This window comes from Coregonus lavaretus (assembly GCF_964263955.1).
Source record: "Coregonus lavaretus genome assembly, chromosome: 10".
Taxonomy (NCBI): Eukaryota; Metazoa; Chordata; class Actinopteri; order Salmoniformes; family Salmonidae; genus Coregonus; species Coregonus lavaretus.
This window is the reverse complement of record NC_139997.1, coordinates 43,467,375-43,611,553: the sequence shown is the minus strand read 5'-3', so window position 1 is coordinate 43,611,553 and position 144,179 is coordinate 43,467,375. Positions and strand designations below refer to the sequence as shown.

The 144,179-nt window shown below is 43.2% G+C and overlaps 3 protein-coding genes across 3 annotated transcripts; all 3 read right to left on the bottom strand.

Annotated features, from left to right (window-relative positions):
• Nucleotides 1–66,394: 66,394 nt before the first annotated feature.
• On the bottom strand, nucleotides 66,395–72,131 carry LOC311136345 (trace amine-associated receptor 2-like; the record flags this gene model as incomplete). The annotated part of the gene is made up of 5 exons (XM_084170453.1): nucleotides 66,395–66,400; nucleotides 66,626–66,702; nucleotides 67,090–67,410; nucleotides 67,656–67,671; nucleotides 72,006–72,131. The coding sequence occupies 5 exons, from the start codon at nucleotides 72,129–72,131 to the stop codon at nucleotides 66,395–66,397; spliced, it is 546 nt and encodes a 181-aa protein (XP_084026579.1).
• Nucleotides 72,132–112,613: 40,482 nt separating this feature from the next.
• On the bottom strand, nucleotides 112,614–113,561 carry LOC311136343 (trace amine-associated receptor 6-like; the record flags this gene model as incomplete). Its single annotated transcript, XM_084170451.1, has 1 exon — nucleotides 112,614–113,561. One exon carries the CDS (start codon nucleotides 113,559–113,561, stop codon nucleotides 112,614–112,616), a length of 948 nt encoding a protein of 315 aa, XP_084026577.1.
• Nucleotides 113,562–124,224: 10,663 nt separating this feature from the next.
• Nucleotides 124,225–138,326, bottom strand: LOC311136342 (trace amine-associated receptor 6-like; the record flags this gene model as incomplete). Its single annotated transcript, XM_084170450.1, has 3 exons — nucleotides 124,225–124,232; nucleotides 137,534–137,676; nucleotides 137,803–138,326. The coding sequence occupies 3 exons, from the start codon at nucleotides 138,324–138,326 to the stop codon at nucleotides 124,225–124,227; spliced, it is 675 nt and encodes a 224-aa protein (XP_084026576.1).
• Between the last annotated feature and the right edge of the window lie 5,853 nt (nucleotides 138,327–144,179).

Genomic DNA, 144,179 nt, shown 5'->3' with positions numbered 1-144,179 from the left:
GATGGAAAGACATAGGAGGACTGTCTGTACCAAATTTTTAATTGTATTTCTAGACTCTAGCATTTCGCCCCATCCTAAATTGTTTAGACATGTCTGTTCTGGCCCCTGGCTGAGTATAGACATACATATGGGGTCTCCTACGGCCCTGGAATTGGTGGTCTTCACTGATATATCCCTTAAACAATGTAAATTACACTTTGGTCCTATTATTGCTCACACAATTTCTATTTGTTGCAACATTTAAAACAATGTAACTGGGAATCAAAATGGCCTGCCCATGCTCCAATATTTCACAATAGTGCCTTGCGATCTGGAGGCAGCCTTTTGCATCTGCCCAATTATCCAAATGTGGAATCCATACCCTTACCGATATCATGGACAGTAATGGTTTGAGAACATTCCAAAATTTGAAAGATACAAATACATTACCAGGCAAGTCCTTTTTTCTATATTTACAACATAGGTCAGCTAATGCTGGCCTATGGAGTCCCATGGGAAAACCAATTAAGAAAATATCCAATGATGGAATTTATAAAGAAATTAGTTGGGCTCTTGAAAGGACTGATCTCTATAATATACACTGAGTGTACAAAACATTTTTTCCATGACATACACTGACCAGGTAAATCCAGGTGAAAGCTATGATCCCTTATTGATGTCACCTGTTAAATCCACTTCCATCAGTGTAGATGAAGGGGAGGAGACAGGTTAAAGAAGGATTTTTAAGCCTTGAGAAAATTGAGACTGGATTATGTACAGTGAGGGAAAAAAGTATTTGATCCCCTGCTGATTTTGTACGTTTGCCCACTGACAAAGACATGATCAGTCTATCATTTTAATGGTAGGTTTATTTGAACAGTGAGAGACAGAATAACAACAAAAAAATCCAGAAAAACGCATGTCAATTTAAAAAAAAAAATATTTGCATTTTAATGAGGGAAATAAGTATTTGACCCCTCTGCAAAACATGACTTAGTACTTGGTGGCAAAACCCTTGTTGGCAATCACAGAGGTCAGACGTTTCTTGTAGTTGGCCACCAGGTTTGCACACATCCCAGGAGGGATTTTGTCCCATTCCTCTTTGCAGATCTTCTCCAAGTCATTAAGGTTTCAAGGCTGACGTTTGGCAACTCGAACCTTCAGCTCCCTCCACAGATTTTCTATGGGATTAAGGTCTGGAAACTGGCTAAGCCACTCCAGGACCTTAATGTGCTTCTTCTTGAGCCACTCCTTTGTTGCCTTGGCCGTGTGTTTTGGGTCATTGTCATGCTGGAATACCCACCAACGACCCATTTTCAATGCCCTGGCTGAGGGAAGGAGGTTCTCACCCAAGATTTGACGTTTACATGGCCCCGTCCATCGTCCCTTTGATGCAGTGAAGTTGTCCTGTCCCCTTAGCAGAAAAACACCCCCAAAGCATAATGTTTCCACCTCCATGTTTGACGTTGGGGATGGTGTTCTTGGGGTCATAGGCAGCATTCCTCCTCCTCCAAACACGGCGAGTTGAGTTGATGCCAAAGAGCTCCATTTTGGTCTCATCTGACCACAACACTTTCACCCAGTTCTCTTCTGAATCATTCAGATGTTCATTGGCAAACTTCAGACGGGCCTGTATATGTGCTTTCTTGAGCAGGGGGACCTTGCGGGCGCTGCAGGATTTCAGTCCTTCACGGCGTAGTGTGTTACCAATTGTTTTCTTGGTGACCATGGTCCCAGCTGCCTTGAGATCATTGACAAGATCCTCCCGTGTAGTTCTGGGCTGATTCCTCACCGTTCTCATGATCATTGCAATTCCACGAGGTGAGATCTTGCATGGAGCCCCAAGCCGAGGGAGATTGACAGTTCTTTTGTGTTTCTTCCATTTGCGAATAATCGCACCAACTGTTGTCACCTTATCACCAAGCTGCTTGGCGATGGTCTTGTAGTCCATTCCAGCCTTGTGTAGGTCTACAATCTTGTCCCTGACATCCTTGGAGAGCTCTTTGGTCTTGGCCATGGTGGAGAGTTTGGAATCTGATTGATTGATTGCTTCTGTGGACAGGTGTCTTTTATACAGGTAACAAACTGAGATTAGGAGCACTCCCTTTAAGAGTGTGCTCCTAATCTCAGCTCGTTACCTGTATAAAAGACACCTGGGAGCCAGAAATCTTTCTGATTGAGAAGGGGGTCAAATACTTATTTCCCTCATTAAAATGCTAATCAATTTATAACATTTTTGAAATGCGTTTTTCTGGATTTTTTTGTTGTTATTCTGTCTCTCACTGTTCAAATAAACCTACCATTAAAATTATAGACTGATCATTTATTTGTCAGTGGGCAAACGTACAAAATCAGCAGGGGATCAAATACTTTTTTCCCTCACTGTATGTGTGCCATTCAGAGGGTGAAAATATTGAAAATATTGAAGTGCCTTCGAATGGGGTATGGTAGTAGGTGCCAGGCGCACCGGTTTGAGTGTGTCAAGAACCGCAACGCTGCTGGTTTTTCAAACTCAACAGTTTCCCATGTGTATCAATAATGTTCCACCACCCAATGGACATCCAGCCAACTTGACACAACTGTGGGAAGCATTGGAGTCAACATGGGCCAGCATCCCTGTGGAACGCTTTCAACACCTTGTAGAGTCCATGCCCTGACAAATTGAGGCTGTTCTGAGGGCAAAAGGGAGTGAAACTCAATATTAGGAAGGTGCTCCTAATGTTTTGTACACTCAGTGTATAAACAACTTTGGGAAAGCTCATATTCTAAGCAAGCCATTAAAAATGTATGGTCCACAGATCTAATTGAATCTGAACCACGCTTTAACTGGAAAAATATGGAAAAATATGACCTTGGCATCCTATAATCCGAACCGTCAATTTAAACATTTTAAGTTTGTTCACAGACTGTATTTTATCACCAAGGGAACGTTTTATGATCAAATTGGGCCCAGACTGTATTTAACACCAAGGGAAAGTTTTACGATGAAATTGGCCCCAACTCCCAACATGTTTAAAACATACATTTCATTTTATTTGTAAATTTTTAAAACAGTACATTAAGTTAAAAAAAGTCCAGCAATGCAATTACATTGAACATTACACAGGGATGTGAATAGTGTAGCTTGTCCCTGAGTTGGCGGACGAATGGTTCTTGCCTGTCTTCCTGCTGGAGGTACCTTAAAGTAACACCAAAGAAAGTTAGCATGTCTGTTAGGAAATGCCTTTGTCACACCATCTGGATAAGGGCATTTCTGTGCTGCACCAGAAACTCTAAATTGGAAGATGGAAAACTCCATTCAATTCATATTATTATATTCTTCTATTATTTACAAATCTCATGACGTGACTATGAGACATGGCTGTATCTAGGGGAATGCTGTATCTAGGGGGATTTGTATTTAGCTGAGCCTGCTAGCTAGAAACATTTTGGCTAGTTAGCAATTGCTGTGAAGTCACAGAAATCATTTGAAATAACGATTGAGGTAGCTATAGTATGTAATCTAACTCAACACTTAACTACTATAAACTCATTTAAATTAAAAAAATAAAGGTTTACTTGCTTGTTTTTTGCTGTCCAGTGGCAGTAGAAGTGGGGCATCTGATTTGCAAACTCATCACATGATTAGTGTCTCGTCAGCAACACTAAAAAAGTACTTCCGGGTCATGGAACTTCTGAAACTTTATAAATACAAGTCTCCAAAATAATAGCAGAAATGTGTCTAACCATTCATGATATAAGAAAAATAATGACATATAAAAAAAATAATTGTCTAAACATTAACAATGATTAATATTAGTTCATATTTAAGTGACATTTGCATAAAATGTGGGTTTTAAAATATGTTCCAAGGTCAAATAAATGCCCCCAGTGAATGTAAATGAAAGTGAATGTATTAAGACCCCTTGACATTTTACACATTTTGTTAGGTTACAGCTTTATTCTAAAATTAATTTAATTGGTTTTTTTCCCTCATCAATCTACACATAATACCCCATAATGAGAAAGCAAAAACAGGTTTTTAGAAATGTTAGCAAATGTATAAAACAAATTAAACTGAAATATCACATTTACATACATTTTTGACCCTTTACTCAGTACTTTTTGACCCTATCCTCTCAAGCAATGTCAGGTTGGATGGGGAGTGGGTTCCAGTCCGGGCTCTGGCTTGGCCACTCAAGGACATTCAGAGACTTGTCATGAAGCCACTCCTGCGTTGTCTTGGCTGTGTGCTTAGGGTGGTTGTCCTGTTGGAAGGTGAACGTTCGCCCCAGTCTGAGGTCCTGAGCGCTCTGGAGCAGGTTTTCATCAAGGATCTCTATGTACTTTGCTCCGTTCATCGTTGCCTCAATCCTGACTAGTCTCCCAGTCCCTGCCACTGAAAAACACCCCCATAGCATGATTCTGCCACCACCATGCTTCACTGTAGGGATGGTACCAGGATTCCTCCAGACGTGACGCTTGGCATTCAGGCCAAAGAGTTGAATCTTAGTTTCATCAGACCAGAGAATCTTGTTTCTCATGGTCTGAGGTTCTTTAGGTGGCTTTTGGCAAACTCCAAGCGGGCTGTCATGTTCCTTTTATTGAGGAGTGGTTTCCGTCTGGCCACTCTACCATAAAGGCCTGATTGGTGGAGTGCTGCAGAGATGGTTGTCCTTCTGGAAGGTTCTCCCCAGATCTAAACCTGTTTTCACTTCGTCATTAAAGGGCATTGTGTGTAGATTGCTGAGGATTTGTAAAAAATTTAATCCATTTTAGAATAAGGCTGTAACGTAGCAAAATGTGGAAAAAGTCAAGGGATCTGAATACTTTCCGAAGGCACTTTATATGAAATACATATTGGCTTAGAGCAATAACTATTCTGGGTGCCGCAGTATTAGTATTGTAGGGAATACTCAGTAGGGTCTGTCATTTCATGGGGCTCTGAATAATACGGAGTGTTGCTGGCCTTTTACTCTAACCATTCCATTGGCAGCCGAATTACATCACATGTGCGCATACTGCACTACAGAAATCCAGCTAACCAAACAACAGTGCAGGGCATGCTCAATGAATTAAAACTACACAAAAAAACACACTGAAATTGCTGAAATAGGTAAATGAAATCAATGATGAGAGAATAGTCATATTAATTAAAATAGCAGTGCAGAACTCTTGATAAGTGCAAATAAACTATACGTATATACACAAAGTTAAATTGAGCACACAGGCATGCAGTCTCCATAGAGAAACATTGGCAGTAGAATGGCCCATACTGAAGAGCTCAGTGACTTTCAACGTGGCACCGTCATAGGATGCCACCTTTCCAATAAGTCAGTCCGTCAAATTTCTGCCCTGTTAGAGCTGCCCCGGTCAGTTGTAAGTGCTGTTATTGTGAAGTGGAAACGTCTAGGAGCAACAACGGCTCAGCCGCGAAGAGGTAGGCCACTAAAGCTCACAGAAAGGGAGTACCAAGTGCTGAAGCGTGTACTGCATAGATGTTCTGTCCTCGGTTGCAACACTGACTGCTGCGTCTGGGAGCAACGTCAGCAGATTTACTGTTCATCAGGAGCTTCATTAAATGGGTTTCCATGGCCGAGCAGCCGCACACAAGCCTAAGCTCACCATGCAAAATGCCAAGCATCAACTGGAGTGGTGTAAAGCTCGCCGCCATTGGACTCTGGAGTAGTGGAAACGCGTTCTATGGAGTGATGAATCACGCTTCACCATCTGGCAGTCCGACAGATGAATCTGGGTTTGGCGGATGCCAGGAGAAAGCTACCTGCCCCAATAGTATAGTGTATAGTGACAACGGTTAAGTTTGGTGGAGGATAAATAATGGTCTGGGGCTGTTTTTCATGGTTCAGGCTAGGCCCCTTAGTTCCAGTGAAGGGAAATCTTAACGCTACAGCATACAATTACATTCTAGATGATTCTGTGCTTCCAACTTTGTGGCAACAATTTGGGGAAGGCCCTTTCCTGTTTCAGCATGACAATGCCCCCGTGCACAAAGCAATGTACATACAGAAATGGTTTGTCAAGTTCGGCGTGGAAGAACTTGACTGGCCTGCACAGAGCCCTGACCTCAACCCCTTTAAACACCTTTGGGATGGATTGGAACGCTGACTGCGAGCCAGGCCTAATCGCCCACCATCAGTGCCCGACCTCACTAATGCTCTTGTGCCTGAATGGAAGCAAGTCCCCGCAGCATTGTTCCAACATCTAGTGGAAAGCCTTCCCAGAAGAGTGGAGGCTGTTATAGCAGCAAAGGGGGGACCAACTCCATATTAATGCCCATGATTTTGGAAGGAGACATTTGACAAGCAGGTGTCCACATACTTTTGGTCATGTAGGGTGGTATTATAGGTAAGAATGTGTAGGGGACTTCTGAAATTCGACAGAGAAAGATCATCATACACAAATACAGAGGTTGTTAGTTGAAAACCAAGGTGGAGTTATATTGAAAAATCAGTACTAAGTGATCATGTAATCATATTTTCACAGATTTTTACACTATTTTAGCTGAACAGTGTACCACTTACCTTAATACTCCCATTCCATTTAATTACTTTACTTAAATGGTTTGGCACACCTGGGACCATCAAGTGACAAAAACCAACAGGGACAATGACACAATGTCCCAAGAACATCCTAAAAACGTATTTGGGGACATCCCCAGGACAAACCGGGAAGTAGACAAAAGCTCCAGGGGACCATGACACAAGGTCCTGACCACTTTAGGCAACCATTTTGTGACGTTCCGGGGATGTCCTAATGACTCATTTTTGTTTGCAGGGATCACGCAACGTCCTAAAGACAAGTAAAATTACAGTTCTGAGAACATCCTACAAAGATACTGACATAGGTTTTAATAGTCAAAGTAGGCGATGTTGTTCCCACTGTGACTATTAAAACCTACCCAAACCAGAAACCGTGGATAGATGGCCGCATTCGCGCAAAACTGAAAGCGCGAACCACCGCATTTAACCATGACAAGGTGACTGGGAATATGGTTGAATACCAACAGTGTATTTATTCCCTCCGTAAGGCAATCAAACAGCCAAAACGTCACTACAGAGACAAAGTGGAGTCGCAATTCAACGGCTCAGACACGAGACGTATGTGGCAGGGTCTACAGACAATCACGGATTACAAAGGGACAACCAGCCATGTCGCAGACACCGACGTCTTGCTCCCGGACAAGCTAAACACCTTCTTCGCCCGCTTTGAGGATAACACGGTGCCACCGACGTGGCCCGCTCTCAAGGACTGTGGGCTCTCATTCTCCGTGGCCGACATGACTAAGACATTTAAGCGTGTTAACCCTCGCAAGGTTGCCAGCCCAGAAGGCATCCCTAGCCGCGTCCTCAGAGCATGCGCATACCAGCTGGCTGGAGTGATTACGGACATATTCAATCTCTCCCTATCCGAGTCTGCTGTCCCCACTTGCTTCAACATGTCCACCATTGTTACTGTACCCAAGAAAGCAAAGGTAACTGAACTAAATGACTATCGCCCCGTAACACTCACTTCTGTCATCATGAGGTGCTTTGAGAGGCTAGTTAAGGATCATATCACCTCTACCTTACCTGACACTCAACTTGCTTACCACTCCAATAGATCCACAGATGATGCAATCGCCATCGCACTGCACACTGCCCTATCCCATCTGGACAAGAGGAATACCTATATAAGAATGCTGTTCATTGAAATAGCTCAGCCTTCAACACCATAGTACCCTCCAAGCTCATCATTAAGCTTTAGGCCATGGTTTTGAACCCCGCCCTGTACAACTGGGTCCTGGACATCCTGACCGGCCGCCCCCTGGTGGTGGAGGTAGGAAACAACACCTCCACTTCGCTGATCCTCAACACAGGGGCCCCACAAGGGTGCGTGCTCAGCCCCCTCCTGTACTCCATGTTCACGCCTGACTGCGTGGCCACGCACTCCTCCAACTCAGTCATCAAGTTTGCAGACGACACAACAGTAGTAGGCCTGATTACCAACAATGACGAGACAGCCTAGAGGGAGGAGGTGAGGGCCTTGGCAGAGTGGTGCCAGGTAAATAACATCTCCCTCAACATCAACAAATCGAAGGAGCTGATCTTGGACTTCAGGAAACGGCAGAGGGAGCACGGCCCTATCCACATCGACAGGACCACAGTGGAGAAGATGGAAAGGTTCAAGTTCCTCGGCGTACACATCACTGACAATATGAAATGGTCCACCCACACAGACAGTGTAGTGAAGATGGCGCAACAGAGACTCTTCAACCTCAGGAGGCTGAATACATTTGGCTTGGCCCCTAAAACGCTCACAAACTTTTACAGATGCACAATTGAGAGCATCCTGTCGGCTGTATCACCGCCTGGTACGGCAAATGCACCGCCCGCAACCGCAGGGCTCTCCAGAGGGTGGTGCGGTCTGCCCAACACATCACCGGGGACACACTGCCTGCCCTTCAGGACACATACAGCACCCGATATCACAGGAAGGCCAAAAAGATCATCAAGGACATCAACCACACGAGCCACGGCCTGTTCACCCGCTATCATCCAGAAGGCGAGGTCAGTACAGGTGCATCAAAGCTGGGACCGAAAGACTGAAAAACAGCTTCTATCTCAAGGCCATCAGACAGTTAAATAGCTATCACTAGCCGGCTACCACCCGGTTACTCAACCCTGCACCTTAGAGGCTGCTGCCCTATATACATGGACATGGAATCACTGGTCACTTTAATCATGGAACACTAGTCACTTTAATAATGTTTACATACTTCTTTACTCATCTTATATGTATATACTGTATTCTATTCTGCTGTATTTTAGTCAATGCCACTCCGACATTGCTCGTCTTAATATTTATATATTTCTTAATTCCAATCTTTTACTTTTAGATGTGTGTGTATTGTTGTGAATTGTTAGATACTACTGCACTGTTGGAGCTAGGAACACAAGCATTCCGCTACACCCGCAGTAACATCTGCTAAATATGTGTATGTGACCAATACAATTAGATTTGATTTGATTAGACGTGAGGCTTATTTGATCTAATAGAAGTTTCGTAATGCTTAGGTTGTTACGAGTGTACTGATATAAATGTGATGCACTTTGAGAAAAAAACACTTTATATTGGAGTTGTCTCTGTTGACATTCAAGATGGGCTAGGCATATGTCTATACCTTCTCCATAGAATTCAGGCAGTTGACAACAACACACCACATCGAATATACAACATCCCTCATCTTTATATCGGAGTTGTGTCTTTTGTTCATACGCATATCTTCCCTCTCATTGGCTAGAATGGTCCTACCTGATCTCGCCTCCTCCTGCCTGCATTCCATCGTTCCATTGTTAGATCATCTTTGACCCTCTCTGACGGTCATAGGGGTGGTGTTGGTGGGGATACGTCAGGCAGTGTGGGCAGGGTTATGTGCTGTATCACCACAGCCTGCAAGGGGTGGGTTGGAGTTGACATGAGTCTGGTTCCATCTCCACTCTGTAATGCAAAGTGGTCTGGTCAATCCTGTGATAAAGTGGAGTGAAACTCCTGTTAAATATTTTTGTGGTCAGTAAAATTTAGAATTTGTCTAATCACTTGACTGCAAGATGTGTCATCAAATTGAGGACTGTGTTTTTCTTTATTTTCTATGACACTGGATGTTTGCAAGGTCAGAATGGAAGTGCAATAATATCTCACACTGAAGTTCTCCAGACTTCCAATAATAGATTTAACCAAACAAAATTTGGAAGGATTGCCTTGCGAGACTACAGGAGTCATAATGGAATATGTCAACATGTCATGGAATATGTGCAAAGGGAAATTGACAGTCAGGAAGTTGATAAGATGGCATAACTTCATGGCGTATGCTCTAATGGCATTCCGTAGGAACATTCCATAGACTTGTAAAAATGTCAATCTGAACCAAATGATGAAATACTGACTCAAGTTGAGGGAGACAGTTACATCATGGTGACAAATAATAATTGACAGACATTACTCTGCGGTTTCCTGACCCAATCATCCTTTTCTGGTTTGTTGTTGTTCTCTCAGATTCCAGAGGGTCCTGTAGCACTTACATGCAAGGCTCTGTAATAATGACACATAGCACTCTACCAATTAAAGGTGTCAAGCACGCACACACACACACACACACACAAACACACACACACACACACACACACACACACACACACACACACACACACACACACACACACACATATACACACACACACACACACACACACACACACACACACACACACACACACACACACACACATATACACACACACACACACACAGTGATTTCACTGTAACTGATGTCACTATGACCATGTCATCTCTACTGGGTAAGTCAACAACTCCTTAATGATGTTAGCTTGACTTTACGTTTCTCACACCAGAGGATACTGTTATAACCTGTATGTAAGGCTCTGGCATAATGAGGTCCAACACTCACAGGAATTATACCAATTAAAGGTGTTGGAGACACACAAATGCTATACTCCAAGGCCCCAATAAGGGCCTAATATGGCATAAACATTTGGAGTGAACCTGACAATGAACCCGAGTACACTTTTCCAGTGTAATTTGTGTGCATGCACATGAGTACAACTTTCATTAGGACAATCTCAGTCAGTCTCAGTACAACCCTTACCCCTAAAAAATGTCCACTCTGCACAGGTCAAGAATCCCGCCTCTGAATCATGCCTCTGTCACAGGTGGGATCTGAACTGCATGGAAAATTAACATCTTATCCATCTTATCCAACATCTTATCCACAATTAACAAGTGTCAGAAATCTTAAGAAAACTGATGATGAATCGGTAGTTGCAAAAAAATTAAAATTAAAACCTAAGATTACTTGCGTAACCCCGGTTCCTGATATTATGAGTGAGACATCTCACAGTGGGATTCATCAAAATCTCCTAATTAGTTTGAAGAGACGGACTGGTCGAGTGGCGGGTGATGGAGCCCCTCATCTCGTACTAAAGAGCCACTCGCCTGCCCTCTGATCATTCTTGAGCATGCCGAACTTTGTCACACTCTTGCGAGTAGGGGAATGTGGCGATATGTCTCATAATATCAGAGAACCAGGGTTGCGCAAGTAACCTTAAGTTCTCTTTCAATTATTTGTTGTGACATCTCACAGTGGGATACGGTTAACTCCCGTATCGCACATACTCTCTGAATCCAGGTAGTCACAACGTATCAACCTTCAGAGGCCCAGATACTAAGGACAGTATGCTCCAATGAAGGTGCAGTGATGTCTAATCGGTAGAACCTCATAAAAGTATGAGGGGATGCACAACAAGATGCATTGCAAATCTCCTGTAAGGAGATGCCCTTGAACAGTGCCTAAGAGGTAGCCATACCTGTGGTGGAGTGAGCTCTAGGCCCTCTAGAGGCTGTAACCCCTTGATTCCATAATCCAATGTGACAACAGTTGACAAGACAGGAGCTTCCCCTTGCATGAGGTGCCCAGGACATAAAGAGTTGGTCACTCTAGAGCAAAACTGTCGTCCTATCCAAGTATATGCGCAACGCACATTCTGGTAACAAACAGTTTAGCCGCTCCCCTTCAACAGGGAAAGGTGGCAGGTGGAAAGCAACAAGCTCCAAGGCCAGACAATTGTAATTGCCGCTAACCTTAGGTATAAAGGCAGGGTTGGGCAACAGGGTTGGTGTGAAACAGCCTCAACTACAATAGACAAATCCCATGACACGCCTCCCTTAAAGAAACAACAGAACAGGTGGTATTTTCCCACCATGTTCTTGTCGAAGCCTATATGACAGGCTGAGATAGACCTTGATGGTGGGGAAAGCCTTCCCTCTGTCCAAAAGGTCCTGCAAGAAGCATAAACCCTCTGATATAGACCATTGGTAAGGAATTATCTGTTTTTGGTCACACCAGTTCTCAAAAAAGAAGGGGCCCTAGCACTCTGGATTGTCTCAATGACTCTGACAGGCAAGCCTGTCTCATCCAGATTTAACCTGTCATGTGCCAGGCCCAGAGGGCCATGGCTTCCAGGTGAGGGTGGAAAATCTCTCAACTCACTTGGATCAATAGATGCCTGTGGAACGGGAGTTGCCAAGGCTCATCGCATAGCAGGAGAATGATCTCTGCTATCCAGAGCTTGCCTTGCCATCGAGGGGCTACCAAGATGGGGGATAAGCATACTTCCCTCACTCTGGCCAGAGTGGGGAATATGAGGGGAGGAAAAGTGTAAAAGCAACACTCTGGCCAGAGTGGGGAGTATGAGGGGAGGAAAAGCAACACCCCTTGACGGGGATTCCCTCTGGACAATAAGTCTGCTCTTACGTTCAGTACACCTGGGACATGAGTTGTAAATAGGGACAGTAGGTGTGCTCTGCTCCACAGAATATTGCTGATGGTTAGTCTGTGTAAGCACAATGAGCCAGTGCCACCCTGGCGGTTGATAATAAATAATAATTAGAATTGTCCATTCTGATCAAGACGTGACAATTCCGAAAGGAGGGTAGAAAAGGTTTTATTGAAAGAAGCACTGTCAGAAATCTGAGGTAATTTATGTGAGCACTGCGTGTACACAGATGTTAGGGCAAACACCCCTTCGCCCATTCTCTGTAGGCCGAGAGGTACTAATGAGATGATGGACGCTATCAACCCCAGCACTCGGAGACACGTCTTGAACGTGACCGAGCGCCCCCTGTGGAACAGTGAGAGGCACCGTCTGAACGATTCAATGTGATCTTCCAAGAGTGTTGCCTGACGAGAGAGAATCCAGCATTACACCTAGGTATTCTATTCTCTGTGTTTGCGCCAAATAGCTATTTTCCTGATTGATCTTGAACTCTAGCTCGGAGAGGTGAGTTACAAGGGAAGTTGTATCTCGTACCGCTTGTTACTGGGATGGGGAGCAAAGCAGGTACTCTCAGCCCCTTGTTTCTCAGGGGTGAGAACTGCCTCTACACACTTGCTGACGGTTCGGGGAGCTAGCGCTTGCCCAAATGGGACAACGAGGTATTTGTAGGCTGTGCCCTGAAAAGCAAACCTTAGCTCCTGTGTGCTGGCAGGATGTTTATGTGAAAATAAGTGTCAGGCAGGTCGACTGAGATGAACCAGTCGCCTCGACGAATAGAGTGAGACAGCACGTTGAATGTAAGCCTACGTAACGTGAAATACCTGTTGAGGACCAGTAAGTCCAGAATGGGGCGAACCCTTCCCCCTTTATTGGGAACCAGGAAGTACTGGGAATAGAAGCTGAGGTGGCTCTCTGGCACTTGTATCGCCGTGATAGCCCATTTGCTTAATAGAAAGGAGATGTCCTTCTCTAGTATGCGTGCCGAGTCACCAGCTGCTACTGATTCCAAAATTATGTTAATCGGTTGCGAACTGCAGACCACGGGCTAGACAGTGCATGCGCCAGTTCCCTGCTCTGTTGGCAAGTAGCCCACAGGTCGGTAGACGCTCACTCACCAGTGGTACCGGTCCGCCCTCAGGTGGCGATGGAGCAAGTGTCCTTTTTATTACATTTTTGCTGTGCCTTTGGCATGACACCTGGATACAGCAGATTATTTTTTTATGAAAAGGGAAGTGTTGACACACTGGAACATTGGGACAGTGCTTGGTGGCGACTGACAATGAGTCTTTCCTGCCCGGGCTGCTTTAACTAGAGCCAGGGGAAGAGCTGTGGCACGGAGGGTGCTCAGGGGTAGAGTGGATTCCCTCCGTCTTCCTTGAAAGCGAACACATGAAAATGAGTTGTTGCACAAAAGGAAGGGTTCAAATCAAATCAAATTGTATTGGTCACATACACATATTTAGCAGATGTTATTGTGGGTGTAGCGAAATGCTTGTGTTCCTAGCTCCATCAGTGCAGTAGTATCTAACAATTCACAACAACACATACACATCTAAAAGTAAAATAATGTAATTAAGAAATACATAAATATTAAGACGAGCAATGTCGGAGTGGCATTGACTAAAATACAGTAGAATAGAATACAGTATATACATACAGTGAGGGAAAAAAGTATTTGATCCCCTGCTGATTTTGTACGTTTGCCCACTGTCAAAGAAATGATCAGTCTATAATTTTAATGGTAGGTTTATTTGAACAGTGAGAGACAGAATAACAACAAAAAAATCCAGTAAAATGCATGTCAAAAATGTTATAAATTGATTTGCATTTTAATGAGGGAAATAAGTATTTGACCCCCTCTCAATCAGAAAGATTTCTGGCTCCCAGGTGTCTTTTATACAGGTAACGAGCTGAGATTAGGAGCACACTCTTAAAGGGAGTGCTCCTAATCTCAGCTTGTTACCTATATAAAAAACACCTGTACACAGAAGCAATCAATCAATCAGATTCCAAACTCTCCACCATGGCCAAGACCAAAGAGATCTCCAAGGTTGTCAGGGACAAGATTGTAGACCTACACAAGGCTGGAATGGGCTACAAGACCATCGCCAAGCAGCTTGGTGAGAAGGTGACAACAGTTATTGTGATTATTCGCAAATGGAAGAAACACAAAAGAACTGTCAATCTCCCTCGGCCTGGGGCTCCATGCAAGATCTCACCTCGTGGAGTTGCAATGATCATGAGAACGGTGAGGAATCAGCCCAGAACTACACGGGATGATCTTGTCAATGATCTCAAGGCAGCTGGGACCATAGTCACCAAGAAAACAATTGGTAACACGACGCCGTGAAGGACTGAAATCCTGCAGCGCACGCAAGGTCCCCCTGCTCAAGAAAGCACATATACAAGGCCGTCTGAAGTTTGCCAATGAACATCTGAATGATTCAGAGAAGAACTGGGTGAAAGTGTTGTGGTCAGACGAGACCAAAATGGAGCTCTTTGGCATCAACTCAACTCGCCGTGTTTGGAGGAGGAGGAATGCTGCCTATGACCCCAAGAACACCATCCCCACCGTCAAACATGGAGGTGGAAACATTATGCTTTCGGGGTGTTTTTCTGCTAAGGGGACAGGACAACTTCACAGCATCAAAGGGACGATGGACGGGGCCATGTACCGTCAAATCTTGGGTGAGAACCTCCTTCCCTCAGCCAGGGCATTGAAAATGGGTCGTGGATGGGTAATCCAGCATGACAATGACCCAAAACACACGGCCAAGGCAACAAAGGAGTGGCTCAAGAAGAAGCACATTAAGGTCCTGGAGTGGCCGAGCCAGTCTCCAGACCTTAATCCCATAGAAAATCTGTGGAGGGAGCTGAAGGTTCGAGTTGCCAAACATCAGCCTCGAAACCTTAATGACTTGGAGAAGATCTGCAAAGAGGAGTGGGACAAAATCCCTTCTGAGATGTGTGCAAACCTGGTGGCCAACTTCAAGAAACGTCTGACCTCTGATTGCCAACAAGGGTTTTGCCACCAAGTACTAAGTCATGTTTTGCAGAGGGGTCAAATACATATTTTCCCTCATTAAAATGCAAATCAATTTATAACATTTTTGACATGTTTTTTTCTGGATTTTGTTGTTGTCATTCTGTCTCTCACTGTTCAAATAAACCTACCATTAAAATTATAGACTGATCATTTCTTTGTCAGCGGGCAAACGTACAAAATCAGCAGGGGATCAAATACTTTTTTCCCTCACTGTATGAGATGAGTAACGCAGTATGTAAACATTATTAAAGTGATTCCATGTCCATGTATATAGGGAAGCAGCCTCTAAGGTGCAGGGTTGAGTAACCGGGTGGTAGCTGGCTAGTGATGGCTATTTAACTGTCTGATGGCTTTGAGATTGAAAAACAATTTCTGTCTCTCCGTCCCAGCTTTGATGCACCTGTACTGACCTCGCCTTCTGGATGATAACAGGGTGAACATGCCGTGTTTCAGGTGGTTAATGGCCTTGATGATCTTTTTGGCCCTCCTGTGACATTGGGTGCTGTAGGTGTCCTGGAGGGCAGGCAGTGTGCCCCCGGTAATGTGTTGGGCAGACCACACCACCCTCTGGAGAGCCCTGCGACAGCCAGCCAAAAAAGTTCCTTCGGCTCGACAGGAGCGTCAAGGATATCTTCATTCTCCTTGTCTGACATGCTGGACAGGTAGAGCCACAAGGCTCTCTTCCCTACCACTTCAAGCCTCATGGCACGGCCTCAATGAGCAAATATCTGTCATCTGCCGTCGATGCCCCGCTAAGGGCGGAAGAGGGCTGAACGGCTTGCCTCACCATCATCCTCGTTGATGACAAGGTCCCCTTACCCCTCCTCTGGGGCCAAGCCCTGGAAAAGAGAGTGAAGGTCCTCGGTGTAGCCATTGAAGACATCGGCCCATGAGGGCTGGGTCTACGAGGCAGTCTACCTACTCGAGTTAAGAGTTGGAGACAAACCACTTTGGGCTGCTCTGCACACTCTCTGACGGAGGGTGTTCACAGCAATGGATGCATAACCGGGGGTTGTCGAACTCTGCTTTTGCGTGTTCGAGACACAGGCAGATAAACAAACAGAGAGTGCGTGTCCTTGCCCAATATTGTCACCCCCATTGTTCACGGTGTGCCAGTGCTGGGGCAGTGGCCTTGCTCGGTACAACCTGGGCTGAGCTAGCAGGTTCCATGGCAAAAAAAAAACCTGCTAATTTGAGAACAAAGTGAAACCTAAATATCGTTCGACACTCGGGCTAGTAGTGTAGCTAGTTAGCACAGTGCTGGCAGAAGAAGCACAATGAATGTAGCTGGTGTTCACCACGTGGGCTATTAGCTTAGATAGTTAGCACAAAATTAGCCAAAGGAAGCTAACACTACAATATATTGATCTTGTGACGAACAAAATCGTGGCCCTCGACCGATAAGCAGTGATGCTAGGATGGTTGGTCTAGTCAATGCAGTTAGTGGGCTGAACAAAACAAGAGAGCGAACTAGTAATTCTACCCTTCCAGGTAGAAAATTTAGTCAGGTAGAATAGCTAGCCTTTTAGGTTAGCTTAGCCTTGCAGCTAAGCTAGCCAAGTATCCGCAGATAGCCGTGTGACGCTAGCTACAACAGGAGACGAACGAAGAAAATACATTTTACTTTCTCTCATCTCTAACTATCAGGAAGCCTAAACAAACTGAGTGGGCGTGGAGCTTATATTCACGAGCTCACCTTGACTAACAGCTCTTTGAAATGCCCCTCCGAGCCTAAATAGTATGACTCAAAACACTCTCATGGTCAACAGCTGATCATGGACTGTTGTAAATCAGACAAACAGCAGCAATACAAAATTGCATTCATATTGTTTTGTAATTAATTACAGAATACAGTCAGTTCACTGATATACTTCTTCACAAGAATTAGCAAAGCCTGAGTCACCTTAGAAGCTTAGACATAAGGGAATGTATACTGAACAAAAATATAAACGCAATATGTAACAATTTCAAAGATTTCACTGAGTTACAGTTAATAAGGAAATCAGTAAATTGAAATAAATAAATTAGGCCCTGATCTATGGATTCCACATGACTGGGCAGCGGTACAGCCATGGGTGGGTCTTGGAGGGCATAGGCCCACCCACTTGGCAGCCAGGCCCAGCCAATCAGAATGAGTTTTTCCCACAAAAGGGATTTATTATAGACAGAAATATTCCTCAGCAACCCCCCTCAGACGATCCCGGAGGTGAAGAAGCCGGATGTGGAGGTCATGGGCTGGCGTGGTTACACTTGGTCTGCGGTTGTGAGGCCAGTTGGACGTACTGCCAAATTCTCTAAAACGACGTTGGAGTGAGTTTATGGTAGAGAAATGAACATTAAATTCTCTGGCAACAGCTCTGGTGGACATTCTTGCAGTCAGCATGCCAATTGCACGCTGTGACATTGCGTTTTGTTTGACAAAACTGCACATTTTAAAGTGGCCATTTATTGTCCCCAGCACAAGGTCCACCTGTGTAATAATACTGATTAATCAGCTTCTTGATATGCCACACCTGTCAGGTGGATGGATTATTTTGGCAGAAGAAATGCTCACTAACAGGGATGTAAAAAATGTGTGCCCAAGATTTGAGTGAAATAAGCATTTTGTGTGTATGGAAAATGTTGGGGATTTTTTATTTCAGCTAATGAAATATGGGACCAACACTTTACATGTTGCATTTATATTCTTGTTCAGTGTACATGGAAACAGTATACAATAAGTATGCTGGACAATTTATTGGTACCTCTGCATTAGAAATGTATTGATCAAACATGTATTTATTCATTTACAATAGGCCAGAATAGCTGAAATATTGATCAACATGAACACTCATGAGAAATAAATGTGAGAAATAATGATAATTTGACATTTAAAAAAAATATATATATATTTGAGCCATAAGCCTAATATAGGCACCCGGCCACCCTACAGTGTGCAGGATGCATTGATTCGTACAATTTGTAACACTCGTCTCCCGTCCGAATGCTTGAAAAAAAACAATACAAAGTAACAAAATGTGATATAATTTCACGTAAAAGTGAATTTCTTATGCCTTAGGAAATGCAACCAACTACAGAGACTTATGGGAATGGGAGTGGCGGAGAAGACCCATGTACATTACCCTGCTTCAATCAAGCAGGCTTCAGTCACCCCCAAGTTTGAAGCGGGAGACAAATCCAGCTATGGCCTCCTCCTTGTCAGGCCTCTCCTTTCCTCCTTTCCTAGCCACCTTTCCTCCTTTCCTACCTCCCATTCCTCCTTTCATTTTCTAGCATCCTTTCCTATTTTCATTTCATCCTTTCCTTTCCTAGCTCCTCTCCCTTTCCTAGCTCCCTTTTCATATCTCCTTTTCTTTCATAGCTCCTTTGCTTTCCTCCTTTCCTGGATCCCTTTCCTACTTTCTATACATAGCTAATTTCCTCTTATCCTATCCTTTCTAAAGCTTAATTTCATTGCTTCCTTTCCTTCCTTTCCTACCCTCCTTTCCTTTCCTACCCTCCTTTTCTTTCCTAGCTCCCTTTACACCTATCCTTTTGTAGCTCAACTCCCTCCTTTGAGGAAAGGGAAATACAGAAAGAGAGCTAGGAAAGGAGAAAATACATTTAGGAAAGGAGGTAAGGGATGTAGGAAAGAAAAGGAGGACAGGGTATAGGAATGGAGGAAAGGAAGCTATGAATGAAGGAAATGAACAGGGCTAGGAAAGGAGGAAAGAAGGAAAGGGAGCAAGAAAAGGAGACTTAGAAAGGCTGTTCTGTCAACATTCTTGCACCCTGATACAAACATTCTCTAAATGTCAGCACAACTGGACCATTTTAGTGTTTTGAGAACATATGCCCACCATATGCCCAAAACATTTGAAAATCAAATCTATGATGTGGTACAGTCTAACTGCTCAATGGGGAGAGTTTGCGCTGCAAGCCGGCAACACAACAACACAGGGCACAGTGTCCTTCGCTCCCACATGCTGCAGTAAGAAGAGGGAAGTAGGTAGTTTAGCCAATATCAGGCCAGGGTGACAGCTAAAGCACATTTATTGTAGTGATATTCACCGAAAATGTACAACTACGGCATTATCGTCTAACGTTACATTACATTTAGATCCTAACAAACTCTCCAGTCCCTGCTGGTGACAAGCATACCCATAACATGATGCCCATAACATTAGAAAATTACATCTATGATCTACTATTTTTCATAGTATAGCAGTGCATACCAGTGCAAAAAGTGCATACAAGTCATAAATAAATAATAGCAAAAACTTTTCTAACAGTATAAGGCATTTCTAGGTCCTGTTCATGGCCCTCTCATATGTTTATACAGCCATCCACGTAACATTAACATTCAAAAGGCTAATAGATTAAAGGGTAGGTAGCATAAATGTAACCACATGTAACATATGGATTTACATTAGAATACGCATCAAAAGTCCCAATGCAAAGTTACACCTCAGTTGAAAAAATAATTGCGTAATTACATAAAACTGATCAGAATTCCGGAAAATGCCTAAGTCACGGCGTAAAAAAATATTTCAGGGGTGTGACGTGATATGGAGGACCTGGCAAGCAAGCCTATTCCCTATAATATAAACTCCAACAGAAACAACTTCAAATGTATAACTTCTAAATAAACCAATTTGTTAACACTCATGACTACTGGTTTCAGTTACATTTTCAGCCAACTTACAAGCAAATACTTTAAAAATGTATTGTTACATATCAGCTTGCAAGGTTGCTAGCCAAGTAGCCTGCTAATGTTAGTCCTACTAGCCTGCTAACGTTACGTTAGCACTGCGTGACTCAGCCAGTTGCTTTTAACACCTAGCTTACAGTTACATTAAAGTAAACCAAAGTTTTGGAAATAGATACAGGGCCTTGCAAAAGTATTCATCCCCCTTGGCATTTTCCCTAATTTGTTGCATTACAACCTGTAATTTAAATGGATTTTTATTTGGATTTCATGAAATGGACATACACAAAATAGTCCAAATTGGTGAAGTGAAAAAAAAAAAGAACTTGTTAAAAAAAAATTCTAACAAAAAAATTACGGAAAAGTGGTGCGTGCATATTTATTCACCCCCTAAATAAGATCTGGTGCAACCAATTACCTTCAGAAGTCACATAATTAGTTAAAGTCCACCTGTGTGCAATCTAAGTGTCACATGATCTCAGTATATATTTACATATGCAAGGAGGGAATTAATCAGAGAGGCAGCAAAGAGACCAAAGCTCCACAGCGGAGATTGGAGTATCTGTCCATAGGACCACTTTAAGCCTTACACTCCACAGAGCTGGGCTTTACTGAAGAGTGGCCAGAAAAAAGCCATTGCTTAAAGAAAAAAATAAGCAAACACATTTGGTGTTCGTCAAAAGGCATGTGGGAGGCTCCCCAAACGTATGGAAGCAGGTACTCTGGTCAGATGAGACTAAAATTGAGCTTTTTGGCCATCAAAGAAAATGCTATGTCTGGCGCAAACCCAGTAGTCTTATTCCGAATCCTGCCTTCCATTGTTTATACTAAGCCATCGAAGTCCTCTGTGGTGAAATGAGCACCGCATGCAGTAGACGTGCACATAGTTCCCATACTCCAATCAGCTTGCTTCAACAGGACAACCGTTTTCACATCAAAAATGCTTCTCATTTTTGGGGTATTACTGCAGTATGTGGGGATTACTGCACTAGATGCAAATGAAGGAAAACTACCACAACACTTACTCTGCTACCACTACCAAACGCACAGGAGTTAGTTTTTCACATTCATTTATATTGTTTGTTCTTCGTGGATGTACATTGTAGATAACCAGCACCAACACTTGGTTTGGAATGTAATTACATGCTACATGGCTAGTAGCTAATTTTAGCCAGCTGGAACTAGCTAGGTTGCACCGGTTCTCCATATGACATTGGGAAATAGTGCATTGTGGGTAGTTCTGAAGATATCCGGAAATAAGTAAATACATATGTAAAAGAGCTAAAACATAACTACTATATCTTTGTGGATATAATTTAGGTATCATTGTACAGGAAAAGGCGCAACTCTCGCTCACCATAAAAAAAATAGATTGTTTTATTAGACAAGTTTAAAAGATTGACGTTTTGGCCTTCAATGGCCTTCTTCAGAATAATCACAAAGGGAATGGATAAGTTCATATAGGGTTCATACATCGTTCATACAGTCCAAACCAGTTGTTAGACCTCTTTGCCTAAGCTTTTGATGTTCATTGTTGTTATTCCTAGTTTTGCTTAGCCCTGTTGTTTATTTTTCAATATTCAACATATTCAACATGTATTATATAGTAGTGGTTGTATACAGTGGCAATTTTAGCATGTACATCTTGGTGGGGCAAACAAAACAAAATGTGGGATGCATGCCAGCAAAGGCACTACACAACACAACACAAAAAAATACATGAATTGCACTATAACGGTGACAAACGGTGCCCAAAAACTGTTAGGGCCTACATAAAGCTGTCCCAATAGCAGAGTCCCAACAGCAGTCCCAACACCTTACCATTGCTACACCTGGCTATCAGCAGAGCCTTGTCTGCCAGCGAAACAGTTCATTCAGCCTCATTTACTGCCTTTAAAAAAAACATAACTGATATGGCTGACTTGCTTAAACAAATGTAGTTTCTATTGACAATTGAGATGTACAAACTATGGCATAACGGGAAGACAAGCGGATAAGAGGCAATCCGTAATTTCGATTAAAACATTCATTAGCGAGCTACGACAGACGTAGTCAACATAACTATTTGTTCAGCACTTTTGATATGTACAGCGACAGAATTCACAACATTCTTACAGTGTTCTCCCTGTACATCAAGTCAGAACTGTAGGATAAATAAAGGGGGCATTAAAGCAGACAATGAAAGCTCTAACAATATTAGATGATTACATAAATAATTACAGGTTATACAGTGGCTTGCGAAAGTATTCAGCCCTTTTGCATTTTTCCTATTTTGTTGCCTTACAACCTGGCATTAAAATGGATTTTTGGGAGGTTTGTATTATTTGACTTACACAACATGCCTACCACTTTGAAGATGCAAAATATTTGTTATTGTGAAACAAACAAGAAATAAGACAAAAACAACAGAAAACTTGAGCGTGCATAACTATTCACCCCCCCAAAGTCAATACTTTGTAGAACCACCTTTTGCAGCAATTACAGCTGCAAGTCTTCATAAGCTTGGCACATCTATCCACTGGGATTTCTGCCCATTCTTCAAGGCAAAACTGCTCCAGCTCCTTCAAGTTGGATGGGTTCCACTGGTGTACAGCAATCTTTAAGTCATACCACAGATTCTCAATTGGATTGAGGTCTGGGCTTTGACTAGGCCATTACATTTACATTTACATCATTTAGCAGACGCTCTTATCCAGAGCGACTTACAAGACATTTAAATGTTTCCCCTTAAACCACTCGAGTGTTGCTTTTGCAGTATGCTTAGGGTCATGGTCTTGCGGGAAGGTGAACCTCTGTCCCAGTCTCAAATCTCTGGGAGACTGAAACAGGTTTCCCTCAAGAATTTCCCTGTATTTAGCGCCATCCATCATTCCTTCAATTCTGACCAGTTTCCCAGTTCCTGCCAATGAAAAACATCCCCACAGCATGATGCTGCCACCACCATGCTTCACTGTGAGGATGGTGTTCTCGGGGTGATGAGAGGTGTTGGGTTTGCGCCAGACATAGCGTTTTCCTTGATGGCCAAAAAGCTCAATTTTAGTCTCATGTGACCAGAGTACCTTCTTCCATATGTTTAGGGAGTCTCCCACATGCCTTTTGGCGAACATAAAACGTGTTTGCTTATTTCTTTCTTCAAGCAATGTCTTTTTTCTGGCCACTCTTCCGTCTTCCGTAAAGCCCAGCTCTGTGGAGTGTACGGCTTAAAGTGGTCCTATGGACAGATACTCCAATCTCTGCTGTGGCGCTTTGCAGCTCCTTCAGGGTTATCTTTGGTCTCTTTGTTGCCTCTCTGATTAATGCCCTCCTTGCCTTGTCTGTGAGTTTTGGTGGGCGGCCCTCTCTTGGCAGGTTTGTTGTGGTGCATTATTCTTTCCATTTTTTATTAATGAATTTAATGGTGCTCTGTGGGATGTTCAAAGTTTCTGATATTTTTTTGTAACCCAACCCTGACCTGTTTGGAGAGCTCCATGGTCTTCATGGTGCCCCTTCCTTAGTGGTGTTGCAGACTCTGGGGCCTTTCAGAACAGGTGTATATTTACTGAGATCATGTGACAGATCATGTGACACTTAGATTGCACACAGGTGGACTTTATTTAACTAATCATGTGACTTCTGAAGTTAATTGCTTGCACCAGATCTTATTTAGGGGCTTCATAGCAAAGGGCGTGAATACATATGCACGCACCACTTTTCCGTTATTTATTTTTTAGAATTTTTTTAAACAAGTTATTTTTTTCATTTCACTTCACCAATTTGGACTATTTTGTGTATGTCCATTACATGAACTCCAAATAAAAATACATTTAAATGACATGTTGTAATGCAACAAAATAGGAAAAACGCCAAGGGGGATGAATACTTTTGCAAGGCACTGTAGGCTACATGTGCACCACCAAGTTAGAACAGTAGGCAAAATTAAGAGGTGAAAATAGACTACATTATTAGGGTAAAGCACATGGAACACCGTTTGGGTCTTTGCGTGTCAAAAAAGATACATGTCAAGAACACTATATGATGCGTTAAATATGCTTTTAATTTGACACGTCAAATATCATAATTATATTATAGAACTGTGCTGAATTTGCACATGCAAGCCAAGCACCACCACTACTATCAGTAGCACTGTCAAAGCTGTACAAAAAAAAGTCTGCAAAGAAGCACACACCGGCCACAAAGCACATTTTAGAAAAAGGCTACCTAAATTCTATCAGCATATTGACTGTAGCACTCGCACTGGAAACAACACTGGACCATTCATTGTTGAATTTGCGATTTCCAACTTGTTTTGTATGGCCGTTGTGCACCGATACGTTTTATCTATAATTTATTTTCATTATTTTTCTTAATATGACAAGGATTAAAAAGGATTTGCCAGTATATTGTCGACTTGATTCATGATGATGACTGTTAGCTAAGATTTTGAAAGTAAGATGTTTTCATGATCAGTCCTATCAAAGCTACGTACATATAACGTGATTTGAAGTCATTTTATCTGTTGCTAATGACCTTGAGCCTTCTTGGAAGGGCACTTGTAATGTAACTCTATGGCAGGAACCAAAGGGTTTACATTTTCGATGTCTACCCTTACTAAGGACTTAGACTTGGCGGTGACATAGTGTCCCCATGAGTGACAGAACACTGAGCCAATCACGGCGCAACGCTCCTATTTTCTGCTGGCTTGCCCCACAACCAAAGAAAGCACTGAGCTAGGCTGAAACACCTGCATTTTGGAGCTACCTTACTCAAGAAAACAAAAAAGAGACCATGTTTGTATGCAGCTTTATTAACTCAATGATATATATTGTTTGCAAACTGATATGTGACACGTATTAATGCCAAAATAACATGCAAAACAGGCAAGCCCCACATTTCTATTTTTATTTTGCTAAAATGTGGGGCTCAAAACAGGTGGGGCTCTCACCTGCCCTGAATGACGGGCCACCACTGGTTGTATGTCAATTACACCTACTGTAGTTGAAAAAAGCTTGTCCAGTTTTACTATTGTTGTTTATTGGTTTCACTCCTGTATTTCATCACAAGGTGGAGACATTGACCACAGCACACCACACCCTATGTACCAACCTGTATGGTCTACCACCTGTCTCTCATTAGCACCACCATCTGAAGCGTTTTCTCCCTAATTGTCTTCCCCGTGCCCTAAATGAACTTGTAAATTGCCTTTGTGATTATTCTGAAGAAGGCCATTGAAGGCCGAAACGTCAATCTTTTCAACTTCTCTAATAGAACTACGTATTTTTAATGGTGAGCGAGCATTGCGCCTTTTCTTGTCCAATGATGTCTACACATTTTTAGGTTGCACCTCTACTCACGTTGGTTGAGCACCTTCTACTTCTTTCCAAATGTAGATATAGGTAACCAGATTGTGACTCCAAATAAGTTACTAAGTCTTTGACCACACCGTGTTGTTACCTTGGTGAGTAAAAACTCATGCTTCTTACCCTTTCATGGATTAATAGTCACTACACTTTCCAAGCCACAAAGACTGGATGGAAATATTGTTTCTACAAACAAATTACTAAAGTGTTGAGGAGGAAGTGGAGGAAGGACCAGGGTCATTCCAGATCCCATTTATTCTGGAACAGAGTAATACTCTGTGTGTTGCTTTATCAACAAACTAACACGACAATAGTTGGATTGTAAAAGTCTTGACAAGTATTAATAGGCTACTGTACATACAGTGAGGTCTGAAATTGACACCCTTGATGAAGATGAGCAAAAATGACTGTATAAAATAAATAATTCAAATACTGAGCTATATGGTATGCTCCAAAATATTGGGAAATTGTTTTTTTATACAATTGCTCAGAGAAAGATATTCTGTTCAAGTATATATTTTTTCTGAAAAAGGTAAGGGTCAAAATGATTGACACCCCTGTTTTCAATACCTCACTTTGCGAAGATAACGGCACTGAGCCATTTCCAAAATGTTTTATGAGTTGGAAAAAACATTGGGAGTGATCTTAGACCATTCCTCCACACAGAATCCTTCAAGATCCTTGGTTTCCTTCATCTGCCCTTGACATCCTTCGTCTGCACTTATGGACTGCCCTCTTCAAGTCAAAGTCCGGAGACTGAGATGGCAACCATGTTTTTGACTAAAATGTCCTGGTACTGGGTAAAGTTCATGATGCCGTTAACCTTAACAAGGGCCCCAGGACCAGTAGAAGCAAAATAGCCCCATAACATCAAAGATCCACCACCATATTTTACAGAAGGTTTGGGGCTATTTTCTGCTTATGCATTCTCATTTTGACGCCAAACTCATCACTGGTGTGTGACACAAAATACCTCTATTTTCATGTCTTGAACAAATGTAAATGCCTGGAGTTTGCTAAATGACATTGGCACTTGGGTTGGAACCGGTTCTTTGGTCAGTTGACATGGAAATAGAGCTCTTTGGCCACACACACCAGTGGTGGGTTTGGTGTCTAAATGAGAATGCATGTACTGATGCCTAAGAGGGTTTTAGAAATACTGATATGACCAGTTTATTGAGGAGTATAGAGCGCAGTGATGTGTCCTATAAGGAGCATTGGTGGCAAATCTGATGGCCGAATGGTAAAGAACATCTAGCCGCTCGAGAGCACCCTTACCTGCCGATCTATAAATTACATCTCCATAACCTAGCATGGGTAGGATGGTTATCTGAATCAGGGTTCGTTTGGCAGCTGGGGTGAAAGAGGAGTAATTACGATAGAAGAAAACAATTACAGATTTAACCTTAGCCTGCAGCTTGGGTATGTGCTGAGAGAAGGACAGTGTACTGTCTAGCCATACTCCCAAGTACTTGTATGAGGGATGTAGCTCAGTTGGTAGAGCATGGCGTTTGCAACGCCAGGGTTGCGGGTTCGATTCCCACGGGGGGCCAGTATGAAAAATAAAAGAAGTATGTATGCACTCACTAACTGTAAGTCGCTCTGGATAAGAGCGTCTGCTAAATGACTTAAATGTAAATGATGTACTTCAAGCTCTAAACCCTCAGAGGTAGTAATCACACCGGTTGGCAGAGGGGCATTCTTCTTACCGAACCACATGACCTTTGTTTTGGAGGTGTTCAGAACAAGGTTAAGGGTAGAGAAAGCTTGTTGGACACTAAGAAAACTTTGTTGTAGAGCATTTAACACAAAATCTGGGGAGGGGCCAGCGGAGTATAAGGCTGTATCATCTGTATATAAATGGATGAGAGAGCTTCCTACTGCCTGAGCTAGGTTGTTGATGTAAATTGAGAAGAGCGTGGGGCCTTGGGGTACTCCCTTGACGACAGGCAGTGGCTGAGACAGCAGATGTTCTGACTTTATACACTGCACTCTTTGAGAGAGGTAGTTAGCAAACCAGGCCAAAGACCCCTCAGAGATACCAATACTCCTTAGCCGGCCCACAAGAATGGAATGGTCTACCGTATCAAAAGCTTCGGCCAAGTCAATAAAAATAGCAGCACAACATTACTTAGAATCAAGGGCAATGGTGATATAATTTAGGACCTTTAAGGTTGCAGTGACACATCCATAACCTGAGCGGAAACCAGATTGCATACCAGAGAGAATACTGTAGACATCAAGAAAGCCAGTCAGTTTATTACTGACACATTTTTCCAACCCTTTTGATAAACAGGGTAAAATAGAAATGGGCCTATAACAATTAGGATCAGCTTGATCTCCCCCTTTAAATAAAGGACGCACTGTGGCTGCCTCCCAAGCAATGGGAACCTCCCCAGAGAGAAGAGGCAGGTTAAAAAGGTCAGAGATAAGCTCGGCGATGATATGGGCTGCAACCTTAAAGAAGAAAGGATCTAAACCATCTGACCCAGATATTTATGGGGGGTCAAGTTTAAGGAGCTCCTTTAGCACCTCAGACTCTGTGACCGCCTGCAGGGAGAAGCTGTAGCGGGGCAGGGGAAAAAGAGGGAGGAGCATCGGGTCTAGTTGCATTAGAAGGGCTGGGAGATGAGGAAATGTTGGACGGGCAAGGAGGCATGGCTGAGTCAAATAGGAATCCTCTTAATGAAGTGGTGATTAAAGAGCTCAGCCATGCGCTCCTTGTCAGTAACAACCACATCATCAACCTTAAGGGACATGGGCAGCTGTGAGGAAGAGGGTTTATTCTCCAGGTTTTTCACAGTTTACCAGAACTTCTTGGGGTTAGACCCACAGAGATAGAACTGCTCCTTAAAGTAACTCACTTTAGCTTTCCGGATTGCCTGATTGCACTTATTTCTCATTTGCCTGAACGAGAGCAAGTCAGCCTGAGTATGTGTGTGTAGAGCCTTTCACCAAATGGAATTCTTGAGGTGGAGTAACTCTGCCAGATCACGGTCGAACCAGGGGCTGAACCTGTTTTTAATTCTCATTTTCTTTATGGGGGCGTGTTTGTTAACAATACCACTGAAAATATCAAAAAAGAGGGGATCAAGCTGACTCTATACCAATTTACAGAGGCCAGGTCATGACGGAAGGCTTGATCATTAAATAATTTTTAGCAAGCGTCTATGACAAATCAGGACAGGTCGTTTAACTGAGCAGCCATTACGAGCACAGGCTGTAAAACAGTGATCACTAAGGTCATTACAGAAAACACCAGACTGATACCTATCAGGATTATTTGTGAGGATAATATCAAGGAGAGTAGCCTTTTCTGGGTGTTTGGAGTCATACCTTGTGGGATTGGTAATAATCTGAGAAAGATTTAGGGAGTCCCATTTCTTTACGACTTGGTCAGGTAGGATTTAAGCATGTCCCAGTTTAGGTCACCTAGCAGGACAAATTCAGACTTAGTGTAAGGGGCCAGGAGAGAGCTTAGGGCAGGTAGGGTACATGCCAGTGCTGATGGTGGACGATAACACCCAGCAACAGTCAACAAAGAGCTATTTCAAAGCTTAATGCTTAAAACCAACAAATCAATTTCTTTGCGGACAGACATGGTAGAGACAACAGAGCACTGAAGGTGTTCCTTGGTAAAGATTGCCACTCCACGACCTTTGGAAGATCTGTCTTGCCAAAAAGGTTATAACCAGAAAGGTTAACATCAGTGTTCAAAACACTCTTTCTTAACCATGTCTCAGTAATGACCAACACATCTGGATTGGAGCTGTGAACCCACACTTTCAATTGATCAATTTTAGGTAATAAGCTTCTAGTGTTAAAGTGCAGAAAACCCAGGCTTTTACAAGAGCAGATATCAGTGGAGCAGAAATCAGAGCACAAGTCAGAATTGGGGCTAGCAACAGTAGATGGGCCAGGGTGTACATGCACATTTCCAGATATCATCAGCAGTAATACAATCAGGGCACGGCAGAGGACAGGGAGAGCTCTGCAGTGTAGATTTTTTTAAATGACATTTGAATGTGCATTAGATGGTAACAAGATCATATTGTACAGTAATTTGATCAGGTAACATGAATACAAAGCCGGCAAGAGGTGGTTAGAATAGGATGGGAAGCCAAGAGTCCGTGTAACTAATAGAGTCAGAGTCGCAAGTGTGGGAACAAACATTGTCTGTCCCACGGTCGGGTAAACGAGTAAGTTCATAGTCAACAACGCACGCAGGAGTCATGGGGCAAATAGCATAAAGCAAATTTAAAAAATTAAATGACTTGGGGTAGCCATTGAGTGTTCAAAGAGTCACTCGCCCCAACAAGATAACTTGAGAGAGTAGCTCTCTATTAGGCTATAAAAGTCTGAGATAAAAAAAATAAAAAATAGAAGGCCTATACTAAATTATTAAAGCGTTTCTGAGTAAGCTCACATAATAAGCTTCACAAGTTAATTAGCCTACATAACATTCAGATCAGTCTGAGGTGTGTGTATGTGCATGTGTGCTGGAGTCGAGCGAAAGCTCTGGAGAGATGGGGGGAGTGTGGCGGGGGAACATGTACCATTTACATTACATTTACGTCATTTAGCAGACGCTCTTATCCAGAGCGACTTACATTATTCTTTATTTTTTTATTTTTTTCATACTTGCCCCCCCCCGTGGGAAACGAACCCACAACCCTGGCGTTGCAAACGCCATGCTCTACCAACTGAGCTACCTCCCTGCCGGCCATTCCCTCCCCTACCCTGGACGACGCTGGGCCAATTGTGCGCCGCCCCATTGGTCTCCCGGTTGCGGCCGGCTACAGCAGAGCCTGGATTCGAACCAGGATCTCTAGTGGCACAGCTAGCACTGCGATGCGATGCAGTGCCTTAGACCACTGCGCCACTCGGGAGATGTCGTACCAGACAGGGGGAGACAAGCCAGGGCAGACGGGGAACAGATGGCCAGGTAGGATCAGCAGTTCAGCAGGCAACCGGGGTAGGTGCCACACCCGCTTGGGAGAAGCTTTTTTCGGGTGGCTGAGTTGGAGAGGAGGCGTTCAACCTTACCCGATAGGTGCGTGGTAGAGCAGATATAAACGTCCAAAGCGAAAAGCTTGTTGAAAAACCGTGGTAAAATTGACTTGAGTTTCGATATTCGCCAGACATTCAGGCCATCAAACATCAATAGCTCATTTACATTATTGTGATTTACACTGAGTATACAAAACATTAAGAACACCTGCTCTTCAAACAGACTGACCAGGTGAATCCAGGTGAAAGCAATGATCCCTTTTTGTTTCACTTATTAAATCCACTTCAATCAGTGTAGATGAAGGGGAGGAGACAGGTTACAGATGGATTTTTAAGCCTTGAGACAATTGAGATTTACGGAGGGTGAATGATTTAAGATTGAAGTGCCTTTGAACGGGATATAGTAGTAGGTGCCAGGCGCACTGGTTTTAGTTTGTCAAGAACTGCAACGCTGTTGGGTTTTTCACACTCAAAAGTTTCCCAAAGGAGGTGTTCTTAATGTTTTGTACACTCAGTGTAGATCTGTATAATAAGAAACTCACCATCTGTGTCAAATATGATGAGTTGATGAGTTCATTATGTTGGCCACCCTTAATAAAGTTTCCATTTACAGGCATGATTCATACACAATCACCAACTATGGAGAGAACAAATGAATTGAATTGAATTTCTTCAATTATCTGAAAACATGAAAATTAGCTACATAGGAGATCCTGTTCTTTACACTTTAGACATTAACAAGTTGTCTTACATTTCCCCAGAAGTCAAGAATAGCTAATTGAATGAGACTTGGTATAAAACTAGCCCTCTCAGCATGGTGATCAACAAAGAGGGAGCCATGATTAAGCCTTTTGAAAGCTGTAATCTTATAACACTTAACTGCAGAAAATATCTAGTAGGTAGTCGATCCATCACCGCTGGTGATTATATTTCCTATTATCATGGAAGTGGAGACATTTTTTATGCTTCACATTCAACAACATTTTCACAGGTTTATGCGAAACATGATAACATATATTTTGAGAAGAGAGGAGAATATGGTAGTTGATACCTGATGATTTACCTAGAGCCATTGTGTTGAGAGCACACAGATTTGTATGTTTATTGTGAATTCATCGAGATAGATTGTTATTGTTAGAAGTTCAGGTCCAGGAATAAGACAGGACACTTAGGATTACTGTTGAGACACACATCAAAACCTTATTACTTATTATTTATTTTTTGACTGTCTTTTTTGCCCTTTATGATTGTGTTATTCAGTGCGTTTAGTATAAAGGCTATAGTAGTAAAGGCCAAATTCTATATTCTATGAAGTATTTTTTTAATATATATGTTTAAGCTAAATGATCGATGGTATGACACCTCAACGGCTTAGACTTTTAGAGGTTAATGTTCATTGGCATATTATTTAATTTCCACTGCTGGTGATTATTCACACGTTTGTGACACATATTTCACTGTCTTTAAAGTAAAACGGGCGTCAGGTAGCTTAGTGGTTAAGAGCGTTGTGCCAGTAACCGAAAGGTCGCTGGTTCTAATCCCCGAGCCGACTAGGTGAAAAATCTGTCGATGTGCCCTTGAGCAAGGCACTTAACCCTAATTGCTCCTGTAAGTCGCTCTGGATAAGAGCGTCTGCTAAAATGTAAATGTAAAACATATACAGTGGCTTGCGAAAGTATTCACCCCCCTTGGCATTTTTCCTATTTTGTTGCCTTACAACCTGGAATTAAACTTGATTTTTGGGGGGTTTGTATCATTTCATTTACACAACATGCCTACCACTTTGAAGATGCAAAATATTTTATATTTTGAAACAAACATCAAATAAGACAAAAAAACAGACAACTTGAACGTGCATAACTATTCACCCCCCCCCCCCCCCCCCAAAGTCAATACTTTGTAGAGCCACCTTTTGCCCATTCTTGGGATTTTTGCCCATTCTTCAAGGCAAAACTGCTCCAGCTCCTTCAAGTTGGATGGGTTCCGCTGGTGTACAGCAATCTTTAAGTCATACCACAGATTCTCAATTGGATTGAGTTATGGGTTTTGACTAGGCCATTCCAAGATATTTAAATGTTTCCCCTTAAACCAATCGAGTGTTGCTTTAGCAGTATGCTTAGGGTCATTGTCCTGATATTTAAATGTTTCCCCTTAAACCAATCGAGTGTTGCTTTAGCAGTATGCTTAGGGTCATTGTCCTGCTGGAAGGTGAACCTCCGTCCCAGTCTCAAATCTCTGGAAGACTGAAACAGGTTTCCCTCAAGAAGTTCCCTGTATTTAGCGCCATCCATCATTCCTTCAATTCTGACCAGTTTCCCAGTCCCTGTCGATGAAAAACATCCCACAGCATGATGCTGCCACCACCATGCTTCACTGTGGGGATGGTGTTCTCGGGGTGATGAGAGGTGTTGGGTTTGCGCCAGACATAGCGTTTTCCTTGATGGCCAAAAAGCTCAATTTTAGTCTCATCTGACCAGAGAACCTTCTTCCATATGTTTGGGGAGTCTGCCACATGCCCTTTGGCAAAGACCAAATGTGTTTGCTTATTTTTTCTTTAAGCAATGGCTTTTTTCTGGCCACTCTTTCGTAAAGCCCAGCTCTGTGGAGTGTATGGCTTAAAGTGGTCCTATGGACAAATACTCCAATCTTCGCTGTGGAGCTATGCAGCTCCTTCAGGGTTATCTTTGGTCTCTTTGTTGCCTCTCTGATTAATGCCCTCCTTGCCTGGTCCATGAGTTTTGGTGGGTGGCCCTCTCTTGGTAGGTTTGTTGTGGTGCCATATTCTTTCAATTTTTTAAATAATGGATTTAATGGTGCTCCGTGGGATGTTCAAACTTTCAGATATTTCGTTATAACCCAACCCTGATCTGTACTTCTCCAAAACTTTGTCCCTGACCTTTTTTGGAAAGCTCCTTGGTCTTCGTGGTGCCGCTTGCTTGTTGGTGCCGCTTGCTTAGTGGTGTTGCAGACTCTGGGGCCTTTCAGAACAGGTGTATATATACTGAGATCATGTGACACTTAGATTGCACACAGGTGGACTTTATTTCACTAATTATGTGACTTCTGAAGGTAATTGGTTGCACCAGATCTTATTTAGGGGCTTCATAGAAAAGGGTGTGAATACATATGCACACACCACTTTTCCGTTATTTATTATTTATAATTATTTGAAACAAGTAATTTTTTTTATTTCACTTCACCAATTTGGACTATTTTGAGTGTCCATTACATGACATCCAAATAAAAATCCATTTAAATTACAGGTTGTTATGCAACAAAATAGGAAAAAGGGGATGAATACTTCTGCAAGGCACTGTAGATATAAATGGAACACTGGTCACTATAATAATGTTTACATACTGTTTTACCCATTTCATATGTATTCTAGTCAAGGCCATCCTATTCAACTTTTGCAGAACATAGAGTATACTATTCTATCCTACGCATTCTTTAGATATTCAACATATTCTATCCACATACTGTCCATAATGTCTATACATCACATCACAAATATACACTATATATACAAAAGTATGTGGATTCGGCTATTTTAGCAACAGCCGTTGCTGACAGTGGTATAAAATCGAACACACAGCCATGAAATCTCCATAGACAAACATTGACAGTAGAATGCCCTTACTGAAGAGTTCAGTGACTTTCAACGTGGCACAGTCATCTGATGCCACCTTCCCAACAAGTCAGTTCGTCAACTTTCTGCCCTGCTAGAGCTTCCCCGGTCAACTGTAAGTGCTGTTATTATGAAGTGGAAATGTCTCGGAGCAACAGCGGCTCAGCCGCGAAGTGGTAGGCCACACAAGCTCACAGAACGGGACTGCCGAGTGCTGAAAGGCGTAAAAATTGTCTGTCCTCGGTTGCAACACTCACTACCGAGTTCCAAACTGGAAGCAACATCAGCACAATAATTTTTCGAAAATGGGTTTCCATGGTCGAGCAGCTGCACACAAGCCTAAGCTAAGATCACCATGCGCAATGCCAAGCGTCGGGTGGAGTGGTGTAAAGCTCGCTGCCATTGGTGTCTGGAGCAGTGGAAACAGTGATGAATCACGCTTCACCATCTGGCAGTCTGACGGATGAATCTGGGTTTGGTGGATGCCAGGAGAACGCTACCTGCCCCAATGCATAGTGCCACAATTTAAAGTTTAGTGGAGGATCAATAATGGTCTGGGGCTGTTTTTCATGTTTCGGGCTAGGCCCCTTAGTTCCAGTGAAGGGAAATCTTAACTTTACAGCATACAAAGGCATTCTAGACAATTCTATGCTTTCAACTTTGTGGCAACAGTTTGGGGAAGGCCCTTTCCTGTTTCAGCATGACAATGCCCCCGTTCACAAAGCGAGGTCCATACAGAAATGGTTTGTCGAGATTGGCGTGGAAGAACTTGACTGGCCTGCACAGAGCCCTGCCTTCAACCCCATCAAACACCTTTGGGAGGATTTGGAACGCCGACTGCCAGCCATGCCTAATCGCCCAACATCAGTGCCCGACCTCATTAATGCTCTTGTGGCTGAATGGCAATGTTTCAACATCTAGCGGAAAGGCTTCCCAGAAGAGTGGAGGCTGTTACAGCATCAAAGAGGGGACCAACTCCAAATTAATGCCCATGATTTTGGAGTTAGATGTTCGACGAGCAGGTGTCCACATACTTTTGGTAATGTAGTGTGTGTGTATATATATATATATATATATATATATATATATATATTACCAGTCAAAAGTTTGTACACACCTACTCATTCAAGGGTTGTTTTTTATTTTTACTATTTTTTACATTGTAGAATAATAGTGGAATCATGTAGTAACCAAAAAAGTGTTAAACAAAATATATTTTATATTTGAGATTCTTCAAATAGCCACCCTTTGCCTTGATGACAGCTTTGCACACTCTTAGCAGATGTTTTGGTTACTACGTGATTCCATATGTGTTATTTCATAGTTTGTATGTCTTCAATATTATTCCACAATGAAAAAAATTGTAAAAATAAAGAAAAACCCTTGAATGAGTAGGTGTGTCCAAACTTTTGACTGGTACTGTTTATATACAGTTGAAGTCGGAAGTTTACATACACTTAGGTAGGAGTCATTAAAACTCGTTTTTCAACCACTCCACACATTTCTTGTTAACAAACTATAGTTTTGGCAAGTCGGTTAGGACATCTACTTTGTGCATGACACAAGTAATTTTTCCAACAATTGTTTACAGACAGATTATTTCACTTAAAATTCACTGTATCACAATTCCAGTGGGTCAGAAGTTTACAAACACTAAGTTGACTGTGCCTTTAAACAGCTTGGAAAATTCCAGAAAATGATGTCATGGCTTTAGAAGCTTCTGATAAGCTAATTGACATCATTTGAGTCAATTGGAAGTGTACCTGTGGATGTATTTCAAGGCCTACCTTCAAACTCAGTGCCTCTTGCAGACCTCCACAAGTCTGGTTTATCCTTCAGAGCAATTTCCAAACGCCTGAAAGTACCACGTTCATCTGTACAAACAATAGTACGCAAGTATAAACACCATGGGACCACGCAGCCGTCATACCACTCAGGAAGGAGACGCGTTCTGTCTCCTAGAGATGAACGTACTTTGGTGCGAAAAGTGCAAATCAATCCCAGAACAACAGCAAAGGACCTTGTGAAGATGCTGGAGGAAACAGGTACAAAAGTATCTATATCCACAGTAAAACGAGTACTATATCAACATAACCTGAAAGGCCGCTCAGCAAGGAAGAAGCCACTGTTCCAAAACCGCCATAAAAAAGCCAGACTATGGTTTGCAACTGCACATGGGGACAAATATTGTACTTTTTGGAGAAATGTCCTCTGGTCTGATGAAACAAAAATAGAACTTTTTGGCCATAATGACCACCGTTATGTTTGGAGGAAAAAGGGGGTTGCTTGCAAGCCCGAAGAACACCATCCCAACCGTGAAGCACGGGGGTGGCAGCATCATGCTGTGGGGGTTTCTTTGCTGCAGGAGGGACTGGTGCACTTCACTAAATAGATGGCATCACGAGGAAGGAAAATTATGTGGATATATTGAAGCAACATCTCAAGACATTAGTCAGGAAGTTAAAGCTTGGTCGCAAATGGGTCTTCCAAATGGACAGTGAACCCAAGCATGCTTCAAAAGTTGGAAAGTCCAGACGGTACCCCCACCGTGCGCATTCCCCCCGAATACCATGATAAGATTAGAGACATTTTACTACCATGTGTAGATGCCACTGCTACAATGCCTACATCAAAGAAATAATAGTTTACTTTAGAATACTACAGTACTTACTATAGAATTCTGTAGTAAACTGTAGTATACTGTAGAATACTATACTACACACTGTAGGATCCCTCTCATATGTAGTACAGTAAATACTACAGTATTATCCGCAAAAAAAACACAGTAGTAAATACTACAGTAATGTCTACAAAAACACTACAGTCCGCAAAAACACTACACTTCTTTAAACTATAGTAAATACTACAGTATTTATTTGCATTTACCCTGCCCATTCCCCTCCTCTGTATCCCAATTTGTGCCACCCATATATGAGAAACCTACATGCCAAGTATAGACCATAGATTGTGTTCCATACAGGTTATAGAAAAGAGCAGAAGCTCTGAACAATCCCTTCAGTCCTACCTGCAATCCGCAAAAACACTACATGAATTACTATAGTATATACTACCATTTTATTTTACTATAGTATTTATACTATAGTTAACTCTAAATACTACAATATACTACAGTGAATACTACAGTAAAGTCAGCAAAAACACTACAGTGAATACTATAGTATTTATACCATAGAATACTATAGTATTTATTCATGTGAGTGTGGGCACAATCATAATTTGGATAAGATCATGACAAAGGACGCATGTTAGCACCTGGTGTAAATTAGGCTAATGACACTTCCAATGCAGAATTGAAGAAACACCATTAACCATTAAGGACTGAAAGCCCATACTATACAAGTTTCTCAACATTATCCAAAAAAATAGAGCAACATTTAGTGATACTTTGAAACCACTGCCTTGACTCATGGTTCATCATTAGTACTCGACCACACTACAACATAGCACAGGGACAGTAGAGTACATTATATCTCTGGATCCATTGCAGCTGTCTGGGTGGACTGACAGGAGAGTCCCATAAAGCATGTATCCCACAAGGCAGTGGGGCTCTCCGTGGTGTTGTGCAGTTCTCCCTGACATTTCCCTCCCCGTTTGTTCTGTCATCACTCCTGGTGTGAGGGGTCCTCTCGCTGACCTGAGCGCCCGAGGCCCTCACTGAAATGTCACTCTCCCTGTGCTCCAGCCAAGCGTGAGACAGAGTCAGGACATCAACACAGGCCTGGAGAGAGGACCAGGTTTTGGGTCAGCACCTAATAGAGTGCTCTACTGTCTATTATCTGACCCAGTCCTGCCTGGCAAGCTGGCACAACAATCACATGGCCCTTGACAATGACTTTACTATTTGTCAGACATCATAACAACCACAGTTTACTCTGACCCAGTCACCCCATTTGATGTTTTTTATTTTATTTTCTGGTGTGTTGTTGTTTTCTCTGATAAAACAAATATGACTAAGAAATGTAATTTCCAGTTCATTTCAGTTGTGTGAATCAATGACCTGAAAAGCACTTAACGTAATAACCGTATAAAATTTCACAAAAGAACGACAACTCTTTATTAAAAATGTTTTACTATTAGCTATTTAATGGACTTAGCCCTCCTCAACAGCTTCCCTGGTAGTCCCCAAACCCCCAGCACAAGAAACATCTATAATACAAGTCTAACTACTGTATTATGACAGCAACCAGACCTTGCACAGAATCGTGTGATTATGTGAATCTCTCTTTCAGGATATTATTTTTGTCATAGTTGGGTAACACTTTATAATAACCTTCTGTAATAAACCATTTATAGGGCATTTACAAAAAGTTTGTTCATAATGTATTAATCATTACTCCCACATTTGTAAATGTTAGTAAACTAGTTATTCACAGATGTATTACAGACTTGGATTAAAATACGTGTATTTGATTATTTGTTATTCAAATACATGTTTTCTGTGTATTTGAGTATTGTCTAATAATTTTGAAAGTAATTATCCCTAAAAAGCCTACTATTTGAAGATATTTCCCAATACATTATTGAAAATACCAAACAGACATAGGTGCAAATGCAAGGTAGTATTTATTTATATTTGAAAATACACTGTATTTCACGTTAATAGTTTCCAAATGTATTTCCAAATACATTCCAATATTTAACTAGTGTTTTCAAAAAAAGAAAAAAAGAAATACTGACTTCCAAATGTCTTTTGAAACTAATTGAAATCCCCTAAATAGCATTTCAACCCATGTCTGATGTATAAACAACTTTAATATGATGTATTAATGACTCATAAGATCATTCATAAGACATTTAATATTTAAACCATTTACTAATCATTAGTAGTATTTTTGCAGTCCCTAATATAAAGTGAGCAGGTAGCCTAGGGGTTAAGATAGTTGGGGCAGTAACTGAAAGGTCTCTGGTTTGAATCCCGGAACCGACTAGGTGATAAATCTGCCGATGTGCCCTTGAGCATGACACTTAACCCTAATTGCTCCTGTAAGTTGCTCTGGATAAGAGCGTCTGCTAAATTACTAAAATGGAAGGGCTATTGAAACTTTATAAATACTTTATAATTGTTTTGAGTGACCAGTGTAATTGCTCATAAAAAGATAGTCATGGCATTAAAGTGATACTACAAAGGTTTTGGATACTTTTAAGCCTGTTTTGAAAGAAGCGCCAAATAATAAAAAAGGGTCCCTGGAAATTGTACAAAATTGTGTACAACGTCACATAGGTGTATCACATCACTGATATCTTGCAACCTCATTGGACATCATTCCACTTGTCAATTAACATTGTCAATCAGGTTTGGTTGTTGCAGGCTACTTCAAGATGTTGCATGCATGGTCTCATCAGACTAGAATGGCAAAATAAAATAAGGCAACAGTAAACATGTCGTCGTCCAAGAATGATGCAGCTCACCCCCTTGGGCCAATTCATATCAAATAAAATTGTATTTGTCAAATGCGCCAAATACAACAGGTGTAGTAGAAGCCCTTAATTACAAGCCCTTAATCAACAATGCAGCTCAAGAAATAGAGTTAAGAAAATATTTACTAAATTAACTAAAGAAAAAATAAAATAAAAAGTAACACAATAAAATAACAATAACGAGGCTATATACAGGGGGTACCGGTAACGTGGGGGTACAGGTTAGTCGAGGTCATTTGTACATGTAGGTAGGGGTAAGGTGACTATGTACTGTGAGGGAAAAAAGTATTTGATCCCCTGCTGATTTTGTACGTTTGCCAAATGACAAATACATAATCAGTCTATAATTTTAATGGTAGGTTTATTTGAACAGTGAGAGACAGAATAACAACAACAAAAATCCAGAAAAACACATGTCAAAAATGTTATAAATAGATTTGCATTTTAATGAGGGAAATAAGTATTTGACCCCTCTGCAAAACATGACTTAGTACTTGGTGGCAAAACCCTTGTTGGCAATCACAGAGGTCAGACGTTTCTTGTAGTTGGCCAACAGGTTTGCACACATCTCAGGAGGGATTTTGTCCCACTCCTCTTTGCAGATCTTCTCCAAGTCATTAAGGTTTCGATGCTGACGTTTGGCAACTCGAACCTTCAGCTCCCTCCACAGATTTTCTATGGGATTAAGGTCTGGAGACCGACTAGGCCACTCCAGGACCTTAATGTGCTTCCTCTTGAGCCACTCCTTTGTTGCCTCGGCCGTGTGTTTTGGGTCATTGTCATGCTAGAATACCCATCCACTACCCATTTTCAATGCCCTGATTGAGGGAAGGAGGTTCTCACCAAAGATTTGACGGTACATGGTGCTGTCCATCGTCCCTTTGATGCGGTGAAGTTGTCCTGTCCCCTCAGCAGAAAAATACCCCCAAAGCATAATGTTTCCACATCCATGTTTGACGGTGGGGATGGTGTTCTTGGGATCATAGGCAGCATTCCTCCTCCTCCAAACACGGCGAGTTGAGTTGATGCCAAAGAGCTCGATTTTGGTCTCATCTGACCACAACACTTTCACCCAGTTCTCCTCTGAATCATTCAGATGTTCATTGGCAAACTTCAGACGGGCCTGTATATGTGCTTTCTTGAGCAGGGGGACCTTGCGGGCGCTGCAGGATTTCAGTCCCTCACGGCATAGTGTTTTACCAATTGTTTTCTTGGTGACTATGGTCCCAGCTGCCTTGAGATCATTGACAAGATCCTCCCGTGTAGTTCTGGGCTGATTTCTCACCGTTCTCATGATCATTGCAACTCCACGAGGTGAGATCTTGCATGGAGTCCCAGGCCGAGGGAGATTGACAGTTATTTTGTGTTTCTTCCATTTGCGAATAATCGCACCAACTGTTGTCACCTTCTCACCAAGCTGCTTGGCTATGGTCTTGTAGCCCATTCCAGCCTTGTGTAGGTCTACAATCTTGTCCCTGACATCCTTGGAGAGCTCTTTGGTCTTGGCCATGGTGGAGAGTTTGGAATCTGATTGATTGATTGCTTCTGTGGACAGGTGTCTTTTATACAGGTAACAAACTGAGATTAGGAGCACTCCCTTTAAGAGTGGCTCCTAATCTCAGCTCGTTACCTGTATAAAAGACACCTGGGAGCCAGAAATCTTTCTGATGGAGAGGGGGTCAAATACATGTGTTTTTCTGGATTTTTTTGTTGTTATTCTGTCTCTCACTGTTCAAATAACCCTACCATTAAAATGATAGACTGATCATTTCTTTGTCAGTGGGCAAACGTACAAAATCAGCAGGGGATCAAATACTTTTTTCCCTCACTGTATAGATAATAAAGAGCTAGTAGCAGCAGTGTAAAAACAAAGGGGAGGGTGGCCATTTGATTTATTGTTCAGCAGTCTTATGGCGGTTAAGGAGCCTTTTGGACCTAGACTTGGCACTCCGGTACCGCTTGCCATGCAGTAGCAGAGAGAACAATCTATGACTTGGGTGACTGGCGTTTTTGACAATTTTTTGGGTCTTCCTCTGACACTGCCTAGTACAGTGCATTGCAAAAGTATTCATCCCCTTGGCATTTTTCCTATTTTGTTGCATTACAACCTGTAATTTAAATTGCAATCTAAGTGTCACATGATATGTCACATGATCTCAGTGTATAGTGTATGTTTTGAAGGGCCCCAGACTCTGCAACACCACTAAGCAAGGGGCACCACCAAGCAAGCGGCACCATGAAGACCATGGAGCTCTCCAAACAGGTCAGGGACAAAGTTGTGGAGAAGTACAGATCAGGGTTGGGTTATAAACAAAAAATGAAACTTTGAACATCCACAGAGCACCATTAAATCCATTATTTAAAAATGGAAAGAATAAGGCACCACAACAAACCTACCAAGAGAGGGCCGCCCACCAAAACTCACGGACCAGGCAAGGAGGGCATTAATCAGAGATTTAACAAAGAGACCGAAGATAACCCTGAAGGAGCTGCAAAGCTCCACAGTGGAGATTGGAGTATCTGTCCATAGGACCACTTTAAGCCATACACTCCACAGAGCTGGGCTTTACGGAAGAGTGACCAGAAAAAAGCCATTGCTTAAAGAAAAAAATAAGCAAACACGTTAGCCAAAAGGCAAATGCGAGACTCCCCAAACATATGGAAGAAGGTACTCTGGTCAGATGAGACTAAAATTGAGCTTTTGGCCATCAAGGAAAACGCTATGTCTGGTGCAAACCCAACACCTCTCATCACACGAGAACACCATCCCCACAGTGAAGCATGGTGGTGGCAGCATCATGCTGTGGGGATGTTTTTCATTGGCAGGAACTGGGAAACTGGTCAGAATTGAAGGAATGATGGATGGCGGTAAATACATGGAAATTCTTGAGGGAAACCTGTTTCAGACTTCCAGAGATTTGAGACTGAGACGGATGTTCACCTTCCAGCAAAAAGTGGTAGGCATGTTGTGTAAATCAAATGATATATATTTTAATTCCAGGTTGTAAGGCAACAAAATAGGAAAAATGCCTCATACAACACTGTGTACTACTCCCTTCACAGAACAGCACAAGCTGTTCTGGACGACTGTGTGATCACGCTCTCCGTAGCCGATGTGAGCTAGACCTTTAAACAGGTCAACATTTACAAGGCCGCAGGGCCAGACGGATTACCAGGACGTGTACTCAGAGCATGCGCTGACCAACTGGCAAGTGTATTCACTGACATTTTCCCTGACTGAGTCTGTAAAACCAACATGTTTCAAGCAGACCACCATAGTCCCTGTGCCCAAGAACACTAAGATAACCTGCCTAAATGACTACCGACCCGTAGCACTCACGTCTGTAGCCATGAAGTGCTTTGAAAGGCTGGTCATGGCTCACATCAACTCCATTATCCCAGAAACCCTAGACCCACTCAATTTGCATACCGCCCAAACAGATCCTCAAATGATGCAATCTCTTTTTCACTCCTCACTGCCCTTTCCCACCTGGACAAGAGGAACACCTACATGAGAATGCTCTTCATTGACTGCAGCTCAGCATTCAACACCATAGTGCCTTCAAAGCTCATCACTAAGCTAAGGACCACGGGCCTAAACACCTCCCTCTGCAACTGGATCCTGGACTTCCTGACGGGCTGCCCCCAGGTGGTAGGGTAGGTAACAACACATGTGCCATGCTGATCCTCAACACAGGGCCCCCTCAGGGGTGCGTGCTCAGTCCACTCCTGTACTCCCTGTTCACCCATGACTGCATGGCCAGGCACGACTCCAACACCATCATTAAGTTTGACGATGACACAACAGTGGTAGGCCTGATCACCGACAATGATGAGACAGCCTATAGGGAGGAGGTCAGAGACCTGGCCGTGTGGTGCCAGGATAACAACCTCTGCCTCAACGTGATCAAGACAAAGGAGATGATTGTGGACTACAGGAAAAAAAAGAGGACTGAGCATGCCCCCAATCTCATCGACAGGGCTGTAGTGGAACAGATTGAGAGCATCAAGTTCCTTGGTGTCCACGTCATCAACAAACTATCATGGTCCAAACACACCAAGACAGTTGTGAAGAGGGCACGACAACGCCTATTCCCCCTCAGGAGACTGAAAGGATTTGGCATGGGTCCTCAGATCCTCAAAAAGTTATACAGCTGCATCATCGAGAGCATCCTGACTGGTTGCATCACCGCCTGGTATGGCAACTGCTCGGCCTCCGACTGCAAGGCACTACAGAGGGTAGTGCGTGCGGCCCAGTACATCACTGGAGCCAAGCTTCCTGCCATCCAGGACCTCTATACCAGGCGGTGTCAGAGGATGTCCCTAAAAATTATCAAAGCCCCCCCCCCCCAACCCCCCTCTTAATGCTGCTGCTACTCTGTTTAATAGTTATGCATAGTCACTTTAACCCTACCCACATGTAGATATTACCTCAATTACCTCGACTAACCGGTTCCCCCGCACATTGACTCTGTACCGGTACCCCCTGTATATAACCTCCCTACTGTTATTTTATTTTACTGCTGCTCTTTAATTATTTGCTTTTTTCTATTTTTTCTTAAACTGCATTGTTGGTTAAGGCCTTGTAAGTAAGTATTTCACTTTAATGTCTACACCTGTTGTATTGGGCACATGTGGCAAATTTGATTTGAAACCAAGGAACATGGTAGTGGTCAAAATACTGGCAGGCACTGTCCACAAGCGGGTGACGGACCAGTCCTTGGGCAAATAGTCAGCGGGGTTTATTACCAGGCTGTCATTAAGTAGACTAAGATCAACGACCATTGGTCCCTCATGGAGAATTTGGTCTTGAATGGCATGTGCCAATTCAAGAGTGCGCTTCGCAAAGACATCAGGAATCTCAGTGTCCAGTCTATTCCCAAAGAGGTGGTACAGAGCTAGGTAGTCTATGTTGACAATTTCTCCATCTGGTTTGGAATGGCAAATTGGGTGATTGAGTCATGGCGGTCGTAGGTCATGGTACCGGAGGTGAATGGTGTGTTGACAAGCCACTTGTCTCCTACTACCTCATCCTGAGTGGTGGTCATATCATCCCGGGTTGTCAGTCTTGCGTGGCAGCACTCATAGCTGGCTAGGATTTTAAGGGCGCAAAGAGGTTCAGTGTTGTCCTTAATAAACGGCTTGATAGGGCATAAGTAATGAATGTATTTGGTTCTGGTGCACATCAATAAATTAGGTGTGAGATAAAACCTGAGCTTTTCTCCTTGTGTTGTTCTGCCAGAACCTTACTTTGAGTACAGTTTTTAATCAAGAAACCCACCTCGTTGTTCCGAGTGTCTACATGGATGGGATTTGCACTTCTTAGGCCGTTGGCTAAGTGTTCCTGTAGTGGTTTTAAGAAATATGTTGTAGCTGAGGTCAATATGTCATGCACCATCGTAATGGGCACTAGGTACGAGGGAATTCTGTTCTTGGCTAAGTTATCGACGGATGAGCTGACCTCACGAAGGAAGTCATCCATTAACATCCTTACCAGTTGTACATTGGTATAATAATGATTAATGACATCTACCACTTTTCTTACTGAATGGAGGGTTCTGTTAATAACAGTAGTGTGCCTGATAACCACCAGAATCGTGTCTTGGAGAGTCTTTCCCACATGTTGCAACCTAAGTGACTTAGCCTTCATCTGTCTTTGGATTGGGGGTATCTCGTCTGATAGTTCTCTAACATTATTTCTGACAGTGGCCAGACTGACTGTGTTGATGGCAGTGGTACCTAAAGAGAATAGTGACCCTATGAATCACTGTGGTCCAATCAGACCCGGCCCAACTCAGGTGTGAGCTGGGGGGAATGTGTTTGCGGTACACATTCTCAGCATCCAGGCAGACGTACACTCTACAGTTGGTGATTATTAATCCTGGATCATTACGCAGGGCGAAACCCGTTGGGGGTCCTGTCGTTAGTACATCTGGTTGGTTGGACTCGACAAGGATGCAGAGTGCCAGGATCAGTCAGACGAACCCGATCCTATAAGAACGTTTGGTTAGAGGGATTGTTTGTTTAGATCTTGACATACACGTTCAGTATTTGTTCAAATTTTTACATTTATACGATTTTGTTAATTGCATTGTAACTTTAAGGCAGAACGACGCAGGGCAAACATCAAACAAGTACAAGGCAAATAAATAACAACAGAGAAAAGGAAAAAAAAATATTAGAAGAAAAAACATTTGTTTTTTTGAATGGGACCAGTTTGGGGTACCTTTGAGGTACCTACAGTGGGGAGAACAAGTATTTGATACACTGCCGATTTTGCAGGTTTTCCTACTTACAAAGCATGTAGAGGTCTGTAATTTTTATCATAGGTACACTTCAACTGTGAGAGACGGAATCTAAAACAAAAATACAGAAAATCACATTGTATGATTTTTAAGTTATTAATTTGCATTTTATTGCATGACATAAGTATTTGATACATCAGAAAAGCAGAACTTAATATTTGGTACAGAAACCTTTGTTTGCAATTACAGAGATCATACGTTTCCTGTAGGTCTTGACCAGGTTTGCACACACTGCAGCAGGGATTTTGGCCCACTCCTCCATACAGACCTTCTCCAGATCCTTCAGGTTTCGGGGCTGTCGCTGGGCAATACGGACTTTCAGCTCCCTCCAAAGATTTTCTATTGGGTTCAGGTCTGGAGACTGGCTAGGCCACTCCAGGACCTTGAGATGCTTCTTACGGAGCCACTCCTTAGTTGCTCTGGCTGTGTGTTTCGGGTCGTTGTCATGCTGGATGACCCAGCCACGACCCATCTTCAATGCTCTTACTGAGGGAAGGAGATTGTTGGCCAAGATCTCGCGATACATGGCCCCATCCATCCTCCCCTCAATACGGTGCAGTCGTCCTGTCCCCTTTGCAGAAAAGCATCCCCAAAGAATGATGTTTCCACCTCCATGCTTCATGGTTGGGATGGTGTTCTTGGGGTTGTACTCATCCTTCTTCTTCCTCCAAACATGGCGAGTGGAGTTTAGACCAAAAAGCTCTATTTTTGTCTCATCAGACCACATGACCTTCTCCCATTCCTCCTCTGGATCATCCAGATGGTCATTGGCAAACTTCAGACGGGCCTGGACATGCGCTGGCTTGAGCAGGGGGACCTTGCGTGCGCTGCAGGATTTTAATCCATGGCGGCGTAGTGTGTTACTAATGGTTTTCTTTGAGACTGTGGTCCCAGCTCTCTTCAGGTCATTGACCAGGTCCTGCCGTGTAGTTCTGGGGTGATCCCTCACCTTCCTCATGATCATTGATGCCCCACAAGGTGAGATCTTGCATGGAGCCCCAGACCGAGGGTGATTGACAGTCATCTTGAACTTCTTCCATTTTCTAATAATAATAATAATAATATGCCATTTAGCAGATGCTTTTATCCAAAGCGACTTACAGTCATGTGTGCATACATTTTTACGTATGGGTGGTCCCGGGGATCTAACCCACTACCCTGGCGTTACAAGCGCCATGCTCTACCAATTGAGCTACAGAGGACCACACACCCTAATAATTGCGCCAACAGTTGTTGCCTTCTCACCAAGCTGCTTGCCTATTGCCCTCTAGCCCATCCCAGCCTTGTGCAGGTCTACAATTTTATCCCTGATGTCTTTACACAGCTCTCTGGTCTTGGCCATTGTGGAGATGTTGGAGTCTGTTTGATTGAGTGTGTGGACAGGTGTCTTTTATACAGGTAACGAGTTCAAACAGGTGCAGTTAATACAGGTAATGAGTGGAGAACAGGAGGTCTTCTTAAATAAAAACTAACAGGTCTGTGAGAGCCGGAATTCTTACTGGTTGGTAGGTGATCAAATACTTATGTCATGCAATAAAATGCAAATTAATTACTGAAAATCATACAATGTGATTTTCTGGATTTTTGTTTTAGATTCCGTCTCTCACAGTTGAAGTGTACTGTGATGTCACGAGAGGCTGTGTCCTGGAGGGACGTTACATCCCCCTGAGGTGGCTGCAAACCCAGAAAGCTATGGCTCCATCTGCTGGTATGGTCGGGAACTCCACCCCTCTATGGCCAATCTTCCCACGCAGCTGAAACAAATCAGGAGCTGATGAGCTGAAGGTTTTGGAAGGGAAGGGACACACTGAGGGAGTGTGTGGAGGGTAAAGAAACACAGTCTCCAACCTGGGCTCTCTGGAGGACAAGAGTGCTGCACGTCCACTTCCATGAGGAATATAAGGATTTGGAGATACTTACCTTTGGGAAATACTCACCTTTGGATATATGCACCTGTGGAAATACGTGAGAGACATTTGGAAGGACTTTTTGCTGGGTTGGCCACTAGCTGCAACGTGGACTACAGTAAGGCTGGGGAAAAGTTATCTGAGCGAGTGAGAATTATGATTTTGGATGTGGAAGAGACATCCCTGAACTGTTAACCCTTAAAGAGCCACAAGAGAAGAGACTTTTGTTATATTTTCGTTAATTTCCCAAGACCTATAATAAAATCCTTGTTTTGTTTGAACCTTGTCTCCTTGCACTACTTGAGCAATTCCGCTGAAAGCTGTGTAGCCTCTCGTGACGTCACAGATGGTGGAGAATACGGGCAAGCTCAAGCGTTAATAGTGCATGTCAGAGGAGGATACCGAAGGTTTGATCATCCAGTTTTCCAAGTTGGCCGTAGGCTCCCCGCCGACTGAAATGGAGGACATATTGAAAGCCCTTGTTGCTGGCCAGCAAGCCCAGATGCAAGCAAACGTGGCTCTCTTGGAGGAGCAAAAGAAAGCCAACCTTCTGAAGGCAGAGGAATTGCAGTTGCAGAGACAGAGGGTTGTCCAAAATACCCGCCCAATAAAGGCAAGTGACTTTATATCTAAGATGGGAGCTGCATGCATTTGAGGCCACGGCCACTAGGGAAGCCTGGCCCAAGCAACAGTGGGTTGGTCTGTTAGCCCCCTTTCTAACCGGGGAATCGCTGAATGCTGTCCGGGACCTGGGCCCTGACCAGGTTACTGACTATGATGCCCTGAAGTCTGAGATCCTCAGCAGATATGGACTCACAAAGTTTGGTATGGCCCAGCGCTTTCACAGCTGGACCTTCCAACCAGACCAACCTCCTCGGGCGCAGATGCATGAACTTGTCCGAATCGCAAGGAAATGGCTGGATCCGCAGAGGAATACAGCAGCGGCGGTGGTGGAGGCCGTTGTGGTGGATCGTTACCTACGCGCCCTGCCTTATGAGGCAAAACGGTTCATCAGTCAACAGGCCTTGACCACGGCTGATCTGACCGTGGAAGCTGTGGAAAAGTACCAGGCCACAGCGGAGATGCTGAATGCTTCCCGAAAAGACCCCAGGAGTGCGGCCCCACCACAAATGGGAAGAACCCGTCCAAAGGACCCCAAGGTCTCGAACCCAGCCACGTCAGGACTTATCCCGGCTCCAGGGGGAGCCAGAAACCAGGCGGGTCCAAGAAGAGTACACCAGGAGGGGGAAACTCGACAGTGTTACCGGTGTGGGGAGATGGGACATATCTCCTGGCAGTGTGGGAAACCAGCCGATGAACCTATGCCCACTGCGGAGTCCTCCAGCTCAGCACCCACACACCGTTTTGCCTCGCTCTTGGGAGTCGTAGATGGCGGCCCAGATCGACCCCCCACCTGCCCGGTAACTGTGAATCACCATGATGTGGAGGCCTTACTGGATTCTGGTAGCCGGGCCACCCTGGTGCGTAAGGATTTGGTGGGCCCAACGTGTCTGACCCCGGGGAAAGTCCTCCCAGTTTCCTGTGTCCATGGGGACACCAGAGAATACCCCATTACTGAACTTACAATGACCAGCACACGGGGAACCATACACACGACGGCGGGGGTGGTTGATTCCCTCCCCGTCCCTGTCCCAATTGGACGAGACTGCCCAGCCTTTTACCCACTCTGGAGAGAGTCTCAGGAGAGGATAACCCGAGTACCTCGGAAACGGAGAGGCAAGACTCATCCTGGGAAGGCTCCGGTGCAATCCTCCAAGTTACTCACTCCCGCCCGGGCTCTGATAGGGATGGCAGGTGCCCAGACCGACACCGAGACTGGTCCGGATACGGGAGAAGAGAACGCAGCCCAGGAAAGTGCTCCGTTCTCCAGTGAAGAAGACGTCCCAGGCACCCAAGAGCTTCCCCCTCTCACAGGCCAGTATGGTACGGCTCAATTACAAGATCCTACTCTTGCAAATGCCTTAAGAAATGTGCAGGTATTAGAAGGTGTAGTGTTAGGTGATAAGACAAACCCTACTTACCCCCATTTCGCAGTAAACCGGGGGTTAGTATATCAGATAGTCAAGAAAAATGATGAAGTGCTTGAACAGCTCCTCGTGCCACAGCCCTATCGGGCCACAGTACTCAACCTAGCACACACACACCCGCTAGGGGCCCACTTGGGGGTAGAGAAGACTAAGGAAAGAATCATGCAACGTTTCTTTTGGCCAGGAGTACACAAAGAGATAGAGAACTACTGCCGTAGTTGCCCTGAGTGTCAGCAGGTTGCGCCAAAGCCCACATATAGAAACCCGCTCATTCCCTTGCCCATTATCGAAACTCCTTTTGAGAGGATTGGATTAGACATAGTCGGGCCCTTACCGAAAAGTTCCAGGGGACATCAATACATTCTGGTCATTCTGGACTATGCATCCCGGTACCCGGAGGCCATTCCGCTGAGGAAGGCTACATCCAGACAAATCGCCAAGGAGCTGTTCCGTCTCTCAACTAGTCTGGGAATCCCAAAAGAGATATTGACGGACCAAGGGACTCCATTCATGTCCAGGGTGATGAAAGAACTCTGTGCTTTACTGAAAATCAAACAGCTGAGAACCTCGGTCTACCACCCCCAGACAGATGGCCTAGTCGAACGTTTTAACAAAACACTAAAATCCATGCTGCGGAAAGCGGTAGGGGAAGATGGGCGCAACTGGGATCAGCTGTTACCATACATATTATTTGCGGTGAGAGAGGTACCTCAGTCTTCTTCTGGTTTTTCACCCTTTGAGCTCTTGCTTTCCTACAGACCCAGAGGACTGCTCGACATCGCCAAGGAGGTCTGGGAGGAGCAGCCATGCCAACAGCGGACACTGATCGACCATGTCGGGGCTATGAGGGAGAGAATGAAGGCCATCTATCCCATGATGCGGGAACACCTGGAGGCCAGTCAGCGGCAACAGCAAGCCTCCTACAACAGATCTGCTCAACCCAGGGAGTTTAAGCCGGGGGACAGAGTGCTGGTCCTGGTGCCAACCGTTGAGTGTAAATTCCTGGCAACCTGGCAAGGACCATATGAGGTCATTGAACGCATGGGAGAAGTAAACTACAAGGTGAGGCAACCAGATAAAAGAAAAACTGAGCAGATTTATCATGTTAACCTTTTAAAGAAGTGGCACGCCAGAGAGGCGCTGTTCAGCTGTCTACCCCCCACAGAGACCAAGGAACCGGCGCGAGAAGAGGTTCAGCTGGGTCCAAATCTGTCCCCACATCAACGACAGATGGCCCTGGAACTCGTGGAGCAGAACCAGGATGTCTTCTCCTCCCTTCCCGGTCACACAGAGGTGGTCCAACATGAGATCTGCACCATGCCTGGCCGAACGGTAAACCAGCGCCCGTACCGCGTGCCAGAGGCTCGTAAAGTGGTTATACAGAAGGAGGTAAGGAAGATGCGGGAGTTGGGAGTAATCGAAGAGTCCCACAGTGCCTGGGCAAGTCCCATCGTACTAGTTCCCAAGCCAGACGGTTCAGTACGATTTTGTAATGACTATCGAAAGTTGAATGAAGTGTCTGAATTTGATGCATACCCAATGCCTCGTGTCGATGATTTAATAGACTCCTTGGGGCATGCTCGTTTCCTAACCACTCTTGATCTCACAAAAGGCTACTGGCAGGTGCCCCTGACCCCGGCGTCTAAGGAGAAGACAGCCTTTGCCACCCCAGGGGCTCTACCAGTATACCCGACTTCCGTTTGGTCTCCACGGGGCACCTGCCACGTTCCAACGCCTGATGGATCGAGTCCTTGCGCCCCACAAGAGGTACGCAGCGGCTTATTTGGATGATGTTGTTATACAAAGTCCGGATTGGGCCAGCCACATACCCCGGGTACAAGCGGTGCTGGATTCGCGCAGGGAAGCAGGGCTCACGGCAAACCCGAAGAAGTGCAAGCTGGCCTTCAGTGAGACAAACTACCTGGGGTACACCATTGGGCGGGGGTTGGTCAAACCACAGGAAGCCAAACTGCGGGCCATACAGGACTGGCCGCAGCCCATCACCAAGAAGCAAGTAAGGTCATTTTTGGGCCTCGCTGGCTACTATAGACGCTTTATTGCAGATTTTGCTACCATAGCTGCACCGTTGACGGAGCTGACGACCAAACGCCACTCACGAATGGTGAAGTGGAACCCTGCGGCGGAGGCGGCTTTCCTCAACCTGAAGCGAGCACTCTGCTCCAGTCCGATCCTGGTGGCACCAGACTTCAAGAAGGAATTCATTGTCCAAGCGGATGCTTCGGAGGTGGGTCTGGGTGCTGTCCTCACCCAGGCACATGACGGTGAAGAACATCCCATTCTCTACCTAAGCAGAAAGTTACTTCCAAGAGAGAAGAACTATTCAACGGTGGAGAAAGAATGTCTGGCTGTAGTCTGGGCCCTGGAGTCCCTTCGGTTCTATCTCCTGGGCCGACGTTTCATGGTGGTATCTGATCACGCCCCTCTGCAGTGGATGGCCAAGAACAAGGAATCAAACAGTAGAGTAACCAGATGGTTTTTGAGCTTGCAACCGTTTAACTTTTCTGTTGTCCACAGGGCTGGCAAGCACCACGGCAATGCGGACGCCCTCTCCCGGCGTGATGCCTTCTTCGCTGCCTTTACCCCGACGAGGACGTCGGTCCCGAGGAGGGGGATGTGTGATGTCACGAGAGGCTGTGTCCTGGAGGGACGTTACATCCCCCTGAGGTGGCTGCAAACCCAGACAGCTATGGCTCCATCTGCTGGTATGGTCGGGAACTCCACCCCTCTATGGCCAATCTTCCCACGCAGCTGAAACAAATCAGGAGCTGATGAGCTGAAGGTTTTGGAAGGGAAGGGACACACTGAGGGAGTGTGTGGGGGGTAAAGAAACACAGTCTCCAACCTGGGCTCTCTGGAGGACAAGAGTGCTGCACGTCCACTTCCATGAGGAATATAAGGATTTGGAGATACTTACCTTTGGGAAATACTCACCTTTGGATATATGCACCTGTGGAAATACGTGAGAGACATTTGGAAGGACTTTTTGCTGGGTTGGCCACTAGCTGCAACGTGGACTACAGTAAGGCTGGGGAAAAGTTATCTGAGCGAGTGAGAATTATGATTTTGGATGTGGAAGAGACATCCCTGAACTGTTAACCCTTAAAGAGCCACAAGAGAACAGACTTTTGTTATATTTTCGTTAATTTCCCAAGACCTATAATAAAATCCTTGTTTTGTTTGAACCTTGTCTCCTTGCACTACTTGAGCAATCCCGCTGAAAGCTGTGTAGCCTCTCGTGACGTCACAGTACCTATGATAAAAATTACAGACCTCGACATGCTTTGTAAGTAGGAAAACCTGCAAAATAGGCAGTGTATCAAATACTTGTTCTCCCCACTGTATGTAGTGGGCAGTAATATTTATCTGTGTATATACAGTATATTATACACTGCTCAAAAAAATAAAGGGAACACTAAAATAACACATCCTAGATCTGAATGAATGAAATAATCTTATTAAATACTTTTTTCTTTACATAGTTGAATGTGCTGACAACAAAATCACACAAAAATTATCAATGGAAATCAAATATATCAACCCATGGAGGTCTGGATTTGGAGTCACCCTCAAAATTAAAGTGGAAAACCACACTACAGGCTGATCCAACTTTGATGTAATGTCCTTAAAACAAGTCAAAATGAGGCTCAGTAGTGTGTGTGGCCTCCACGTGCCTGTATGAACTCCCTACAACGCCTGGGCATGCTCCTGATGAGGTGGCGGATGGTCTCCTGAGGGATCTCCTCCCAGACCTTGACTAAAGCATCCGCCAACTGCTGGACAGTCTGTGGTGCAACGTGGCGTTGGTGGATAAAGCGAGACATGATGTCCCAGATGTGCTCAATTGGATTCAGGTCTGGGGAACGGGCGGGCCAGTCCATAGCATCAATGCCTTCCTCTTACAGGAACTGCTGACACACTCCAGCCACATGAGGTCTAGCTAGCATTGTCTTGCATTAGGAGGAACCCAGGGCCAACCGCACCAGCATATGGTCTCACAAGGGGTCTGAGGATCTCATCTCGGTACCTAATGGCAGTCAGGCTACCTCTGGCGAGCACATGGAGGGCTGTGCGGCCCCCCAAAGAAATGCCACCCCACACCATGACTGACCCACTGCCAAACCGGTCATGCTGGAGGATGTTGCAGGCAGCAGAACGTTCTCCACAGCGTCTCCAGACTCTGTCACGTCTGTCATGTGCTCAGTGTGAACCTGCTTTCATCTGTGAAGAGCACAGGGCGCCAGTGGCGAATTTGCCAATCTTGGTGTTCTCTGGCAAATGCCAAACGTCCTGCACGGTGTTGGGCTGTAAGCACAACCCCCACCTGTGGACGTCGGGCCCTCATACCACCCTCATGGAGTCTGTTTCTGACCGTTTGAGCAGACACATGCACATTTGTGGCCTGCTAAAGGTCATTTTGCAGGGCTCTGGCATTGCTCCTCCTGCTCCTCCTTGCAAAAAGGCGGAGGTAGCAGTCCTGCTGCTGGGTTGTTGCCCTCCTACGGCCTCCTCCACGTCTCCTGATGTACTGGCCTGTCTCCTGGTAGCGCCTCCATGCTCTGGACACTACGCTGACAGACACAGCAAACCTTCTTGCCACAGCTCGCATTGATGTGCCATCCTGGATGAGCTGCACTACCTGAGCCACTTGTGTGGGTTGTAGACTCCATCTCATGCTACCACTAGAGTGAAAGCACCGCCAGCATTCAAAAGTGACCAAAACATCAGCCAGGAAGCATAGGAACTGAGAAGTGGTCTGTGGTCACCACCTGCAAAACCAGTCCTTTATTGGGGGTGTCTTGCTAATTGCCTATAATTTCCACCTGTTGTCTATTCCATTTGCACAACAGCATGTGAAATGTATTGTCAATCAGTGTTGCTTCCTAAGTGGACAGTTTGATTTCACAGAAGTGTGATTGACTTGGAGTTACATTGTGTTGTTTAAGTGTTCCCTTTATTTTTTTGCGCAGTGTATATATCCCTTGTGTGGTGTTCATGTTTTTGTTATTCACCCAATGTTCACGGGTCTGATGGACCCACAACATTATTGGGTTTTTAAAACAATACAGCCATAACAATTTACGTACAAATACTTAATACTTAGATGTTCACAAGCAATATAAACAGCATACATGGTTAATATTTGCCATTTACCTCTGCTAGATCACATTTATCAATAAAAGCACTATTCGTTTCTGGCTTGGTGCGAGGGGCAGGAACAGGCCAGGCCGGGCTGGCGACGCGCACCACTGGCTTGGTGCGAGGGACAGGAACAGGCTGGGCCGGGCTGGCGAAGCGCACCACTAGCTTGGTGCGAGGGGCAGGAACAGGCCGGGCCGGGCTGGCGACGCGCACCACTATCTTGGTGCGAGGGGCAGGAACAGGCCGGGCCGGGCTGGCGACGCGCACCACTGGCCTGGTGCGGGGAGCAGGAACAGGCCGGGCCGGGCTGGCGACGCACACCACTGGCTTAGTGCGAGGTACAGGAACAGGCCGGGCCGGGTTGGCGACGCGCACCACTGGCTTGGTGCGAGGGGCAGGAACAGGCCGGGCTGGGCTGGCGAAGCGCACCACTAGCTTGGTGCGAGGGGCAGGAACATGCCGGAACGGGCTGGCGACGCGCACCACTGGCTTGGTGCGAGGGGCAGGAACAGGCCGGGCCGGGCTGGCGACGCGCACCACTAGCTTGGTGCGAGGAGCAGGAACAGGCCGGGCTGGCGACGCGCACCACTGGCCTGGTGCGGGGAGCAGAGACAGGCCGGGCCGGGCTGGCGACGCGCACCACTGGCTTGGTGCAAGGGACAGGAACAGGCCGGGCCGGGCTGGCGACGCGCCTGGTCCTCGTTTGGTGGGATCTTCTGTCACGTTCGTTCATCGACGGGTCAGACCAAGGCGCAGCGTGATATGCGTACATGTTTATTAAATAACATAAATAACATTAAATAACACAACGACAAAACAACAAACGAAACATAAAGCCCAAGGCAGCACAACACAACATACCTTAACTGGAACAAGATCCCACAACTACACAGTGCCAATAGGCTGCCTAAGTATGGTCCCCAATCAGAGACAACGAGCGACAGCTGCCTCTGATTGGGAACCACACCGGCCAACATAGAAATACACATACTAGATCAACACATAGAAAATCCTACATAACAAAGAATATACACACCCTGACTGAACATATACGAGTCCCCTGAGTCAGGGCGTGACAACTCTAGGGCTCTAACTTATTAAGGGGGCTGGTCTGCCCCTTCAATTCCCATAGGGGGAGTGTAACCTGGTTCCTGTGAACCCACTAGAAAGTTGGATTTTGCCGTCCCTTGCTTATTCTGATTTGGTAAACCACGGGTGACAATTTGAGCATAATCTCATAGGGACCTGACCAGCGGGGCAGGAACTTTTTAGCGACACCCACGGGTTTGGTAAAGTTGTAATGCTAGAATTTGTCCCCTACTTGGAATTCTTGGTGGTAGGCGTTTTTGTCGTAGTGGATTTTCCCACCTTTGGCACTCTTTTCCACGTTTTCTTGAGCGTACGCAAGAGTAATCTGGAGGTGAGTCCGCAAGTCGGCCATGTATTGATGACCAGTGTACGCGGTGGTTGCAATGACATCTCCCGGTTGATACAGGAGTCTGCCATAATTTCGGGAGTTTGAGGTCCCAATCTTTGTGATCAAATCAAATCAAATCAAATCAAATGGTATTTGCCACATGCACTGAATAAAACAGGTGTAGACATTACAGTCAAATGCTTACTTACAAGCCCTTACAACAATGCAGTTTTAAAATTAAAATAGCAAATAATTAAAGAGCAGCAGTAAAATAAAATAACAGCAGGGAGGTTGTATACAGTGGGTACCGGTACAGAGTCAATGTGCGGGGGCACCGGTTAGTCGAGGTAATTGAGGTAATATGTACATGTGGGTAGATTTAAAGTGACTATGCATAAATATTAAACAGAGTAGCAGCAGCGTAAAAGAGGGGGTTGGGGCTGGGCTGGGGTGGGGTAGGGTGGGGTGGGGGGGCAATGCAAATAGTCTGGTTAGCCATGATTAGCTGTTCAGGAGTCTTATGGCATGGGGGGTAGAAGCTGTTAAGAAGCCTTTTTGACCTAGATTTGTCACTCCGGTACCGCTTGCCGTGCGGAGGCAGAGAGAACAGTCTATGACTAGGGTGGCTGGAGTCTTTGATACTTTTTAGAGCCTACCTCTGACACCGCCTGGTATAGAGGTCCTGGATGGCAGGAAGCTTGGCCCCAGTGATGTATTGGGCCATACGCACTACCCTCTGTAGTGCCTTGCAGTTGGAGGCCGAGCAGTTGCCATACCAGGCGGTGACACAACCAGTCAGGATACTCTCGACGGTGCAGCTGTATAACTTTTTGAGGATCTGAGGACCCATGCCAAATCTTTTCAGTCTCCTTATGGTATTGGCTTTGTCGTGCCCTCTTCAAGACTGTCTTGGTGTGTTTAGACCATGATAGTTTGTTGGTGATGTGGACACAAAGGAACTTGAAGCTCTCAACCTGTTCCACTATAGCCCCGTCGATGAGAATGGGGGTGTGCTCAGTCCTCTTTTTTTTTCCTGTAGTCCACAATCATCTCCTTTGTCTTGATCACGTTGAGGCAGAGGTTGTTATCCTGGCACCACACGGCCAGGTCTCTGACCTCCTCCCTATAGGCTGTCTCATCATTGTCAGTGATCAGGCCTACCACTGTTGTGTCGTCGGCAAACTTAATGATGGTGTTGGAGTCGTGCCTGACCATGCAGTCATGGATGAACAGGGAGTACAGGAGGCGACTGAGCACGCACCCCTGAGGGGCCCCCGTGTTGAGGATCAGCGTGGCAGATGTGTTGTTACCTACCCTTACCACCTGGGGGCGGCCCGTCAGGAAGTCCAGGATCCAGTTGCAGAGGGAGGTGTTTAGTCCCAGGATCCTTAGCTTAGTGATGAGCTTTGAGGACACTATGGTGTTGAACGCTGAGCTGTAGTCAATGAATAGCATTCTCACATAGGTGTTCCTCTTGCCCAGGTGGGAAAGAGCAGTATGGAGTGCAATAGGGATTGCATCATCTGTAGCTCTGTTGAGGAGGTATGCAAATTGGAGTGGGTCTAGGGTTTCTGGGATAATGGTTTTGATGTGAGCCATGACCAGCCTTTCAAAGCACTTCATGGCTAGAGACGTGAGTGCTACGTGTCGGTAGTCATTTAGGCAGGTTATCTTAGTGTTCTTGGCCACAAGGACTATGGTGGTCTGCTTGAAACATGTTGGTATTACAGACTCAGTCAGGGACATGTTAAAAATGTCAGTGAAGACACTTGCCAGTTGGTCAGTGCATGCTCGGAGTACACGTCCTGGTAATCCATCTGGCCCTGCGGACTTGTGAATGTTGACATGCTTAAACGTCTTACTCACATCGGCTACAGAGAGCTTGATCACATAGTCATCCAGAACAGCTGATGCTCTCATGCATGCTTCAGTGTTGCTTGCCTCGAAGCGAGCATAGAAGTGATTTAGCTCGTCTGGTAGGCTTGTGTCACTGGGCAGCTTGCGGCTGTGCTTCCCTTTGTAGTCTGTAATGGCTTTCAAGCCCTGCCACATCCGACGAGCGTCAAAGCCGGTGTAGTACGATTCAATCTTAGTCCTGTATTGACTCTTTTTCTGTTTGATGGTTCGTCGGAGGGTATAAAGGGATTTCTTATAAGCGTCCGGGTTAGAGTCCCGCTCCTTGAAAGCGGCAGCTCTACCCTTTTGCTCAGTGCAGATGTTGCCTGTAAGTCATGGCTTCTGGTTGTGGTATGTACGTACGGTCACTGTGGGGACAACGTCATCGATGCACTTATTGATGAAGCCAGTGACTGATGTGGTGTACTCCTCAATGCTATCGGAAGAATCACGGAACATAATCCAGTCTTTGCTAGCAAAACAGTCCTCTAACTTAGCATCTGCGTCATCTGACCACTTCCTTATTAACCGAGTCACTGGTGCTTCCTGTTTTAGTTTTTGCTTATAAGCAGGAATCAGGAGGATAGAGTTATGGTAACATTTGCAAAATGGAGGGCGAGAGAGAGCTTTGTGTGTGGAGTAAAGGTGGTCTAGAGTTTTTTTTTTTCCCTCTGGTTGCACATTGAACATGCTGGTAGAAATTAGGTAGAACGGATTTAAGTTTCCCTGCATTAAAGTCCCCGGCCACTAGGAGCGCTGCCTCTGGATGAGCGTTTCCTGTTTACTTATGGCCTTACACAGCTCATTGAGTGCAATCTTTGTGCCTGCATTGGTTTGTGGTGGTAAATAGACAGCTACGAAAAATATAGATAGAATATAGAAAACTCTCTTGGTAAATAATGTGGTGTACAGCTTATCATGAGATACTCTACCTGAGGCGAGCAAAACCTTGAGACTTCCTTAGTATTTGATTTTATGCACAAGCTGTTGTTTACAAATATACACAGACCGCCACCCCTTGTCTTAACGGAGTCAGCCGTTCTATCCTGCCGATGGCCCCAGTGATGTACTGGGCCGTACAAATTACCCTCTGTAGCATCTTGCGGTCGGATTCCGAACAGTTGCCATACCAAACAGTGATGCAACCAGTCAGGATGCTCTCGATGGTGCAGCTTTAGAACTTTTTGAGGATCTGAGGACCAATGCCAAATCTTTTCATTCTCCTGAGCGGGAATAGGCATTGTCGTGCCTTCTTCACGACTATGTTTGGACAATGATACACTACATGGCCAAAAGTATGTGGACACCTGCTCGTCGAACATCTAATTCCAAAATCATGGGCATTAATATGGAGTTAGTTCCCCCTTTGACGCTATAACAGCCTCCACTCTTCTGGGAAGGCTTTCCACTATCTGTTGGAACATTGCTGTGGGGACAGCCACAAGAGCATTAGGGAGGTCTGGCCAGTCAAATTCTTCCACACTGATCTCGACAAACCATTTCTGTAAGGAACTCGCTATGTGCCCGGTTCAATGACATGCTGAAACAGAAAAGGGCCTTCCCCAAACTGTTGCCAAAAAGTTGGAAGCACAGGATCGTCTAGAATATCATTGTATGCTGTAGAGTTAAGATTTCCCTTCACTGCAACTAAGGGGCCTAGCCCAAACTATGAAAAACAGCCCCAGACTATTATTCCTCCTCCACCAAACTTTACAGTTGGCACTATGCATTCGGGCAGTTAGCGTTCTCCTGACATCCGCCAAACCAGATATGTGCGTCGGACTGCCAGATGGTGAAGCATGATTCATCACTCCAGAGAATGCGTTTCCAGAGTCCAATGGTGGCGAGCTTTACACCACTCCAGCCGACGCTTGGCATTGCGCATTGTGATCTTAGGCTTGTGTGCGGCTGCTCGGCCATAGAAACCATTTCATGAAGCTCCCTACGAAGAGTTTTTGTTTTGACGTTGCTTCCAGAGGCAGATTGGAACTCGTCGTGAGTGTTGCAACCGAGGACAGACGATTAACAGTGGCTTGCAAAAGTATTCACCCCCCTTGGCATTTTTCCTATTTTGATGCCTTACAACCTTTGTTGGGGTGAAACAAACAAGAAATATGAAGAAAAAAAAAAGAACTTGAGCGTGCATAACTATTCACCCCCCCAAAGTCAAAACTTTGTAGAGCCACCTTTTGCAGCAATCGCAGCTGCAAGTCTCTTGGGGTATGTCTCTATAAGCGTGGCACATCTAGCCACTGGGATTTTTGCCCATTCTTCAAGGCAAAACTGCTTCAGCTCCTTCAAGTTGCATGGGTTCCAATGGTATACATAAATCTTTAAGTCACACCACAGATTCTCAATTGGATTGAGGTCTGGGCTTTGACTAGGCCATTCCAAGACATTTAAATGTTTACCCTTAAACCACTTGAGTGTTGCTTTCACAGTATGCTTAGGGTCATTGTCCTGCTGGAAGGTGAACCTACGTGCCATTCTCAAATCTCTGGAAGACTGAAACAGGTTTCCCTCAAGAATTTACCTGTATTTAGCGCCATCCATCATTCCTTCAATTCTGACCAGTTTCCCAGTCCCTGCCGATGAAAAACACCCCCACAGCATGATGCTGCCACCACCATGCTTCACTGTGGGGATGGTGTTCTCGGGGTGATGAGAGGTGTTCGGTTTGGGCCAGACATAGTGTTTTAATTTTAAGCAATGGCTTTTTTCTGGCCACTCTTCCGTAAAGCCCAGCTCTGTGGAGTGTACGGCTAAAGTGGTCCTATGGACAAATACTCCAATCTCCTCTGTGGAGCTTTGCAGCTCCTTCAGGGTTATCTTTGGTCTCTTTGTTGCTTCTCCGATTAATGCCCTCCTTGCCTGGTCTGTGAGTTTTGGTGGGCGGCCCTTTCTTGGTAGGTTTGTTGTGGTGCCATATTCTTTCAATTTTTTAAAAATGAATTTAATGGTGCTCCGTGGGATGTTCAAAGTTTCACATATTTTTTTATAACCCAACCCTCATCTGTACTTCTCCACAACTTTGTCCCTGACCTGTTTGGAGAGCTCCTTGGTCTTCATTTTTTAAAACATTTTAGTCATTTTGCAGACGCTCTTGTCCAGAGCGACTTACAGTTAGTGAGTGCATACTTATTTTATTTTTCTTCATACTGGCCCCCCGTGGGAATCGAACCCACAAACCTGGCGTTGCAAACGCCATGCTCTACCAACTGAGCTACACGGGGCTGCTTGCTTGGTGGTGCCCCTTGCTTAGTGGTGTTGCAGACTCTGGGGCCTTTTCAGAAGTTTACATACACTTAGGTTGGAGTCTTCTGCTCTTTTTTTTCTCAACACTTTTTTTGTTGTTGTTTTATTCTTACTTTTTTTGTTTAAAATAAATGCACTGTTGGTTAAGGGCTGTAAGTAAGCATTTCACTGTAATGTCTGCACCTGTTGTATTCGGCGCATGTGACCAATAAAATTTGATTTGATTTGATTAATACTCGTTTTTCAACCACTCCACACATTTCTTGTTAACAAACTATAGTTTTGGCAAGTCAGTTAGGACATCTACTTTGTGCATGACACAAGTCATTTTTCCAACAATTGTTTACAGACAGATTAGTTCACTTATAATTAACTGTATCACAATTCCAGTGGGTCAGAAGTTTACATACACTAAGTTGACTGTGCCTTTAAACAGCTTGGAAAATTCCAGAAAATGATGTCATGGCTTTAGAAGCTTCTGATAGGCTAATTGACATCATTTGAGTCAATTGGAGTTGTACCTGTGGATGTATTGCAAGGCCTATCTTCAAACTCCTTCAAACTCAGTGCCTCTTTGCTTGACATCATGGGAAAATCAAAAGAAATCAGCCAAGACCTCAGAGAAAAAATTGCAGACCTCCACAAGTCTGGTTCATCCTTGGGAGCAATTTCCAAACGCCTGAAGGTACCACGTTCATCTGTACAAACAATAGTACGCAAGTATAACCACCATGGGACCACACAGCCGTCATACCGCTCAGGAAGGAGACGTGTTCTGTCTCCTAGATATTAACGTACTTTGGTGCGAAAAGGTCAAATCAATCCCAGAACAACAGCAAAGGACCTATTGAAGATGCTGGAGGAAACAGGTACAAAAGTATCTATATCCACAGTAAAATGAGTCCTATATCGACATAACCTGAAAGGCCGCTCAGCAAGGAAGAAGCCACTGCTCCAAAACCGCCATAAAAAAGCCAGACTACGGTCTGGCTTTTTTTCCTCTGGTCTGATGAAACAAAAATAGAACTGTTTGGCCATAATGACCATCGTTATGTTTGGAGGAAAAAGGGGGTTGCTTGCAAGCCGAAGACCACCATCCCAACCGTGAAGCACGGGGGTGGCAGCATCATGCTGTAGGGGTGCTTTGCTGCAGGAGGGACTGGTGCACTTCACAAAATAGATGGCATCATGAGGAAGGAAAATTAAGTGGATATATTGAAGCAACATCTCAAGACATCAGTCAGGAAGTTAAAGCTTGGTCGCAAATGGGTCTTCCAAATGGACAAGCATACTTCCAAAGTTGTGGCAAAATGGCTTAAGGACAACAAAGTCAGGGTATTGGAGTGGCCATCACAAAGCCCTGACCTCAATCCTATAGAAAATGTGTTGGCAGAACTGAAATAGTGTGTGCGAGCAAGGAGGCCTACAAACCTGACTCAGTTAAACCAGCTCTGTCAGGAGGAATGGGCCAAAATTCACCCAACTTATTGTGGGAAGCTTGTGGAAGGCTCCCCGAAACGTTTGACCCAAGTTAAACAATTTAAAGGCAATGCTACCAAATACTAATTGAGTGTATGTAAACGTCTGACCAACTGGGAATGTGATGAAAGAAATAAAAGCTGAAATAAATTATTCTCTCTACTATTATTCTGACATTTCACATTCTTAAAATAAAGTGGTGATCCTAACTGACCTAAAACAGGGAATATTTACTAGGATTAAATGTCAGGAATTGTGAAAAACTGAGTTTGAATGTATTTGGCTAAGGTGTATGTAAACTTCCGACTTCAACTGTATACTGAGATCAGGTGACAGATCATGTGACACTTAGATTGCACACAGGTGGATTTATTTAACTAATTATGTGACTTCTGAAGGTATTTGGTTGCACCAGATCTTATTTAGGGGCTTCATAGCAAAGGGGGTGAATACATATGCCCGCACCACTTGTCCATTATTTATTTTTTAGAATTTTTTTAAACAAGTAATTATTTGTCATTTCACTTCACCAATTTGGACTATTTTGTGTATGTCCATTACATGATATCCAAATAAAAATCCATTTAAATTACAGGTTGTAATGCAACAAAATAGGAAAAACACCAAGTGGGATCAATACTTTTTCAAGGCACTTTATACGCGCTACGCGCTTCAGCACTCGGTGATGCCGTTCTGTGATCTTGTTTGGCCTACAACTTCGCGGCTGAGCATCTGTTGCTCCTAGACGATTCCACTTCACAATAACAGCACTTACAATTGACTGAGGCAGCTCTAGCATGGCAGAAATTTGATGAACTGACTTGTTGGAAAGGTGGCATCCTCTGATGGTGCCACGTTGAATGTCACTGAGCTCTTCAGTACAGGCCATTCTACTGCCAATTGTTTTCTGTATGCTCGATTTTATACACCTGTCAGCAACGGGAGTGGCTGAAATACTGGAATCCACGAATTTGAAGGGGTGTCCAAATACTTTTGGCCATATAGTGTATAGTGTTTTTAGTCCCAGGGTCTTTAGCTTAGTGATGAGCTTTGAGGGCACTATGGTGTTGAACACTGAGCTGTAGTCAACAAACACCATTCTCACATAGGTGTTTCCTTTTGTCCAGGTGGGAAAGGGCAGTGTGGAGTGCAATAGAGATTGCTTCATCTGTGGATCTGTTGGGGCGGTATAGAAATTGTAGTGGATCTAGGATTTCTGGGATGATAGTGTGGATGTGAGCCATGACCAGCATTTCAAAGCACTTCATGGCTACGGGGCGGTAGTCATTTAGGCAGGTTACCTTGGCGTTCTTAGGCACAGGAACTTTGGTGGTCTGCTTGAAACATGTAGGTATTATAGACTCGGTCAGGGAGAGGTTGAAAATGTCAGTGAAGACACAGTTGGTCAGCGCATGCTCTGAGTACGTGTCCTGGTATTCCGTTAATCAACTTCTGTACGCCTATCTTTATAATAGTAGCATATCTGAAAAGGATTAAGAATAATGTTGGTGTCAGGTTATGGTGCCGGCATATCTTTCTCTCGGTCTCATAGTGCAAGGCCTAAGCTTCTCTTCCTTTATATTTATCTTTTAAATATTAATATACAGAGGACGCCTAGGCCTACAGCAGGGTTCTTCAATTCCGGTCCTGGAGGGCCGAAACACTTCTGTTTTTTATTTCTACCTGGTAGTTTCTACGGCAAGCGGTACCGGAGTGCCAAGTCTAGGTCCAAAAGACTTCTCAACAGCTTCTACCCCCAAGCCATAAGACTCCTGAACAGCTAATCATGGCTACCCGGACTATTTGCACTGCCCCCCCACCCCATCCTTTTTACGCTGCTGCTACTCTGTTAAGTATTTATGCATAGTCACTTTAACTCTACCAACATGTACATATTACCTCAACTACCTCAACTAGCCGGTGCCCCCGCACATTGACTCTGCAACGGTACCCCCCTGTATATATAGCCTCCCTACTGTCACTTTATTTTACTGTATATATAGCCTCCCTACTGTCACTTTATTTTACTTCTGCTCTTTTTTTCTCAACACTTTTTTGTTGTTGTTGTTTTATTCTTACTTTTTTTTGTTGAAAATAAATGCACTGTTGGTTAAGGGCTGTAAGTAAGCATTTCACTGCAATGTCTGCACCTGTTGTATTCGGCGCATGTGACCAATAAAATTTGATTTGATTTGATTAGTTAATTGCACTCACCTGGTGTCCCAGGTCTGAATTAGCCCCTGATTAGAAGGAGAGGATGAAAAACAGAGGTGTTTCGGCCATCCAGGACCGGAATTGAAGAACCCTGGCCTACAGTATATGCATACAATGCCCTGATGCATTAAGCACTCAAATCTCCGACAGCTGAACTGTGAGGTGGACAATTCTTTTGTTTTACGAAAGTAAAAGCCTATAAAACAATAGGCAATAAAGTTTGAATATGCTACACATCGAAACACAACAAATAGTTATTTTGTAAGTTGTTATAGGCTGTTTTTAAGGACACATACAGTGGGGAGAACAAGTATTTGATACACTGCCGATTTTGCAGGTTTTCCTACTTACAAAGCATGTAGAGGTCTGTAATTTTTATCATACGTACACTTCAACTGTGAGAGACGGAATCTAAAACAAAAATCCAGAAAATCACATTGTATGATTTTTAAGTAATTAATTTGCATTAAAAGGAGCTGAAAGTCCGTATTGCCCAGCGACAGCCCCGAAACCTGAAGGATCTGGAGAAGGTCTGTATGGAGGAGTGGGCCAAAATCCCTGCTGCAGTGTGTGCAAACCTGGTCAAGAGCTACAGGAAACGTATGATCTCTGTAATTGCAAACAAAGGTTTATATACCAAATATTAAGTTCTGCTTTTCTGATGTATCAAATACTTATGTCATGCAATAAAATGCAAATTAATTACTTAAAAATCATACAATGTGATTTTCTGGATTTTTGTTTTAGATTCCGTCTCTCACAGTTGAAGTGTACCTATGATAAAAATTACAGACCTCTACATGCTTTGTAAGTAGGAAAACCTGCAAAATCGGCAGTGTGCAAATACTTGTTCTCCCCACTGCAAGTCTAATTACTGTATTGTGACAGTAACCATACCTTGCACAAAATCTTGTGAGTGTGTGTGAATCACTCTTTTGGGCTAATATTGTTTGTCATAATTGCATATTGTTACATTTTACCATAAAATCCTTACACAATACACCATTGCGTTAGAACTGGATGTTTTCTGATATCATGCATTATTGTATATTTCAACTTTACTACACTTGTTGAAGACATTGTGTCGCCATTGAGCCACTAGAGGGTGATGTTAAATAACATATATAATAATTCAAGACGTCCTTAAAATGTAATTTACTATTAGAATACATATTATTTATCATTAAATAACATGGAGTAACCACAGGCTTTGGTCTTTGGAATGTACAACCCAAAATGACTATGTCTTTATAACAAGCTTATGCCTGTAATCAAGAAGTCATCCTGCCAAATGATTCTGTATCAACACCAAATGTATCTATGATAACAAAAGTTAACTGAGATAGGTAATGTCATTGTATTATGAAAGAAGCATTACAACAACAATATAGTTTTAAAATAACAATATCAAAAGTTTGTCATGTTTAGGAATGAAAACGTAGGAACTATGAACGCCTTAACTTTAAAGTTAAAATATGTTTAGCTGTTACTTTGAACCATGGATAAAATAAAGCATAAATTATTGGATTAATAAAGGAATTAGCAAATAGCAGTAAAATTAAGTAAGCTGATGATTGGAGAAAAAAAAACTGGAGAAAAAAAATTGAAATCCAAGAAGAGACATAGGTGAAAACTACAATACCTAGAGTTTTTGCTGCCTTTCTCTCAGACTTATTTGCCTGTAAAATTGTAACACCAGACTTGATGGTAGACTGTTTTGAAAATACCTTTCTGGCCTGTGATCTGGCAACCACAAATATTTTCAAATAAAGTGTTATAATAATAAAGCACGGGACAACCATTGTAATTACAAAGTCAATGATTCTACCCCAGTTAAATCCTACAACAAAATAACATTCTTCAAAACACCTTTTGGGTACCTGTGCATTTACAGAGTTATTTACAAAAACAACATTGTATATGATACAACAACACCAGGTAATGGATATAGAACGCATAATTCTTGGTATTGTTATTTTAGAGTGGTACAACAAGGGATCACACACAGCAACATAACGGTCAATAGATATCAAGACCAAATTGCCCAGTGATAAATAAACAATTAAATAACCTATGTAGAGAAAAAACTCACAGTAATATTTCCACAAAACCCAGCATGATTCCATTACTGCTACAGTCACTGCTGGCATCACAATCAGTCCCACCAGGAAATCTGTCACAGCCAGAGAGAGGATGAGCAGGTTGGTTGGAGTGTGGAGCTGCTTGAAGTGAGAGATGGAGATGATCACCAGCATGTTCAAAAATATTGTAACCGCTGAAATCAATGAGGAGAAGATGTACAGTGTTATGTAAATAGATGTTGATAGCAAAACCTTTCTGCAAGAAGAGTTATGTTCTGGAAAACAATATTGAGCATCTTCGTGTTCCTCCATTTGGAATAAAGGGTAAAAATGCTAAGGTCCTCCTCCTGCTTGGTCCTGTGTGTGACCCTGTCAGGTCAGCCTTCTGACAAACTGTGAGCTCTGCCTCTCTATTTATCCCTGAGTGACTGAGAGACACGTTCCTCAGAGTCTCTCTGCACACATCACCAACACATAAACACGTGAGCACAAAAATGAACTGATAAACAAACAATTTGTGAATCCATGATGTGATGTATGACAGAATTGGCTAACGCTAGTTAGAAATTGCAGTGACGCTACTTAGTGACTTCCTTAAAACTGCACGCTGAGACATAAAAATGATATCCACGAGTTCATCTGACTCTGGGGAATCGGACTGATTATCGGTCTGTAAAGTGCATTCGGAAAGTATTCAGACCCCTCGACTTTTTTCACATTTTGTTACGTTACAGCATTATTCTAAAATTGATTATATAAAATACAATCCTCGTCAATATACACAATACCCCAGAATGAAAAAGCGAAAAATAATTATTTGAAATGTTTGCACATTTCTTAAAAATAAAAAGCACAAATATCTTAATTACACAAGTATTTAGACCCTTTGCTATGAGACTCGAAATTGAGCTCAGGTGCATCCTGTTTCCATTGATCATCCTTGTTTCTACAAATTGATTGGACATGATTTGGAAAGGCACACACTTGTCTACATACAGTGCCTTGCAAAAGTATTCATCTCCCTTGGCGTTTTTCCTATTTTGGTGCATTACAACCTGTTATTTAAATTGATTTTTATTTGGATTTCATGTAATGGACATACACAAAATAGTCTAAATTGGTGAAGTGAAATTAAAAAACAAAAAAAACAAAAGTGGTGCGTGCATATGTATTGACCCCATTTGCTTTGAAGCACCTAAATAAGATCTGGTGAAACCAATTACCTTCAGAAGTTACATAATTAGTTAAATAAAGTCCACCTGTGTGCAATCTAAGTGTCACATGATCTGTCACATGATCTCAGTATATATACACCTGTTCTGAAAGGCCCCAGAGTCTGCAACACCACTAAGCAAGGGGCACCACCAAGCAAGCGGCACCATGAAGACCAAGGAGCTCTCCAAACAGGTCAGGGACAAAGCTGTGGAGAAGTACAGATCAGGTTTGGGTTCTAAAAAAAATATCAGAAACTTTGAACATCCCACAGAGCACCATTAAATCCATTATAAAAAAATGGAAAGAATATGGCACCACAACAAACCTGACAAGAGAGGGCCGCCCACCAATCTCAAGGACCAGGCAAGGAGGGCATTAATCAGAGAGGCCAAAGATAACCCTGAAGGAGCTGCAAAGCTCCACAGAGGAGATTGGAGTATCTGTCCATAGGACAACTTTAAGCCGTACACTCCACAGAGCTGGGCTTTACGGAAGAGTGGCCAGAAAAAAAGCCATTGCTTAAAGAAAAAAATAAGCTAACACATTTGGTGTTCGCCAAATGACATGTGGGAGACTCCCCAAACATATGGAAGAAGGTACTCTGGTCACATGAGATTAAAATTGAGCTTTTTGGCCATCAAGGAAAACACTATGTCTGGCGCAAACCCAACACCTCTCATCTCCCCGAGAAAACCATCCCCACAGTGAAGCATGGTGGTGGCAGCATCATGCTGTTGGGATGTTTTTCATCGGCAGGGACTGGGAAACTGGTCAAAATTGAAGGAATGATGGATGGCGCTAAATACAGGGAAATTCTTGAGGGAAACCTGTTTCAGTCTTCCAGAGATTTGAGACTTGGACGGAGGTTCACCTTCCAGCAGGACAATGACCCTAAGCATACTGCTAAAGTAACACTGAAGTGGTTTAAGGGGAAACATTTAAATGTCTTGGAATGGCCTAGTCAAAGCCCAGACCTCAATCCAATTGAAAATCTGTGGTATGACTTAAAGATTGCTGTACACCAGCGGAACCCATCCAACTTGAAGGAGCTGGAGCAATTTTGCCTTGAAGAATGGGCAAAAATACCAGTGGCTAGATATGCCAAGCTTATAGAGACATACTCCAAGAGACTTGCAGCTGTAATTGCTGCAAAAGGTGGCTCTACAAAGTATTGACTTTGGGGGGGTGAATAGTTATGCACGCTCAAGTTTTCTGTTTTTTAGTCTTATTTCTTGTTTGTTTCACAATAAAAAATATTTTGCATCTTCAAAGAGGTAGGCATGTTGTGTAAGTCAAATGATACAAACCCCCCAAAACTCAATTTTAATTCCAGGTTGTAAGGCAACAAAATAGGACAAATGCCAAGGGGGTGAATACTTTCGCAAGCCGCTGTACACATTACAATGATAGTTAAATTCTATGCAAGAACAGCCAAAAGTCTAGTCGATTATGTGCTGTGCAGCTGTGTGTGACTGCAGATATACGTTATTATTCCAGACAGAGGTAGCTCGAGTCAGTCACTGCTGATCAAGGTGAACTGGTCCTATTTGCCTTCCTCTGGGCCTTGACACCGTAAAGGCTCCAACAGCATGTTTGCCTGGCCGCCCCTGCCACACTGTCAAAGGCCCTGGAAGAAACTGAAAGAGTGGAAAACTGTCTACTTCGCAAAATGTAGGCAACATATGAAAACAATACCATACACATTTCAACAACAATGAAATTGTAAGCAAGAACAGCCCAAACTATAGTCGATTATGTGCTGTGTAGCAGTATTTAGAATGGTGAAATGATGGCATGGCGTGACATTTCATTTCCATGGCAATTTACATCTGTCCACTATAGACAAGACCCAGAGACACATTTTTTTCCTGTCAAAGGTTCTTCAGTGGATTATGTCCATGGCTTGACAGTCCCTGGACCCCACTTTTAGTCTCCTGCACCGGCACAGTGGCATGAAGACGGACGTGGACTAGATTATTTTGGCCCAAGGAATGAGGTGCCCACTTGGATGGTGAATGTTGCCCGCTATGGGGGTGTGTAGCCCTGGGTACCCTACCTAGCCCAGTTTCAACTAGCTGCATAGCAAAATGAATGGGCTGAAGAGGAAAAAGCTGTGCACCTTGCCCTGGCCCTAGAGGGACGTGCCTTACAGGCCCTACTAGACCTCAACTCTGACCAGCGGAGGGATTACACTGCCCTAACTACCACCTTAAGGCAGAGGTTTGGCAGCAAAGAACATGTGGAAGAAGCTAGCAGGTCGCAAGAGAAAGGGAGGTGAAAAACTTGGCGCTCTGGCTGCAGATATGTGTTATTATGGCAGACAGGGGTAGCCACAGATTGCCATGGCTGATCAAGATCAACTGGTCCTACATGCCTTCCTCCGGGCCTTGACATCAGGTGCGCCTGCCACACTGTCAAACGCCCTGGAAGAAGCTGAAAGAGTGGAAAACATCTTGGGCTCAGAGACTCGAAGGACACAGCGGGTACAAACGGAGGTGGAGACCAAGGGTGACTTAAATGAGATGGTCTGTCAAGCCAAGGTGGAACGCCGGCAGTTGACTCCACGTCGGTCCACTCCGAAGTCAACACCAGCCTGAGTCTGTTTCCGCTGTGGGCAGAAAGGCCACATCGCTCGCCATTGTGAAGGGAAGCTTGCGAACATGAAGGACAGGAAGTTCTTATCAGTGAGAGTAGGCAATGTCTCCTTGGAACACTAGTTCTGGTTGGCCAATATCCAAGATGACTGCATCCTAGGGTTTGATTTCCTCATTCAAGCCGGGGCATGCCTAGATGTTGGGACACGAAAACTCCAGATGAAAGAATTTGAGATGGAACTTTGGAGCAGGAACTGGTGACATAAATATCCCCACAAATATCCTTCCTCAATGCGAGAAGGAGCAGCTAAAGCGTAAAAAAGTGTTATAATAATAATGCACGGGACAACCATTGTAATGAAGGCATTCATAGTTCCAACATTTGTATTCCTAAAGTTGACAAACTTAGATTTTATAGTTATGTTAAACTATATTGTCGATGTAATTGCTTCTTTCATGTAACAATACACTGACATATCTAACCTAGCTGTAGAAGAACGCACATCTGCATAGTTTCACATTTTACATCACTCTCTCGTTTAATGACGTGCCACTCATTCTGACAACCCATTCATCCGTAAAGCAGCACAATGTCGTAAACCATAACAACGTACAGTACAACGTAGAGCACGTCATAACATTAATAACTCCCCCCCCCCCCCTTTCCAAAATCAGGGACTGGTACCATATATAAAAATGTCCATAGGGCAAAAACCTAGAGTGATACCTGTAAGAAATAATCATTAACCTTTAAACGGAAGAGGTAAACAACGACTCTCCAAACTAGCCAGTTCAGTCCATTAACCTGGAGGGTGACTAAGACACCTAACGGAGCCTAAGAATGAAAAGAGGTTAAGTAGTCCCCCAGATGACCAGGGCATTCGTATTCCTTGAGGGGCAGGGACTTTTCTGAGGCGGCTGGTGTGCCAGCGTGATCCATTGCTGATCATGAAGGTGGCGGGCCCCAGTTGTCGACTGACCTGCAAGGGGTCCGACCGGAATGAGGCCATTTTGTTGCACCGCTGAGGCCGTCGGGCTCGGACCCAGTCTGACACTTGGATGATCAACTTCTTCACCCTGTGTGCCTTGTCAAAACGCTGTTTCATTGCTCTTTGGTGCCTGGTCACTGCCTGCTTTTCTTGGGTGTGCCTAGTCGCCAGTTCTGTTACTCTCTATGTTCTGAGTCTGTCCAGTGGCAGTTCCATCTCACGACCTAGCATGAGAGATGCCGGGGAGACCTGTGTTGTTGTGTGTTTGCTTGCTCTGTAGTGCGTTAGCGTTTGATTCAAAGCAGTTTGGAACGTGCACCCCTGGACCATGTGCGCTCTGATGCTGTTCTTCAGCATTTGGTTGAAGCGTTCCACCCATCCATTAGCTTGTGGGTTGTAGTAGGCCGTGCGGATGTGTTTGATTCCCTTGTTGCTGAGATATGAGGAGAACTCGGCAGAGGTTAGCTGGGGCCCATTGTCCGTGGTGAGGGTGAGGGGTATGCCCCACCTTGTGAACAGGCTGTCTAGGATGTCCACGATGGCCTGTGCTGTGACAGTTCCGACAGGAACCACTTCTGGCCACTTAGAGTGGAGGTCATACGCCACCACCAGGAAGCGCTGATGGTGAGGGACTGCGTGTCCATGGATCTTGCCACAGAAGTCCAGCTGGATTTGCTCCCAGGGGCGGGACGGCCATGTGAGAGGCTGCAGAGGGGGTGGGGCGGACTGTCCTGTTTTCCCACTGAGGAGGCATGCAGCACAATCCCTGACCAGGGCTTCAATGTTGTGGTCGATGCCTGGCCACCACACAAGGTCTCGACATCGCTGTTTGACCTTCACTATGCCCAAGTGACCTTCGTGCACCATGGATAGAACACGCGCACGCAGGCCACTCGGGACCACAGTGCAGACAACTGACTGAAGGGAAGCGTAGAGCATTTGTATGAGCTCTGTTTCATTGTCGTCTGGCAAGATGGTCAGAGTAGGAGCATCAAAGGAGTGTGAGAGGAGGTCTGCCACGACGTTATCCCTCCCCAGAGTGAACTTCTGCTGATAGTCATACTGTCTAAGGCTGTGCAGCCGAAGTGGCTTGTGGCCAATTCCTGATGCCGACAGCAGCGTCGTGAGGGACTGGTGGTCAGTTCGGAGCGTGAACAGCCGGCCATATAGGTAGATGTGCCACCTTTCGCACGCCCAGACACAGGCCAGTGCTTCTCGTTCGCCCACAGAGTACCGTTGTTCAGTGGGGCTCAGGGCCCTTGAGGCGAAGGCGACGGGCCTCTCAACGCCATTCTGCAGCTGTGTGAGGACAGCTCCAAGTGCTCCAGCTGAGGCGTCACATGTGACAATAATGGGGCAGATGGGGTCAAAGTGAGTCAAGACTGGGGCTGTGGTGAGCTGGCTCTTCAGTGAGTGGACCGCATCTGAGCAGGCTGCTGTCCAGGTCCTTCTTGAGGAGCTGGCGAAGGGGCGCTGTGGTCTGAGAGTAGTGGGCAGAAACCGGAGGTAGTAGGCTGTCATGCCCAAGAATGAGGCCACCTGAGAGGCTGAGGTCGGTTCCGGGAACCGGTGGACGGCTTCAATGTTCGACATGAGTGGGGCAATGCCTTTGGCCGACAGGCGAAACACCACAAACTCGACGGCTGGAGCTGCAAAGGTGCACTTTCCACCATTCAGGGTCAGGTTGTTCCTCAGTAGAGCACTGAATACTCTGTGGAGTCGATAATCATGGATGTGGAGGTCAGGGCCGTGGACCACGATGTCGGATTTCAGTGTGTTCATGTTGAGAGTGAGATGAAAATAAGGGCCTGTTCTTGGTGGAGCTAGTAGCTGGGGCAGAACGACACATTTTCGCAAAGTGATTGTATTTTGAACAGTTCTTGCATATTTTCCCACGGGCTGGGCAGTTTGAAGCCCTTGAATTGTGAGAGCTAGCCCCACAGTTGCCACAGCCACTTCTGTTTGTTTGTCTGTGTGCCTGCTGCACGGGTATGCCGGTGTCCATGCAGCTATCGACGTGGGAGGACGTGCGCAGCGCGTGATCGTTGTAGTGCGCCTGCTCTGGCTGAAGCTGCTGTGTGAGAATGGCTGGGGGCCGAGTGTATGCTGCAGAGCTGTCTGTTAGCATAGTAGAGCATTCCAAAGCTGCTTCAACCTAGAGTGCTATTTTAATAGCTCCATCAAGTTGTAAATTATCAGATTCCAAAAGCAGTTTCTCCCTTGTCTTTTCACACAACGCCCCCTCTATCAACTGATCCCTGATGATCTCGTCCTGAAGTGTCCCGTAGTTACAAGAGCTAGCCAAATCCCTCAGATTAGCCACGTAGCTTTGCTTGGACTCACCCGGCCATTGGTGTCTTTTCCTTAGCTGGAAGCGTCGGAGGAGCACTTGCTCTTTACCGGCGAAGTGGTTCCATAGGAGGCTGACTGCAGCGATGAATGTAGGAACGGATCCAAGCGCTCTGAAAATCCTCTGTCCCTCTGTACCGAGGCAGTGACGGAGCAGTGCTGTCCTCCGCTTGTCGGAGATTGTAGAAAAGTCCATAGCTTTGGGATAAGTGTTAAAACGTTCAAGCCAGTTATTCCAGGGGACTGGAGGTTCACCAGGCATGGCGAGGAATGGTGCTGGCGGTGGTAAGCTGAATTCAGCCATCTTCGTCGCCAATGTTATATCTAACCTAGCTGTAGAAGAAACCACATCTGCACAGTTTCACATTGTACATCACTCTCTCGTTTAATGACATGTAAAGCAGCACACTGTCGTAAACCATAACAACGTACAGTACGACGTACAGCACGTCGTACCATACATAACAATTACTTATGTCAGTTAACTACTGTCAACATAGATACATTTGGTGTTGATTCAGAATGTCGTGTTGATACAGAATGATTTGGTAGTATTGGATTGGAATGACATATTAATTGCAGAAGGCATAAGCTTGTTATAAAGACATTGTAGTCATTTTGGGTTGTATATTCCAAAGACCAAAGCCTGTGGTTATTCCATGTTATTTAATGAAAAATAGTATATCAGTATTCTTAAAGTAAAGTATATTTTGAATCATTCTGTATGTTGTTTAACCTAACCCTCTATTGGTTCAATGGCACCACAATGTCTTCAACAGGTGTAGTAAAGATTAAATGTACAATACTGCATGATATCAGATAACGTCCAGGTCTAACTCAATGGTGTATTGTGCAAGTATTTGATGGTAAAATGTAACAATATGCAATTAGGACATAATAATAAAATAAAATAAAAGTTTTGGAGCATCTTCGTGATCCTCCATTTCTAATAAAGGGTAAAAATGCTTAGGCGTCTCCTTGGTACTGTGTGTGAAACTGTCAGGTCAGCCTTCTGACAAACTCTGAGCTGCTATTCTATTTACCCCTGAGTGACTGACAGACACTCCCCTCCTCAGAGTCTCTCTGCACACACACCAATACAATATAAACACGTGTTCACACCAATGAACAAACGACTGATAAACAAATAATTTGTGAAACCATGATGTTACAGTGGGGAGAACAAGTATTTGATACACTGACGATTTTGCAGGTTTTCCTACTTACAAAGCATGTAGTGGTCTGTAATTTTTATCATAGGTACACTTCAACTGTGAGAGACGGAATCTAAAACAAAAATCCAGAAAATCACATTGTATGATTTTTAAGTAATTCATTTGCATTTTATTGCATGACATAAGTATTTGATCACCTACCAACCAGTAAGAATTCCGGCTCTCACAGACCTGTTAGTTTTTCTTTAAGAAGCCCTCCTGTTCTCCACTCATTACCTGTATTAACTGCACCTGTTTGAACTCGTTACCTGTATAAAAGACACCTGTCCACACACTCAATCAAACAGACCTCAACCTCTCCACAATGGCCAAGACCAGAGAGCTGTGTAAGGACATCAGGGATAAAATTGTAGACCTGCACAAGGCTGGGATGGGCTACAGGACAATAGGCAAGCAGCTTGGTGAGAAGGCAACAACTGTTGGCGCAATTATTAGAAAATGGAAGAATTTCAAGATGACGGTTAATCACCCTCGGTCTGGGGCTCCATGCAAGATCTCACCTCGTGGGGCATCAATGATCATGAGGAAGGTGAGGGATCAGCCCAGAACTACACAGCAGGACCTGGTCAATGACCTGAAGAGAGCTGGGACCACAGTCTCAAAGAAAACCATTAGTAACACACTACACCGTCATGGATTAAAATCCTGCAGTGCACGCAAGGTCCCCTTGCTCAAGCCAGCGCATGTCCAGGCCCGTCTGAAGTTTTCCAATGACCATCTGGATGATCCAGAGGAGGAATGGGAGAAGGTCATGTGGTCTGATGAGACAAAAATAGAGCTTTTTGGTCTAAACTCCACTCGCCGTGTTTGGAGGAAGAAGAAGGATGAGTACAACCCCAAGAACACCATCCCAACCATGGAGCATGGAGGTGGAAACATCATTCTTTGGGGATGCTTTTCTGCAAAGGGGACAGGACAACTGCACCGTATTGAGGGAAAGATGGATGGGGCCATGTATCGCGAGATCTTGGCGAACAACCTCCTTCCCTCAGTAAGAGCATTGAAGATGGGTCGTGGCTGGGTCTTCCAGCATGACAACGACCCGAAACACACAGCCAGGGAAACTAAGGAGTGGCTCCGTAAGAAGCATCTCAAGGTCCTGGAGTGGCCTAGCCAGTCTCCAGACCTGAACCCAATAGAAAATCTTTGGAGGGAGCTGAAAGTCCGAATTGCCCAGCGACAGCCCCGAAACCTGAAGGATCTGGAGAAGGTCTGTATGGAGGAGTGGGCCAAAATCCCTGCTGCAGTGTGTGCAAACCTGGTCAAGAGCTACAGGAAACGTATGATCTCTGTAATTGCAAACAAAGGTTTCTGTACCAAATATTAAGTTCTGCTTTTCTGATGTATCAAATACTTATGTCATGCAATAAAATGCAAATTAATTACTTAAAAATCATACAATGTGATTTTCTGGATTTTTGTTTTAGATTCCGTCTCTCACAGTTGAAGTGTACCTATGATAAAAATTACAGACCTCTACATGCTTTGTAAGTAGGAAAACCTGCAAAATCGGCAGTGTATCAAATACTTGTTCTCCCCACTGTATATATGACAGGATTGGATGTTGCTGCGGCAACCTAGCCTGTCGTTCAGCCTTACTGATAGTTAGAGATGAGAGAAAAGGTATATTTTCTCCAAGTCTGAGCATTTTATTCTGGAAAATATATATTATGGGCGATGTTTTGGTCACTCAAAAGCTATTTTACATGGGAAAAAGGATGACTGTTCTGGGTGATGTCAGTGCTCAGTTTGGACTATAATCCACAACCTCAAGAGACATGACGGCACATCACATGTCAGTTGGCCAGTGTGTAGGAAAGTTGACAGTAGCGATGTTGATAATATGACATAATTTAAGCATACATTTTCGTTAACTGTAATCTTGTTTGTTATGTTCCAACATTCCCTCCATCTTGTGCCAATATCAGTTCTTTTAAAATCTTACTTCCAGTAGTTTAGGGTTTTTTCTAAGACATTGTATAGGCTCTTTGCAAAAAATATTATAGCTTACTGTCATATGAATATCCTTTTCTGACTCAAATAGGATTCCCTCAAGATTGCTCTGATGTCCCAAAAATTTCAAATCAACATTTTGTGAAATAAAGCTTTTAAGTTGGATGTATTTGAAAATATCTACATTGGTCAACCCAAAATTGCTTTTTAAAGCTATCATGGAAATACATGTGTTTCCTATTACCAAGTCATGTATGGTTTCTATGCCTTAAGTTTTCCATTTTGGCAACTTTATCAATGAATTCTGGAAAGCTATCCAAGGATTGTTCCATAAGGTTGTGTTTCTAGGGAGTGATATTGGTTATTATTTTTCTTCCATATCGTTATAGTGTTCTTAACTATGAAAGTTGTTAATGTTTTTAGCTTTATCCTTTGAAAATAGACATGTAAAAATATTATTGGGATGAGCATGCACAGCTTCAATATGAACCCATTGTTCCTCTTTAGTGTATTTAACTATATGTCGCAAATAAAAGCCTTGGGTAGCGAGTTGATACAATTCCAAGTCTGGAAGTTTAAAATCACCCTCAGAATTAGGAAGATGTAAAACGTTCCTTTTTATTCTATGAATTTGATTTGCCCATATAAAGTATTTGAAGTCTTTGGTGGGGTAATTGGTATTACTGAAAATAAATACAAAAACTTTGGCAGCCATGCCATTTTAAAGAGGTTTATTCTACCTGTAAGATTTATGGGAAGATTATTCCATTTAATAAGATCTGCTTTCATATTGTTGATTAATGGAATAAAGTTATTGTCATATATTTGTTGTTTATTGTCACTTATTAAGCATCCCAAGTTCTGTATGTAATATTTTTTTGTGGTCCACTTAAAGGATTGCAGTAGACCGTGAGGTATTCTTTTTCTTATTGCCATTATTTTGTTTTTTTTCCCACGTTAATTTTATAACCTGAGATTTCTTAGTATACTGAAAATATTTTTTGCAAAGGGGGTGTTCAGTTTTCAATATTGGTCAGGTATATCAGGAGATCTGCAAATAAGTTTAGTTTATATTCATGTTTACCCATACTGATTCCTGTAACGTTTGGGTCCTGTCTAATTCTTTCTGCAAGTGGTTCAGTTGCCAGTGCAAACAGGAGGGGGGAGAGGGGACATGCCTGTCTTGTGCCCCTTTCTAATGCAATTTCATCAGATAATGTATGTATTATTCGTGTATATTTTAGCTTTAGTACATTTATACAATATTTTCATTACATTTATTAATTCAGCTGGAAAGTTGAAAGCTTCCAAAGTTTTGAATAGAAAAGGCCATTCAAGACAATTGAAAGCCTTACATTTATATCTAGTTTTTTTTTGCGTATTGTATTACACTGAAACATGTTCTTGTATTTGTTTGTAAGTGTCTATTCTTAATAAACCCTGTTTGATTGATCCTGTATCAGGTCCGGTTAGACTTTTGCCATTCTATTGCTTATAAGCTTTGTTATTATTTTATTGTTACAATTAATTAAACTTATGGGTCTATAATCAGCAAAGGACTCTCCAGATTTTCCTGGATATAACTGAAATAACTGTTTGATACATGAAACTAGAAAGTATTGAATTAAGTTACGTGTGTTGTCATTTGTGTAAATAGGGGGGCTACTTTGTCCCAAAATGTTGACTAGAATTCTATGGGAAAGCCATCCACTCCTGGTGCTTTTCTCTGTGTGAATGTTTTAACAGCATCTAATTATTTTTTGTCTGCTGTTGTTTAATTCTGATTTATATACGTGCATTTTGATAGAAATGTTGACAATTGTCATTAATCGCATTGTTGTTTCTAATTACCGCTTTTGTGACTTTATCTATTAAAATTATAACTTGTTTGGCATGTATTCATTTTCTGAGAGCTGCGAGATATTTACCAGGTTTATTTGTCATTAAGTAGTATGCTTTATTTGAGTTTAAACTATAGTTGTTGGCTCTCTTCAGAAGTAAAAGATCGTAATCCTATACTTGTAAAGATTTTTTATAGCCTTTTCTAAGATAGTGATTTATTTTCCTTTAATTTTAATTTCTAAATCAGATTTAACTTTTGCAGAGTATGAGATCATCATTCCCCTTATGTACACCTTAAAGGCATCCCAAATTATATCGGAGGTCGGCTTTTCTCTGTCCTCTATGACTACATTTGTAATGGTAAAGGTTTTTATTTTTTAGTTTACGTATTTAATACAATTTGCATCCAGAAGATGTGCTCTGTTCATTCTCCAAATTCTGTCGCTTTTGGTCTAATTAAGAATGATACCGGAGAATGATCCGATATCACTATATCATTAAAAAAAATGTATCCAGTAAATTGTTGAGTGCATTTTTGGAAATAAATATGTAGTCATTTCTTGAATAGCTTTTCTTACTGTGAGGAAAAAATGAATAGTCTTTTGTAGTTGGGAATAGTAATCTCCAGGTGTCCTGTAAATTACTTGTAGAGATGCAATTTTTCAGATCCATAAATGTTCCTTTTTTATTACTACGTCTGTCAATCTTTTGTATGATTTAGGTCACCTGCTAAAATAATAGTTCCTGTCTAGATTTGATCTAATATAGCTTGAATTCTATCTAAAAACATCAGATTTGCCCCTGGTGGAATTTACAATGAAATCAATTTGTATTTTTCACCATGTAAGGTTCAATTCAACATTTATAAAATGGCCTTCTTGGTCCATATGCTGGGATATAAGGGGAAAATGTGTATAATTATTTTTTGTGCATTACTGTTTGTTGTGTATTATATGCCAACAGCATACCACACTGCATCCCACTGCTGGCTTGCCTCAAGCTAAGTAGGGTTGGTCTTGGTTGGTCCCTGGATGCTGCTGGAAGTGTTGTTGGAGGGCCAGTAGGAGGCACACTTTCATCTTGTCTAAAAATAAAATAACCCAATGCCTCAGGGCAGTGATTGGGGACATTGCCATGTGTTGGATGCCGTCTTTCGGATGGGACTTTAAGCGGGTGTCCTGACTCTCTGTGGTCACTAAAGATCCCATGGCACTTATTGTAAGAGTAGGGGTGTTAACCCCGGTGTCCTGGCTAAATTCCCAATCTGGCCCTCATATCATCATGGCCACCTAATCATCCCCATGTTCCAATTGGCTCTTTCATCCCCCCCCTCCTCTCCCCTCTAACTATTCCCAAGGTTGTTGCTGTAAATAAGAATGTGTTCTCAGTCAACTTACCTGGTAAAATAAGGCTAAAATAAATAAAATATTTATCAGGATGCCTACACCTGTACTGTTACTACAGTAGGTGGCAGCATAAGACTCTCCAACCCATCTACTCTTTAAATGTTCAATTTCTCCTTTTGTTATGTAACTCTTGCAGCAACAAAAAAACACATCTGCTGACAATCTCTTTAGGTGTGCTTTTTTCCCCATCATGGAGCCTGTGAACATTACATGTGATAAATTGGATTTTGTTGAACTTGTATAGAATCAAACTTAACCTTATCTGTTCCATCAATCGTTGAAGAACAAAGTAAAACATTTCAACAGACATGACATATGAGGGCGGTAGGCATTCCATAGAACGGGAGGATCATATTATAAATAGATAGTTATTGTATACATTACATATATAGAGCATCTAGGCATGTGGGGTGAGCAGACATTTAACAAAAAACACCCAAAAACTAAAACATAATGCAAAGCATTTCTGTACTTGAGGCACTACTCCTTTTTAGGGCTTTTTAGCTCCGACTCCTCTCCTTTAGTACCAACAAAAAAAAGACTGTGGATGCATACATTGTACAAACATTGTACATACTTTTAAAGAAAGAATGCCCCTTAAATAAGTCTTTCTCCCCTCCCCCTTCTCATACATATCTACACCCCTCTATACATCCACCCACTCATCCATTCACACACAACATACACTCCACGCCTCTGCACACCCACATTCACCCTCCCACACTCTCCCATTCATATGCACAGACACATACCCACACATACACCCACTCACACCCTCTCGCCCACACACACACACATCCATAGAACAACTATTGACAATTATTGACTTACATGCTATATTTCCTCTTTTATATTGTTCTTTCAGTGTCTCATAGGGCATTGGCTAATTATTTTGTTACTTCCTAGAGAAGAACAGTTACTTGGGGACAATAGAGTCTAAATTGTATTGGGGGTAGGGGGAAGGAATATTGTCTCAATTTACGATAAGCTGGTCTTGGGCATCACCAATGTTCGTACTAAGCTGTGTGCATTCGTGCGGGAGTGCAGCTCCTCGGGACTGCCGCGCAGAATAAATATCAGCCGCGCAGAGAAGCACGAGATTGAACCTTTCCCCATTAGTTAATACTATCAACGTTTCCCTTTACTGTGGGAATTGTGATCGAATCAACGCAATATTAGCCACTTCCAATGCAACATACCGAAACAAAACAAACTATGCAAGACTTAGTATGCAAAATTAACTATGCAAGAGATTTTGTTGTAGGCAGAACACATCTGAGTAGGATTCTATTGCATTGACACTCACTACTCAGCCCGTACTCTACACAGACCGGTGCGGCATAACCAATCAGAGCTATAGAAGGCCTGTATGCAAATAGACCATTATGGATCTGTGTCATTCTCTTTGAACTGGACTTTGTTTACAGCATGAGCGGTCGATGAATAGATGTGCTTGTTTTGAGATCAAAGCAAAAACAACACAACAACATGTTCAGTCACCTTCTTGTCTGGAGGATAAGTCGATAAACAGGTTAATGTCAAGCCCTGCATGTTTTTTCAAAAGTCTCATGGAATGTACACCTACATTGAACACTATGCATTGGCTGCTACTGTAGGCTGAATGATAGAACAGCTATTTCCATGTTAAAATGTTATGGGATGCATTTCTGCATTGTTTTTTATGGTGGGGCACTGGTAGGCCTACATTATGATCAAATAGCCACAGTAGCCTACTTGACCACTGTCTGAAACTGTAACTTAAAGCAGGTACAGCCTCAGTGTTCACAGTAAACACGCACTGGAAGTTGCACAGAATTTTCACAACGTTCCAGTTTGCGCTCAGCAGACCTGAAATTTGCTCAGTGCTGAAAAATATTAGAGGGAACATTGGGCATCACTTTATGTAGCCTAGTGTGCTTATCTGTTTTTTCCGCTTTTGCCTATCCTCAGGGCGCTGGGCTCTCGTTCAACTGGAAAGGTTTCATGCAGCCTGTTCAGGGTTTCATCGGTGCTTGATCTCTGTGTTCCCTTCCATACCCACAGTACTGCCAGGAATCGGAGTTGAGACTTGATTGCCTTTTCCTCCAGTGACTGTCTGATCGGAATTAATTGCTGGCGTTTTTTCCTCAGTTTAGCAGACAGGTCCTGGACGAATCGAATGGACTGGCCGTGGACCTTGATCTCTTTTCCCCTTTGTGCCCTCAGAATGTTGACTTTGGCCTGATAGTTCCATAGCTTAACGATTACCATGCAAGGGTATTTAGTGTTCTTCTGCTTCATGCCGATCTGATGGCATTGCTCCAGCTCCTCCAGCGACACATCCACGCAAAGCTCCTCTGATATCAGCTTGATCACGTAGCTGGAAAGGTACCCTTTTTCCTCGTCCTCCGGTAAGGACAATATTCTCATATTATTTTGTCTCTATCTGTTTTCTAGCTGATCCAGTTAATATTCTAAAGTTTGCACCTTTGTATCTAGAAGGCCAATTGTGTTGTGTTGTTCGTCCACGCACCCACCATGTATATGCATTTCTGACTCGATAGACTCTACTTTCCTTTTGAACAACATATTGTAAAAGTTTGTTTGTTTTGGTGAGCATTGAGAGCAGTTTAGCTATGTTTTCCTGGATATCCTTCAGCTGTTCGCTGCTCTTATTTGCATCTCCTAGTTGATCTTTGTCATTTCCTCTAAGGGAAGCCATGGTGTGTTGAGTTTGAGTCTCAGCGTCGCTTTACTCACAGATTGGTTGGCTGTTGGGAATAACTGACTGCTCACTCTCTCCCACTTACTTGTTGATCTATCGATTTTAAAGGCTTAATTTAAACTACACTACCAGTCAAAAGTTTGGACAAACCTACTAATTCCAGGGTTTTTCTTTATTTTTACTATTTTCTACATTGTAGAATAATAGTGAAGACATCAGAACTATGAAATAACACATATGGAATCATGTAGTAACCAAAAAAGTTTCAAACAAATCAAAATATATTTTAGATTTGAGATTCTTCAAATAGCCACCCTTTGCCTTGATGACAGCTTTGCACACTTTTGGCATTCTCTCAACCAGCTTCACCTGGAATGCTTTTCCAACAGTCTTGAAGGAGTTCCCACATATACTGAGCACTTGTTGGCTGCTTTCATTCACTCTGCCGTCTGACTCATCCCAAACCATCTCAATTGGGTTGAGGTAGGGGGGTTGTGGAGGCCAGGTCATCTGATGCAGCACTCCATCACTCTCCTTCTTGCGAAAATAGCCATTACAAAGCCTGGAGGTGTGTTGGGTCATTGTCCTGTTGAAAAACAAGCCCCACAAGGCCCAAACCCGATGGGATGGCATATCGCTGCAAAATGCTGTGATAGCCATGCCGGTTAAGTGTGCCTTGAATTGTAAATAAATCACAGACAGTGTCACCAGCAAAGCACCCCCACACCATAACACCTCCTCCTCCATGCTTTACTGTGGGGAATACACATGCGGAGATCATCCGTTCACCCACACCGTGTCTCACAAAGCCACGGCGGATGGAGCCAAAATTCTCCAATTTGGACTCCAGACCAAAGGACACATTTCCACCGGTCTAATGTCCACTGCTCGTGTTTCTTGGCCCAAGCAAGTCTCTTCTTCTTATTGGTGTCCTTTAGTAGTAGTTTCTTTGTAGCAATTCAACCATGAAGGCCTGATTCACACAGTCTCCTCTGAACAGTTGATGTTGAGATGTGTCTGTTACTTGAACTCTGTGAAGCATTTATTTAGGCTGCAATTTCTGAGGACTAATGAACTTATCCTCTCCAGCAGAGGTAACTCTGGGTCTTCCATTCCTATGGCGGTCCTCATGAGAGCCAGTTTCATCATAGCGCTTGATGGTTTTTGCTATTGAAATTGCAATGCATTTCAGGTGACTACCTCATGAAGCTGGTTGAGAGAATGCAAAGAGTGTGCAAAGATGTCATCAAGGCAAAGGGTGGCTATTTCAAGAATCTCAAATCTCAAATATATTTGGATATTTTTAACACTTTTTTGGTTCACACATGATTCGATATGTGTGATTTCATAGTTTTGATTTCTTCACTATTATTGAAAAATGTAAAAAATAGTATATAAAAAAGAAATACCCTTGAATGAGTAGGTTTGTCCAAATGTTTGACTGGTACTGTATGTTGTCTGGTTTCTTCATGTAACCACAGTCTTGTTGGTACAAAACAATCTACTCTCTCCCCATGTGTCCTATTAGTACGTGCCTCTGGTCATATTATTACATTGAACGGAATGATGGGCGTCATAACTATGTCATATGCCATTATAGAGTATGCACATAAACTTTAAGTAAAGTGACTTTAATTTGAGGTGTGATAAAAAAGTGACGAATGTGCTTATACCACAGGATTAGTTGAGAGTATCACAACTGCACCATTCAAAGGATCTCCAAGAAAGATGGGCGAATTGGAGCACATATCTACTTAGGATTTTTTGGGGGGGGACAATGAGACAAAAATTGCTCTGAGTTGTACAAATTGGACCACGTCCAGATATTAAAAACATATATTTTCATAAAAACAACAACTTGCCCAAAAACACAAAAATGTTGAAACGAAATAGAAGCAAATAGAATTTTACAACAAAATCAAGGTTGCTGGTAATTCCGCTGCTCTATCGATTGCTATAAATCTGCCATTCTAGAAGTAGTTTGTGTGACTTTAAAATGAGGGGCGTTGTACATCAAAAATGAATCAGCTATTGGATCGTCTTTAAAAAATCTAAGCAATCAGAGTATGAAAGTTGATAGTGTCATAATTTTGGCTGGCTCTGGCCCAACCCATAGGTTTCTGGGACTAATCAGAATGGTCAGAATGTGAGTGTGTGTTCAGTCTTCGGACTGTTGCGTGTAGAATATCCTAGCCTATTCTTTTATGATATTTTTGGTTCAGGTTATGTCAACCTACCAGGGTGGTTACAAACAGTACAGGAATTAAATCATCAATATGTATAGATCATATCTTTACTAATGCTGCAGAGATTTGTTCGAAAGCAGTATCCAAATCCATTGGATGTAGTGATCACAATATAGTAGCCATATCTAGGAAAACCAAAGTTCCAAAGGCTGGGCCTAATATTGTGTATAAGAGGTCATACAACAAGTTTTGTAGTGATTCCTATGTTGTTGATGTAAAGAATATATGTTTGTACGTGGTGTGTAATGAGGAGCAAAAAGACACTGTACTTGACATATTAATGAAATTGCTTATTCCAGTTACTAATAAGCATGCACCCATTAAGAAAATGACTGTAAAAACTGTTAAATCCCCGTGGATTAATGAGAAATTGAAAAATTGTATGGTTGAGAGGGATGAGGCAAAAGGAATGGCAATTAAGTCTGGCTGCACAACCGATTGGCAAACGTATTGCAAATTTAGAAATCATGTGACTAAACTGAATAAAAAGAAGAAGAAACAACACTATGAAACAAGGATAAATGACATAAAGAATGATAGTAAAAAGCTTTGGAGCACCTTCAATGAAATTTTGGGAAAAAAGGCAAACTCAGCTCCATCATTCATTGAATCAGATGGCTCATTCATCACAAAACCAATTCATATTGCCAATTACTTTAATAATTTTTCATTGGCAAGATTAGCAAATTTAGGCATGACATGCCAGCAACAATTGCTGACAGTACACATTCAAGTATATATGACCAAATTATGAAAGACAAGCATTGTAATTTTGAATTCCGTAAAGTGAGTGTGGAAGAGGTGAAACAATTATTGTTGTCTATTAACAATGACAAGCAACCGGGGTCTGACAACTTGTGTGGAAAATTGCTGAGGATAATAGCGGACGATATTGCCACTCCTATTTGCCATATTTTCAATTTAAGCCTACTTGAATGTGTGTGCCCCCAGGCTTGGAGGGAAGCAAAAGTCATTCCGCTACCTAAGAATAGTAAAGCACCCTTTACTGGCTCAAATATCTGACCAATTAGCCTGTTACCAACCCTTAGTAAACTATTGGAAAAATGGTGTTTGACCAGAAACAATGCTATTTTACTGTGAACAAATTGACAACAAACTTTCCTCATGCTTATAGAGAAGGACATTCAACAAGCACAGCACTTACACAAATGACTGATGATTGGCAAAAAATATTGTGGGGGCTGTTTTGTTAGACTTCAGTGCGGCTTTTGACATTATCAATCATAGTCTGCTGCTGGAAAAACATATGTGTTATGGCTTTACACTCCCTGCTATAATGTGGATAAAGAGTTACTTGTCTAACAGAACACAGAGGGTGTTCTTTAATGGAAGCCTCTCAAACATAATCCAGGTAGAATCAGGAATTATTTTATCCATCTTTACTAACGACATGCCACTGGCTTTGAGTAAAGCCAGTGTGTCTATGTATGCGGATGACTCAGCACTATACACGTCAGCTACTACAGCAACTGAAATAACTGCAACACTTAACAAAGAGTTGCAGTTAGTTTCGGAATGGGTGGCAAGGAAAGCATTGTATTTGGGTCAAATCATTCACTAAACCCTAAACCTCAACTACATCTCGTAATGAATAATGTGGAAATTGAGCAAGTTGAGGTGACTGAACTGCTTGGAGTAACCATAGATTGTAAACTGTCATGGTCAAAACATATTGATACAACAGTAGCTAAGATGGGGAGAAGTATGTCCATAATTAAGCGCTGCTCTGCCTTCTTAACAACACTATCAACAAGGCAGGTCCTACAGGCCCCAGTTTTGTCGCACCTAGACTACTGTTCAGTAGTGTGGTCAGGTGCCACAAAGAGAGACTTGGGAAAATTGCAGTTGGCTCAGAACAGGGCAGCATGGCTGGCCCTTAAAAGTACACAGGGAGCTAACATTAATGACATGCATGTTAGTCTCTCCTGGCTCAGAGTGGAAGAGAGATTGACTTCATCACTGCTTGTTTTTGTAAGAGGTGTACTGGCACACAGCTCGGACATCCATGCATACCCCACAAGACATGCCACCAGAGGTCTCTTCACAGTCCCCAAGTCCAGAACAGACTGTGGGAGAGCCATGACTACATGGAACTCTATTCCATATCAGGTAACTGATGCAAGCAGTAGAATCAGATTGAAAAAACAGGTAAAAATACACCTTATAGAACAACGGGGACTGTGAAGAGACAAAAACAAGGGTATAGACACATGCATACGCACACATTGTGATATTGTTGTATGGTGGTATTAATAATTGTGTATTGTAGATAGGTAGTTGTGTAATAATGTCATATGATGTACTGTTTTACTGTATATTTTGTTTTATATGTAATGTAAATGCTTTAATATGTTTGGACCCCAGAAAGAGTATATAAATACAAAGTACAAATAGGCCCTGCTTTATTAAGGTTGCGAGACATTGCAAGCCAAGAAATTGCGAGATACAGCATTCCATTGCGAGATAAAGCTTTTGGTTACCGAGAAAGGCCTAGTGCACGGTTCTGACTGTCTGCCTAGTGGCCGACCTGCATCTACTGTGCCCCTCCCCTCTCCCTCCGTCCCTCGCTAGCTCAATATGAAAGATGCAAGTGTTTGTGTTCTCGGAAGTACGCAACTAATCCGTCTCCTCCATTCTCCTCCATTCCAAAAATACTGAATCTTAGGAGTCGAGGAGTCCTAGTGGAATCGAATCTTGACACTCGGAAATTGGAGTAGACACCGGCAGTCGAGGAGTCAAGGAATCAATTATTTTGGAGTTGACTCTCCACCACTACGTCATCATCGTTAACAGTTGGAAAAATACCAGAGAAAGGCAAGCGACAGCAAAGTCCTGAATGGCAATACTTTGAGAAGTTAAATAAGAAGGTGGAATTGAGCTACAGTAATGATAGTACAGGTGCAATGCTTAACCATCTGAAATGGACACAATGTGAAACCCAAACTGTTGCTGGCAGCAGCACAGCTGCATTGTGAATTCACATGTAATTTTATGAATTTTTCGTATCATTTTAAACGGAAAACTGATTTAATAAACAATGGCTTTTTAAACAATAAGAAAACATTTCCATTTGTTACATCCCTAATTGAGAGCTTGTGTCAGCGATTCATATCGCTGAAATCGGAAGAAGAGTGGGACTTACTAACAGAACAACATACAGTATGAAAAGTGAAATGCTCAGCTCATGGTAAACCAATAGCAAAGAACATGAATAGCTAATAACGTTAATTAGATTGATTTAAACAACGTGTATTAAGATTAAAAAGTTATTACGCTTAAAGGGAAAGAGAATGTATTGAATCCGAATTGAATCAGAATCAGAAACAACTTTATTTGCCAAATACATTTGAATGTACAGCACTTTGACTCGGTGAAATAGTGCTGCCACAATAAACAGAATATACAGACAAAATATATAGACACAGAATTTACACAAATCCACATACACTATGAACACTTTAAATCAAATCACATATGCTGAAAACAACACTGAAATGCTTACTTCCCAACAATAGTTTCCCAACAATGCTGAGTTAAATTAGAAAATAAAAACAAATGAGAAATTAAACACACAAGAATGAATGTATAGACAGGGAGTATCAATATCATATCAATGTGCAGGTAGGTAGCTCAGTTGGTAGAGCATGGCGTTTGCAATCCCAGGGTTGTGGGTTCGATACCCACGGGGGGCCAGTATGAAAAATTAAAAAATAATGTATGCACTCACTAACTGTAAGTCGCTCTGGATAAGAGTGTCTGCTAAATGACTAAAATGTAAATGTAAATGTAGGTACTGTATGTACAGTGGGGTCCGGATTTATTGGATCCCCTGTTTTCAATACTCCAGCACCCTCACCTTGCGAGGATAACAACACTGAGCCTTTTTCTAAAATGTTTTATGAGATTGGAGAACACATTGGGAGGGATCTTAGACCAATCCTCCATACAGAATCTTTCTAGATCATTGATATCCTTCGTCTGCGCTTATGGATGGCCCTCTTCAATTCAAACCACAGGTTTTCAATAGGGTTCAAGCCCGAGATTTTGTGGTAAATTGTCAATTTCTTTAAGGATTTTGATGTGTGCTTAGGGTTATTGTCCTGCTGGAATATTCACTTGTAGCCAAGTTTCAGCCTCCTAGCAGAAGCAACCAGGTCTTTGGCTAAAATGTCCTGGTACTTGGTCAAGTTTATGATGTGGTTGACCTTCATTAACAAGGGCCCCAGGACCAGTGGAAGCAACAAAGCCCCATAACATCAAAGATCCACCACCATATTTTACAGTATGGATGAGGTATTTTCTGCATATGCATTGTTCTTTCGAAGAGTATTGAGTATTGTCTGTGAGAGTTTGAATTTCAGCTGAGGCAAGAAGTGTGGTGTGCATTCTTGGTAATCGCTGTTATTCTCCCACTTGAGGTTGAGGGAGATGTTGGTCCCCAGGAGTTTGAATGTCTCAGCCGTGCTTACAGCTGAGCCATTGGTTTCAATGGGGAGATGTGGTGAGGGACGCTTCCTGAAGTCAATCACCATCTCCACAGTTTTGAAAGACCGCACAAGGCCACTATTGTGGCTGCACAAGGGTACCAAAGTCTTGATGGCTGACGGTCCTTTGTGATTCAAAGTGGTAGTAGAACTCATTCAGCTCGTTTGGCAGAAGGATCTCGTCAGATTCATGGGGGTTCTTTTGTTTGTAATTTGTGATCTTCTGAAGTCCCTTCCGTACAGACGAGCAGTCGTTGGTGGAGAATTGTTGTTCTAGTGGCTCCTTGTATTGTTGTTTGGCTTCCATTATCCCTTTATTCAGTAGGTGTTTTGCCACCGTGTAATGGTCATTGTTGCCATTCCTATGTCCCTCTTCTTTGGCAGAGCGAAGGCCTCTCAGCTCTGCATTGAAGCAGGGTTTATCATTGTTGAATGTGACATAAGTGCTTATTGGAAAGTAGTTTTCCTCGCATGTTACCCTGTCCGTGTAGTCATTTATGTTGGTATTGTCTTCTTTGAAAATGTCCAGGCAGTCCTTCAAAACCTCTTGAGCTGACAGCCTTGGAGCGATTTTCACCTACATTTTCTATGTCCGGATAGAAGACAGTAAAAGACACTAGTAAACCCTTATATCCACAGAAAGCTGGAAAGCTGTAGAATATTTGTGTGAGGCTTACTTAATTGGCACATTACACGCTCAAATACATCATAAAGATCTCTTCTTTTTTTCTGGCTTTCCACCCTTTGAATCTTTTACAAATATTGTTACAAACAGAGGGTTCATGACATTAAGGATTATTTATCTTACAATATATTGTTCAAATGTATTATGTAGTTATGAGTAATACATTTTAAAATATCCTAAATCCTCATATTTTGAGGCACTTGTTCCATTAATTTCACTGTAGCGTTGGCCGCCTCTGTCGGACACCGACAAACGATACACCGAACAACACACCAAACAACTCCAAATGCCCAGGCGCTTCTTTTGGTACAACTTGTGTCCATATCAGGCAAGCATATTTACTGACAATGTTCGTGTATTTTACCTTTTAAGAGGTCTGGGGGTCTGATGTCAAGTTCTACAGAGACGAAATACATGTTTTTGGATTGCCCCGCTTGAGACGCGTTTAATGCTTAATGGTAGAGATTACTATAGCTCATACTGAGGTCCGTCTATAGTTGTTGACATCACATGACCCTCTAGAAGCCAATGAAAATTCAGCAGTTAAGCTTATGAAACGAGATGGTGTAGGACCGCTTACATCCATTTATATGTCAGACTTATAGTTTTGGTTTTAATCAATAAAAACAAATACTTTTTGTTTTGTTTAAACAGCCCATTCATTTTTCTCAGCTCAAGAGGTTTAACTCCCCAATGGCCTCACTGGTCTATTTCTTCACTCTACAGTATGTTTGATAGGCTTGCCGTTTTTAGTTTCTGTCTGTATGAGGAGATGAGTTGGATCATCACATTGTTAGAGTTCCCCAGTGGGGCGCGGGGTACAGTGCCTTGCAAAAGTATTCATCCCCCTTGGCGTTTTTCCTATTTTGTTGCATTACAACCTGTAATTTAAATGGATGTTTATTTGGATTTCATGTAATGGACATACACAAAATAGTCCAAATTGGTGAAGTGAAATGAAAAAAATAACTTGTTTCAAAAAATTCTAAAAAATAAATGACGGAAAAGTGGTGCGTGCATATACAGTGGGGAGAACAAGTATTTGATACACTGCCGATTTTGCAGGTTTTCCTACTTACAAAGCATGTAGAGGTCTGTAATTTTTATCATAGGTACACTTCAACTGTGAGAGACGGAATCTAAAACAAAAATCCAGAAAATCACATTGTATGATTTTTAAGTAATTAATTTGCATTTTATTGCATGACATAAGTATTTGATACATCAGAAAAGCAGAACTTAATATTTGGTACAGAAACCTTTGTTTGCAATTACAGAGATCATACGTTTCCTGTAGGTCTTGACTAGGTTTGCACACACTGCAGCAGGGATTTTGGCCCACTCCTCCATACAGACCTTCTCCAGATCCTTCAGGTTTCGGGGCTGTCGCTGGGCAATACGGACTTTCAGCTCCCTCCAAAGATTTTCTATTGGGTTCAGGTCTGGAGACTGGCTAGGCCACTCCAGGACCTTGAGATGCTTCTTACGGAGCCACTCCTTAGTTGCCCTGGCTGTGTGTTTTGGGTCATTGTCATGCTGGAAGACCCAGCCACGACCCATCTTCAATGCTCTTACTGAGGGAAGGAGGTTGTTGGCCAAGATCTCGCGATACATGGCCCCATCCATCCTCCCCTCAATACGGTGCAGTCGTCCTGTCCCCTTTGCAGAAAAGCATCCCCAAAGAATGATGTTTCCACCTCCATGCTTCACGGTTGGGATGGTGTTCTTGGGGTTGTACTCATCCTTCTTCTTCCTCCAAACACGGCGAATGGAGTTTAGACCAAAAAGCTCTATTTTTGTCTCATCAGACCACATGACCTTCTCCCATTCCTCCTCTGGATCATCCAGATGGTCATTGGCAAACTTCAGACGGGCCTGGACATGCGCTGGCTTGAGAAGGGGGACCTTGCGTGCACTGCAGGATTTTAATCCATGACGGTGTAGTGTGTTACTAATGGTTTTCTTTGAGACTGTGGTCCCAGCTCTCTTCAGGTCATTGACCAGGTCCTGCCGTGTAGTTCTGGGCTGATCCCTCACCTTCCTCATGATCATTGATGCCCCACGAGGTGAGATCTTGCATGGAGCCCCAGACCGAGGGTGATTGACCGTCATCTTGAACTTCTTCCATTTTCTAATAATTGAGCCAACAGTTGTTGCCTTCTCACCAAGCTGCTTGCCTATTGTCCTGTAGCCCATCCCAGCCTTGTGCAGGTCTACAATTTTATCCCTGATGTCCTTACACAGCTCTCTGGTCTTGGCCATTGTGGAGAGGTTGGAGTCTGTTTGATTGAGTGTGTGGACAGGTGTCTTTTATACAGGTAACGAGTTCAAACAGGTGCATTTAATACAGGTAATGAGTGGAGAACAGGAGGGCATCTTAAAGAAAAACTAACAGGTCTGTGAGAGCCGGAATTCTTACTGGTTGGTAGGTGATCAAATACTTACAGTGGGGAAAAAAAGTATTTAGTCAGCTACCAATTGTGCAAGTTCTCCCACTTAAAAAGATGAGAGAGGCCTGTAATTTTCATCATAGGTACATGTCAACTATGACAGACAAAATGAGGAAAAAAAATCCAGAAAATCACATTGTAGGATTTTTAATGAATTTATTTGCAAATTATGGTGGAAAATAAGTATTTGGTCAATAACAAAAGTTTCTCAATACTTTGTTATATACCCTTCGTTGGCAATGACACATGTCAAACGTTTTCTGTAAGTCTTCACAAGGTTTTCACACACTGTTGCTGGTATTTTGGCCCATTCCTCCATGCAGATCTCTAGAGCAGTGATATTTTGGGGCTGTCGCTGGGCAACACAGACTTTCAACTCCCTCCAAAGATTTTCTATGGGGTTGAGATCTGGAGACTGGCTAGGCCACTCCAGGACCTTGAAATGCTTCTTACGAAGCCACTCCTTTGTTGCCCGGGCGGTGTGTTTGGGATCATTGTCATGCTGAAAGACCCAGCCACGTTTCATCTTCAATGCCCTTGCTGATGGAAGGAGGTTTTCACTCAAAATCTCACGATACATGGCCCCATTCATTCTTTCTTTTACACGGATCAGTCGTCCTGGTCCCATTGCAGAAAACAGCCCCAAAGCATGATGTTTCCACCCCCATGCTTCACAGTAGGTATGGTGTTCTTTGGATGCAACTCAGCATTCTTTGTCCTTTGTTTTTACCAAAAAGTTATATTTTGGTTTCATCTGACCATATGTCATTCTCCCAATCCTCTTCTGGATCATCCAAATGCACTCTAGCAAACTTCAGACGGGCCTGGACATGTACTGGCTTAATCAGGGGGACACGTCTAGCACTACAGGATTTGAGTCTCTGGCGGCGTAGTGTTTTACTGATGGTAGGCTTTGTTAATTTGGTCCCAGCTCTCTGCAGGTCATTCACTAGGTTCCCCCGTGTGGTTCTGGGATTTTTGCTCACCGTTCTTGTGATCATTTTGACCCCACGGGGTGAGATCTTGCGTGGAGCCCCAGATCGAGGGAGATTATCAGTGGTCTTGTATGTCTTCCATTTCCTAATAATTGCTCCCACAGTTGATTTCTTCAAACCAAGCTGCTTACCTATTGCAGATTCAGTCTTCCCAGCCTGGTGCAGGTCTACAATTTTGTTTCTGGTGTCCTTTGACAGCTCTTTGGTCTTGGCCATAGTGGAGTTTGGAGTGTGACTGTTTGAGGTTGTGGACAGGTGTCTTTTATACTGATAACAAGTTCAAACAGGTGCCATTAATACAGGTAACGAGTGGAGGACAGAGGAGCCTCTTAAAGAAGAAGTTACAGGTCTGTGAGAGCCAGAAATCTTGCTTGTTTGTACGTGACCAAATACTTATTTTCCACCATAATTTGCAAATAAATTCATAAAAAATCCTACAATGTGATTTTCTGGATTTTCTTTTCTCATTTTGTCTGTCATAGTTGACGTGTACCTATGATGAAAATTACAGGCCTCTCTCATCTTTTTAAGTGGGAGAACTTGCACAATTGGTGGCTGACTAAATACTTTTTTTCCCCACTGTATGTAATGCAATTACATGCAAATGAATTACTTAAAAATCATACAATGTGATTTTCTGGATTTTTGTTTTAGATTCCGTCTCTCACAGTTGAAGTGTACCTATGATAAAAATTACAGACCTCTACATGCTTTGTAAGTAGGAAAACCTGCAAAATTGGCAGTGTATCAAATACTTGTTCTCCCCAATGTATATTCACCCCCTTTGCTATGAAGCCCCTAAATAAGATCTGGTGCAACCAATTACCTTCAGAAGTCACATAATTAGTTAAATAAAGTACACCTGTGTGCAATCTAAGTGTCACATGATCTCAGTATATATATACCTGTTCTGAAAGGCCCCAGAGTTTGCAACACCACTAAGCAAGGGGCACCACCAAGCAAGCGGCACCATGAGGACCAAGGAGCTCTCCAAACAGGTCAGACACAAAGTTGTGGAGAAGTACAGATCAGGGTTGGGTTATAAAAACATTTCTGAAACTTTGAACATCCCACGGAGCACAATTAAATCCATTATTTAAAAATTGAAAGAATATGGCAACACAACAAACCTGCCAAGAGACAGCTGCCCACCAAAACTCACGGACCAGGCAAGGAGGGCATTAATCAGGGAGGCAACAAAGAGACCAAAGATAACCCTGAAGGAGCTGCAAAGTTCCACAGCGGAGATTGGAGTATCTGTCCATAGGACCACTTTAAGCCGTACACTCCACAGAGCTGGGCTTTACGGAAGAATGGGCAGAAAAAAGCCATTGCTTAAAGAAAAAAGTAAGCAAACACGTTTGGTGTTCGCCTATTTTGTTGCATTACAACGTGTAATTTAAATAGATTTTTATTTGGATATCCTGTAATGGACATACACAAAATTGTCCAAATTGGTGAAGTGAAATGAAAAAAATAAGTAAACACGTTTGGTGTTCGCCAAAAGGCATGTGGAAGACTCCCCAAACATATGGAAGACGGTACTCTGGTCAGATGAGTCTACAATTTAACTTTTTTGCCATCAAGGAAAACGCTATGTCTGGCGCAAACCCAACACCTCTCATCACCCCGAGAACACCATCCCCACATTGAAGCATGGTGGTGGCAGCATCATGCTGTGGGGATGTTTTTCATCGGCAGGGACTGGGAAACTGGTCAGAATTGAAGGAATGATGGATGGTGCTAAATACAGGGAAATTGTTGAGGGAAACCTGTTTCAGTCTTCCAGATATTTGAGACTGGGATGGAGGTTCACCTTCCTCCAGCAGGACAATGACCCTAAGCATACTGCAAAAGCAAGACTTGAGTGGTTTAAGGGGAAACATTCAAATGTCTTGGAATGGCCTAGTCAAAGCCCAGACCTCAATCCAATTGAGAATCTGTGGTATGACTCAAAGATTGCTGTACACCAGCGGAACCCATCCAACTTGAAGGAGCTGAAGCAGTTTTGCCTTGAAGAATGGGCAAAAATCCCAGTGGCTAGATGTGCCAAGCTTATACAGACATACCCCAAGAGACTTGCAGCTGTAATTGCCGCAAAAGGTGGCTCTACAAAGTATTGACTTTGGGGGGGGGGGGGGGGATGTCGTAGAAACATATATGACTCGAAAGTAGTCAACTCAAACATATCTCTCAAGAAACTGGAGCCTGTGAATCCCAAAAAACAAAATCGTTAACACCTTCCCCTCTTTGGACACATGCATCACATCGTGATTCATGTGTTCAAAAAACAAAAGAACAACAACACTGCTTGTTAAACCAAAAATAATAACTTAACTTAAAATGACAACCCTTGATGATATCTTAACCCAATTGCATTCGATAACATTATTCAAGGATATCTCTCCCTCAAGACTAACTCTCCCACTTGATCTTTGTCCTGTTTGGGATGATATATAGGATTAATGCCAAACAATATAGTAATTTTACAATTCCTTATTATAAACAACCCCTAATTCAGCATTCCTCCAAGGGTTACAGTGTGGATGATCAGGCCACACCATAAAGCCAGGACAGACTGCAGAGGTCATTGAAATCATTCAATGAATTGTTTCATCCAATAGTATACTACTCTTAACAACCATCAAGACATTTAATAAATGTTGTACCCCGAGTGTACAGTAAGTCCTTAGTACAGCTCTTTTCAAAATAAATCACACATGTTTACTTATCCCTCAGTAAATAAAAACCCACATTACATGTGTATGCCCCGTTAAGATATTTCACTTCCATCCCGTGAAGAAACCCAAAATAGAAATAAAAATCCTATACAGCTAATATTTAATACTAAGTAGTTTGTTTGTGATTATTCGTACACCATATAGTAAAACAATAAACAAACAAAAAATGGCCAGGCCTTATTTATAGTCTCAGAAAATATTTCTAAGAAAAGAGAATCACTTCCCCCTTTGATACCTATTAATCAGTCCACACAATATACATTCGAAATTCTCACACTTTTGCCACATCTCCTGATCCCTTCTTTCAGACAACCCTCAAGAACATCACTTGTGACTGCTCCCTTCTCCGGTGAATTCCACAATTCATCGCACATAAAACGAAATAAAATCCCATAAGATTTAAACCCCTAGGCTTTTCCTTAGCCGCACTGCTACCACTCAATCACTCCAACATGCTTCGTGACATCGAAAACTCAAATATGCTATCCCTTGCCTCGTTGGTTGTACTTTCCCACATGCCTGTGACCCCCCTTTTACCAAAATAGTTTACTAATGTGATGTTGGTTTCCCCATTACCTTCTGTGGACATACCCCTTCCTTAACTATTATTAGTCCCTCTGATCTGCATTTAATCTGGACCCCCATTCCACACAGTGTATCTCTTCCTACTAAATTAACTGGAATTTGTTCTGACACTAATATTTGTACACATGTAGCTTTTTCCTGCTTCTTATTCTACTGGAACTGTCATATGTATTAACTACGTTTGTCATGAACATTCTACTGGCTGTGCATCTTTGCCTGACATGGGGTTGGTGAGAGGCATAATTTGGATTTACACATGAGTAAGTTGCTCCAGTATCTATCATCATTGGGGTGCCTCTATTCTTCACCTGAACCTTTAGCATAGGTTCTTCATCAGCCTGCATAGTTACTGCCACTAGCTGACCCTCCCCTTTAGGATTCTCTAGGCACCCCTAGTATCCATTATTTTTCTGGGTTTTTTATTGTCCTTCTGTGTCTTAAATTTGCTTTTTCCAGATAATAATAATAATAATAATATGCCACTTAGCAGATGCTTTTATCCAAAGCAACTTAAAGTCATGCGTGCATAAATTTTTGTATATGGGTGGTCCCGAGGATCGAACCCACTACCCTGGCGTTACAAGCGCCGTGCTCTACCAGCTGAGCTACAGAGGACCACAGATGAGCGTATAGTGCCTTTTTATAATAATGCTATAATTGTAGCCTATTGCATTACTTTAAGTTTAAAATATAAGTTTGTTTATTCAACAAATCTAGAACCCACTTTAAGTTGGTGCTATTCCCTCAGCATAATAGCCAAAGCTCCTTGCATCCCCTGGTTCATGTAACGAAAATAAATGATCGTTCTAGAATTCACCAACTATTCGCATACATCACTGTTGTCACGCAAACTATAGAATAAAGTAATAACAATTTGAATTTGTCACATAAATGTTTTCCATCCAACTATTCAAACTTGCTTCAAATATCTCTTTCAGCTCGATACAGTCAAACAAGTACGACTCTCTTTTACCCGAGAACTAGATCATGACATTAGTAAAGTCTATTCACAACCCTACAATAACTAATAGTATATTTATATTCATATTATTAAAAGACCTTACTTTCATTCTAGTCTACCTAAATAATTCAAATTATGGCCATAACTCTCTCACAATTGCCAGTCCGCTATTCAAATGTATGTAACTGTCCTTTCTGATTAGACTATAGTCACTCCTCCTTCTTTCCCGTTGAATAAGTGAGTCCTTCAGTCTGAAAAGACGCAGGCTGCTAAATCGTCCAGTCTTATCCTGACTGTTCCGTCAATCTAAACAACCCACAACCATATTTAAACTATACTTAGAAAACCTAGACTCTAATCAGCGATGCAGAATCTATGCTTTATTGAAAAGACAAGTTAATCCTCCTTTATTCCAATGATAATGGTCAGCAGTTTTAGTATCTGGCACATACCACACTTTATCAGAAAATAGCTTTGAAAGACACAGATCTCACACGCTCAACGTAAACAACTTAGCAGTCAACGAGTCAAACCCACATTCATCGATTTGGAAACAGATCTAATAACCTAACCAAATTACTTATATTTTCCCCTTAATATACTAAAATTCCTTGACTATATCACCTCTGCTTCTGAAATAATAGATAGCTTATTATAATGCTTAATTCTACCACATGCCCTATGTACTTTCTCCCATCCCCACGTACGTGTTTGTGCGTGCAAGTCAACACCTATAATTTTATCCAATCCCTCGTAATAAATTACACTCCCATAAAATTCATTTTTTCTACCAAACCATTCATGTTTCTAATGATTCTTTATTGCCACAAATCAATTAATCACAATCTAGTCTCAGCGGAACGAACAACAAATTACCCAAATCCTTCCTCTCAGTCATAGAATCCTCCCAGAATCGTGTATGCTGGTCACTATTCACTGAGCTTACAAAATTCTATGACAGGCATTGTTGTACGAAACTCCAAGATATAATTTACAAGAATAGCTTATTATTCCACCGTATATCAAATTATCATACACACCTCTATATCTCATCATTCAAACTTCAGAGTGCGACTCATTTACACCATTATATCACTCAGCCATATGTGTGTTCCTACCCCTATGAACATTCACACACCATTCACTCTTCCTCTCTTGGTGTGAGACCGGGTGCGTCCTTCCTATCAGGCTACACTCAAGTAACGGTCCAGGAAACGTGCGCCAACCTTTCTCCACCAAACACCGAAACTTCAAACGACCTCAAACACAGCTTCTCTCCTCAACACAGAAAATAAGCTGTTATCTGCAGGATTTCTTATTATTCTCATTCATACAGATGAGTAGCCACTTGTGCCCAAATGAATCAGACAGTTGAATGACTCACAGTAGCCCAAGCAAACCACCCATCTACATGAGATGATCAGACCTACTCTAGCTAACACTTTCTCTATATTTTGAAGCCTCAGTAGCTGTTCAACCCGTTCACCAACTCAGGATGACCGGTGTTAACTTCAATTATGTCACCTACTCCGGATGACCTATCTTTTTTACCTGATCAACCCTTTCTGATTCACTTCCCCGACACAAGAAAGATGATTTTATACAGGATTTCTATCTATTGCCCCCTAGGTGATACACACCTGGACTTCTACCTATCTTACGCTTTCCTAAGCGACCTGTAAATTCGGCCCTCTTTCTCTGATACACTTCCACGACACAGAGAAAGAGCGTTATTGCACAGGATTTCGCCTACCTAAGCAGTCCTCAAGACGATTCACTTCCACTACACGTCTAGAGCGGTATCTGTAGGTCTTTTTAACATGTTATTGTCTGATCGCTCAACCAGATGGACAGCCGCCCGTGCCGAAATGACCCAGACAGAGCGATCAGCAAGATGAATCAAATTAATTGACTGAATCGAACAGACGCATCAGATGAGCCGCCGAGTGACCCCGATGATTGAATGCACGAATTGAGCAATTGAATCAAACAGATCGATCAGACTGTCCAGATCAAATCACAATGGATTAAACAGAATGACCAACAGGACGAACAAATGAATCATATGATTTGAACAAACGGTTCAGACGAACAACAGAGTGACATCGACATGTATTCTTAAATCCAAAAGCTCCCAGTCTCTAATTTTCTGGTTCTTAAATTTGGAGAGACCTACTTGGTATTCTGCTGCTGAGGCCGGGCCCCGGATCGAACCATACAACTTTATACTATATAAGTAAGAACTTAGCTTACCTTTTTTTTTTTAAGTGGCCGCTTTTGTTTGTATGGTCCGTCCAAACCGTCTCACAAGCGCAGATTCACCGTCTCTGGTCCCTGTTTCCAACTCCTGGCCACACACGCCATTTATGTCGTAGAAATATATATGACTCTAAAGTAGTCAACTCAAACATATCTCTCAAGAAACTGGAGCCTGTGAATCCAAAACAACAAAATCGTTAACACCTTTACTTTGGGGGGGGGGGGAATAGTTATGCACGCTCAAGTGTTCTGTTTTTCTGTCTTATTTCTTGTTTGTTTCACAATAAAAAATATCTTGCAACTTCAAAGTGGGAGGCATATTGTGTAAATCAAATGATACAAACCCCCAAAAAATCCATTTTAATTCCAGGTTGTAAGGCAACAAAATAGGAAAAATGCCAAGGGGGTGAATACTTTCGCAAGCCACTGTACACAATCCATGTCTCAATTGTCTCAAGACTTAAAAATCCTTATTTAACCTGTCTTCTCCCCTTCATCTACACTGATTGAAGTGGATTTAACAAGTGACATCAATAAGGGATCATAGCTTTCACCTGGATTCACCTGATCATTGTATGTCATGGAAAGAGGTATTCTTAATGTTTTGTATACTCAGTGTATAACAACCATTATAAATAACCATTATAAATATTTTTATAACATCTTATGCCATTACACATAACTATTTAAAACTCGTATTACAGCTTATGACAAATGCATTAATGTGTTATATAGCTGTTATAAAGGCTTTGTGAATGCATTCATAAGGAGACCTACAGTAGGTGTTACCAAAAGCACTTCACTTGACTACCTTATACAATAAAATGTATGTCATAATTGGGTTACACTTTATAACAGTGTTCAGTAATAAACCACTTATAGGGCATTTACAACAGTTTGCTCATAATATATTTATCATTACTCCCGCTTTTGTAAATGTTGGTAAGCTAATTATTCACACATGTATAAACAACTTAAATTATGTATTAATGATTCATACGAGTATTCATGAGATGTTAAGTATTTAAATTAAAAAAATACTAATTATTAGTAAAGTATTTTTCCAGTATCTAATCTAAAGTGAGGGCTATTTATACTTTATGCCTACTTTATAAATGTTTTGAGTGAGTGTAATTTTGAGAAGGTGTAATTTTGAGTGAGTGAGAGTAATTTCTGACAAAAAGATGGACATGCCATTGGTAGACATTAAGGTCTCAAAATGGCCTAGAACATATAAATGATGAAAGAATAAACACACAACACAGGCTGTTTAAGGAAATACATGTATATCAAACATTTATTCACAAAAACTATTGTTAAACAACTATTACAAGGATGTGAGGAAGTGCAAACTAATCATAAAACAGGGAGATGTAGCCTACAGACAACAGCTGGCCAGACTGGACCATTTTTCACTAGTGGATTTTTCTTGCTTCATTACTTCTGATATGTGAATGACATAGAGGCATTTGCATGTAACCTAACCTTTAGCTACCTCCAGTGCTTCAGTCTTTTGACAGCAGACTATTTTCAAACTTTCCTTTGTTTGGCTGCACTTTTACTGGGCCTTTAACGTTAGTAACCCTTTAAACATAATGTTCAGCGAAATTATGTATTTAGATATTTGTTCCTTTACCCTGTAAGCGGTCTATGGACTGCTCTAGGGAGTGACTGCAATCCACACTTTGGTGTTGGTAGACAAGTCACTACCAATAAATGCAAATTATAGTATTTTTCACAAAAAAGCTTTACTCAGCATTGCATGTGCAGTTATACAACACAATACTACAATAGTGTAGCTGTTTTGAAATAACATGTTCAATATAATTCCTTAAACATCCTCTGTGTTGTGTGCTTTTTCTTTAACCATTGATATATTCCAGGTCATTGTGAGACCTTTTTGTGAGAAATACACTGGTCACTCAAAATATTTATAAAGTATTTATAAAGTATGAAAAGCCCTCACTTAAGGGCAAACAACTTTATTAATGATTAGTAAATGGTTTATACGGACCTATATTAAACATCTTATAAATGATCTTATGAATTATTAATACATAATAGTTATATATACAGTAAATGTGTGAATAACAATTTTAGTAACATTTACAAATGTGGGAGTAATGAGTCATAAAGGGTGAGAAAACTGTTTGTAAATGCCTTATAAATGGTTTATAACTGAACGTTATTATAGAGTGTTTCCTATAATTGCATATTCTTACCATTTACCCTCAACTTCTTGCACTACACCATTGAGTTAGACCTGGAGGTTATCTGATATCATTGAGTAACTTCACTACACTTGTTAAAAGCGGTGTGTCCCCATTGAGACACTAGAGGATGATGTTAAACAACATATGCAATGATTAATGAAGTCCTCAAAATGTACTGTACTTTTACAGTACTTACCTACTATCACTGCCTGGACAGGAGCCGGCACCTCTCAGTTTTGGACTGTTTCGTTCAGGAACCCATTTACCAGGATCCGGTACCTCGTCTGGCATGAAAAATAATTGTCACTGTTTGCAATGTAAAAATTCAACAGAAAAAGTAATCAGTGTTCAAGGAATTGATTCGTGTTCGGCCAGCCAGCGTTTATGGTTTGCGCAACATTGTAGCCTATATAGACCAACGCGTGGGCATTGCTGTCGTAAGAGAGAGGAGCGCACCTATATCTCTCATGTACAGTGCACTCGGAAAGTATTCAGACCCCTTGACTTTTTCCACATTTTGTTACATTACAGTCTTATTCTAAAATGGATTAAATAAATGTTTTTCCTCATCAATATACACAAAATACCCAATAACAACAAAGCGAAAACAGGTTTTTTTTTTATTTTTGCAAATGTATTAAAAGAAAAATCAGAAATACGTTATTTACATAAGTATTCAGAACCTTTGCTATGAGACTCGAAATTTTGCTCAGGTGCATCCTGTTTCCATTGATCATCCTTGATATGTTTCTACAACTTGATTGGAGTCCAACTGTGGTAAATTCAATTAAATGGCCATTATTTGGAAAGGCACACACCTGTCTATATAAGGTCCCACAGTTGACAGTACATCTCAGAGCAAAAACCAAGTCATGAGGTCGAAGGAATTGTCCTAGTGCGCCGAGACAGGATTGTGTCGAGCCACAGATCTGGCGAAGGGTCCCTAAACATTTCTGCAGCATTGAAGGTCCCCAAGAACACATGGCCGCCATCATTCTTAAATGGAAAAAGTTTGGAACCACCATTACTCTTCCTAGAGCTGGCCGCCCTGCCAAACTGAGCATTTGGGGGAGAAGGGCCTTGGTCAGGGAGGTGACCAATAACCCGATGGTCACTCTGACAGAGCTCTAGAGTTCCTCTGTGGAGATGGGAGAACGTTCCAGAAGGACAACCATCTCTGCAGCACTCCACCAATTAGGCCTTCATGCTAGAGCGGCCAGACGGAAGCCACTCCTCAGTAAAAGGCACATGACAGCCCGCTTGGAGTTTGCCAAAAGGCACCTAAAGGACTCTCAGACCATGAGAAACAAGATTCTCTGATCTTATGAAACCAAGATTGAACTCTTTGGCCTGAATGCCAAGCGTCACGTCTGGAGGAAACCTGGCACCATTCCTATGGTGAAGCAAGGTGGTGCCAGCATCATGCTGTGGGGATGTTTTTCAGCAGCAGGGACTGGGAGACTACTCAGGATCGAGGGAAAGATGAACGGATCAAAGTACAGAGAGATCCTTGATGATAAACCTCCTTTAGAGCGCTCAGGACCTCAGACAGGGGCGAAGGTTCACCTTCCAACAGGACAACGACCCTTAGCACACAGACAAAACAACACAAGAGTGGCTTCGGGACAAGTCTCTAAATGTCCTTGAGTGGCCCAGCCATAGCCCGGACTTGAACCCGATCAAACATCTCTGGAGAGACCTGAAAATAGCTGTGCAGCGACGCTCCCCATTCAACCTGACAGAGCTTGAGAGGATCTGCAGAGAAGAATGGGAGAAATGTCCTAAATACAGGTTTGTCAAGCTTGTAGCGTCATACCCAAGAAGGCTGTAATTGCTGCCAAAGGTGCTTCTACAAAGTTTTGAGTAAAGGGTCTGAATACTTATGTATTTTATATATATATACATTTGCACAAATTTCTAAATACCTATTTTTGCTTCGTCATTATGGGGTATTGTGTGTAGACTGATGTGGTGGAAAAACATTTTAATCAATTTTAGAATAAGGCTGTAAGGTAACAAAATGTGGAAAAAGTCAAGGGGTCTGAATACTTTCCGAATGCACTGTAACTAGAATTAGATTCACTTTATATAATCTCTCTTCCTCTTTTCTCTGATAGACATGAGCCTGCAACTGTCATAGAAATATTTTACTCAAAAGTAGTCAACTCAAAAATATCTCTCAAGAAACTGGAGCCTGTGAATCCAAAAATTAGACTTTTATTATCTAATAACAAAAGCCGAGCAGTTCCTTGGAACGGCTGTCTCTCTTTGGCTTAGCGCTTCCTTTTATACACACAAATGCACAAACATGCTTACATGGCATATACAGTTACCCCCTTATGGCAAATTCCTAACTTATTTTAGTTCTGCACCACCCTTCTTTTCCAACGTCCAGCTGTCACACAATGTCCACTCCAAAAGGTCATGAATGCTTTTTTCTATATGAAGCCTCTCATCTTATCATTCTATTGGCTGCGTGGCTTAGGCCCCTTCTTAAAAAAGAACTAATGTAAAGCATACTGTGTCCATAATAAGTACAGTGGGGAAAAAAATTATTTAGTCAGCCACCAATTGTGCAAGTTCTCCCACTTAAAAAGATGAGAGAGGCCTGTAATTTTCATCATAGGTACACGTCAACTATGACAGACAAAATTAGATTTTTTTTCTCCAGAAAATCACATTGTAGGATTTTTAATGAATTTATTAGCAAATTATGGTGGAAAATAAGTATTTGGTCAATAACAAAAGTTTCTCAATACTTTGTTATATACCCTTTGTTGGCAATGATACAGGTCAAACGTTTTCTGTAAGTCTTCACAAGGTTTTCACACACTGTTGCTGGTATTTTGGCCCATTCCTCCATGCAGATCTCCTCTAGAGCAGTGAGGTTTTGGGGCTGTCGCTGGGCAACACGGACTTTCAACTCCCTCCAAAGATTTTCTATGGGGTTGAGATCTGGAGACTGGCTAGGCCACTCCAGGACCTTGAAATGCTTCTTACGAAGCCACTCCTTCGTTGCCCGGGCGGTGTGTTTGGGATCATTGTCATGCTGAAAGACCCAGCCACGTTTCATCTTCAATGCCCTTGCTGATGGAAGAAGGTTTTCACTCAAAATCTCACTATACATGGCCCCATTCATTATTCCCTTTACACGGATCAGTCGTCCTGGTCCCTTTGCAGAAAAACAGCCCCAAAGCATGATGTTTCCACCCCCATGCTTCACAGTAGGTATGGTGTTCTTTGGATGCAACTCAGCATTCTTTGTCCTCCAAACACGACGAGTTGAGTTTTTACCAAAAAGTTATATTTTGGTTTCATCTGACCATATGACATTCTCCCAATCCTCTTCTGGATCATCCAAATGCACTCTAGCAAACTTCAGACAGGCCTGGACATGTACTGGCTTAAGCAGGGGGACACGTCTGGCACTGCAGGATTTGAGTCCCTGGCGGCGTAGTGTGTTACTGATGGTAGGCTTTGTTACTTTGGTCCCAGCTCTCTGCAGGTCATTCACTAGGTCCACCCCGTGTGGTTCTGGGATTTTTGCTCACCGTTCTTGTGATCATTTTGACCCCACGGGGTGAGATCTTGCGTGGAGCCCCAGATCGAGGGAGATTATCAGTGGTCTTGTATGTCTTCCATTTCCTAATAATTGCTCCCACAGTTGATTTCTTCAAACCAAGCTGCTTACCTATTGCAGATTCAGTCTTCCCAGCCTGGTGCAGGTCTACAATTTTGTTTCTGGTGTCCTTTGACAGCTCTTTGGTCTTGGCCATAGTGGAGTTTGGAGTGTGACTGTTTGAGGTTGTGGACAGGTGTCTTTTATACTGATAACAAGTTCAAACAGGTGCCATTAATACAGGTAACGAGTGGAGGACAGAGGAGCCTCTTAAAGAAGAAGTTACAGGTCTGTGAGAGCCAGACATCTTGCTTGTTTGTAGGTGACCAAATACTTATTTTCCACCATAATTTGCAAATAAATTCATTAAAAATCCAACAATGTGATTTTCTGGATTTTTTTTCTCAATTTGTCTGTCATAGTTGACATGTACCTATGACGAAAATTACAGGCCTCTCTCATCTTTTTAAGTGGGAGAACTTGCACAATTGGTGGCTGACTAAATACTTTTTTTCCCCACTGTATATGGGTTATAGGTTGAGAGCTTTTGTGAAAGAGTACATTCATTCATTTAAAACATAGTCATATACTGCATGGCTATATTCCTCATTTAAGCATGCATCTGGATTATAAAATATCAAACATATTTATTATATTTTACCATTGGCATCTCCCTACATTTGCCTTAATGATACATAAAATCATTCTATACAACTCTCATCTTTCCAGCGTTGCACTTCATCACTTATTTATTTACTTATGAATTGAAATAGGCTACATTTGCCAGTTGTACTGTATAATTACTGCTTTCTGTTCAGAAATAAATGAAATAATTTCCAATACTACACCAGCAGTAGGCATATAATTTAGCCACAGAGGATTTTTTTATAGATGTGTGTAGCCCAATCACAAGTCATGCTTAAAGTCGGGAACGCGTGGCAAATCTGTCAGTGAACAGCATGCAGCTAAAACAGGCCTTTCGCAATATTGGAAAGCAAATGGATCCTCCTGAAAAGAGAACACTTCCAAATAGGCCTATTGAGCGAACAGCATGGTTTTACAAAGTAAAACAAGAGAGAGATAAGCTTTTGGCACGAGAGCATTGGCCGTCGCTGGTGAATGAGTTTGCGCATCATTGGGTGAGTCAGTAAAACTGGAAAGCTTTTTTAGGACTATAAGTTCCTCCTCATATTGTACATTATGTATGTCTCCACAAACCTAGACCTAAGCTATTGATGGATTCAAGACAAGGTCGTTGTCACACCCTGGCTCTGGGACTCTATATGTTGAGCCAGGGTGTGTTCATTCTGTTGTGTTTATTTCTATGTTGGCTAGAGTGACTCCCAATCAGAGGCAACGAGTGTCAGCTGTCGTTGGTTGTCTCTGATTGGGAGCCATATTTAAATTGTCTGTTTTCCCTTTGTGTTTGTGGGTTCTTGTTCCGTGTTGGTCATTGTTACCGTGGACTTCACGAGTCGTTTCTTGTTTTGTTGATTGTTGTTTCTATTATCACTAAAGATAATAAAGTTAACCATGTTCGTTCATCACGCTGCGCCTTGGTCCTCATCTCTGTACGACGATCGTGACAGAAGAACCCACCATACAAGGACCAAGCAGCGTGTCCAGGGGCAGATCTTGGACTGGACATGGGAGGAAGCGCCGGGAAATGAGATGGAGAGGTTGGCGATGGCCCAGGTGGGCAAAGTGTGGTCCTGGGAGGACATGCTCGGGGGAAAAGGGCCATGGGCTAGGATTAAGGCCCTGGCGAGAGAGGAGCAGCGGCGTCAGCAGTGTCAACGTCGGACAGGCGAGAGGCAACCCCAGAAATTTTTTAGGGGGGGGCACACGGCATGGACGACGGGGCTGACGGAGGCAGAAAAGGGGCGGATTCAGAAGGCCACCAGGTTTACGGGGGCCACTGGTCAAAGTAGGGAAGGAAGGTGTAGAGGCACAGCGAGAGGTACTGGGGTGTGTTACCAGTCCGGTCCGGCCCGTTCCAGATCCCGAGGTAGAGCCAGTGGTGTGTGTCCCCAGTACGGTCCGGCCTGTTCCGGCCCCTCGCACCAAGTGTACGGTGTGCGTCGCAAGCCCAGTCCGGCCTGTCCCTGCTCCACGCACCAAGCCTACGGTGTGCGTCGCCAGCCCAGTCCGGCCTGTCCCTGCTCCACGCACCAAGCCTACGGTGTGCGTCGCCAGCCCAGTCCGGCCTGTCCCTGCTCCACGCACCAAGCCTACGGTGTGCGTCGCCAGCCCGGTCCGGCCTGTCCCTGCTCCACGCACCAAGCCTACGGTGTGCGTCGCCAGCCCAGCCCGGCCTGTCCCTGCTCCACGCACCAAGCCTACGGGGTGCGTCGCCAGCCCAGCCCGGCCTGTCCCTGCTCCACGCACCAAGCCTACGTTGTGCGTCGTCAGCCTGGTAAGGCCCGTTCCTCCTCCACGCACCAAGCCAGGGGTGCGAGTATTCAGCCTGGTAAGGCCCGTTCCTCCTCCACGCACCAAGCCAGGGGTGCGCGTCGTCAGCCTGGTAAGGCCCGTTCCTCCTCCACACACCAAGCCAGTGGTGCGCGTCGTCAGTCCAGCACAACCCGTGCCTGGGTCACCGGTGCCTGGTAAGGTCCCGGTCAACTGCTCCACTACGGAGCTGAAGCTAACCGCTCCTGCTAAGTCCAGTTCAGCTCCAGCCAGCGGGGCCAGACTGGACCAGGGGCGCTATGGGGGGTTTATTGGAGGGTTGTGGGCAAGGCCGGAGCCAGAACCGCCGCCGAGGAGGTATGCCCACCCAGCCCTCCCCTGTTTTGTTCAAGTTGAGGCGCGGTCGCAGTCCGCGCCTTTAGGGGGGGGGGTACTGTCACACCCTGGCTCTGGGACTCTATATGTTGAGCCAGGGTGTGTTCATTCTGTTGTGTTTATTTCTATGTTGGCTAGAGTGACTCCCAATCAGAGGCAACGAGTGTCAGCTGTCGTTGGTTGTCTCTGATTGGGAGCCATATTTAAATTGTCTGTTTTCCCTTTGTGTTTGTGGGTTCTTGTTCCGTGTTGGTCATTGTTACCGTGGACTTCACGAGTCGTTTCTTGTTTTGTTGATTGTTGTTTCTATTATCACTAAAGATAATAAAGTTAACCATGTTCGTTCATCACGCTGCGCCTTGGTCCTCATCTCTGTACGACGATTGTGACAGTCGTTTTTATTGATCTCAGATTCTCAGTTTGTCAGTGTCAAAGTAGCCTGTCATTTCGAGCATTTGTGAGTTATTAAAAAGTATTCTAAAATTATGTAGAATTTGAAATGCGTTTATAAAAGGTCACATTTTCCGTGGACCCTAGGCTACAAAAATGATCCCCATGTGTGCAACTTCTCCAAGCGCCTCTACTCTACTGCATGCCAGTACTCCAAATCGATGATAATACACGCAATGCTTTATTATAATGGTGATTTGTACCTGAGAGCCCCCCAGGTCACCCCCTCTCGGGCTCACTTTTTGTTCCGCCACCTCCCAATTTACCAATTAAAGCACTGCACAATCCTATAACCATAAAACGTTCTTCATAACACCTACGGCATACCTTTTGCTTATTTAGGGAGCCATTTATCATAACAGCATTGTATATGATACAACAACACCAGGTAATGGATATACAACAAATTCTTATTCGTATTGTTACTTTAGAGTGGGACAATAAGGGATCAAACACAGCAACATAGAGGTCCATAGATGTATGACAGGATTGGATGTTGCTGAGCCCATCTAGCCTGTCATTCAGCATTAATGATGGGTAAGAGATGAGAGTAAAGGTACATTTTCTCCAATTCTGAACATTTTAATCTGGGAATAATATTATGGTGGTGTTTTGGTCACTCAAAGGTTATTTTACATTGGACATAAGGTGACTGTGCAGGACCATTAACTGTACTGGGTGATGTCAGTACTCAGTTTGGACCATAATCCACAGCCTCTGGAGACATGACTGCAAGGCACATGTCAGTTGGCCAGGTTGTAGGAAAGTTGACAGTATGAACATTGTATAGATTTGTAAAAATGTCTAACTGAACTGAATTATGAAAAAAACGTATTCAAGTTAAGGGAGACTTTGATTCAGTTACAGTGGGGAGAACAAGTATTTGATACACTGCCGATTTTGCAGGTTTTCCTACTTACAAAGCATGTAGAGGTCTGTCATTTTTATCATAGGTACACTTCAACTGTGTATTAAATACTTATGTCATGCAATGAAATGCCAATTAATTACTTAAAAATCATACAATGTGATTTTCTGGATTTCTGGACTCTCACAGTTGAAGTGTACCTATGATAAAAATGACAGACCTCTACAAGCTTTGTAAGTAGGAAAACCTGCAAAATCGGCAGTGTATCAAATAGTTGTTCTCCCCACTGTATATCGTGGGGACAAATGCTTTTTGTCAGAACAACCACACTGTACTCTGACCCAATCACCCCTTTGATGTTTTTTTTCTTTTCTCGTGTCTTCTTTCTCTCATTACAAAAGAAGTGACTAAGAAATGTAATTTCCTGTTCAGTTCAGTTTTATCAATCAATGATATGAAAAGCATTTCACGTGATTACCTTATATAATAACATTTCACCAACAAACAAAAAAACTATTTTGGAATAATTCACTCTAAGCCATTTAATCAAGTTATCCCTCCTCAACAGCTTCAACAGTAGCTCCCAAACCATGGGCTCTAGGAACATTTATAATGCAAGTCTAACTACTGTATTGTGACAGTTAACATACCTTGCACAAAATCCTGTGATTGTGTAAATCTTTATTTATGTCATAATTGCATGAATTTACATTTTACCATCAAATTCTTACACAATACACCATTGAGTTAGACCTGGACTTGATCTTACATCATGCAGTATTGTACAGCTAACCGACAAAATAATGGAAACACTTCAGCAAATGAGGGATACAAAGTATTTTGAAAGCAGGTGCTTCCACACAGGTGTGGTTCCTGAGTTAATTAAGCAATTAACATCCCATCATGCTTAGGGTCATGTATAAAAATGCTGGGTAGGCCATTATCTTGGCTACCATGGCTATGCCCCCATAGGATGACAATGGCCCCATCCACAGGTCACTGAATGGTTTGATGAGCATGAAATCTATGTCAACCATGTACCATGGTCGTCTCAGTCAACAGATCTCAAAATAATTCAATACTTATGGGAGATTCTGGAGCGGCGCCTGAGACAGTATTTTCCACCACCATTCCCCCAAATGATTGAATTGCTCGTGGAAGAATGGTGTCACATTCCTCCAATAGAGTTCCAGACACTTTTAGAATCTATGCCAAGGTGCATTGAAGTTCTTCTGGTTAGTGGTGTCCAAATGGCCTATTAAGATGCATATTATTTTGTAAGATGGTGTTTCCTTTATTTTGGCAGTTACCTTTGCATTTCAACATTACTACACTTGATGAAGACATTGTGTTGCCAATGAGCCACTAGATGGTGGTGTTAAACAACATATAGAATAATTATGAAGTCCTCAAAATGTACTTTACTTTTACAGTACTGACATACTATGCATCATTAAATAACATGGAACAACCACAGGCTTTGGTCTTTGGAATGTACAACCCAAAATGACTATGTCTTTATAACACGCTTATAACTTCTACAATTAACAAGTCACTCCAATCCATATCATTCTGTATCAACAACACAATCTGAATCAACACAAAAATGTGTCTATGATGACAACAAATAACTGAGATAAGTCATGTCAGTGTATTGTTACATGAAATAAGCAATTACAACAACAATATAGTTTAAAATAACAATATAAATGTATGTTTGCAAATTTTGGAATAAAATCATAATAACTATGAACGCCTTAACTTCATTGTTAAAATATGTTTAGTTGTCACTTTGAACCATGGATAAAAGAAAGCATAAATTATTGGATTAATAAAGGAATTAACAAATGGCAGAAAGCTTAAGTAAGCTGATGATTGGAGAGTAAAAAATTGGAGAAAAAAAATTGGAATCCAACAACTGAGATAGGTGAAAACTACAATACTTAGAGTTTTTGCTGCTTTTCTCTGACTCTTATTTGCCTGTACAGTTTTAACACCAGACTTGGTGGCAGCCTCTTTTGAAAATACCTTTCGGGCCTGTGATCTGGCGACCAAAAATATTTTAAAATAAAATGTTATAATAATAGAGCACGGGACAACCATTGTAATTACAAGGTCAATGATGCTACTCCAGTTAAATCCTTCAACAATATAACATTCTTCAAAACACCTTTTGGGTAATTGTACATTTACAGAGGTTTTTATAAAAGCAGCATTGTATATGATACAACAACACCAGGTAATGGATATACAACATGTCATTCTTGTTATTGTTATTTTAGAGTGGTACAATAAGGGATCACACACAGCAACATAACGGTCAATAGATATCAAGACCAAATTGCCGAGAGATAAGGATAGAAATAAATAACTGATGTAGACATAAAACACACAGAAATATTTCCCCAGAAACCAGCATGATTCCATTATTGCTACGGTCCCTACTGGTATCACAATCAGTCCCACCAGGAGATCTGCCACAGCCAGAGAGAGGATGAGCAGGTTGGTTGGAGTGTGGAGCTGCTTGAAGTGAGAGATGGAGATGATCACCAGTACGTTCAAAAATACTGTAACCGCTGAAATCAATGAGAAGAATATGTACAGTGTTATATAAATAGATGTTGATAGCAAAACCTTTCTGCAAGAAGAGTTAAGTTCAGGAAAACAGTTTTGAGCATCTTTGTGTTCCTCCATTTGTAATAATGGCTAAAAATGCTGAGGTCCTGCTCTTGCTTAGTCCTGTGTGGGACCCTGTCAGGTCAGCCTTCTGACAAACTCTGTGCTCTGCCTCTCTATTTATCCCTGAGTGACTAACAGAAACTCCCCTCCTCAGAGTCTCTCTGCACACACAAGCACCACCAAAGCATACAGATGTAGGATCTTAATTTGATTTTCATGTTGCAGGAGAACTTTCCTGCAATGCAGGAAATGTAAAACTTGTATTTGAGGTTTAAAAAAGCTTCTGAAGTTTGTAATTTCCACTTTCACATTTTTGACTTGATTTTCCCTGACGAAAAATGCATCACCCCCTACAAAAATCCACATAATAATTCACATTTCCTCTTGCTGCAGGATTATTTTCATGCTGTACCAAACTGGCTCAAATTTTAATCCTACATCTGTATAGAAGTGAGCACACAAACAAACAAATGGTCAGATAAACAAATCATTTGTGAAACCATGATGTGATGTATGACAGGATTTGATGTTGCTGCGCCCACATAACATGTCCTTCAGCCTTGCCAATAGTTAAAAATAAGACAACATTTTTAGCATTTTAATCTGGAAAAACTAGTATGGGTGATGTTTTGGTCACTCAAAAGCTATTTTACAGGGGAAATAGGATGACTACACAGAACCTTTAACCGTTCTGGGTTATGTCAGTGCTCATTTTGGCTCATAATCCACAACCTGTAGAGACATGTTGGGAATAACATGTGGGTACACACATAATAATGGCATAATGATGATAACATTGAAATAAAGGAAGGACTAGTGGGCTAGTTAAGAGAAAGTGCTGGAATTGAGGTGAAATCAGGATCCAATATTTAGGGTATTTATTAAGCCCTAGCGCACACACAGCAAATGGGGATTTTGAATTATGGAGACCGGAAGGGGAGAACCTGCTACATTAACAGTACATAACCAGTGCCAAATAATAATATGAAATGATTATGATTAACCAGGTAAACTCAGGTTAACATGTCATCATGGTGCACACAGCATTCAAAGAAGGACTGAGGACAAGGCAACGCCATGCATTCACCAAACATTTAACTGAGGAAAACAGATTTGTTTTATAGTAATTGTGTGATTGGGAACTACTAGTGGTGCGCGGGTCAGCTGTTTGTTCACCCACACCCTCCCATAATTGCTAATAACCCATCTATAACCGCCCGACTAAATGTGATAAAGTGAAAATCTGAGGCCCAATATAGAAAATGTGTTGTAGGCTACAGTCAGAGACGGCATAACGATTTTTTGACAGGGGGTGCAGGATCTTTTTTGCCAGATTTATATATGTTTCTGCTTATAATTTATAATCTATAATTAGATACATGCAGCTTCTCATCTGTCATTATTTTTATTTAATTTTAACACTTCAACAAATAATTTTTTTATATTTTTTATAGGGGGTAGATCAGCTTTAATATTGCAGATAGATTGTAACTTCCATCAATGTAATTGTCTGCATCACTTTCCATCCCCCGTGTTTTTTTCTCGCAAATATATACAGAAAGGGAAAAAAGTATTTGATCCCCTGCTGATTTTTTATGTTTGCCCACTGACAAAGAAATGATCAGTCTATAGTTTTAATGGTAGGTTTATTTGAACAGTGAGAGACAGAATAACAACAAAAAAATCCAGAAAAACGCATGTCAAAAATGTTATAAATTGATTTGCATTTTAATGAGGGAAATAAGTATTTGACCCCTCTGCAAAACATGACTTAGTACTTGGTGGCAAAACCCTTGTTGGCAATCACAGAGGTCAGACGTTTCTTGTAGTTGGCCTCCAGGTTTGCACACATCTCAGGAGGGATTTTGTCCCACTCCTCTTTGCAGATCTTCTCCAAGTCATTAAGGTTTCGAGGCTGATGTTTGGCAACTCGAACCTTCAGGTCCCTCCACAGATTTTCTATTGGATTAAGGTGTGGAGACTTTTTTCCCCTCACTGTGTATATATATATATATATATATATATATATATATATATATATATATATATATATATATATATATATTGTGATGAGGTGGGAATGAAGGAGTCAGGCGCAGGAGGTAAAATACCGAAGTCCAGAGTTTATTCCGTTTACATAAATCAAACGCTCAAAGCGTCAAACGAAACTCTTACAAGGGAAAACATCCACCTTGGCATAAACACAGTGAATACTAGCTCAACCAAGCTACACGCTCTCACAACAAACAATCACTCACAAAGGGGAACAGAGGGAACACATACACATACTAATGAAATGAATGAGCACCAGGTGTGTGTGATTGACAAGACATGACACGTGGAGTGATGAGATTGGGATCGGCAGTAGCTAGTACTCCGATGACGACGAACGCCGAAGCCTGCCCGAACCAGGGGGGGGGGGGGGGGGGGGGGGGGGGGGGGGGGGGGGGCAGCCTCGGCGGAAGTCGTGACATAAATATATATATATATACATACACACATAAATATCCTTTTTAAAATTATATTTCTCTTCAGTACTTTCCAACCCCTCCACCCCTTCCCTAATTGGAGTAAACTAGTGAACAACAATGCTTTGGCCTCTACTTCCAGCTTATACATACTATTTACATTTTATGGACAAAGTCACATTTTACAATAATTATATTTTGTTTGTTTTTACTCCTGAACTTCCTCCGATCATTTTCATGATGTCCATCTGGTTTGCTTCTATATGCCATATTTTTCTAACTGTGCTCTTTCACAAAAGCTCTCAACCTATAACCTATATACTTATTATGGACACAGTATGCTTTACATTAGTTATCTTGTTGTCATTAGTTGTTGTTATTAGTCCCATCCTTCAGCTCCATTCAACACCTTCCATCTATCTCTTAACACCATCCATATTGGATATTTATTTGCCATGTATTTTTCAACTGTACTGTGATGTTTTACAAAAGTTCTGAACCTTTCTATTCTCATTGTTTCTACAGATTGTAAATTGAAAATATTTTTTTTTTCTAAAAGTATTATTATATTATTGATCGATTGACTATGACTTTTCAGATTACCCAGTAGTGCTATCTGCAGGGTTAGCTCCAGGTAAATATTGCAATCCTTTAGCCATTCCTGGACCTGTGTCCAAAAAAAAGCTACAAATGGACAGTACCAAAACAAATGATCTAATGATTCTGTCTCTTCGCAGCAAAATCTGCAGAGCTGGGAAGATTGTATCCCCCATATAAATAACATTCTATTGGTAGCAAGAATTTTATATAATAATTTAAATTGAACAATTCTTGATGTTTTGAATCCGGCGTCGTTTTGCGTATCAGTTCATAAACACTATGCCATGGAATCGGTACGTCAAAAATCTCTTCCCAACTATTTTGCAATCTATATGGGACGGCTGTCAATCCTTTGGTCCTTAAATGAAACTGGTATACTTTTTTATTTATCACAATTTTCTGTCATTATATGTTGCCCTAGACAACTAAATAAACCCTTGCTCACCAGAATAATGTCATAAATTAATAGAATTAATACTTCTTTGACATCAGTAAAGTTCTCTGTCATCTCTGCTTCTTTTGCAGAGCAAAGACAGTTAGGGAATGCATTTTTCATATCAGTTTGAGCAATTATAAGGAAATAGAAAGCTGTGAAAACAACCCAACATATTTCTGATGAGATTTCAGTTCAGCTTGGATGCATATTTATGTGGTTGAAATACTATCAGCTTTTATGATGCTGAAAAAGATAGCACCTCTGCAGTAGGTATCTAACTGCGCATTCACATTCTCTCAAGATGCTGCAAGAAAGAAATCATATTTATCCAATGCTGTTCAGAGTCTAAATGTACCCTGCATTTGGTGTATCATTTTACTGCGAATAAATGCTTAATTCTGCAGAAGATAATATTAAGGCTACGTGAGAGGTTATAGACCTAAGGTCAGTGTCCAGATTTCAGTTTGATTGAACCCATCTGAACAGTAGGCTACAGTTCGCTTGACGTGCCATAGGCCTATTAGAAGTCCCCATCTTGTGACCGTCGAATTTGTATAACATAGCCGGCACCGCTACCATCCTCTTTTACCACTTCAACAAATATTTTTTATTTCTTTTTTTATAGGGGGTAGATCAGCTTTAATATTGCAGGTCAATCAATGAATCAATCAAATGTATTTATATAGCCCTTTTTACATCAGCAGATGTCACAAAGTGCTATACAGAAACCCAGCCTAAAACCCCAAACAGCAAGTAATGCAGATGTAGAAGCATGGTGGCTAGGAAAAACTCCTTAGAAAGGCAGGAATCTAGGAAGAAACCTAGACAGGAACCAGGCTCTGAGGGGTGGCCAGTCCTCTTCTGGCTGTGCCCGGGTGGGGATTATAAGAGTACATTGCCATTTAAGCCCAGATTGTTCTTCAAGCTGTTCAAATGCTCATAGATGACCAGCAGGGTAAAATAATAATCAGTGGTTGTAGAGGGTGCAACAGGCCAGTACCTCAGGAGTAAATGTCAGTTGGCTTTTCATAGCCTAGCATTCAGAGGTCGAGACAGCAGGTGCGGTAGAGAGAGAGAGAGTCAAAAACAGCAGGTCCGGGACAAGGTAGCACGTCCAGTGAACAGGTCAGGGTTCCCTAGCCGCAGGCAAAACAGTTGAAACTGGAGCAGCAGCACGACTAGGTGTACTGGGGACAGCCAGGAGTCGTCATGCTAGGTAGTCCTGAGGCATGATTCTAGGGCTCAGGTCCTCAGGGAGGGGAGGGAGAGAGAGAATTAGAGGGAGCATACTTAAATTCACACAGGACACCAGATAAGACAGGAGAATTACACCAGACATAACAGACTGACCCTAGCCCTCCGTCACATAGAATATTGCAGCATTAATACTGGAGACTGAGACAGGGGTGGGTCGGGGGACACTGTTGCCCCGTCTGACGATACCCCCGGACAGGACCAACTAGGCAGGATATAACCCCACCCACTTTGCCAAAGCACAGCCCCGACACCACTAGAGGGATATCAACAGACCACCAACTTACTACCCTGAGACAAGGCTGAGTATAGCCCACGAAGATCACCTCCACTGCACGAGCCCGAGGGGGCGTAAAACGGACAGGAAGATCAAGTCTGTGACTCAACTCACTCAAGTGACGCACCCCTCCTAGGGACGGCATGGAAGAGCACTAGTAAGCCAGTGACTCAGCCCCCGTAATAGGGTCAGAGGCAGAGAATCCCAGTGGAGAGTGGGGAGCCGGCCAGGCAGAGACAACAAGGGCGGTTCGTCGCTCCAGTGCCTTGCCGTTATCTTCGCACCCCTGGGCCAGACTACACTCAATCATAGGACCTACTGAAGAGATGAGCCTTCAGTAATGACTTAAAGGTCGAGACCGAGTCTGCGTCTCTCATATGGATAGGCAGACCATTCCATAAAAATGGAGCTCTATAGGAGAAAGCCCTGCCTCCAGCTCTTTGCTTAGAAATTCTAGGGACAATAAGGAGGCCTGTGTCTTGTGACCGTAGCGTACGTGTAGGTATGTACGGCAGGACCAACTCGGAGAGATAGGTAGGAGCAAGCCCATGTAATGCTTTGTAGGTTAGCAATAAAACCTTGAAATCAGCTTAACAGGAAGCCAATGTAGAGAGGCTAGCGCTGGAGTAATATGATCAAATGTTTTGGTTTTAGTCAGGATACTAGAAGCCATGTTTAGCACTAACTGAAGTTTATTTAGTGCTTTATCCGGGTAGACGGAGAGTAGAGCATTGCAGTAGTTTAATCTAGAAGTGACAAAAGCATGGATGAGCTTTTCTGCATCATTTCTGGACAAAACGTTTCAGATTTTTTTGCAATGTTACGAAGATGGAAAAAAGCTGTCCTTGAAATATTCTTTATATGTTCGTCAAAAGAGAGATCATGGTCCAGAGTAATGCCGAGGTCCTTCACAGTTTTATTTGAGACGACTGTACAACCATCAAGATTAATTGTCAGATCCAACAGCAGATCTCTTTGTTTCTTGGGACCTAGAACTAGCATCTCTCTTTTGTCCGAGTTTAAAAGTAAAACATCGACTTCCTTATGTTTCTGAGGTGGAAGTTGGGAGAGTTATATTTGGGTGTTTCAGTGAAACGTAAGTGAGGGAGGCCCCGCTCTCTCGCTTTCCCAAATGTTTAGTTCATTTCATTCCGATCTCCTTTGCATTATTGTAGCCATTTTCTGTAGCCTGTCAACTATGCCTCTGTCTATCCCTGATCTCTCCTCTCCGCACAGGCTATACAAACGCCTCACACCGCGTTGCTGCTGCCTCTCTAACCTGGTGGTCCCTGCACGCATGACCCACGTGGAGATCCAGGTCTCCGGCAGCCTCTGGAACTGCCGTTCTGCGGCCAACAAGGCAGAGTTCATCTCAGCCTATGCTACCCTCCAGTCCCTCGACTTCTTGGCGCTGACGGAAACATGGATTACCACTGAAAACACTGCTACTCCTACTGCTCTCTTCTCGTCTGACCATGTGTTCTCACATACCCCGAGAGCATCTGGTCAGCGGGGTGGTGGCACAGGAATCCTCATCTCTCCCAAGTGGACATTCTCTCTTTTTCCCCTGACCCATCTGTCTATCTCCTCATTTGAATTCCATGCTGTCACAGTCACTAGCCCATTCAAGCTTAACATCCTTGTCTTTTATCGCCGTCCAGGTTCCCTTGGAGAGTTCATCAATGAGCATGACGCCTTGATAAGTTCCTTTCCTGAGGATGGCTCACCCCTCACAGTTCTGGGTGACTTCAACCTCCCTACTTCTACCTTTGACTCATTTCTCTCTGCCTCCTTCTTTCCACTCCTCTCCTCTTTTGACCTCACCCTCTCACAGTCCCCCCCTACTCACAAGGCAGGCAATATGCTTGACCTCATCTTTACTAGATGCTGTTCTTCACTGCAACTCCCCTCCATGTCTCCGACCACTACTTTGTATCCTTTTCTCTCTCGCTCTCCTCCAACACTACTCACTCGGCCCCTACTCAGATGGTAATGCGCCGTCGCAACCTTCGCTCTCTCTCTCCCGCTACTCTCACCTCTTCCATCCTATCATCTCTTCCCTCTGCTCAATCCTTCTCCCTCCAATCTCCTGATTCTGCCTCCTAAACCTTCCTCTCCTCCCTTTCTGCATCCTTTGACTCTCTATGTCCCCTATCCTCCCGGCCGGCTCGGTCCTCCCCTCCTGCTCCGTGGCTTGACAACTCATTGCGAGCTCACAGAACAGGGCTCCAGGCAGCCGAGCGGAAATGGAGGAAAACTAGACTCCCTGTGACCTGGCATCTTTTCACTCCCTCCTCTCTACATTTTCTTCATCTGTTTCTGCTGCTAAAGCCACTTTCTACCACTCGAAATTCCAAGCATCTGCCTCTAACCCTAGGAAGCTATTTTCCACCTTCTCCTCCCTGCTGAATCCCCCCCCCCCCCCCCCTCCCTCTCTGTGGATGACTTCGTCAACCATTTTGAAAAGAAGGTTGACGACATCCGTTCCTCGTTTGTTAAGTCAAATGACACTGCTGGTCCTGCTCACACTGCCCTACCCTATGCTTTGACTTCTTTCTCCCCTCTCTCTCCAGATGAAATCTTGCGACTTGTGACGGCCGGCCGCCCAACAACCTGCCCGCTTGACCCTATCCCCTCCTCTCTTCTCCAGACCATCTCCAGTGACTTTCTCCCTTACCTCACCTCGCTCATCAACTCATCATTGACCGCTGGCTATGTCCCTTCCGTCTTCAAGAGAGCGAGAGTTGCACCCCTTCTCAAAAAACCAACACTCGATCCCTCTGATGTCAACAACTACAGACCAGTATCCCTTCTTTCTTTTCTCTCCAAAACTCTTGAGCGTACCGTCTTTAGCCAACTCTCTTGCTATCTCTCTCAGAATGACCTTCTTGATCCAAACCAGTCAGGTTTCAAGACTCGTCATTCAACTGAGACTGCTCTTCTCTGTGTCACGGAGGCTCTCCGCACTGCTAAAGCTAACTCTCTCTCCTCTGCTCTTGTCCTTCTAGACCTGTCTGCTGCCTTTGATACTGTGAACCATCAGATCCTCCTCTCCACCCTCTCCGAGTTGGGCATCTCCGGCGCGGCTCACTCTTGGATTGCGTCCTACCTGACCGGTCGCTCCTACCAAGTGGCGTGGAGAGAATCTTTCTCCGCACCACGTGCTCTCACCACTGGTGTCCCCCAGGGCTCAGTTCTAGGCCCTCTCCTATTCTCGCTATACACCAAGTCACTTGGCTCTGTCATATCCTCACATGGCCTCTCCTATCATTGCTACGCAGACGACACAAACCTAATCTTCTCCTTTCCCCCTTCTGATATCCAGGTGGCGAATCGCATCTCTGCATGTCTGGCAGACATATCAGTGTGGATGACGGATCACCACCTCAAGCTGAACCTCTGCAAGACGGAGCTGCTCTTCCTCCCGGGGAAGGACTGCCCGTTCCATGATCTCGCCATCACGGTCGACAACTCCATTGTGTCCTCCTCCCAGAGTGTGAAGAGCCTTGGCGTGACCCTGGACAACACCCTGTCGTTCTCTGCTAACATCAAGGCGGTGACCCGATCCTGTAGGTTCATTCTCTACAACATTCGGAGAGTACGACCCTGCCTTACACAGGAAGCGGCACAGGTCCTAATCCAGGCACTTGTCATCTCCCGTCTGGATTACTGCAACTCGCTGTTGGCTGGGCTCCCTGCCAGAGCCATTAAACCGCTACAACTCATCCAGAATGCCGTAGCCCGTCTGGTGTTCAACCTTCCCAAGTTCTCTCACGTCACCCCGCTCCTCCGCACACTCCACTGGCTTCCAGTTGAAGCTCGCATCTGCTACAAGACCATGGTTCTTGCCTACGGAGCTGTGAGGGGAACGGCACCTCCGTACCTTCAGGATCTGATCAGTCCCTACACCCAAACGAGGGCATTGCGTTCATCCACCTCTGGCCTGCTGGCCCCCCTACCTCTGCGGAAGCACAGTTCCCGCTCAGCCCAGTCAAAACTGTTCGCTGCTCTGGCACCCCAATGGTGGAACAAGCTCCCTCACGACGCCAGGACAGCGGAGTCACTCACCACCTTCCGGAGACACTTGAAACCCCACCTCTTTAAGGAATACCTGGGATAGGATAAAGTAATCCTTCTACCCCCCCCTTACCCCACCCCAAAGAAAGAAACAAAAAAACATATTGTAAAGTTGTTATCCCACTGGCTATAAGGTGAATGCACAAATTTGTAAGTCGCTCTGGAAAAGAGCGTCTGCTAAATGACGTAAATGTAAATGTTATGTCTGAAACACAGGCTTCCAGGGTAGGCAATTTTGGGGCTTCACCATATTTCATCGAAATGTACAGCTGTGTGTCGTCCGCATAGCAGTGAAAGATGACATTGTGTTTCCGAATGACATCACTAAGAGGTAGAATATATAGTGAAAACAAAAGTGGTCCTAAAACAGAATCTTGAGAAACGCCAAAACGTACAATTGATTTGTCAGAGGACGTTGGAGCACTGAATAATAGTTAAGAAATCAAAACTATGAAATAACACATATGGAATCATGTAGTAACCAAAAAAGTGTTAAACAAATCAAAATATATTTTAGATTTTAGATTCTTCAAAGCCACCCTTTGCCTTGATGAAAGCTTTGAACACTTTTGGCATTCTCTCAACTAACTTCACCTGGAATGCTTTTTCAACAGTCTTGAAGAAGTTACCACATATGCTGAGCACTTGTTGGATGCTTTTCCTTCACTATGCGGTCCAACTCATCCCAAACCATCTCAATTTGGTTGATGTCGGGGATTGTGGAGGCCAGGTCATCTGATGCAGCACTCCATCACGCTCCTCCTTGGTCAAATAGCCCGTACACAGCCTGGAGGTGTGTTTTGGGTCATTGTCCTGTTGAAAAACAAATGATAGTCCCACTAAGCGCAAACCAGATGGGATGGCGTGTCACTGCAGAATGCTGTGGTAGACATGCTGGTTAAGTGTGCCTTGAATTCAAAATAAATCACTGACAGCAAAGCACCCCTACACCATCACACCTCCTCTTCCATGCTTCATGGTGGGAACCACACATGCAGAGATCATCCGTTCACCTACTCTGCATCTCACAAAGACACGGCGGTTGGAACGAAAAATCTCAAATTTCGATGAAAGGACAGATTTCCACCGGTTTAATGTCCATTGCTCGTGTTTCTTGGCCCAAGCAAGTCTCTTCTTATTATTGGTGTCTTTTAGTAGTGGTTTCTTTGCAGTAATTTGACCATGAAGGCCATATTCACGCAGTCTCCTCTGAACAGTTGATGTTGAGATGTGTCTGTTGCTTGAACTCTGTGAAGCATTTATTTGGGCTGCAATTTCTGAGGCTGCTAACTCTAATGAACTTATCCTCTGCAGCAGAGGTAACTCTGGGTCTTCCTTTCCTGTGGCAGTCCTCATGAGAGCCAGTTTTATCATAGCGCTTGATGGTTTTTGTGACTTGAATGTGACTTGGATGTGGAGTGTCGCTGCACAGCTGCAATGCCTTCGGAAAGTATTCAGACCCCTTGACTATTTCCACATTTTGTTTGGTTTGTTAGGTTCTAAATAGACAGAGTGAAACTCACGGATGACTAGTAAAGCTCAAAACAAGTGTATTTACCCACTGGGTCACACAGCTGCATAAGACAAAATCATATTTACACAAGTACTGGTATTTAAACCTTCCTCCTATGCTGAGTCTACTCCTTACACATCATGCCAGCCAATACATATCTGTTGCTAGACAGGAAGTTAAGTGATATTGGTAATAAACTGTTCCTTCTCCCTTCATGTGACCTGACCTGACCTCAGCCCCCATTCCTCACTAATCCACAGCTATCCACCCTTGTCAGTGACCGCAACCATGTGATTGCATTTTCTGTTACTTAGTAACATTCCAAGCCCCTGGCTCATATCCAACCTCCATTGACCCCACCATATATATTCCTCCTATATATTACCATTAAAATCTAGTGTAGCAAGTATTTCAAATTACAACCCAACAACTGAAACACGACTGTGGCACCTTCTCCTCTCCATAGGATACCTAATATCTAACAATAAAATGTTCTGACAAAATGTAAACTTTCTGCATTCCCCTCTCTTCATCAGTAACATGAATAAGGATATTTCATATTTCAAGTGTAGAAGTCAGAACCCATCAGGTTACAGCCTTATTCAAAAATGTATTAAATCGTTTTTTTTTCCTTCATCAATCTACACACAATACCCCATAATGACAAAGCAAAAACTGATTTTTAGAAACTATTGCTAATTTATTAAAAATAAAAAACGGAAAATATATTTACATAAGTATTCAGACCCTTTACTCAGTACTTTGTTGAAACACCTTTGGCAGCAACTACAGCCTCGAGTCTTCTTGGGTATGACGCTACAAGCCTGGCACACCTGTATTTGGGGAGTTTCTCCCATTCTTCTCTGCAGATCCTCTCAAGCTCTGTCAGGTTGGATGGGGAGCATTTGCTGCTCCGTTATTTTCAGGTCTCTCCAGAGATGTTCGATCGGGTTCAAGTCCGGGCTCTGGCTGGGTGACTTAAGGACATTCAGAGACTTGTCCCGAAGCCACTCCTGCATTGTCTTGGCTGTGTGCTTAGGGTTGTTGTCCTGTTGGAAGGTGAACCTTTGCCCCAGTCTGAGGGCCTGAGCGCTCTGGAGCAGGTTTTCATCATGGATCTCTCTGTACTTTGCTCCATTCATCTTTGCCTCGATCCTGACTATTCTCCCAGTCCCTGCAGCTGAAAAACATCCCCCCAGCATGATGTTGCCACCACCATGCTTCACCATAGGGATGGTTCCAGATTTCCTCCAGATGTGACGCTTGGCATTCAGGCCAAAGAGTTCAATCTTGGTTTCATCAGACCAGAGAATCTTGTTTCTCTGAGAGTCTTTAGGTGCCTTTTGGCAAACTCCAAGCGGGCTGTCATGTGCCTTTTACTGAAGAGTTGCTTCCGTCTGGCAAGTCCACCATAAAGGCCTGATTGGTGGAGTACTGCGGAGATGGTTGTCTTTCTGGAAGGTTCTCCCATCTCCACAGAGGAACTCTATAGCTCTGTCAGGGTGACCATCGGGTTTTTGGTGGTTCCAAACTTCTTCCATTTAAGAATGATGGAGGCCTCGACACAATCCTGTCTCGGAGCTCTACGGACAATTCCTTCGACCTCATGGCTTGGTTTTTGCTCTGACATGCACTGTCAACTGTGGGACCTTATATAGACAGGTGAGTGCCTTTCCAAATCATGTCCAATCAATTTAATTTACCACAGGTGGACTCCAATCAAGTTGTAGAAACATCTCAAGGATTATGAATGGAAACAGGATGCACATGAGCTCTCATAGCAAAGGATCAGAAATCTTACGTAAATAAGGTATTTCAGTTTTTTTTTTTTAATAAATTTGCAAATATGTCTAAAAACCTGTTTTTGCTTTGTCATTATGAGTTATTGTGTGTACATTGCTGAGGAAATTGTTTATTTAATCCATTTTAGAATAAGTCTGTAACGTAAGAAAATGGGGAAATGGGGAAGGGGTCTGAATACTTTCTGAATGCACTGTATACTTTTCCTTGACTTTTTCCACATTTAATTACATTTCTGCCTTATTCTAAAATTGTCACGTTCATTGAATGATGGGTCAGACCAAGGCTCAGCGTGATATACGTACATGTTTATTAACTTATAAACACCACGACAAAACAAACGAAACGTGAAGTTTGGCACCCCAATGGTGGAACAAGCTCCCTCACGACGCCAGGACAGCGGAGTCACTCACCACCTTCCGGAGACACTTGAAACCCCACCTCTTGTACCCCCCCCCCAAAGGTGCGGATCCGGCTCGGGGCGTGACGACCTCTCACTCTCCGCCTCCCTTTTGCGCCCATGGTCTGGTCTGGACCTCGGCGCGCTACTTCCCCTCTCCTTCCTCCCACGATACGCCAGGCCCTGTCTGGACCCTGGTGTGGGAGACCCCAAACCTGGAGAGGGGCTGACGTCATGGTCTGGACTGGAGCCGCTGACCGGAACTGGACTGGGCACCAGTGGAACGGGCACGGGCCGTGCCGGACTGGACAAACGCACCACTGGTCTGGTGCGAGGAGCCGGAACAGGCCGGGCCGGACTGGCGACGCGCACCACTGGCTTGGTGCGAAGAGCAGGAACAGGCCGGGCCGGACTGGCGACGCGCACCACTGGCTTGGTGCGAGGAGCAGGAACAGGCCGGGCCGGGCTGGCGACGCGCACCACTGGCTTGGTGCGAGGAGCAGGAACAGGCCGGGCCGGGCTGGCGACGCGCACCACTGGCTTGGTGCGAGGAGCAGGAACAGGCCGGGCCGGACTGTGGAGGCGGACTGGAGGTCTGGAGCGGAGAGCTGGCACAACCCGTCCTGGCTGAATGCCTAGTTCCGCACAGTATGTGTGAGGCATCAGAACAGGACGCACTGGGCTGTGCACGTGCACTGGCGATACAGTTCGTAGAACTGGCGCAGGATATGCGGGACCGTGGAGGCATACTGGAGACCAGGAGCGTTGAGCCGGCACACCCTGTCCTGGCTGGATGCCCATCTTCGCACAGGACGTACAGGACTGTGCCGGCGCTCTGGCGACACGGAGCTTGCCCAGTCATACGCTTCCTCGCGTGAGTACGGGGAGTTGGCTCTGCTCTAACCCTAGGCTCCGCCAACCACCCTGTGTGCCCACCCTGCTTCTCGGGCTTCCTCCTCGACCGGCCTCCTCCGTGTTGCCGTTGCTCCTCTCCTGCCTGGGCATCTACCTTAGCCCATGGTCCTTTCCCCGCGAATATCTCTCCCCATGACCACAATTTGCCCACCTGTGAAATGGCTATTCGCTCCGCCTGGGCACGCTGCTTGGTCCTCATTTGGTGGGATCTTCTGTCACGTTCGTTGAATGACGGGGCAGACCAAGGCGCAGCGTGATATACGTACATGTTTATTAACTTATAAACACCACGAAAAAACAACAAACGAAACGTGAAGTCCAAGGTAGAACACACAACATACCTTACACGGAACAAGATCCCACAACTAGACAGTGCCAATAGGCTGCTTAAGTATTATCCCCAATCAGAGACAACGAGCGACAGCTGCCTCTGATTGGGAACCACACCGGCCAACATAGAAATACACATACTAGATAATACAACATACACAACAAAGAATATACACACCCTGACTCAACATATTAGAGTCCCCTGAGTCAGGGCGTGACAAAAATGGATTAAATAAATGAAAAATCCCCATCAATCTACAAACAATACCCCAATGACAAAGTTTTTAAAAAAATGTATTAAAATAGTATTTAGGCCCTTTGTTATGAGACTCGAAATTGAGCTCAGGTGCATCCTGTTTCCATTGATCATTCTTGAGATGTTTCTACAACTTGTTTGGCGTCCACCTGTGGTAAATTCAATTGATTCTATTGTTTCCAGTACTTGTCTTATATTATCTACAATGTGTCGTCCATTTAAAAACCTGTCTGATTAGGATGAATAATATCCGACAACACCTTTTCAATTCGCTATACATTTTGCTAGAATTTTTGCATTATAACACTGAAGTGTAAGGGGCCTCCAATTTTTTTTATGGACTAGATCTTTATATATACATATTGGGTCCTGTTTCAGTAATAATGAAATCAGACTTTCTTGTTGAGTATCTGATAATTTAAAATGTTTATAGGAGTGGTTAAAACATGCTAATAACGGTCCTCTGAGTACTTCAAAAAAGGTTTGGTGTGGCGCAGTGGCCTAAGGCGCACTGCATCGCAGTGCTAGCTGTGCCACTAGAGATCCTGGTTCGAATCCAGGCTCTGTCGTAGCAGGCCGCGACCGGGAGACCCATGAGGCGGCACACAATTGGCCCAGCGTCGTCCAGGGTAGGGGAGGGAATGGCCGGCAGGGATGTAGCTCAGTTGGTAGAGCAATTTATCCCTCGGGATAAATACATGCTTGATAAAATTAGTGCATAAACTATTGTAAATGATTAATTGCATGAAGAAATATTCATGGCAATATATCTTCTTTTTTTTAAAAGTTCTTTGTTACGATAGAGTCAAGGATATGTTTTGTATAATTCTACAAAGTCATGGAAAATCGTAGGCGTATAGCCTATTTTCAATTCCCTTACAATAAAAACATTAGTGTAGTCCATTTGATCAACTTTATTTGTAGATTCAATTAGTAATGGAGTTATAGTAATTCATAAAGTCCAGTTTCAGCTTCTTTTGACAAAGTAGAAACTAAAAAGATGATAATAATAATAATATAAACAGCCAGGTGAGCAGGTCAAATTATTCGCTGTATTCCTAAACACAAGCACCAGTGCATGAACAATTGTAAATAATTGATTGTCACGTTGTATAATGATTAGAAGACAGGCGCAGGAATACGTATTAGGGGTTTTATTACTCCTTCCAACACAAACACATATATATTTTCAAAAGGGATGTAACCCAAACAAAGAGCGAGGTGTAACCTCTACACAATACACGGGACGAGACCCGTAAACAACAAGAGCACAATACACGGTACTCACGAGACCAACAGACATGGGACAATAATCGACAAGGACAATGGGGAACAGAGGGCACATATATACACATACTAATCAGGGGGAATGGGAACCAGGTGTGCATAATGAGACAAGACCAGACTGTTGGTGGTAGTGATCCATGTCAGTGACGCCTAGAAAGCCGGTGACGTAGACCTCCGGAACTGGTGAACGGAATGAGCAGCAGTACCGGGGGAATCCGTGACATTGATTGCATAAATAAATATTTGTGGAAATACTGTATGTTCATGACAATATATATAAACATTAATTTGTTGATTGTATCAGACACTGTATTGTGCCCTTATACCTTTGCCTTTAAACATGAATAAATTGTTTCTTCTCTTTATGGTTCGGGTCCACAGTCAGCACACAGCTTCGGGGATTTGTGTGAGCAAGCCCTACAAACAAATCAGTTGCACTGAACACAGTTTTCATGGGCCTTGTTTTGTGTGCACCTGCCAACTTGACATTGTGTCTTATGTATAGACTGGGATGCTGACGGGAGAGGTTGTGTTTTCTCTAGCAGGAGGTAAGCTTGGCTTCTTATATGGTGTTGAGTAAAGCTTAAACCATGTATTTAGATTGTAGGTAGGTATTGTAGTTAGGTATTATAGGTAGTTTACTCAGGTAGTTATTGAAGGTTATTGTAGGTAATTATTGTAGGTAAGGACTGTATTCGGCGGACTCCGGCGAAGCACGAGGCTAGCCTACCCACTACTTGGACCAACAAAGCTAGCTAGCTAGCGGGTAGCTACTGGTAACTTTTTGCAACTATGGTTAATTGTTTCCAATGTTATTTCATGCTTAAGAGTACCTGTGATTGAGCCAGCTAGCTGCTACCATTCAGCTGTTTTTCTAACCTCATCCGAGGCATTAACGTTAGGTGGTTGGTAGCTGCTGTACTTAATTACAGCTACTGATAACAGTCTGCTGTAGTTTACAACAATTCTAATTTCTAAAGTGGAAGTTGGGAGAGTTTTACTCGGGTGGTTCAGTGAAACAATTATAGTTTCTGAGGTGGAAGTTGGGAGAGTTATATATATTTTTTTTTTTTGGTGAGGGAGGCCTGCTCTCTCCTTTCCCTGATGTTTAGTTCATTTCATCCCGATCTCCTCTGCATTATTGTAGCCATCTGCTGCAGCCTGTCAACTATGCCTCTGCCTATCCCTGTTCTCTCCTCTCCGCACAGGCTACACAAACGCCTCACACCGCGTGGCGGCTGCCTCTCTAACCTGGTGGTCCCTGCACGCACCACACACCTGGAGTTCCAGGTCTCAGGCAGCCTCTGGAACTGCCGTTCTGCCGCCAACAAGGCTGACTTCATCCCAGCCTATGCCACCCTCCAGTCCCTCGACTTCCTGGCACTGACGGAAACATGGATTACCACTGAAAACACTGCTACTCCTACTGCTCTCTCCTCATCTGACCATGTGTTCTCGCATACCCCGAGAGCATCTGGTCAGAGGGGTGGTGGCACAGGAATCCTCATCTCTCCCAAGTGGTCATTCTCAATTTTTCCCCTAACCCATCTGTCTATCTCCTCATTTGAATTCCACGCTGTCACAGTCACTAGCCCATTTAAGCTTAATATCCTTGTCATCTATCGCCCTCCAGGTTCCCTTGGAGAGTTCATCAATGAGCTTGACGCCTTGATAAGTTCCTTTCCTGAGGATGGCTCACCCTTCACAGTCTTGGGGGATTTCAACCACCCCACGTCTACATTTGACTCATTTCTCTCTGCCTCCTTCTTTCCACTCCTCTCCTCTTTTGACCTCACCCTCTCACCATCCCCCCCCACTCACAAGGCAGGCAATACGCTTGACTTCATCTTTACTAGATGTTGCTCTTCTACTAATCTCACTGCAACTCCCCTCCATGTCTCTGACCACTACTTTGTATCCTTTTCTCTCTCGCTCTCCTCCAACACTACTCACTCTGCCCCTACACAGATGGTAATGCGCCGCCGCAACCTTCGCTCTCTCTCTCCCGCTACTCTCTCCTCTTCCATCCTATCATCTCTTCCCTCTGCTCAATCCTTCTCCCTCCAATCTCCTGATTCTGCCTCCTCAACCCTCCTCTCCTCCCTTTCTGCATCCTTTGACTCCCTGTGTCCCCTATCCTCCCGGCCGGCTCGGTCCTCCCCTCCAGCTCTGTGGCTTGATGACTCATTGCGAGCTCACAGAACAGAGCTCCGGGCAGCTGAGCGGAAATGGAAGAAAACTAAACTCCCTGCCGACCTGGCATCTTTTCACTCCCTCCTCTCTACATTTTCTTCATCTGTTTCTGCTGCTAAGGCCACTTTCTACCACTCTAAATTCCAAGCATCTGCCTCTAACCCTAGGAAGCTCTTTGCCACATTCTCCTCACTGCTGAATCCTCCCCCCCCCCTCCTCCCTCTCTGTGGATGACTTTGTCAACCACTTTGAAAAGAAGGTTGACGACATCCGATCCTCGTTTGTTAAGTCTAATGACACTGCTGGTCCTGCTCACACTGCCCTACCCTATGCTTTGACTTCTTTCTCCCCTCTCTCTCCAGATAAAATCTTGCGACTAGTGACTGCAGGCCGCCCAACAACCTGCCCGCTTGACCCCATCCCCTCCTCTCTTCTCCAGACCATCTCCGGTGACCTTCTCCCTTACCTCACCTCGCTGATCAACTCATCCTTGACCGCTGGCCATGTCCCTTCCGTCTTCAAGAGAGTGAGAGTTGCACCCCTTCTCAAAAAACCAACACTCGATCCCACTGATGTCAACAACTACAGACCAGTATCCCTTCTTTCTTTTCTTTCCAAAACTATTGAGCGTGCCGTCTTTAGCCAACTCTCTTGCTATCTCTCTCAGAATGACCTTCTTGATCCAAACCAGTCAGGTTTCAGGACTGGTCATTCAAATGAGACTGCTCTTCTCTGTGTCACGGAGGCTCTCCGCACTGCTAAAGCTAACTCTCTCTCCTCTGCTCTTGTCCTTCTATACCTGTCTGCTGCCTTTGATACAGTGAACCATCAGATCCTCCTCTCCACCCTCTCCGAGCTGGGCATCTCCGGCGCGGCTCACTCCTGGATTGCGTCCTACCTGACCGGTCGCTCCTACCAAGTGGCGTGGCGAGAAGCTGTCTCCGCACCACGTGCTCTCACCCCTGGTGTCCCCCAGGGCTCAGTTCTAGGCCCTCTCCTTTTCTCCCTATACACCAAGTCACTTGGCTCTGTCATATCCTCACATGGCCTCTCCTATCATTGCTACGCTGACGATACACAACTAATCTTCTCCTTTCCCCCTTCTGATAACCAGGTGGCGAATCGCATCTCTGCATGTCTGGCCGTCATATCAGTATGGATGACGGATCACCACCTCAAGCTGAACCCTGGCAAGACGGAGCTGCTCTTCCTCCCGGGGAAGGACTGCCCGTTCCATGATCTCGCCATCACGGTTGACAACTCCGTTGTGTCCTCCTCCCAGAGTGCGAAGAGCCTTGGCGTGACCCTGGACAACACCCTGTCGTTCTCCGCCAACATCAAGGCGGTGACCCGATCCTGCAGGTTCATGCTCTACAACATTCGGAGAGTACGACCCTGCCTTACACAGGAAGCGGCACAGGTCCTAATCCAGGCACTTGTCATCTCCCGTCTGGATTACTGCAACTCGCTGTTGGCTGGGCTCCCTGCCTGTGCCATTAAACCCCTACAACTCATCCAGAATGCCGCAGCCCGTCTGGTGTTCAACCTTCCCAAGTTCTCTCACGTCACCCCCCTCCTCCGCACACTCCACTGGCTTCCAGTTGAAGCTCGCATCCGTTACAAGACCATGGTGCTTGCCTATGGAGCAGTGAGGGGAACGGCACCTCCGTACCTTCAGGCTCTGATCAGTCCCTACACCCAGGCGAGGGCATTGCGTTCATCCACCTCTGGCCTGCTGGCTCCCCTTCCTCTGCGGAAGCATAGTTCCCGCTCAGCCCAGTCAAAGCTGTTCGCTGCTCTGGCACCCCAATGGTGGAACAAGCTCCCTCACGACGCCAGGACAGCGGAGTCACTCACCACCTTCCGGAGACATTTGAAACCCCACCTCTTTAAGGAACACCTGGGATAGGATAAAGTACTCCTTCTACCCCCCCCCCCCCCCCCCCCCCCAAAAAAAAAAAAAAAGTATAATTGTAAAGTGGTTATCCCACTGGCTATAGGGTGAATGCACCAATTTGTAGTCGCTCTGGATAAGAGCGTCTGCTAAATGACGTAAATGTGCCCTTGAGCAAGGCACTTAACCCTAATTGCTCCTGTAAGTCGCTCTGGATAAGAGCGTCTGCTAAATGACTAAAATGTAAATGTAAATGTCTTATTTTTCCTAAGTGGGAGCTGTGGTGCTTGGGGAAGAGGGAGAGCAGGACCTGTGGCCTGCTTTGCGGCTGTAGCTTCTTTCTTCGCGTTCATGTGGTTTTCACGAAGCTCACATGCCAGATCCAGTGGGATGCATGGTGCTGAGGTTTCAAACACTTGTATTTATTTTACATCTGTACACCATAAGTGTTGCTTTACCACTCTCCATCACTGATGTGGAGTACAGCTCCTCTGGTATGTTGTTTTGCGCAGGGGGGGCAGCTCCGGCTTTGTTTGTTCACTGTTCTGAGCAGGCTTTTCTTCTTTGCAATCAACTTGTTTGCCAGTGAAATTGATGTGAAGAAGTTGTCCGTGGTCACATTTCTGCCTTTGTCCATGTAAGACTCCACGAGTCTCAAAACCACAGTCTCAGACAGTCACTCACCCGCTGGCCTGGTTTCATCTTTTCCTCTTGGTCTAATGGTCTAAAGATGTTGGTTGCGCCCATGGGAGACCTGGGTTCATATCCTGCGTGTTACAATGACACCCAACGTGGGGCGGTCTCTCATGGGGGAGGAGGTCAAAGGGGGATGAATGTAATGGACATGAGTCGGTAATTGTAACGTGATCAGATAGCCCTGCCTGCAAACTTGAAAACCAGTGTCTGCCCTCAAACCGGGTTCATATCCCTCATGTTACGCCACTAAGGGTGTGAATGGCTAGCTAGCTAGTGGATATATTGTCAAGTATACTGTCAAACAAAACACATTGTTTGGACTGTATAGAGCAGGGCTCTCCAACCCTGTTCCTGGAGAGCTACATGTTGCAAGTGCAGCTCCCCTGATGAATTGAAATAGGCTACATTTGCCAGTTGTACTGTAGAATTACTGCTTTCTGTTCAGAAATAAATGAAATAATTTCCAATACTACACCAGCAGTAGGCATATCATTTAGCCACAGAGGATTTTTTTATAGCTGTGTGTAGCCCAATCACAAGTCATGCTTAAAGTCGGGAACGCGTGGCACATCTGTCAGTGAACAGCATGCAGCCAAAACAGGCCTTTCGCAATATTGGAAAGCAAATGGATCCTCCTGAAAAGAGAATACTAATCTGTCTGTACGCTACAAAGTTATCAACTTCCAAATAGGCCTATTGAGCGAACAGCATGGTTTTACAAAGTAAAACAAGAGAGAGATAAGGTTTTGGCACGAGAGCATTGGCCATCGCTGATTAATGAGTTGCGCATTATTGGGTGAGTCAGTAAAACTGGAAAGCTTTTTTAGGACTATAAGTTCCTCCTCATATTGTACATTATGTGTGTCTCCACATTGATGGATTCAAGACAAGGTTGTTTTTATTGATCTCAGTTTGTCAGTGTCAAAGTAGCCTTTCATTTCGATCATTTGTGAGGTATTCAAAAGTATTCTAAAATCATGTAGAATTTGAACTGGGCGGCAGGTAGCTTAGTGGTTAAGAGCGTTGTGCCAGTAACCTAAAAGTCACTGGTTCTAATCCCTGAACTGACTAGGTGAAAAATCTGTCGATGTGCCCTTGAGCAAGGCACTTAACCCTAATTGCTCATGTAAGTCGCTGACAAAAAAATGACAAAAAAAAAAAAATAGGTAACATTTTCTGTGGACCCTAGGCTACAAAAATTATCCCCATGTGTGCAACTTCTCCAAGCGCCTCTACTCTACTGCATGCCAGTACTCCAAATCGATGATAATACACGCAATGCTTTATTATAATGGTGATTTGTACCTCAGAGCCCCCCAGGTCACCCCCTCTCGGGCTCACTTTTTGTTCCGCCACCTCCCAATTTACCAATTAAAGCACTGCACAATCCTATAACCATAAAACGTTCTTCATAACACCTACGGCATACCTTTTGCTTATTTAGGGAGCCATTTATCATAACAGCATTGTATATGATACAACAACACCAGGTAATGGATATACAACAAATTCTTATTCGTATTGTTACTTTAGAGTGGGACAATAAGGGATCAAACACAGCAACATAGAGGTCCATAGATGTATGACAGGATTGGATGTTGCTGAGCCCATCTAGCCTGTCATTCAGCATTAATGATGGGTAAGAGATGAGAGTAAAGGTACATTTTCTCCAATTCTGAACATTTTAATCTGGGAATAATATTATGGTGGTGTTTTGGTCACTCAAAGGTTATTTTACATTGGACATAAGGTGACTGTGCAGGACCATTAACTGTACTGGGTGATGTCAGTACTCAGTTTGGACCATAATCCACAGCCTCTGGAGACATGACTGCAAGGCACATGTCAGTTGGCCAGGTTGTAGGAAAGTTGACAGTATGAACATTGTATAGATTTGTAAAAATGTCTAACTGAACTGAATTATGAAAAAAACGTATTCAAGTTAAGGGAGACTTAGATTCAGTTACAGTATATCGTGGGGACAAATGCTATTTGTCAGACATCAGAACAACCACACTGTACTCTGACCCAATCACCCCTTTGATGTTTTTTTTTTCTTTTCTGGTGTCTTCTTTCTCTCATTACAAAAGAAGTGACTAAGAAATGTGATTTCCTGTTCAGTTCAGTTTTATCAATCAATGATATGAAAAGCATTTCACGTGATTACCTTATAAAATAACATTTCACCAACAAACAAAAAAACTATTTTGGAATAATTCACTCTAAGCCATTTAATCAAGTTATCCCTCCTCAACAGCTTCAACAGTAGCTCCCAAACCATGGGCTCTAGGAACATGTATAATGCAAGTCTAACTACTGTATTGTGACAGTTAACATACCTTGCACAAAATCCTGTGATTGTGTAAATCTTTATTTATGTCATAATTGCATGAATTTACATTTTACCATCAAATTCTTACACAATACACCATTGAGTTAGACCTGGACTTGATCTTATATCATGCAGTATTGTACAGCTAACTGACAAAATAATGGAAACACTTCAGTAAATGAGGGATACAAAGTATTTTGAAAGCAGGTGCTTCCACACAGGTGTGGTTACTGAGTTAATTAAGCAATTAACATCCCATCATGCTTAGGGTCATGTATAAAAATGCTGGGTAGGCCATTATCTTGGCTACCATGGCTATGCCCCCATAGGATGACAATGGCCCCATCCACAGGTCACTGAATGGTTTGATGAGCATGAAATCTGTGTCAACCATGTACCATGGTTGTCTCAGTCAACAGATCTCAAAATAATTCAATACTTATGGGAGATTCTGGAGCGGCGCCTGAGACAGTATTTTCCACCACCATTCCCCCAAATGATTGAATTGCTCGTGGAAGAATGGTGTCACATTCCTCCAATAGAGTTCCAGACACTTTTAGAATCTATGCCAAGGTGCATTGAAGTTCTTCTGGTTAGTGGTGTCCAAACGGCCTATTAAGATGCATATTATTTTGTAAGATGGTGTTTCCTTTATTTTACCTTTGCATTTCACCTTTACTACACTTGTTGAAGACATTGTGTTGCCAATGAGCCACTAGATGGTGGTGTTAAACAACATATAGAATGATTATGAAGTCCTCAAAATGTACTTTACTTTTACAGTACTGACATACTATGCATCATTAAATAACATGGAACAACCACAGGCTTTGGTCTTTGGAATGTACAACCCAAAATGACTATGTCTTTATAACAAGCTTATGCCTTCTACAATTAACAAGTCACTCCAATCCAATCCTGCCAAATCATTCTGTATCAACAACACAATCTGAATCAACACCAAATGTGTCTATGATGACAACAAATAACTGAGATAAGTCATGTCAGTGTATTGTTACATGAAATAAGCAATTACAACAACAATATAGTTTAAAATAACAATATAAATCTATGTTTGCAAATGTAGGAATAAAATCATAATAACTATGAACGCCTTAACTTCAGAGTTAAAATATGTTTAGTTGTCACTTTGAACCATGGATAAAAGAAAGCATAAACTATTGGATTAATAAAGGAATTAACAAATGGTAGAAAGCTTAAGTAAGCTGATGATTGGAGAGTAAAAATTTGGAGAAAACAAATTGGAATCCAACAAGTGAGATAGGTGAAAACTACAATACCTAGAGTTTTTGCTGCTTTTCTCTGACTCTTATTTGCCTGTACAGTTTTAACACCAGACTTGGTGGCAGCCTCTTTTGAAAATACCTTTCTGGCCTGTGATCTGGCGACAAAAAATATTTTCAAATAAAGTGTTATAATAATAGAGCACGGGATAACCATTGTAATTACAAGGTCAATGATGCTACCCCAGTTAAATCCTAAAAAAATATAACATTCTTCCAAACACCTTTTGGGTACTTGTACATTTATAGAGGTTTTTACAAAAGCAGTATTGTATATGATACAACAACACCAGGTAATGGATATACACCATGTCATTCTTGTTATTGTTATTTTAGAGATGTAAGATAAGGGATCACACACAGCAACATAACGGTCAATAGATATCAAGACCAAATTGCCGATAGATAAGGATAGAAATAAATAACTGATGTAGACATAAAACACACAGAAATATTTCCCCAGAAACCAGCATGATTCCATTATTGCTACGGTCCCTACTGGTATCACAATCAGTCCCACCAGGAGATCTGCCACAGCCAGAGAGAGGATGAGAAGGTTGGTTGGAGTGTGGAGCTGCTTGAAGTGAGAGATGGAGATGATCACCAGTAAGTTCAAAAATACTGTAACCGCTGAAAACAATGAGAAGAATATGTACTGTGTTATATAAATAGATGTCGATAGCAAAACCTTTCTGCAAGAAGAGTTAAGTTCTGGAAAACAGTTTTGAACATCTTTGTGTTCCTCCATTTGTAATAAAGGCTAAAAATGCTGAGGTCCTGCTCTTGCTTAGTCCTGTGTGTGACCCTGTCAGGTCAGCCTTCTGACAAACTCTGAGCTCTGCCTCTCTTTTTATCCCTGAGTGACTAACAGACACTCCCCTACTCAGAGTCTCTCTGCACACACAAGCACCACCAAAGCATACAGATGTAGGATCTTAATTTGTTCACCATGTTGCAGGAGAACTTTCCTGCAACATGTTGTAATGTAAAACTTGTATTTGAGGTTTAAAAAAGCTTCTGAAGTTTGTAATTTCCACTTTCACATGTTTGAATTGATTTTCCCTGACGAAAAATGCATCACCCCCTACAAAAATCCACATAATAATTCACATTTCCCCTTGCTGCAGGATTATTTTCATGCTGTACCAAACTGGCTCAAATTTGAAATCCTACATCTGTATAGAAGTGAGCACACAAACAAACAAATGGTCAGATAAACAAATCATTTGTGAAACCATGATGTGATGTATGACAGGATTGGATGTTGCTGCGCCCACAAAACATGTCCTTCAGCCTTGCCAATAGTTAAAAATAAGACAACATTTTTAGCATTTTAATCTGTAAAAACGAGTATGGGTGATGTTTTGGTCACTCAAAAGCTATTTTACAGGGGAAATAGGATGACTACGCAGAACCTTTAACCGTTCTGGGTGATGTCAGTGCTCATTTTGGCTCATAATCCACAACCTGTAGAGACATGTTGGGAATAACATGTGGGTACACACATAATAATGGCATAATGATGATAACATTGAAATAAAGGAAGGACTAGTGGGCTAGTTAAGAGAAAGTGCAGGAATTGAGGTGAAGGCAGGATCCAATATTTAGGGTATTTATTAAGCCCAAGCGCACACTCAGCATATGGGGATTTTGAATTATGGAGACAGGAAGGGGAGAACCTGCTACATTAACAGTACATAACCAGTGCCAAATAATAATATGAAATGATTATGATTAACCAGCTAAATTCAGGTTAACATGTCATCATGGTGCACACAACATTCAAAGAAGGACTGAGGACAAGGCAACGCCATGCATTCACCAAATATTTAACTGAGGAAAACAGATTTGTTTTATAGTAATTGTGTGAATGGGAACTACTAGTGGTGCGCGGGTCAGCTGTTTGTTCACCCACACCCTCCCGTAATTGCTAATAACCCATCTACAACCGCCCGACTAAATGTGATAAAGTGAAAATCTGAGGCCCAATACAGAAAATGTGTTGTACGCTACAGTCAGAGATGGCATAACTTCAGTACTTTCCAACCCCACCACCCCTTCCCTAATTGGAGTAAACTAGTGAACAACAATGCTTAGGCCTCTACTTCCAGCTTATACATACTATTTACATTTTATGGACAGTCAAAATTTACATTAATTATATTTTGTTTGTTTTTACTCCTGAACTTCCTCCGATCATTTTCATGATGTCTATCTGGTTTGCTTCTATATGCCATATTTTTCTTTCACAAAAGCTCTCAACCTATAACCTATATACTTATTATGGACACAGTATGCTTTACATTAGTTATCTTGTTGTCATTAGTTGTTGTTATTAGTCCCATCCTTCAGCTCCATTCAACACCTTCCATCTATCTCTTAACACCATCCCTATTGTATTTCTATTTGCCATGTATTTTTAAACTGTACTGTGATGTTTTACAAAAGTTCTGAACCTTTCTATTCTTATTGTTTCTACAGATTGTAAATATAATATATTTTTTTTTTCTAAAAGTATTATTATATTATTGATCGATTGACTATGACTTTTCAGATTACCCAGTAGTGCTATCTGCAGGGTTAGCTCCAGGTAAATATTGCAATCATTTAGCCATTCCTGGACCTGTGTCCAAAAAAAAGCTACAAATGGACAGTACCAAAACAAATGATCTAATGATTCTGTCTCTTCGCAGCAAAATCTGCAGAGCTGGGAAGATTGTATCCCCCATATAAATAACATTCTATTGGTAGAAAGAATTTTATATAATAATTTAAATTGAAAAATTCTTGAAGTTTTGAATCCGGCGTCGTTTTGCGTATCAGTTCATAAACACTATGCCATGGAATCGGTACGTCAAAAATCTCTTCCCAACTATTTTGCAATCTATATGGGACGGCTGTCAATCCTTCGTTCCTTAAATGAAACTGGTATACTTTTTTATTTATCACACTTTTCTGTCATTATATGTTGCCCTAGACAACTAAATAAACCCTTGCTCACCAGAATAATGTCATAAATTAATAGAATTTATACTTATTTGACATCAGTAAAATTCTCTGTCATCTCTGCTTCTTTTGCAGAGCAAAGACATTTAGGGAATGCATTTTTCATATCAGTTTGAGCAATTATAAGGAAATAGAAAGCTGTGAAAACAACCCAACATGTTTCTGATGAGATTTCAGTTCAGCTTGGATGCATATTTTATGTGGTTGAAATACTATCAGCTTTTATGATGCTGATAAAGATAGCACCTCTGCAGTAGGTATCTAACTGCGCATTCACATTCTCTCAAGATGCTGCAAGAAAGAAATCATAGTTATCCAATCCTGTTCAGAGTCTAAATGTACCCTGCATTTGGTGTATCATTTTACTGCAATAAATGCTTAATTCTGCAGAAGATAATATTAAGGCTACGTGAGAGGTTATAGACCTAAGGTCAGTGTCCAGATTTCAGTTTGATTGAACCCATCTGAACAGTAGGCTACAGTTCGCTTGACGTGCCATAGGCCTATTAGAAGTCCCCATCTTATGACCGTCGAATTTGTATAACATAGCCGGCACCGCTACCATCCTCTTTTACCACTTCAACAAATATTTTTTACAGAAACCCAGCCTAAAACCCCAAACAGCAAGTAATGCAGATGTAGAAGCACGGTGGCTAGGAAAAACTCCTTAGAAAGGCAGGAACCTAGGAAGAAACCTAGAGAGGAACCAGGCTCTGAGGGGTGGCCAGTCCTCTTCTTGCTGTGCCCGGGTGGGGATTATAAGAGTACATTGCCATTTAAGCCCAGATTGTTCTTCAAGATGTTCAAATGCTCATAGATGACCAGCAGCGTAAAATAATCAGTGGTTGTAGAGGGTGCAACAGGCCAGTACCTCAGGAGTAAATGTCAGTTGGCTTTTCATAGCCTAGCATTCAGAGGTCGAGACAGCAGGTGCGGTAGAGAGAGAGAGAGTCGAAAACAGCAGGTCCGGGACAAGGTAGCACGTCCAGTGAACAGGTCAGGGTTCCCTAGCCGCAGGCAGAACATTTTAAACTGGAGCAGCAGCACGACTAGGTGTACTGGGGACAGCCAGGAGTCGTCAGGCTAGGTAGTCCTGAGGCATGATTCTAGGGCTCAGGTCCTCAGGGAGGGGAGGGAGAGAGAGAATTAGAGGGAGCATACTTAAATTCACACAGGACACCAGATAAGACAGGAGAATTACACCAGACATAACAGACTGACCCTAGCCCCCCGGCACATAGACTATTGCAGCATTAATACTGGAGACTGAGACAGGGGTGGGTCGGGGGACACTGTGGCCCCGTCTGACGATACCCCCGGACAGGGCCAACTAGGCAGGATATAACCCCACCCACTTTGCCAAAGCACAACCCCGACACCACTAGAGGGATATCAACAGACCACCAACTTACTACCCTGAGACAAGGCTGAGTATAGCCCACGAAGATCACCTCCACTGCACGAGCCTGAGGGGGCGTAAAACGGACAGGAAGATCAAGTCTGTGACTCAACTCACTCAAGTGACGCACCCCTCCTAGGGACGGCATGGAAGAGCACTAGTAAGCCAGTGACTCAGCCCCTGTAATAGGGTCAGAGGCAGAGAATCCCAGTGGAGAGTGGGGAGCCGGCCAGGCAGAGACAGCAAGGGCGGTTTGTCGCTCCAGTGCCTTGCTGTTATCTTCGCACCCCTTGGCCAGACTACACTCAATCATAGGACCTACTGAAGAGATGAGCCTTCAGTAATGACTTAAAGGTTGAGACCGAGTCTGCGTCTCTCATATGGATAGGCAGACCATTCCATAAAAATGGAGCTCTATAGGAGAAAGCCCTGCCTCCAGCTCTTTGCTTAGAAATTCTAGGGACAATAAGGAGGCCTGTGTCTTGTGACCGTAGCGTACGTGTAGGTATGTACGGCAGGACCAACTCGGAGAGATAGGTAGGAGCAAGCCCATGTAATGCTTTGTAGGTTAGCAATAAAACCTTGAAATCAGCTTAACAGGAAGCCAATGTAGAGAGGCTAGCGCTGGAGTAATATGATCAAATGTTTTAGTTCTAGTCAGGATACTAGAAGCCATGTTTAGCACTAACTGAAGTAGACGGAGAGTAGAGCATTGCAGTAGTTTAATCTAGAAGTGACAAAAGTATGGATTAGCTTTTCTGCATCATTTCTGGACAAAACATTTCAGATTTTTTTGCAATGTTACGAAGATGGAAAAAAGCTGTCCTTGAAATATTCTTGATATGTTCGTCAAAAGAGAAATCATGGTCCAGAGTAACGCCGAGGTCCTTCACAGTTTTATTTGAGACGACTGTACAACCATCAAGATTAAGTGTCAGATCCAACAGCCGATCTCTTTGTTTCTTGGGACCTAGAACTAGCATCTCTCTTTTGTCCGAGTTTAAAAGTAAAACATCGACTTCCTTATGTCTGAAACACAGTCTTCCGGGGTAGGCAATTTTGGCGCTTCACCATGTTTCATCGAAATGTACAGCTGTGTGTCGTCCGCATAGCAGTGAAAGTTGACATTGTGTTTCCGAATGACATCACCAAGAGGTAGAATATATAGTGAAAACAAAAGTGGTCCTAAAACAGAACCTTGAGAAATGCCAAAACGTACAATTGATTTGTGAGAGGACGTTGGAGCACTAAATAATAGTGAAGACATCGAAACGATGAAATAACACATATGGAATCATGTAGTAACCAAAAAAAGTGTTAAACAAATCAAAATATATTTTTGATTTTAGATTCTTCAAAGTAGCCACCCTTTACATTGATGACAGTTTTGAACACTTTTGGCATTCTCTCAACCAACTTCACCTGGAATGCTTTTTTAACAGACTTGAAGGAGTTACCACATATTCTGAGCACTTGTTGGATGCTTTTCCTTCACTCTGCGGTCCAACTCATCCCAAACCATCTCAATTTGGTTGAGGTTGGGGATTGTGGAGGCCAGGTCATCTGATGCAGCACTCCATCACTCTCCTCCTTGGTCAAATAGCCCTTACAAAGCCTGGAGGTGTGTTTTGGGTCATTGTCCTGTTGAAAAACAAATGATAGTCCCACTAAGTGCAAACCAGATGGGATGGCGTGTCACTGCAGAATGCTGTGGTAGACATGCTGGTTAAGTGTTAATCACTGACAGCAAAGCACCCCTACACCATCACACCTCCTCCTCCATGCTTCATGGTGGGAACCACACATGCAGAGATCATCCGTTCACCTACTCTGCGTCTCACAAAGACACGGCGGTTGGAACGAAAAATCTCAAATTTGAAACCATCAGAAGAAAGGACAGATTTACACCGGTTTAATGTCCATTGCTCGTGTTTCTTGGTCCAAGCAAGTCTCTCCTTCTTATTGGTGTCCTTTAGTAGTGGTTTCTTTGCAGCAATTCGACCATGAAGGCCATATTCACGCTGTCTCCTCTGAACAGTTGATTTTGAGATGTGTCTGTTACTTGAACTTTGTGAAGCATTTATTTGGGCTGCAATTTCTGAGGCTGCTAACTCTAATGAACTTATCCTCTGCAGCAGAGGTAACTCTGTGTCTTCCATTCCTGTGGCAGTCCTCATGAGAGCCAGTTTCATCATA